General features: G+C 47.6%; 2 protein-coding genes across 3 annotated transcripts in view; both read left to right on the top strand.

The window, feature by feature from the left end:
- Positions 1-28,653, top strand: part of LOC141165294 (uncharacterized) — a 29,588-nt gene extending 935 nt beyond the window's left edge. Inside the window, exons 2-8 of the mRNA XM_073650889.1 lie at positions 1,765-1,945; positions 6,340-6,480; positions 7,238-7,378; positions 7,895-8,019; positions 22,265-22,529; positions 23,849-24,030; positions 27,649-28,653. Of these exons, the coding sequence (XP_073506990.1) occupies positions 1,786-1,945; positions 6,340-6,480; positions 7,238-7,378; positions 7,895-8,019; positions 22,265-22,529; positions 23,849-24,021 (1,005 nt within the window). The 5' untranslated portion in view covers positions 1,765-1,785 and the 3' untranslated portion in view covers positions 24,022-24,030; positions 27,649-28,653. The remainder of the gene's footprint in view (positions 1-1,764; positions 1,946-6,339; positions 6,481-7,237; positions 7,379-7,894; positions 8,020-22,264; positions 22,530-23,848; positions 24,031-27,648) is intronic.
- Positions 28,654-86,244: 57,591 nt separating this feature from the next.
- Positions 86,245-132,519, top strand: LOC141165293 (uncharacterized). Of its 2 annotated transcripts, XM_073650886.1 has the most exons (5): positions 86,245-86,362; positions 118,556-118,762; positions 122,816-122,962; positions 129,272-129,399; positions 130,876-132,519. In XM_073650886.1, exons 2-5 carry the CDS (start codon positions 118,573-118,575, stop codon positions 131,263-131,265), a joined length of 855 nt encoding a protein of 284 aa, XP_073506987.1. In that variant the 5' UTR covers positions 86,245-86,362; positions 118,556-118,572; the 3' UTR covers positions 131,266-132,519. The 2 variants fall into 2 exon arrangements, with proteins under 2 accessions (XP_073506987.1, XP_073506988.1); XM_073650887.1 differs by lacking the exon at positions 118,556-118,762 and having other exon boundaries at positions 86,261-86,362.
- Positions 132,520-144,179: the final 11,660 nt, after the last annotated feature.

The following is a 144,179-nucleotide window of genomic DNA, read 5'->3' as shown; positions in this document are numbered from 1 at the left end:
CTCATTCACAGTGGCCATGAAAAAGGACCCCATTATCAAACTAGCTTCTGATCTAGGAAGTGGAATCTGCATCTACTGAAACATAAGAGAAGAAATAGTTCAGCTTCACCAGTAGATCCTTCTTTATTTCAATGAAATCCATACACAGGACATGGATCCATACACAGGACATGGAAAGTTATGAGGACATGGAAAGTCATGATGACATGATGGGGTTAATGTCAGTAGTGAGCTGGAATCTACATTATCTATTGAAACATCCTTAAAAGTAAAGAGAGAGAACTGTGCATGAGCAGACTCCTCTATTTACAGCAGCCACAAGTTGGGACCCCTGTTCTTGATATAGGTGCAGATCCCAGAGGTGGAATCCTTATCAGAAATTTAGGACCTATCCTGTGGATATCCTGCTGCAGTTATGTCGTGAATATCTGATAAAAAATAACTTTCAAAGAGTAACTAAACTTTCTTTTTTTTTTTTAAATAATTTTGCAAAGTTATGAAACTTTGCAAATTACTTTATTAGGGGATTTTTGTTCATTAGTGTAAAAAAAATTGCATGTAAGTGGCTTCCAAACCCCTGATTTTCTCCAGTCTATGTGCCTGCCTTCAGCTGCGTTGATATCAGAACGTACTCAATTGGAGTACAGATGAGTGTTCTGCTTATCAGAACATTCTGCTGCAGCAGCTTATCCTTCGAGTTTGAGGAAAACACGGCTCAGTGCTAGCTGATGTTTTATCGGATAGCACTTGGCCCAATGTTATGCTATGGGTGCATGTGAAACATCGGACTACACTCGGATGTCATCCCATTGCAGCCTGATATCCATGGACTCAGACAATGGAGAAGATGGAGAAATTAGGTTATCCATCTTCGCACCTGTGATATTCTCTCACATAAGAGAATCGGATCACACTAAGATGACACTCGGTTAAAATTCTGAGTTTTATCCAAGTGTCATTACCATAATCTATCCAATTCTCTCGCATGTGTGAGCATACCTTTAGTAAGGCATAGGAGCTGAGCTGACCCTTCACTGCCATCATCTTACTCTAAATTAGTACATTCTGATATCACTGCACATAAAGGCAGACAAAGAAACTGAGTAAAAGCAGGGGTTTAGAAGCCACTGACTTGCATTTTGCTTATAGGAATGAAGACAAACCCCTTAGTAAAGCGGTTTGTAAAGTTTCATAACTTTCCAGGCTGGACAAAATATACATGAAAAAAAATCTATAAAAGTTTAGTTATCGGATTAGATCAGGGTTTTCACCATTACTCTTGCTGCCAAAAATACTAGAACCTAAACAGATCCTATGAAATTCAATTGGGTCTGTCAGGATCCTGCAATATAAATATGGAAACAGATATCATGATTTGAATGGGGAGTTTATTGAGTATATATTTAAGAACTTACTTGATATCTCCAATGGGACTGGTCTGGGGATTTTTGCAATGCGGAAATATTTGGCGTTGATATAAGTGGAGGAGTTGCTGGCGGAACGTTTGTACCTGTTAATAATGACAGATAAAACAAAAGAATAAATCATTTATATTGCGCATGTAGATCCTGTGCCTGCACCATCATCTGTATATTCAGAGGTCTTGGGCACGCACCATATTATTTCTAGGAAGAAGAAATGGTGCCCCGACGAGACCCCATACTGCAGCACATGGCGTGCCTATGTTCATGTGCTATACAGACAGAAGCAATTTAAACATCAACATTACATATTATTTTTCTTTTCGTCTCTTTTTCTGACCAGGGAGAATATTAACCCATCACAATGAAGAACAATTACTGTTTTCCACATCTGCTTTCTGTGCAGCCAATTACATATCCGACGCCTCCGTACATGAGCATTCGGAGGGAAGGGATTGAAATGTTCCAGCTGCCTGTGACGCAGCGCAAGTTGATGGATATGATAAAAAAATTTGATCCAAATGGTAAGAAACAATAATGATAGGTGGGCACACTCGGGAGAAAGGTGGAGGGGGGTGAAAAAGGATTCCAGTTGGATAAAAATGACTTTGCCTCATCTTGTTGAATGGGTAAAGTTGCAATTTAAATCTTATTAAAAATCCTCTCTGTTCTAAAGAGTGGAAGAATTTTTAATTCTATAGTTTACAGCTCGCCGCCTAAGTTACTGACCATCTCCGCAGTCTAACAGAGTTCGCCAGTTTCCTAGGCAAGGAGCGCATATTTACAAACTCTTTGCTTTAGAACTTGCATGCGTTGCTCGAAAGCTTTCTGGATCACTCAAATAGTTACAGTGTTCCTTCATAGTTCCGGGATCTAAGGGGTAACGTTTCTCCTTGTAGAGAGTGACAAGCCAGGCCTGGCATGTCAGAGTGAGGAGACTTTCTATAAGCCATTCATGCTCCTCTTGGAAATTAAATATGCAAATTGCCTCTACAGACAGGAAGAGGACTAGAACTCTAGCACCACCTATTAGAAGCAGCAATCCTAAAAGTCAACATCGACCCTTTAACGAGTCTTGCCACATGACTTAGGATAAAAGCCAAACCAGAATCTCAATTTGCAGACACGGTGTTTCAGGGTATTCCCACTCATCAGTTCAAAGCATGAGATCTGATTTGGCTAGGTGAGAAGCTAAGACTGGGATCCTACTCCACAATGAGACACGTTACCCCTTAGATTATAGTTTTAAGCCTCTCACCTAGCCAAATCAGATCTCATACTTTGCATTGACGAGGGGCAGTACCCCGAAACATAGTGTCTGCAAATTGTTTGGCTTTTATCCTAAGTCATGTGGCAAGGCTCGTTAAAGGGTCACTATTGACTTTTAGGATTCTAGTTCTCTTCCTCTCTGAAAAGGCTATTTCTATATTCATTCTTTCGATAATGCACATCCCTGCCACTGGTCTGGACTGTCAGTCTTCAGAAATGCACTGCCCCCATCAAATATGAAGCTAGGAAGGAGAGAAAACACCTTAAAAAGGACTCGGATCGAGAAAAAAAAAGAAGTAATGTTCACCCTCATCCATCCCCAAATCTCGCTTACCCAGCCCCACTGGTCTCTATTCCCTGGTTCTGTCTCAACAGATTGGAAATGTCTGAAAATGCTTGCTCAGTAAAGTCCGCCTGAGGAGGGTCCCTGCTGCCCCCAGTGATTGGTTGATCGGGCATTTTCTGCTAATTCATGAGTATTTAGCTAAGGTCAGGCAGTAGAGACCAGCAGGACAAAGGGGGGATAGAAGGATCAGTGGCTGGTCATCCGAAAGTCATGAAATCTATGCTTCTTATTGGTATACATAGATTTTTTTCTACAATTTGCACCATTTTCAGTCTTTAGATATAGTATGTCTGCTTTAAATATGTCATCTTCAGCCTCTGCAGGTTAAACTCAAACACTGAAACACTTCTTTTGCTACTTTCACTTGCTCATTTTGCCTTTCTACCCAGATAATTCTTCTGTTTTCTCCACTCCATGTAGAAACAGGAAGTCTCTTGTCCCTGTGTCCCTTTATTTATCATTCCCCTCTTCAATTCCTGACCCAGCTGCTCCCTCCTCCCCTCTTCCAGGGACTTTTGCAGTGACTTATGACTCATGCTGGGAAAACGTACCTCCTGTTTCTACATAGAGCTTAGAAGGATTGAGCTAAACAACCAAAAAACAAAGAAATTAGACTCTTAAAAGCATGTAGGACCAAAAACTATTAAAAATATAACACTTATAAGTCCAGTAGGGTACATCTCAATTAATACAGGGCATAACCTACAAAAGGGGTAACAGGCAGGGGATATAACAGGAGGTTCTATCACAACCCTAAATGTCCCTTACTCCTGTCCCTTCCTGGCAGCGCAGGTAATTTGTACTGCGTGGTGCCCCCACTCAACGTCGGTGTCCCTTATAGCCCTGTTATGTCCTACTATTAATTAAAGAAAGACACACAGTAGATAGAGAAAGATAGAAAAAATTATTTCTTGTTATATATGTATACATGATTCATTTAAGGACATATTGGTCGTATCTATCAACCCTCTCACTATCTCATCTCAGATCAATGTGGTGGTCACCTTAATTGTGTTACTAATATAAATGATCTTTTATAGATAATATGTTGGTCTCAGTTTATAGCGGAGTACAGGATACCGGTTAGGGCACCAGACTGCTGCGTCACATAGATTACAATGCCATTAATCTCCAACATGCTGTCACGCAGTGTGGGAAAGACTAAGTGCAACACGAAGGGATGAGGGGAAGGAAGCAGAGACACTAGGGAAAGGGGGAGTGGAGACTCCTAGGCTGATCTAATGACACCCTGCCTACCCTACCATCCATATATTGGTTCCACAACAATCGCCGAGCAGGAAACCTAAGCACTGTATATCCCTAGAGCTAGGTCCATGATAGGGAGGGGGGTGAGCACTGGTCAGTCCCCACTAAACTAAAGACAACAGGGGAGACAAACAAAGGGGGAAAACTTTGCTTGAGCGGACACCAGAGAGTTAACATTAAACATCCTCCAATGGCACCAGAGAGGAAGTGAGCCAACTGCTATAGCTCCAAGCCTTCATAAGGGAAAATGTGACTCCCTGCAGCAGACTGAGAGTTGATAAACACCCAGACCAGAGTGTGTCAGTCAGAGCAGGAGGGAGGTTGCCGCTGGGTCCAAAAGTGAGAAGGATTTAAGAAGATGTCTGCAATGCCAAACGCAGTGACCTTCTGCAGCCAGATCCAGAGCTACTGTCTGTTACATCTGACACACCCGTAACAGATGCAGCGGGTGACAGACCAGAGACCATCAGCAATGCTCAAATAAATATGTCCAAATACCCAAGGGATATGTCACAATAAGCCCAAATGTATTTCTTTGAGCCAATAGGCAAATACAATAGTATATATTACTAAGCCCTATGTAAGAAAGGTTGCAATAGGGCCAAAAAGGCTAATTGCCCCAGGTAATGCAGAGACAACTAGGCTGTAAATAAAAGAGTATAGATAATCAAGCATAAACTGTGACACTCATCATTTGTTATCCCTCATAGTAGCTCCCATGAGCCCAAGTAAACTTCTCTGAACAAGTGACCCGAAACATACAGTGATACATATAGCAGAGCCCTGTAAAGTAAAAATACTACAGGACAAGAGAGCTGAATGCTTTCGTCAATGCAAAAAACAGCTACGCTGTCAATAACAGAGTATAGGTAATGAAACATAAACCATGACACTTATCATTGGAAGTCCATCACAGCTCACCTCCTCCCCCTCCTGTACGACAGATAACAGCTCTATATTCAGCACTTCAGTAATTTGTGGCCGCTGGACTGGAGCCCTGAGAACCGCCTGCTACCTGACAGCATCTCCGAGTCTTCTTTTGATTAGCCAGCCTGGCTAGACATAATCGTTTTTGCGTCACGAGCATGTGACTTTGTGCCAGGCCGGCTAATCAAAAGAAGAACCACGGATGCTGGCAAGGAAGAAGGGGCTCTCAGGACTCCCATCCAGTGGCCACAGATTACTGACGTGGCCACTCGACTGGGTTCTGGGAATCGATTCGCACCAACTCTAATGCTAAGTCAACCATATTATTTCTACTATCCTTAGAATAGGCCATCAACTAGATGGAGGAGTCATGGTGCTCCAAGATGCGCTGAGGCCTCTCCATTACTTACCAGGCACAGCGCCATACATTTTCTAGTGGTTGTGCCTGGTACTGCAGCTGTACAAACGACTAAGCTGCAATACCAAGCACAGCCACCAGAAAATGTATAGTGCTCCTCCATGAAAGCAACGAAAAGCTGGGGTCTGGCGAGACTGATAAAATTCATTGGTGGTGCCAATAGTTATTTACTGTTCATGGAAACTGCTGGTCAAGGGGGTTTCCACAAAAATCATTAAATATATTTATCACCTATTTATGAGCCAGGTGTTAAATGTAAGATCTCTGGGGACCCGACTGCAGGCATCCACCAATCCCAAGGATGAGGGTCCGAAAGTCACCTATATGTATGGAGTGGTAGTGGCACTTCATTGACTTCCATTGTACTGCTGGAAATTCTACCTTTAACAAGTCAATAGGAGTGAAGGAAATTGTGTTTAGGTACAGTATGCCCACGACCTCCATATTTATACATTGGGACTATGGGAACCTTAGTCTGTGGATCTGTGAGGATCTCAATGGTCGTACCTGTAGGGTGGTGCTTTCTATTGCGGGACTAATATCTGTTTAGGGATGATGGTACAATATGTTCAATGTTTGGATTGTCATGAAATGGCCATAGGGCAATTGGGCCTTTCTGCTCTTGTAATAAACCTTTGGTTCCTTATGGAGAACTTGCTGTGAAGTATTGACAACTATACGGTTATTTTCAGATATCTCATACATCGATGATAAACCGTTGAGATTTGCGCAAAAGACGGACATCACCTCCATTCGAGATCAATTAAGTAAATACTTTGTCATAAAAGGTGGCAATGTGTGGGCAAGATCCCTGCAAGGTGGCAACGAACAAGGTATATATTTTTTAAACCTTTACGACAAAGAAAAAAATTCTAGGTCATCGGGGAGAGAGTAAGGATTTTCGGCAAAAGTACATTCCTTTATGTTCCATATGCAAAAATCATCCGCGCTCCTGGACGGTCGTATCACATAACTGAACATCCGTGTATGGTAATAAATTATCATTACTATTTTCACACTTTACATTGTGCAACTTTATCTATCTCCATAGCAAAATTCAAGGTTAAGGTACAGTGGCGGCAAAAAAAATCTTTACATTTGTGCAGTAAAAAAAAACTTTACGTGTAAAATCCGCATCATGATTTCACTTCTTAAAAGTGCACACAATGAAGGAGATAATCAAAAACTATATAATAGCAAAGCTGGCTTAGTAAAATGTAAATATCAATACTAATTAATTAAAATACTAATTGTAACGAAATATCCACAATAAAACACTTGAACGTTAAGATTTTGTGGTTTCGTTGAATTTATAAAGATTTTTTTTGCCAGCACTGTATATATTGGATTGAACAGAAGAAGGCAACCCATTACACTGGATCTGTGAGGATCTTAATGGTCGTACCTGTAGGGTGGTGCTTTCTATTGCGGGACTAATATCTGTTTAGGGATGATGGTACAATATGTTCAATGTTTGGATTGTCATGACATGGCCATAGGGCAATTGGGCCTTTTTGCTCTTGTAATAAACCTTTGGTTCCATATGGAGAACTTGCTGTGAAGTATTGACAACTATACGGTTATTTTCAGATAATTCATACATCGATGATAAACCGTTGAGATTTGCGCAAAAGACGGACATCACCTCCATTCGAGATCAATTAAGTAAATACTTTGTCATAAAAGGTGGCAATGTGTGGGCAAGATCCCTGCAAGGTGGCAACGAACAAGGTATATATTTTTTAAACCTTTACGACAAAGAAAAAAATTCTAGGTCATTGGGGAGAGTGTAAGGATTTTCGCCAAAAGTACATTCCTTTATAGCTATAAAACAAAGGAAAAGGGAAAGGGGAAAATGTTGTCAACTCACCGGGTAGTAGCCAGACTCATCCAGTCCCAAAAAAATCTTGCAGCGGAGACGCCCAGGTCACGGGTTACCAAGGTTCAAGTAATGAAAAAACAAGCAAAGATGTCTGCACTTGAGAGCCGTCACACTGCTTATTTTGTAACTCATCCTTGGTTTTTATTATACGTAATTAAAAGTGAAGTTTTAACAAGATATTCACAACCCTGGTCCCGCTGGAGACATCTTTGCTTGTTTTTTCATTACATTCCTTTATGTTCCATATGCAAAAATCATCCGCGCTCCTGGACGGTCGTATCACATATTTAAACATCTGTGTATGGTAATAAATTATCATTACTATTTTCACACTTTACATTGTGCAACTTTATCTATGTCCATAGCAAAATTCAAGGTTAAGGTATATATTGGATTGAACAGAAGAAGGCAACCCATTACACTGCAAGTCCAAAACCAGGACCTGTTCCTCTCCTATCAACCCAACGCAAACAGACTGCTGAAAGTATTGGTGAGTTTTTTTTTGTTATTTTCTCCTCTTCTGTTCTGTTTGCGCTGCATCTTGTTGTTGTAATAAGTATGTAATCTTAGAGTCCAATTCATTATTGCATTTGCACCTTTGTTTTGTGGTTGTTTTTTTCTGTTGTTGGCCTGTTTTTTTTTACTTCTGCCAATTGTTCTTTTAATTTTGCGCCTCTTTAAGTTTATTTTATATGTCTTCACTTGTCCATTTTTATGTCTTTTTTCCGCCAATGTGAATGTTTTTGTTGTCCAGATGTTTGCGGTTGATTCATCAATTACAAGTCTTTAAAAATTTAGCGACATTAAATGGAACTTTTATGTGACTTTTTGCTATAAAAAGGCACAAAAAGGACACAAAAAAATATATATTTTCAATATTTTGCACAACGTTCATGAACCATATTCATTATTTGAAGAAAAAATCAACAAATACCACAAGACAAAAAAAAATGGTACATGCCAGTTCTTTGACTTTCATGCAGGCTCACAAGCCGAGTGTCATGGGTGTGTCAGGTGTGATGGACAGTCGCTCTGGATCCGGCTGCAGAAGGTCACTGCACTTGGCATTGCAGATGCATTCTTGATCCTCTCATCTCTTTAGTATGGTTATATCCTTCTACCTTTAGGACCTAGAAGCTACCTCCACCTTCTGCTGCTGATTGATACACCCTTGCTTGGTAGTTAAAAACTCTCAGTTTCTCCAGAGAGGCACCAGTGATAGTTCTATGTACCTCTGTGTTGGCTTGGAGCACTAGCAGTTGGCTAGTTTCTTCTCTGGTGCCCTTGGAGGACAGTTGGAGTTATTTCTCTGGTGACTGCTCACCCTAAGTGTGTCCACTTTGTTTGTTTACCTTGTTGTCTTTAGTTTGTGTAACGGGTCTGGGAGGTGGAACCTCTGAGCAACTATACAAAGGGGCAGTCCTTGTAAGAAAGCGGGTGGCTCCCAGGGAAGGCGGGCAGACAGTCACGGCTAGTGACGGGGACAGTCTCTGGGTAAGAGGGCAGGAGGTCACGGCAAGTGACGGGGACAGTCTCTGGGTAAGAGGGCAGGAGGTCACGGCAAGTGACGGGGACAGTCTCTTGACAGGCGGGTGGTCACAGCAAGTGACGGCTGAGCCTCCAGGTAGGCTAGCAGGCAGGTAGCAGGTGGACGCTCCCAGGTGAGTGGGCGAGAGTCTCTGGACAGGCAGGTGGTCACAGCAAGTGACGGCTGAGCCTCCAGGTAGGCTAGCAGGCAGGTAGCAGGTGGACGCTCCCAGGAGAGCGAGCGAGAGTCTGTGGACAGGCAGGTGGTCACAGCAAGTGACGGCTGAGCCTCCAGGTAGGCTAGCAGGCAGGTAGCAGGTAGGCGCTCCCAGGTGAGCGGGTAAGAGTCTCTGGACAGGCAAGTGGTCAAAGCACGTGACGGCAGGGCCTCCAGGTAGGCTAGCAGGCAGGTAGCAGGTGAGCGGGTAAGAGTCTCTGGACATGCAGGTGGTCACAGCACGTGACGGCAGGGCCTCCAGGTAGGCTAGCAGGCAGGTAGCAGGTGAGCGGGTAAGAGTCTCTGGACAGGCAGGTGGTCACAGCACGTGACGGCAGGGCCTCCAGGTAGGCTAGCAGGCAGGTAGCAGGTGAGCGGGTAAGAGTCTCTGGACAGGCAGGTGGTCACAGCACGTGACGGCAGGGCCTCCAGGTAGGCTAGCAGGCAGGTAGCAGGTGAGCGCTCCCAGGTGAGTGGGCAGACAGGTCCATAGACAGACTGGCAGGGCTGGTAGGCAGACTGTCGGACCGCAGGAATGTCAGCAGAAAGACACGTATCAGGCAGGTATCAAGCAGGAAACTGGCAGGTAACTGGCAGGTATCTGGTAACGGGACCTGAGGGCTGAAGCAGAGTGACAGGCTATGCAACAACATTGCTCGGGCACCTCCATTTTGGAGGAGGTGCCTTATATATGGAGAGATCCTCCGGCCATTGGCCGGGGACTCCTTAGGACGGCGCGCGCGGCCCCTTTAAGAGAGGGGGAGCGCGCGCGCCCTAAGCACAGTGGCCGGGAAGGAGCGCGTGCCGCCAGCAGAGCGGGAGGAAGACGCCGGGCACGGAGAGGAGAGGGGAACAGCGTCCATGCCTAGCAGGAGGCAGGGACGCCGACGCTACAGTACCCCCCCCCTTTAGGCCCCCCCTTTTTTAGGCCAGACAGAAATTTATCAAGTATGAGAGGGGCATGGATGTTCTCCCGGGGCTCCCACGTTCTCTCCTCAGGACCAAACCCCTTCCAATCTACTAGAAAAAAGGTCTTTCCTCTTACCCTTTTGGTGGCCAGAATGTTCTCTACCTCAAACTCGTTTTCAGCAGAAACCGGAGCAGGGGGCGTACCTGTAGACTTGGAAAAAGAGTTAAGTACCACGGGTTTGAGGAGAGATACATGGAAGGAGTTAGGGATCCACAAGTTGGCCGGGAGTTTCAATTTATAGGCCACCGGGTTGATTTGTTTGATAACCTCCAGTGGGCCGATGAACCGAGGCCCTAACTTGTAGGAAGGAACCTTGAGCCGGACATACTTAGACGAGAGCCAGACTTTATCTCCAGGACGGAATTGTGGAGGATCCAGGCGTTTTTTGTCAGCGTGTTTTTTCATCCGCTTGGACGACTGAAGGAGTGTGGATCGGGTACTCTCCCAAATGGAGGAAAATTCGCTAACGAGAGATTCCGCAGCCGGATTGTCCACCGAGGTGGAGACGGGAAATGGGATCCGAGGATGCTGACCGAAGACTACAAAAAACGGGGATTTGGAGGAAGATTCGCTCTCGTGGTTATTGTAAGAGAATTCGGCCCATGGTAGGAGATCCATCCAGTCTGAATGGTGGGCATTAACGAAGTGCCGGAGGTAACTGGTAAGGATCTGATTGATCCGCTCCACTTGACCATTGGACTGTGGGTGGTAAGCGGAGGAGAAGTCCAGGGTGACGTCTAGCAGCTTACATGTGGCTCTCCAGAAGCGTGAGGTGAACTGAACCCCACGATCCGACACGATGTGGAGGGGCAGGCCATGGAGACGGAAGATGTGGCGGATAAAGTCTTTAGCCAGCTCGGGTGCAGACAGGAGGCCCGGCAGGGGAATGAAGTGAGCCATCTTGGAAAAGCGGTCACGGACCACCCAAATGACCGTACAACTGGCAGAGACAGGGAGATCTGTTATAAAGTCCATAGCTATATGCTGCCAGGGGGCAGCAGGTACTGGAAGAGGAAGGAGGCGACCGGCTGGCAGGTGTCTCGGAACCTTGTTGCGGGCGCAGGACACACAGGCTGAAACAAAGTCTATTACGTCCTTGTGCAGGGTAGGCCACCAGTAGTGCCGGGTAATAAGCTGGAGGGTCTTTTTCTGACCGGCGTGGCCAGCTAGCCTAGACGAGTGACCCCAGTGTAGGACCTTCTCCCGATCAGGTACAGTTACGAACGTCTTACCGGGAGGGAGACGATTTAGATTCACGGGGGCCACCTGCATTACTCTGGCGGGATCAATGATGTGCTTAGGTTCCTCCTCTAGATCAGACACCAGGAAGGATCGGGACAAGGTGTCAGCTTTGATGTTTTTGTCTGCCGGGCGAAAATGAAGAACGAAATCAAAGCGAGCAAAAAACAAGGACCACCGGGCTTGGCGCGGGTTAAGTCTCTGGGCACTCTGGAGGTAAGCCAAGTTCTTGTGGTCCGTGTAAATTATTACCGGGTGAAGAGCCCCCTCGAGCAGGTAACGCCACTCCTCCAGTGCCAGCTTAATGGCCAATAACTCTCGGTCTCCTATAGAATAGTTGCGCTCAGAAGAGGAGAAGAGTTTGGAGAAGAAGCCGCAAGTTACCATTCTTCCGGAAGGCGACTTTTGGGTAAGTACCGCTCCGGCTCCAGAGGAGGCGTCAACTTCCAGGAAGAATTGTTTGTTGCCATCCGGACGATGCAGCACCGGGGCGGAAGAGAAAGCCTGTTTTAAGGAAAAAAAAAGATTCCTCTGCTTCGGGCGGCCATTCTCTGGGATTAGTACCCTTGCGGGTGAGCGCAGAGATTGGGGCAGTCCGGGAAGAGAAGTGCGGTATGAAGAGGCGGTAGTAGTTGGCGAAGCCCAGGAACCGCTGAATAGCCTTCAACCCATCTGGTCGAGGCCACTTCTGGATGGCAGACAGTTTCTCAGGATCCATTCGTAGGCCGGTCTGAGAGATTATGTAGCCCAAAAACGGAAGCGAGGTCTGCTCAAAGAGGCACTTCTTATATTTAGCGTAGAGGTGGTTCTGCCTGAGCCTGAGCAGAACCTGACGAACATCCCTCCGGTGAGTGAGAAGATCCGGAGAGAAGACCAAGATGTCGTCCAGGTACACCACTACGCAGGAGTAGAGAAGGTCCCGGAAGATGTCATTGACCAACTCTTGAAAGACGGCAGGAGCGTTACAGAGACCGAAGGGCATTACCAGGTATTCATAGTGGCCGTCCCGGGTGTTGAATGCCGTCTTCCATTCATCCCCCTGACGGATACGGACCAGGTTATAGGCCCCACGGAGGTCCAGCTTGGTGAAGATCCTAGCCCCCTTGAGACGGTCAAATAATTCCGCAATGAGCGGAAGGGGGTATTTATTCTTCACCGTGATCTGATTAAGGCCTCTATAGTCTATACAGGGACGGAGTGAGCCGTCCTTCTTTTTAACGAAGAAGAAGCCTGCTCCCGCCGGGGAGGTAGATTTCCGGATAAATCCCTGGGCCAAATTCTCCTCAATATATTCAGACATGGACCGGGTCTCAGCAGCGGATAAAGGGTAAATACGCCCACGGGGAGGAGTAGCGCCGGGTATCAGGTCGATTGGGCAGTCGTATGGTCTATGAGGGGGTAATGTCTCTGCCTCCTTTTTATTAAAGACGTCCGCATAAGACCAATAGGGAACCGGAAGACCAGGTAGATTGGCTGGGGTAGGAGAAGGACGGACAGGATGGACGGGAACTAAACAAGTCTTATGGCAGTCCTGTCCCCAGCGAAGGACTTCTCCGGTCTGCCAATCAAGCACGGGTGCATGTTTCTGAAGCCAAGGTAGGCCTAGCAAGAGGGCATGAGAGAGTCCAGGCAGAACATGAATGAAGATGCTCTCAGAGTGCAGCATTCCCACCTGCAGAGTTATGGATTCGGTGATGAGTTGGATGGGACGTGGTAAGAGGCCCCCATCCACGGCAGCGACAGATAAGGGTACAGCCAGAGGTTTGGTGGGAATGCGGTATTTCTCTACCAGGGACTGAGAAATGAGATTTCCGCCAGCTCCAGAGTCAAGTTGGGCTAGTTCAAAATAAAGGTTCTCCCCGCAGATGATACAGACCGACAGCAACAGAGATGGAGAGGGTTTACTCTTGTCTAGGACGACCTCTCTGAGCGATCCTAGACACAGGCGTTTCTCGACCTCTCCGGGCAGGAACGGATCCGGTGCTCCTTACTGCCACAGTAGAAGCAGCTCCCCTCGGCTCGGCGTAACTCTTGACGGGTTTTGACCATCTTGGTCTGGTCGACCTGCATAGGCTCAGGTGAGTGCGCCTGGGGAGTAGCGGGAGAAGGGACGGGTTTCTGAAAGGTAGGGGCTAGACGTGGAAACCTCCTCTCACGGGTGACCTCTTTGGCGCGTTCCTGGAACCGGATGTCAATCCGGGTGGCAAGAGTTATTAAGTCGTCGAGAGTGGTAGGAATGTCCCGACCGGCGAGTTCATCTTTAATACGGCCGGACAGACCCTCCCAAAAGACAGACACCGTCGTTATCCCAGGCCAGCTCCGAAGCAAGGGTACGGAACCGTATGGCATATTGGCCCACGGTGAGATTTCCTTGATGGAGGCGTAGCAGAGATGATGCGGATGAGGTCTTCCGTCCGGGTTCGTCGAAGACTTTCCGGAAAGCCGTGAGAAAGGCTGGCAGGTTGGACACCAGGGGGTCTCCTCTCTCCCATAGAGGATTTAGCCAAGCCAGTGCCTCCCCCGTGAGATGGGACATGATGAAGGCTACTTTGGCCCGGTCGGAGATAAACTGGTGGGACAGGAGTTCAAAGTGCAGGGTGCACTGGTTTATGAAGCCCCGAGCTTGATCGGGGTCGCCTCCGAAGCGAGGAGGTGCAGAAAGCCGGGGTCCGGGGCAGGATGCCATGGTATTGGAGGGCAGCGGCGCTGCCGGGCTGCGAGTCATGACACTAGCGGTGGTTGCTGGTGGAGCAGTCAGAGTGTCCAGGCGAGAGTTGACATTCCGCAGATGACTCAGGATGGACTCCTGTTGGGACCTCTGATGGGACAGTTCATGACATAGGTCCAAGAGCGAGGGAGCTTGGGTGCCACCGGGTTCCATGGCCCGAGCAAACTGTAATGGATCTGGGAGGTGGAACCTCTGAGCAACTATACAAAGGGGCAGTCCTTGTAAGAAAGCGGGTGGCTCCCAGGGAAGGCGGGCAGGCAGTCACGGCTAGTGACGGGGACAGTCTCTGGGTAAGAGGGCAGGAGGTCACGGCAAGTGACAGGGACAGTCTCTTGACAGGCGGGTGGTCACAGCAATTGACGGCTGAGCCTCCAGGTAGGCTAGCAGGCAGGTAGCAGGTGGACGCTCCCAGGTGAGCGGGCGAGAGTCTCTGGACAGGCAGGTGGTCACAGCAAGTGACGGCTGAGCCTCCAGGTAGGCTAGCAGGCAGGTAGCAGGTAGGCGCTCCCAGGTGAGCGGGTAAGAGTCTCTGGACAGGCAGGTGGTCACAGCACGTGACGGCAGGGCCTCCAGGTAGGCTAGCAGGCAGGTAGCAGGTGAGCGGGTAAGAGTCTCTGGACAGGCAGGTGGTCACAGCACGTGACGGCAGGGCCTCCAGGTAGGCTAGCAGGCAGGTAGCAGGTGAGCGGGTAAGAGTCTCTGGACAGGCAGGTGGTCACAGCACGTGACGGCAGGGCCTCCAGGTAGGCTAGCAGGCAGGTAGCAGGTGAGCGGGTAAGAGTCTCTGGACAGGCAGGTGGTCACAGCACGTGACGGCAGGGCCTCCAGGTAGGCTAGCAGGCAGGTAGCAGGTGAGCGCTCCCAGGTGAGCGGGCAGATAGGTCCATAGACAGACTGGCAGGGCTGGTAGGCAGACTGTCGGACCGCAGGAATGTCAGCAGAAAGACACGTATCAGGCAGGTATCAAGCAGGAAACTGGCAGGTAACTGGCAGGTATCTGGTAACGGAACCTGAGGGCTGAAGCAGAGTGATAGGCTATGCAACAACATTGCTCGGGCACCTCCATTTTGGAGGAGGTGCCTTATATATGGAGAGATCCTCCGGCCATTGGCCGGGGACTCCTTAGGACGGCGCGCAAAGCCCCTTTAAGAGAGGGGGAGCGCGCGCCCTAAGCACAGTGGCCGGGAAGGAGCGCGCGCCACCAGCAGAGTGGGAGGAAGACGCCGGGCACGGAGCGGAGAGGTGAGGGGAACAGCGTCCCTGCCTAGCAGGAGGCAGGGACGCCGACGCTACAGTTTGTAGTGAGGCCTGACTGGTGTTCACCCTGTCTCCTCCCTATCTAGGGCCAAGCTCTAGGGACATTCAGGGCTTAGGTTCCTGCTCGGCGATAGGTGTGGAACCTATATAGGGACAGTAGAGTAGGCAGGGTGATATTAGATCTGCCTAGGGGTCTCCACTCCCCCTTTCCCTAGTGTTTGGGCTTCCTTACCCTCTTCTCTTCATGTTGCACTTAGTCTTTCCCTCACCTTGCGTGACACCGAGCCCGCATTTTTCCCGGCAGCTGTCTCTAAGAGCCGCGGGTGAAGAGGAGATCCGCTCACGGTTGTTAACATTTTAAATGCCACTGTCAACACAGGCGCGTTATTCCATGTGCCCAGCGCCCATGGGCTGCTATGACAGCTGGGGGTCTGCTGAAGACCCCCGTGTCTGTCCTTACGATACCCCTGTGAAAGCCAGCGTTTAGCTTGCATTCATAGGAGATCATGGTTTTCACTATACATAGCAGTGCTTATGTGTTGCTATGTATGGTAAAAGCGATCGGATGATCGCAGCTTCAAGTCCCCTAAGGAGACTAATAAATACAGTAAAAAGTGAAAAAAAATGTTTTTAAAAATATGAATAAAATAAAAAAAATACAAACATTCAAATCACCTCCCTTTTGCCCCATTAAAAATAAAACAATTAAAAAATAAATAAAAAAAAAACACATATTTGGTATTGCTGCGTTTATAAAAGTCCAAGCTATCAAAATATAAAATAAATGAATCCAATCGGTAAACAGCGTAAAGAGAAAAAAAATCGACACACCAGAATTATGTTTTATTGGTCGCCGCAACATTGCAATAAAATCATATCTACCCCAGAATGGTGTCAGTAAAAATGTCAGTTCAGGGTGCAAAAAAATAAGCCCAAAAGTACAACTTGTACCGCAAAAAAAACAAGCCCTCATACAGCTGTGTGGACAGAAAAATAAAAAAGTTATGGAAGAAAGAGGTAGAGAAAAAAAAAGGAAAATAGCTCATCAACAAGGGTTAAAAAAACATGTGAATGATGAATTGCATCCTTGATTTTTAAACTGTGAAGTTAAGTAATGGGAATTATGAAAAATGCTTAATTACTGCACTCAGTGCTATGTGTAAATCTAATACAAGACACATAAGTCTGCATAGGAGCTGTATGTATAAAACAATATGTCATTTTTAATCTGGACTATTTGCACAGTTTCTGTCTTTTTTTAGATGCATTAAAAAGAGCAAATAATCTAATTGTAAATAGAGCGCAGAAAACTTTTCGGAATGGAGAGGCGGCCTGACATGTGCATCCGTTTCCATTCACCTCCATGGGAGTTTTTAAAATTGCTGAGCAAGCGAGCCGGGTGTTAATCTAGTAGTATAAAGAGATTTGCTTTAGGTAGAGTGATAAAAAATTGCCAGTTTAACATAAATAAATTTGTTCTTTAGTTCTTGCTGGGGAAAAAAAGTCATGAAAACCCTAACAGAAAACTATGTGGATTCAAAGGCAATGTACAGTGGCATGTAAAAGTTTGGACACCCCTGGTAAAAATGTTATTGGGAACAGTTAAGCAAGTTGAAATTAAATGATCTCTAAAAGGCCTAAACTTAACCCCTTACTTACCGGGGACGTATTAGTACGCATATTTGCGTACTGCCCGTTCAGTGAGGGCTGCTGCGCTGAGCCCTCACTGAACGGAGCACATGTCAGCTGATTCTTACAGCTGACATGTGCCCGCAACAGCCGCGGGTGGAATCGCGATCCACCCGCGGCTGTTAACATGTTAAATGCCGCTGTCAATCTCCGACAGCAGCATTTAACGCGCGCTTCCGGGTAGCGCGTCATAAGCCCCGCCCACCGGTGACCCCGTCACGTGATCGCGGGTCGCCGATGGGCGTGCATGACAACCCAGGGTCTGCAGCAGACGCCTGTGGTTGTCATGATCTTGTCGCTATGAGCGCCACCTAGTGGTCGGCGCTCATAGCACAGGACCATTTCTTCTGCATGCAGGGGACCTGCTCGTCCCCTGTATGTAGCAGAGGCGATCGGATAGTTGCTGCTTCTAGTCTCCTATGGAGACTATAGAAGCATGCAAAAAGTAAAAAAAAAAAGTTTTTAAAAATATAAAAAAAAATTCAAAAATATAAAAGTTTAAATCACCCCCCTTTCGCCCCATTCAAAATAAAATATATATATAAAAAAAAAAAACACATACACATATTTGGTATCTCCGCGTTCAGAATCACCCGATCTATCAATATAAAAAAAGAATTAATCCGATCGGTAAACGGCGTAATGAGAAAAAAATTCTAAACGCCAGAATTACGTTTTTTGGTCGCTGCAAAATTGCAATAAAATGCAATAACGGGCGATCAAAACATCGGATCTACCCCAAATGTTATCAATAAAAACGTCAGCCCGGCACGCAAAAAATAAGCCATCAACCAGCCCCAGATCACGAAAAATGGAGACGCTACGGGTCTTAGAAAATGGGGCTATTTTTTTATTATTATTTTTTACCAAATTTTGGAATTTTTTTTCACCACTTAAATATAAAAGAACCTATACATATTTGGTGTCTATGAACTCGTAATGACCTGTAGAATGAGAAGGGCAGGTCAGTTTTAGCATTCAGTGAACGTGGTAAAAAAAATAAATAAAAAACAACTGTGGTATTGCACTTTTTTTGCAATTTTACCGCACTTGGAATTTTTTTCCCGTTTTCCCGTACAGGATATGGTAAAACTAGTAATAGCGTTGAAAAGTACAACTCGTCCCGCAAAAAATAAGCCCTCACATGGCCATATTGACCAAAAAATAAAAACGCTATGGCTCTGGGAACAAGGGGAGCAAAAACGAAAATGCAAAAACGAAAAATGCTCCGGGGCTGATACATTTCCTTTTTTTTCAAAAATATATATATATTTTCATCTTTTATATTTTAAAAATTACAAAAAGGAAAACGGGCTGATGCAAAAATTTAGGCAACCTTGGAGATTTGTGTGCTCAGATAACTTTGACGAAGGTTTCAGACCTTAATTAGCCTGTTAGGGTTATGGCTTGTTCACTATCATCATTAGGAAAGGCCAGGTGATGCAAATTACCCAGCTTTATAAAAACCCAGCCTCCTCTAACCTTGTGCCAAAAAATAGCAGCCATGGGATCTTCTAAGCAGCTGCCCAGCATTCTGAAACTGAAAATAAAGGAGGCTCACAAAGTAGGAGAAGGCTATAAGAGGATAGCAAAGCATTTTCAAGTTGCCCTTTCCTCAGTTTGAAATGTAATTAAGAAATGGTAGTGTGGAGAAAAAAGGGCACAGAATTTCAGGAAAACAACATCTTGCCAACCATTAAGCATGGGGGTGGATCAATTATGTTTTGGGGTTGTGTTGCAGCCAATCGCATGGGGAACTTTTCATGGGTAGAGGGAAGAATGGATTCAATGAAATTTCAACAAATTTTTGATGCAAACATAACACAATCTGTAAAAAAGCTGAAGTTAAAAAAAGGATGGCTTCTACAAATGGAGAATGATCCTAAACACGCATAAAAATCTACAACAGACAACCTCAACAGGCGCAAGCTGAAGGTTTTACAATGGCCCTCACAGTCCCCTGATCTGAACATCATTGAAAATCTGTGATTAGACCTCAAAATAGCAGTGCATGCAAGACGACCCAGGAATCTCACAGAACTGGAAGAATTTTCCAAGGAAGAATGAGTGAAAATCCCTAAAACAAGAACTGAAGACTCTTATCTGGTTATAGAAAGCATTTACAAGCTGTGATACTTGCAAAAGAGGGTGCTACTAGGTACAAATTTTTGCATCGGCCCATTTTCTGTTTTGTAATTTTTAAAATGTAAAAGATGAAAATATATATATATTTTTTGCCTAAAATACAAAGGAAATGTGTCATCTTTACCTTTAGGCTTTTAGAGATCATTTCATTTTCAACTTGATTTGTTGAGGGAGGGCAATGGCCCTTCACGGTTGACCAAGTGAGCGTCAAATTATTATGTTATAAGGTTGATTGCAATCCACAGAAAACCAAACGGAGGCAGTGCTCTGTATGGGAGGATTCAGTGAATCTCTAATCTCGTTTATTTCTACTTAGCATTTTATATTGTTTTGAGTTTATTAATGTCCAATCACCTACTGCCTTACTACAGTACTACAAGCTTAGGCCAATGTTAGTGCAATTATTACGGAAACGCACATATGGTCATATATCATCGTTAGTTCGGCGCATGATGGAAATTTACAAGGTTACCCATCCCGGCTCAGACTAGCTAGATAACAGGAGCAGGGTGTTCCTGAGAAAAAAGGTTAGTGTGGGAAAGTTGCGTGTGAATCAAGAAGGAAAGAAGGAAAGAATGTATGTTATGCAAAGAGTATAATAACATGATTTTGAAGCAAGCAGACAAAATGGAGTTGCCATAGCATGAATATCAATATGTCCTTTACAGCTTAACTGTTCACAATAACAGTAATTTTGACCAGTGGTGCTCAAACTTTTACATTCCACTGTACATGCACATATACATAGTTTGGGGTGTAAAATGTTGCTGACAGATCGCTTTTAAAGATATGCTTTACAGCATCCACATGGACTGTAGACAGCAATAGACAAACTGATTTCTATTGGAAAGTTTTCTAGACATTCTCTAATCTGTGCAAATGTCATTGTGAATGGAGGGAGAAGAGGCGAGTTGTGACACCACATACTGTGAATGGTGTATCCTGTGTTACTACTGTATATGGAGGCATCACCTTTCATTGTAATTCTGTCTGTGATGAAAATCAGATGACTGCAGAGAAGTGATCTCTATAGCTCAAGAATAATCAGTCTATATGCAAATGGAAAATGTGGCACCCCAACGGGTCCAGTTGCCACAGAGGTACTGCATCTTAGCCAGAGGTGTGGTACCCCACTCTCAGGTAAGGAGGTAGCACTATCCAGGACCCACACACTCACATCCAACACTACACCACTCCATAATGGAAGGTCCAGATAGCTCTCGAGGGAGAGCACAGATCCGATCCCTGTCTGGAGGATGGAACTAGGTAGAGGAGGTGGGTGGAGGAAATAGTTTAAGGGAGCACTGAAAGAGGGACTGAAGTTAGAGGGGACCACGTAGAGTGACAGTTGGTGACGTGGGTCACATGACAGAGAGTATATAAGGAAGGGTAGAAAGATCTAGAAGGGTTCTGGTCCTAGGGTCCTAGGAGCAAGAGCGCATTGAGTGAGGACCGTTGAGGAGTGGGGTCCAGTCAGAGGGGCCCAGTAAGAGAAAGAACAAGAGGAGCGAGGGAGTCAGAGAAGGGCTCCAAAGACAGAGAAGGGATCCTAGGGGCACGGGAAGTGCGGAGTCCACCTATGCGCCCGAGTTCACGCCGACCGTGAAGGGATCAGGTCGCAGTAAAGGACCGGCCCCAGACTAGTGGAGGACTGCAAGACTCAGCTAGCAAACTGGAGGTTGCAGTATCTTTAAGTGCTGTAGCCAAAAACCACACACATTCGCTGAAAAGGTGGCCATATAGGACAAAAGGGGACATAAAAGGACGTCGCCCGACAAGGCCCACGGCCACTAGCTTGGGACACTGTGTGTGAGGCGCAGGGCAGGTGCGCGAGAGCCAGCGCAGAGAAACGACCCAGGAAGGTACACAAGAAGGGGGTCCCGATCAAGTGCACCCAAGTTATCTGAGAGTTGGCTGGATCACTTCCCCGGAGGACACAGGACTCGGTGGGCTGTTATAACCTGGATAGCCGTTGTAATCTGGAACACTGTTAAAACTGTGAGTAAACACTTGAAGACTGCACCCCACCGTGTCCTAGAATTAATTGCTGCGTCACCTGCCTTGCACTACAACACCAAAATCATAGTTCATTTCTTTAACTGCCCTGGGGCTTAGCTCTACCCGTGGAGCGCTGAACCATCTCTGCTGTGTCACCAACAGCCCCAGTGGATCTGAATAGCAGCGGTGGCCACCTATAGCCGCGTACCACGGGTGGCGTCACAAAACTTTATCCCCAAAAACTTTATTCCCCCCTTTTCTTTCATTTATTAATCTTGGGCCACGGAGCTGGGTCACTGCCACCATGACTACCCCAAAAAGAAACCGACTGGCCCGGCTTCCAAGTACCCCATGGCCCAAGGGGGCGCGTCACAAGCTTTTTAAAAAATAAATAAATAAAAATAATAATAATACAGGAAAAATACTAAAAAGATGAATGATCAAACATGTTTAAAACATAAAAAATAATCAAATAACCAAACAATGTAAATAATAAAAACATAAAACCTGATTTATACAATGAGTACAGAAGGTAGACCACAGCTTCACTATCAATATTTGGTCAGTATTCGGTCAGTATTTTTTCTCAGGAGTGGGAGCCAAAACCACGTGAGGAACAATCAGAGAAAAGGTATAATATAAACAAGTCATCAATCCTGCATTTATCACCCACTCCTGGTTTTGTCTCCCACTCCTGAGAAAAAATACTGACCGAATACTGACCAAATACTAATAGTGGGCCCTGGTCGTAGGTTAATGCTCGTCAGGTGCGTTTGGTGGGTGACCCATTATACCTTACTGCTTTAGCATGCACTCTCTTACCTCAGCTTTCAAGGAATTTGCTTTTCTGTAGACGTCCGTCATTTTTCTTTATTTTCTTTGATACCTTATTGTATTCTCCTTCTTATTCTGCATTCCCCGTCTTACCTTGTTTATCCACCTAACGACTTCTCATTTCTTTTCAGCCATTAGGACAGAGGAATCTTGACATCACAAACCCCGAGACCAAACAATTTTTCTTCAACATCGTTGAAGTCGCCAACAAAAAATTTTCACTGGAGCCGGTGACGGAACCGGACTGGTTCATCAGCACCGCTCCTGATAGCAGCCCGGTTACTGTGGAGCCTTCCTCTGACCAGACGCACTATATGTCCTTCGCATTCGATGTCAATTTTGATATAGGATATGTCAGCGGGTCCAGATTTATACCTGATACCGAGGACACATCCAGTAAGTTATTGATGTTTGTATGTTTGTGTCCAATCACTTTTTGTCTGTGTCGAATAGATTGCTAGAGCAGTTCTAGTCACATTGTGAGGGTTATGTTCACACATGACTTTTTTGCTGTGGATTTTCAGCATCGCAATATTCCCATCAGCAAAATCTGCATCAAATTCATTCAGAAATTCTATGGATTTGCTGCAGTTTTCTCTCGATTGATTGCACAGGGTCAAATTCGCAGTGATATTCTGTAACGCTGGAGGGTGCACGTGGACCCACTGCACCACAGACCGGGTTTACCCTGGAGGGTCATAACTAAGAGACTACCTGGTATTCGCTAGAGCCTCTGATGGTGAGGATAGGCTTGGCCGCAGGTAGTCACCAGGTTGAGGTCTGGAGTTTGTGAAACACTGGTATAGAAGATGTAAAAAACAAACAAATCATGGACTACTTAGGGAAGCAGGGGGAGTAAAATAAAAGGACAAACTGCCCACTTTCCACCTGGTGACCGTTTCTATTTAAAGGGGTTGTCCGGGACTTTAACATTGATGGCCTGTCCTTAGGATAGGTCATCAATGTCTGATCGGTACGACTCCCACACATCCACCAATCAGCTGTTCCCAATGGCGGCTGGAACTCCTCAGTTGCGGAGCTGCATAGCACAGCTCCGACGACTATATAGTGGCCACGGTCGAGTACTAGCCTTCAGGGCCAGCATTGGTCTCATCAGTCACCTCCGGACCCACATCCACTGATCCTCCTCTAAACCCTGAAGTCATGGTCATCTTCGAACTGTGAAGGACAAACAACAGGTATAGGATGTGTAGTACCCGGCCGAGGCCACTATCCGAAACAAACCATGGACTACTTAGGGAAGCGGGAGGAGTAGAATAACAGGACAAACTGCCACTTTCGACCTGGTGACCATTTCTATTTAAAGGGGTTGTCCAGGACTGTAGTACACGGCCGCGGCCACTATTCCTATGATTGAGCTGTGCTGTGCAGCTCTGTAACTGGACAGTTACGGCTGCTTCTGACTCCTGGAACAGCTGATCGGCGGGGGTCCCGAGTGTCACACTCCCACCGATCAGAAATTGATAGCCTATCCTAAGCATTTTAAAGTCCCCGACAACCCTTTTAGGTGATGGTTTACAATTTATGATGAAAATTTGTGACATTGCAGAAGTATTATTAGAAGTGATATCTGTTCCTGGGAAAGGTGGGTGACAAGCCAGGTCCTAGCATAGTTCTAGTAGCCAGCAATAATTGGTACATAACTGGCTACCGGCCTTACCATTGCCCATCAATATCTTCTCTTTATCTTTCAGAAGATGATACCTCATTTTACTCCTACAACGACAGAATCGTCCAGGACAGATACCAATCTTTTCTAGCACGCGAAGGTTATCTAATGGATGTATCTTCCCTGGGACTGGATAATCCATACAGGAGGCGCAGACAAGACAATCAGCACCAAAGTAATTACCTGGGATGGCATTGAATATGCAAGGTGAGTCCAAGGGGAATATTTAGTGGAAATGCTGGGAATATAATAATTGAATTTAATGTTCCTGATGTTTTTTCAAAGGGTACCTGTCACTTTATGGCACATGCCATAAATATGTATTTTTTTAGCGGGTGTAGATATCACTGTTCTCCTGAATCTTTTTGTTCCCGCACAACTTCCTAAGATATGGCCCTCTCTTCAATGTATGTAAATTAGTCTTTTTATTTTCTGGATGACCAAGCCCACATGTCTAAAAGACTAAGGGGCCAATTAAATAAGAATGATGTTGGGCATGCCAGTCTTAATGACGGGATTGCTGGAGTACGATGCACCAAATTCATTAAGAGGTACACACCATCTTCTTACTGGTGTGCCCTTTGAGCGCCTCTCCTAATTTTGCTGAATTTGATGAGCGGGAGTAGCTAGGCCTCATCTCACCCTGGCTCATTCCCAGAAACTGTTGTGAAAATGCCAAAAGTTAAAAACATTTCAGTGTTGTGCAAAAATTTTGCTACTTTACAAAGCGTTTTCTGGTGTAAAAGCTTTAAAGAATTGCCCCCTAAATTTTTTTACAGTGGGCCATATCTCAGGACTTGAGAGAAGGAACATTCAAGCAGAACCAGTAAACTTTCAAGTCACCAATGACCCTATTATCCTCACTCCTGTGCTCAACCACCATGCCCACCTCTGATCGATGATACTATTGAGACATCCTTCAGGCTGGCCACCAAAGCAGAGACTGCTCACCACCATGAGGTTTTACATTAGTTAAAATTAGTCCACCTTAACTTGTCTGCAACTTCAACCTGACTCCTAAACCGCAAAGCTGTGACAGGTTATACATTTTAAGCCATGTTTGACATTTTTTAGCCCTTTTTTGATTTATGTATAATTTCAACATCTAATTCAGTTCAGTCAACTAATAAAGTAGATGCCCCTGCAAAAGCTTTAAGAGGGGAACTAAACTTGTCAAACCTTCAAGTCACAAAGAGTCATTCTACAGCACACAGGAGAGGAAAAAAAACCCTGTGAGAGGAAACCTCTAGGGAACCATGGCTGAAGGATTGCCCTTCCCTTGGGCTTAGAAGGTTAATGCTAACGTTAACTCTTTATAACCATGATAGAATTGGACATGGTACGAGATATACAAAGGCTAATTCAACAAATACAATAAGGCATTGATCACTATATAAATAATGATTAAATTAAGAGTTGTAGTATAGTGATTGTAACAGAGCAGTAATGTTTCCTCCATTTCTTCTGGTGAGAGACAGAGGGAGAGAGAAATAAGACAGGAAGTTACATCGTCTTTCTAAGCCCTACCCTGCTCACAGTATGACACCAGGCACAGACATTCTGTGCTCCTTCCTTTTAAAGCAGAATCACTATTGCTTAAAGTCTACACAGCTATATAAACAAAACTCCACCAGTTATAGGTCCACCCCTTCCAAAGTCATGTCCCCCTTTGGTTAGTGATTGGGGTGGTTTTATGTGTTGTCCTGCTTCACAGCTCCAATACCAGAACTAAACCTTGGACACGTGTGGTGTGGATTCTGGAAGAAAGATTCAACCTTTAGTAACACGAGTTAACACTCCCTATTTTGGCAATCTCTATTTTTTTATATATATATTGAATCAGCACATAACTTTAAAATTTACCTGTTGACATAGCTCCATGACTACTTTTTTTACGGGACAAGCTCTACTTTTCAATGGTTCCATATAGGGTGATAATATACTCAGTGTCTTACACTGCACTCACTCATCTTTTTGACATGGTCTATGATTTATCTATCACACATGGATCTCCCAACCCAAATTCAGCAGCCTAATAGGCATGTATGTCAAACTCAGGTCAGGAGACTCGTGGTTAATCTGTACATCGTGATCCTAATGCTAAGCTAGGTATGGGGAGAACCTAGCATATAACGACGGGAAAAGGGAAGGGAGCCCTACAACTAGGGAAAGGGAGAGTGGAGACTCCTAAGCAGATCTAACGACACCCTGACTCCCCTATAGACCCTAAATAGGTTCCACACCTATCGCCGAGCAGGATACCTTAGCTCTAGCTGACCCTAGAGCTAGGCCCTAGGTAGGGAAGGGAAGGGGTGAGCACTAGTCAGCCCCACTAAACTAAAGTATAAACTAGGGAAACAAACAAGGGAATACACTTAGCTTTAAGATGACACTGGAGAGAACACGGCAACAATCCACAAAGGAACTTCAAGGAAATTCTAGCCAACTACTAGAATTCCAGGCCTGAATAAAAGAGGAAACTATTACCAGCAACTCTCTTGAGAAATTGAGTGTACTTAAGGATCCAGCAAGGGTGTGGTAATTAGCAGCAGAAGGTGAGGATCACTGCTGGGTCCTAAAGGAATAATCCCCAAGCAAGGTGATAATTACCGCTGGGTCCTAGAGAGAGAGGGATAAGGAAAGGGTCAGGAAGATGTTTGCAAGGCTAAACGCAGCAACCTTCTAAAGCCGGATCACGTATGACGGTCAGTCAAGCCTGACACACCCATGACACCTACTTGGATGTGTGAATCGTATGTTTTGTTTGGTTGGGGGGAGAAAAAAAACGCAATTCCTCCATTATTTTTTTGCATGTTAAATCTACACTTTTTACTACGCAGAATAAATAAGATGTTACCCTTCTTCTGTGTATTACGAGATCCATGAGCTTTTCCTTTTTCCATTGATGTAGCTGTATAAGGGCTTAATTTTTGCAGGATGAGTAATATATTTTAACAAAACAATTTTGGAGTAAATATAAATTAATGATTAACTTTATTATTATTATTTTGAAGGGGGAATTGAAAAAAAACCTTTCAGCTGTTATCTCTGCGACTTCTTCAATCCCTTAAGGAAGCAGCCCATGTCATTTTTACCTTTTCATTTTTTTCCTCTCCTTTTTCAAAAAGCCCAAACTTTTTTTTTATTATTTTTCCACCGACATAGTAATACTAGGGCATATTTTTTGCTGGGCGAGTTGTAGAATTGAATGACACCATTCATTTCACCATACAAAGTATAAGAAAATGGCAAAAAAATGTAAAGTGCGGCGAAAAAATAAAATTTTTTGTTTTATTTTTACATCATTAATTGTGCAGTCAAAATAACTGGAACACATGATTCTTTAGGTCAGTAAAATTACAGATACCAAACATGTGTAGTATTTTTACTATTTTATTGGCTTATAACAAATCTAAATTTTGTAAAAAATAAATACATTTTTGCCATTTTCTGAGACTCGTAACTTTTTTATACTACCATCAATGGAGGTGTGTGGGGACTTGTTTCTTGTGTCCTGATTCGGTGTTTTTATTGTATTATTTTGGAGTACATACTATGTTTTGATGATTTCTTATTGCATTTTTTCTGCTTTTGCGACGACCGAAAAAAACGCAGTATTTTTTTCTTTATTACGCCATTTTTCCGATTGGCTTAATTAATTTTCAATTTTCATAGATCAGAGTTTTCTGGATGCGGTAATACCAAATATGAATATATATTTTTTTATATTTCTTTATTGCTAATTGTGGAAAAGGGGGTGATTTGAATTTCTCTATTTTTTTTAACATTTTTAAAAACATTTCTGTTTTTTACTTTATTTGTTAGTACTCTTAGGGGACTTGAAGCTGCGATCTTTTGATCTCAAAACAGTGAAGATCTGATGCAAACGATCTCAAGAATCAAAACCATCCAGGAAATGCACAACACAAATTTATTTTCTTGGCCGCATATGGAACGACTCGCCCAAGCAGCGAACCAACTTCAGGGTTGGTAGTAGAAATCACCACTGCTGCCATCACTGGTACTCCTGTATGTACGTACTGTACCATAGGACCTGGACTTTGATGCTGCAAATTTCAGAAAATTAAAGGGAACCTTTCATAAAAACAAAAAGCTATTTACCTGCAGGTAAATTGTTTCTCAAACATATGTGTAGTGAGCACTGACTGTTCACTGTCTTGGTACCGCCCCCATGACTGTAAGCAAGTGGCTGCTGGGAGAACATAACTTAATTTTCTCCCTGCAGCTGCACTTCCAATTTGACACCTGCACATGTTTAAAACAATATTAAAGTGCAGATTACCACTATGGCTGCAGATAAATACAATTTCTTTTCATGACAGGTTCCCTTTAAAATATGTTTACAAAGATTTGATTAATATTGTACAATAGGTGTACAATAAAATGTATGTCATTGCTGAAAACTGATCTAGACCTACCAATATGTAACAAAAAAATATTTGACTATATAATGATATTTAGTTATGAACTAATTCTAGACCGCCCATGAACTTTTAACATCCAGGCAGTTCACACTTTACTCTGCAGTGATGTTCTAAAACATCAATGCAAAGTAAGCCACTTCCACAAGATTGCCAGGCTGGGGAGTTGGCTGTCAGATACAGCCAGACTCCCCGCAGAGAAGATAAACATGATTCATTCATCATGTTTGCCTACGAGATCCCTGTGTTCATAACGCTGATCAAGCAATAGGTATAGAGATTAGGAAGCACTGACAGTGCTTCCTCCTCCAGACCCAGGGGGCATATGATTGCAGGACGCTGGAGCTGATGGGTCCTGGTAGATCCAGTCAGCTCTGCTATGCAGGCAGGAGGCTGAATTTCCCCTGTAGCTAATATACAGTTATAATTTTGTATTATATTTAATAAACTGATAATTAAATTTAATAAACTACTTATTAATTTATTTTTTATTTAGTCTTTTCTTTGGAGGTCGATTGATTTTCTGTGCTATACAGCCATCATCTGCCTATAACAGCAGCAACAGTAGCGCCAATCTCTGCAGTTTAGACAGAAGCTGATTGCGGGCGCTGCACTCACATCTCCCACATCGTCCATCGTCTTCTGAGGGTGGTGATGCAAGAAACTGTAGTATGTAACTGCAGCGCTGCCCCCTGATGACGTCTTGTTCCAAGAAAAAAAACTGGCTGCATCTTCAAGGGTTTAATGGGTCCACATTGTCTTATAGCATTGCTTCTTCTAATACGTGGCTCCAGAGACTGTTCTCTTCCTCTGAAGAGGCTATTTTCATGGTGGCATGGAAGATCACTCTTCAATGACATTAGGGAAGCACAATTATTCACAACTCTGGAGAAAGGTTTGCAGAAATGTCTTTAATGCTAGGGTCACACCAGCATATCTTCTCTCATCCGAGATAATTGGGTCGATTATGCTAATCACACGCTGATCAGAGTTTGATCATAGTATAATCAGATTTTCTCAGATGAGGAGAAGATGGAGAAAGAAATTCTCTATCTTCTCCATTCTGTCAGTCGGTGAAAATCAGACTGAACTCAGATGTCATTTGAGTGCAGCATGACTTTTTTTCAACGGGCTCATTGACTTGCAGGGATAATCAGATCCAACCCGGGCATTTTGCCATTTGTTTCAGATTCATGCACAGCCCCTCATAGAATAACATTGATCGAAGTGCTATGCGATGTTTTTTTGGATCTCTTAAACCAAAAATATGGTCATCTGCACGACCCCTTATCTAGCGAAGGGTCTGAGTGTTCACAAGACAACAACCTCTGCCTGGTCCCCTAAGCATTGGTTCTTGAAAGCCAATTCCACTAGCCTGCCATATGGATCAGCTGCACCCATTTGCTTTGTTGCTCATTTCATCATGTTTCACTGTAATCAAGGTCATTATAATAACTGTTTGTGTAGCGCCCCGAGGGTTCGGCGCTACAGGGGTATTGCACCTCTGCCAGAGGTGTGGTATTCCACTCCCGGGTAAGGATGGAGTATGGACCAGGGCTCAGTTAGCTGCATACAGCACACACACCCCATTTCCGAGGGACAGCTCAACGGTGCTCCCACTAGACAGAAGTGCAGGCACGACCGACTATGTCCCTGCCTGGAGTGGGGAGGGGGGTGGAACACCCAGTGCTGTAGGGGCAGATAGGGGTTGGTTCCTGAGCGTAGGTAGGAGCCCATTGGTTGCTGGTCACCTGGGCTCATGGCTAGAGGGAAGTATAAAAGGGAGGAGCCATCTTAGATCTGGGTTCAGTCTGCGAGGAGAGGTTGAGAGGAGAGCTGACAGGGAGCAGCAGCTCAGGCTGAGTGCTGCTCCAGAGGCAGGCCTAGAGAAGAGGCCGGAGCCTGAGAGGAGAAGGAGAAGTGGGCCTGGAGAAGAGGCCAAGGGAAGGAGGAGAAGACAGAACAGGAAAGAAGGAGAAGAGAGAGAGAGAAACAGAAGGGCTCAGAAACAAGAAGGCAGAGGGGACCCTAAGAACCCACGAGAATCCAGGGTGAAGGGTCAGGCAGATTAAGGGTACTGGATCCCAAGTTGGTGGAGGAGAAACTACCCTCAGCCAAAGACCGGTCGTCGTGATCATTTATTGGTGTGACACCTCATCAAACCTGCTAGGAAGGCACCATATAGGACAGCGGAGGACGGGGCCCACGTTTAACCACACAAGTCCGCGGCAGCTGGACAAAAGTGGGTCACTGGTGAGGCAGGCTAGAGAAAGGACAAAAGGGGGTCCTGAGCCATACTTCTGAACTGCTTGGGAGTTGACCGAGCCCCACACCTGGTGGACGCAGCACGGCTCGGGCGGTCACTACTGGTGCCGAAGTGACCCGGAGCACATGAACTGTGAGTAAAGACCCTGGACTGTAAATTGTTGTCTGTGTGCTCCTTTGCGCCTCCAGCACTACCGGTACTGGGACTCTCACCACCATCACTCCCACCATCCATTATACTGCCCTGGGGCCGCACTCTTCCCGTGGGGAGTCACACTACCCTAGCTGCACACCTCATCAGCCCCAGCGGTCTGCATGCAGCGGCGGTTCCTAATAACCGCAATCCACGGGTGGCGTAGTCAGACATTATCTAAAGCACGTAGCAGACTACCATTGGTCTGACCACCCTGAGCCGCGGGACCAGGCCGCCACTACTACCCCCATCGTTCCCCTATCGCCCGGATCCGCGTGCCCCACGGCCCAGGGGGCGAGTCATTTGCAGTCTCTAATATTAAAACCTCACCTTGTATCAGTCAACTCAATGTAGATAACGGCAGAGCAGGACAGGGGCCCCACTGTTCAGACACCTACCCATGGGAAGCTACAGTATATAGATGAAATGGCTAGCTCAAAAGGGTGAACCCCACCCCTGTTTGTACAAAGTACAAGAAACTACAGCAAAACCAAAGAAATGAGCCGGAGTTTAAGTTGGTATACGTGGCCATTTCATAGACAAATCCCCCCCAAAAAAAACAAAACGAGCATATACCCTATAGTGAGTAAATAAGAAAACAATAATAATACATGTAAATAACCATAGGGTACTTAGTTAACACTATTTTGAAGAGTAAAAGCTATCCCACCGCGACAAGGTGAACGCAATCGGGATAGTCCTGTGCTGTTGTAAATCAACTCTCTAAATGCTCTAACATAAAAATCTAATGTAAACAATATGTCATTTTCTGATGACACATTCCCTTTAAAGAGAATCTGTCACCAGGTTTCTGCTACCCCATCTGAGAGCAGCATGATGTAGGGGCAGAGACCTTGATTCCAGTTATGCGCTGTTTGCTGTAGTTTTGATAAAATCCCTGTTTTATCTTCTGCAGATCTAGCAGTTCTCTGAATGCTGAGCTGTGTATAACCCCGCCCACACCATTGATTGGCTGCTTTCCATGTGTATGCTGTGCATAGGCAGAAAGCTGCCAATCAGTGGTGGGGGTGGGGTTAAACATAGCTCATGAATATGAAGGACTACATGGCAGCAGGTATACTGGTCTTTTAGTGATACTCTCCTGCTGATAAAACTGTGATTTTATCAAAACTACAGCAAGCAGCCCAGTAAATGACACATCACTGGAACCAAGGTCTCTGTCTCTTCATCATGCTGCTATCAGACTAGGTGGCAAAAACCTGGTGACAGATTCCCTTTAATAGCGGCTCAAGCCCATAATAGATTAAAAAATGTACTATCAGAAATTTTTTTTAAATAAATAGTAAAAATATGAGTATCAATATCTGGTTTTATTTAGAAAGAGATAAAGGTGATACATTATCGTTAAAGATAACAAATATCTTTGCCAACATTATTAAGATAAAGGTGCAGATGACAGCCGCTGCGCTGCTGAAGTATGACAACAAGCTGAAATATGGTTCTCAAAATATTGTTGATGTCCATGCCTTTTTTTCAAGGGTGAGGAGCACAAGTTAGGCTATGTTCACACAGAATTTTGTCAGGCTTTTTTTCTAGCTGATCAAGCAATATTACATTAGTCTTCTAAACTACTCAACTCTGCTACATCACTGGACTCTGCTACATCACTGGACTCTGCTTCATCACTTCATTGAGCTTCCTGATCTACTCTTCTGAGCCAACACTGCCCTGCTGTGCTACTACTGCTAAATTTCCCATTAAACCTGTCTCTACAGATCAAAACAGACCACTTGTCTGCATCGAAGTCATCAGTCCCTGCGGTATTGCATCTGCTCTTTGGGACTGAGGGCTTCAAGGATCCACTTCACCAGGTGAAACATAACACAGATTTGAGTGTATATCTGAATCATGATGACAAAGTAGATCATTAAGGGTTAGAAGTATGTAATATGATAATGAAATGACTCTGCTGATCCTATCACAGTCTCCACAGTAAAGTTGACTAGCAGTAGAAAACTATAAATCTCCTTGTAGCGTTGGCATCTCTGCCTCCTGCTTGGCAGAGACGCCGATCCCCTCACCGCCATGGCTCAGGTCCGGCGTCCTCCGCTTCTCCCTCTGGCTCCCTCGCAGCGTCTGCCGGGGTGCGCGCACCGCGTGTAGATCCCCGGGCACTGTACTGAGGGCGCGCGCTCCCTCCCTCTTAACGGGGCCGTGCGCTCCATCCTAAGAACTGCCCGGCCAATGGCCGAAGGACTGCCCCTGTTTAAGGCACCTCCTCCAAAATGGAGGTGCCTGTGCAAGTTTGTGTGCTAAACACTCTCTCCAGCCCTCAGGTCCCAGTGCTGCCCGCCAGCCTGTCTACCAGCCGTCCCCGCCAGCCTGTCTACCAGTCGTGCCTGCCAGCCTGTCTATCAGCCGTGCCCGCTAGCCTGTTCATTAAGCATGTCCACTTGTGAGTCTGCCAGCCAAGTCTGCCTGTCTGCCTGTATTGCCTGCTTGCCTTCCAGCCGTGCCGGTTGGCTTTGGCCATCAGCCCCGTGGGAGTCACCTGCTCTCACACAAGGTCGGTCCCAGAGTGGCACCTGGTCCACCTTCCCGGTCCCTCCTTGGTTCATGGAGTCGACTAAGCCGCTGTGTAGCCAGGGTCGGTCCGAGTAGGCTCTTAGTTACGCCCCTCTGGTCCCTCCTTGTATCACAGCACAGAGGTTCCACCACCCGGACCCATAACACTCCTCCTGTTATTTTCACTCCAGCAGCCAGTGTGAAAATACAGTTCAGTGTTTTATGACTAGTAGTAAAATGAACCAAAAAGAAAAGCGAAATTTTTTTTTTAATAAAAATATATTTTAAATAATATGCATATTATATTGTTAGGATAATGCTGAGATTTGATTTTCTCAAAATTTACATATGTAACATGACAAAAGTCTAACATTATTTTATGGCTTGTGCAACACTCCTCAGCCACAATTTCAGCCTGACGCTTGTGGAGAGCCTGACCAGAAGAAATCAATTTTCCTGCAGCTAAAAACAGCAGCCTAAAGTAACCTCACTGACAATGCCTTAAAAGGATTTTCCGGTTTTAGGGTAATAAATGTCATGTTCTGCACATTCCCTCTGTCACAGGCCTTCCTTCACTGCTGCACGCTTCCTGGCGCTTGCTTCCCAATTTTCAAAGAATGAAAAGAGAGACGACTTTACCCCCACTACCCTACCTCTACTTCACTTAATTCCTGTCCATGCATACCCATACTCCCAGCTATAAAAGTTAGGAAAGTGGGAACATTTTTATATTAAGCTAAGTTATTTCGCTAATGACGCGCCCCCAGGGCCATGAGGTACTCGGTGCCGGGCCTATAGATACTGGGGAAGGGATATGTCACAGTGGCGGCGGCCCGGTCCATGGCCCAGGGCGGTCAACAAAAAGGGGAAGGAAAATATTTATATGGGATTTGTAGTTCTTAGGAAGTGTTCGTGACGCCACCTGTGGTTTCTGGTAATACTGTAGGTACCAACGCTGCTTCAGACCTCTGGGGCAGTTGATAGGGCAGCTGGGTTGGAACAGCTCCCCACAGGTGGAGCGGGCCCCAGGGCAGTGTAGGTGCAGATGGTGGTGATGCTGGGCTTGTAGTGCAGGAGAGATGGCGCAGCGGAAATAACTGACGGAAGCAGTGGAGTGCAGTCATCCGAGTTTACTCACAGTTCTGTTTAAGTCCCTCAGGCACACTGTACGGGTGTCAGCCTCCCGCGTCGCACTGCGTCTATCAGACAGGGGGTTCAGCACTTTCTCAAATATATCAGGAGCGCTTGACGGAACCCCGCTTTTGTATGTTCCTTTCTAGACCGACTTCCCGTGCTGGGTCTTCTCCCTCCGGTCCTGCGCTTCCCCACACAAAGTCCTGATCGGGAGCTCTGAAGTCCCTCTGGGCAACCTGGAGTTCCCGGACCTACTTGATGCCCTTCACGGTGACTAGGGTGAGACTGTGGCGATTGCACCATAGAAGTGCAGAAGCCTCCGTTTTTTCAAGCCGAGACCTGGAGTAACACGGCTGGTCCAGGGACTGGTTCCCTTCTTGCGGCCTGATCCCTCTGACACTTGGCAGATTTGGGCGTACGGGTGCCGTCCTGCACTTACTGTACCCCCTGGGATCCCTTGTGTTACCGGAGCCTTTCTCCTCTTTGAACAAATTATTAAACAACATGTATGTAAGTACATGGATAAGAATGAAGTGATTAACCAGAGTCAGCATGGGTTTGTAACTAACAAGTCATGTCAGACTAACTTAATTTCCTTCTATGACAGAATCACTGACTGGGTGGATCAGGGAAATGCTGTAGATATAGTATATCTTGACTTCAGCAAAGCATTTGACAAAGTATCTCACACCATCCTTATTGAAAAAATGACCAAGTATGCAATGGACCAGGCAACTGTTAGGTGGATTCATAACTGGCTTAGTGATCGGACTCAAAGGGTGGTTGTAAATGGCTTCACATCCAGCTGGATGAATGTCTCAAGTGGGGTACCACAGGGCTCCGTCCTGGGACTTGTATTGTTCAACATCTTTATCAATGATTTAGATGAAGGAATTGAGGGTAAACTGATTAAATTTGCTGATGACACAAAGCTAGGAGGGATAGCTAATACTAGAGAAGAGAGAGAGAGGATTCAAAAAGACCTAAATAAACTGGAGCAGTGGGCAGCAAACAACAGAATGGTTTTTAACAGGGAAAAATGTAAAGTACTACATCTGGGCAATAAAAATGAAAAAAGCATATACAGAATGGGAGGAATAGAGTTAAGCAACAGTACATGTGAAAAAGACTTAGGTATACTAATAGATCATAGACTGAACATGAGTCAACAGTGTGATGCAGCAGCAAAAAAGGCAATACAATTCTGGGATGTATTAACAGAAGCATACAGTCTAGATCACGTGAAGTCATTATCGGTCTTTACTCCTCTTTGGTCAGACCTCATCTGGAATACTGTGTACAGTTTTGGGCACCACATTTTAAAAAAGACATAGACAAACTGGAGCAAGTTCAGAGAAGAGCGACCAGAATGGTGACTGGTCTGCAAACTATGTCCTATGAGGAACGGTTGCAGGATTTGGGAATGTTTATGACGCGCCCCCTGGGACATATTCCTTTTTGAGGGGAATACCCGGCACCGGATCAGATGGGGGGTTGTAGTCTCCGAGCGGCTGTGACCCGGCCCCGTGCCCAGGGCGTCAAGCTCAGTGTATGTGGCAGTCCTACAGATGTTATTAAGTTCTTAATGTCGACTACGCCACCCGTTGTGTTGCGGTCACTGTGGCCGCCGCTGCAGCAGGGTCCGCTGAGGCTGATGGTGGGTGCGCAGCTTGATGAAATAACCCCCAACGGGAGGGGTATAGCCTCAGGGGGGACAGGTGCAGAGGATGGGGGTTGTGGTGGTGCAGTGCAGACGGCAATGAAGACAGAGTCGGGTTGTGCAGTTAAGGGTGTTTACTTACTGCAGATGTTGTACTGGTCACTCCAGCTCCGAGTGACCACCCGAGCCGTGCTGCGTCCACCAGGTCCTGGATCCAGCCAACCCCCAAACAAGTCCGGAGCGTGGCCCTGAGCTCTCCTTCTGTCCCGTTCTCTGGCCGTCCCCACCAGTGATCCACCTAGGTCCAGCTCCCTCGGGCCTTCTGTTGGGACACCCTTGGCCTTGGGTTCCCTGACCCTTCATGTGGTGTGCCTTCGGGGTGGATGTGATGGGTGGCCGTGGCAGATGCTGCCCACGGCCTCCGGTCTCTGGCTGGGGTGTGTTTTTGCCCCCACCAGCTTGGGTTCCGGTACCCTGTGCCGACTCCTCACCCGGTGCTTTAATTTGGGTTCTTGGGTCCTCTCTGTTCTCCCCTCTGGGTACTCCTTCTCTGCTCCTCTCTCACTCAGGGTCTCTCTCTTGCTGCAGGCTGACTTCCTCTCTGCTTGCTGTCTGCTCCTCTGCAGCTGTCTTGCTGTCTCCAACTGACTTGTTCTCTGCATCTGACCCTGATCTTAGTTGGTGCCCACCTTATATACACCCTCTATGTGTGAGCTCAGGTGACCAGCACCCAATGAGCTCCTAACTTTACCCAGGCTGCTCCCCCTATCTGCCCCTACACTACATGGGATGTACCACCCCCCTCCCACTCCAGCCAGGAACAGACTCGGTCGTACCTGCACATTTCTAAGTGGGAGTACCGTCGGCCTGTTCCTCGGAAATGGGATGTGTGTAGTGCATGCAGCCTACCGAGCTCAGATCCACACTCCATCCTTACCCGGGAGTGGAATATCACACCTCTGGGTTGAGGTGCAATACCCCTGTAGCAGCCGAATCCTCAGGGTGCTACATTCCCCCCTGGTAAATCACAGCACGTCCTCGGGCTGTAAGACATAACACCAAAAACATACAAATTTTTGCATAAACATATAAAACATATAAAACAACATATATTAGCAAATAAAACATTCTCGTCGCCTCTGGCTCCTCCTCCGGTCACTGTGCAACGTGTGACCGGGTACAGTGCGACAGTCTCTCTGAAAAATGGTTTTCCTATAAAACCGGTAGGGGGCGCTTTAGGAAGCGCAACTATATACAGGGGAAGTTGGCCGCTCTCAGTCCTCGGCCAGGTAGAGGGAAGGGAATGGCTGCTCACAGTCCTCAGCCTGTGGGATTAAGGGGTTAACGGGTAAACAGTTCACACTTGCTGGTCCCAACGGGGACTATATATATATGTATCAACAGTTTCTTTGGTACCCGGTCGGGTAACTATTTACATCACTTGCTCTGCCGCACTCAACGGCGTCTTCCTCCTGCTCTTTGAACTTCAGACCCGTCCGGGTCCTCTTGCTCCTCCTCCTCGCACCGCAACTCCTCCTCCGTCAGGCGGTGTACGTGGAGGGCGTAAGGTCCTTTGGCACACTTGTGCCGGGTGAAGGTGACCTCGTCTCCGATGTAGAGGTCACGACCTCTGTGCCCCTCCGGCAGATGGGACTCCACGTCTCTGCGCGTGACAAAGACGTCGCCGAGGGTGTTGTTGTCTCTGATGAAGCCCCACCCGTGCTGCTGGGTAAACTTGATTACAGTCCCGGTGGTACGGGGACTGTGCGCTGCACGGGGGTCCCTCCTGGTCCGGCTCTTCTGCTCGGCGCTCCTTATTTGGGCCTGTTGTTCCCGGACCCGCCTCTCTCTCCGCTCCCTCGCAAACTCCTCAAGCTGTTGGCGGCAGCACTCCGCACGCTCTGCTGCAGCTGCCCTAGTTTCCTGAGTGAACCCCATTAGATCTTCTCCGGTGGGGTCCCACTCAAACTGTGCTTCCGCTAGCGGGGGCGAGATCCGTGCCACGGGCTTCGGAGCCGGAATCAGGGGTTCATCCAGGGGTCTTAGTTTCTGCTGCCGTTCCAGCTCATGGTATCCTTCGGGCCAGATGAAGGGCCGCCCGTCCGGCCATGTGAGCTGGCCGAACAAGTCCTCCCCCAGGTGTGGCACCCTTGGTTTTACGGGCGCGGGCGCGGTGGTGGTGGCGCCCGGGTTGCCCAGGCCTTGCGGCCAGGCCTGGGGCACCTGGAAGGTGAAGGGCACCGTTAGGACGGCGGCACCCTGGGCTACCTGGCCTTGCGGCCAGGCCGGAGGCTCCGCGGAGGTAGGGGGCGCTGTTGGTGATGCGGCGCCCGGGGGTACTAGGCCTTGCGACCAGGCTGGTGGTATTTCCTGCTTTGTCACGCTCCGGGTCGAGGCGCGTGACGTCACAGGGGTCGCTGCGGCGGCTTCCGGTCGGGGCCTAGTCCATAGCGGTGACATGGCGGCTACGGGCACAGCAGGGGGACTTTCGGGCTCTGCGACGGGGAGCTGGGGCAGGTGGGCGGTTTCTCGGCTTGGGGTATAGGCGTCCCCTTTACCTGCCTCCATGCGTTCGGCTCCCTTCTCGGCCCCGTCTCCGGCCTTGGGTCCTCCCGCGCCATCCTCAGAGGCGGTCTGCTTCCTCTTCCAGGGTAGCGTGCTCCGTTGACTGGTCTCAGCTTGCTGGGTCATCTCCCGGCTCCACTCCGCCAGTATCTCGCGCTGTACCCGGGCCATCCTCCGTGCGAGGCCCTCCAGGGCAGTCTGTGCACACTCCCGGTCTCGGGGGAGCTGTGCAAGGACCTCCACTAGGCCTAGTGGGGTCGTGGTGTCCAGCAGGCTCCTGACCAACGGGTCGGTGCTGCTCTGCTCTTCTCCCAGCAGGCTCCTGGCCAGCGGGCCGGTGCTGCTCTGCTCTCCTTCCTCGGTCTTTAGCAGACTCCTGGCCAGCGGGCCGGTGCTGTTCTGCTTTTTCTCCATATCCGGGTAAGCTTCTCCGCTACTCCTCGTTAGACTTCTTGCCTCCGGGTGCGCTCGCTCCAGACTGCTCCAGGCGGCACCCATCTTCGTTCTTTTCTTTCGTCTCCTCCCACTTCGAGGGCGGTCCCGGGGCAACTCGGTGACTGTCAGCTCCAGGGGTAGTTCTTTCACGCTGACAGACACCTCCAGCATCACAGTCTCTGTTGGTGGGGGCGGTTTCCACTTTTGGCGCCATTTTCTGTCCTGGCCCACGATGGGAGGTGGCCTCTTGCCCTCCTTTGGCACGCCCATAATGGCGTCCGCTGCTCTTCCAAGGCGGGAAATCTGCGGTTTTGGCGGGAAGCGTCGCCCAGTGGCGGGAAACTCTGCAGATGGCGGGAACAAGTTGGAAATGGCGGACAATCGGCGGGAAACGACTGGTGATGGAGTCCGATGGCGTGGACCCTCCGGAACCGGCGGGAGACTTCTTTCTGAGGTAAACTTGCACTTTTCTTCAGGCACGCAGTACCCGGGTGTTGCGGGCACGGTATCCTGCCGACTACGCCAAAGTTGACGCGCCCCCTGGGACATATTCCTTTTTGAGGGGAATACCCGGCACCGGATCAGATGGGGGGTTGTAGTCTCCGAGCGGCTGTGACCCGGCCCCGTGCCCAGGGCGTCAAGCTCAGTGTATGTGGCAGTCCTACAGATGTTATTAAGTTCTTAATGTCGACTACGCCACCCGTTGTGTTGCGGTCACTGTGGCCGCCGCTGCAGCAGGGTCCGCTGAGGCTGATGGTGGGTGCGCAGCTTGATGAAATAACCCCCAACGGGAGGGGTATAGCCTCAGGGGGGACAGGTGCAGAGGATGGGGGTTGTGGTGGTGCAGTGCAGACGGCAATGAAGACAGAGTCGGGTTGTGCAGTTAAGGGTGTTTACTTACTGCAGATGTTGTACTGGTCACTCCAGCTCCGAGTGACCACCCGAGCCGTGCTGCGTCCACCAGGTCCTGGATCCAGCCAACCCCCAAACAAGTCCGGAGCGTGGCCCTGAGCTCTCCTTCTGTCCCGTTCTCTGGCCGTCCCCACCAGTGATCCACCTAGGTCCAGCTCCCTCGGGCCTTCTGTTGGGACACCCTTGGCCTTGGGTTCCCTGACCCTTCATGTGGTGTGCCTTCGGGGTGGATGTGATGGGTGGCCGTGGCAGATGCTGCCCACGGCCTCCGGTCTCTGGCTGGGGTGTGTTTTTGCCCCCACCAGCTTGGGTTCCGGTACCCTGTGCCGACTCCTCACCCGGTGCTTTAATTTGGGTTCTTGGGTCCTCTCTGTTCTCCCCTCTGGGTACTCCTTCTCTGCTCCTCTCTCACTCAGGGTCTCTCTCTTGCTGCAGGCTGACTTCCTCTCTGCTTGCTGTCTGCTCCTCTGCAGCTGTCTTGCTGTCTCCAACTGACTTGTTCTCTGCATCTGACCCTGATCTTAGTTGGTGCCCACCTTATATACACCCTCTATGTGTGAGCTCAGGTGACCAGCACCCAATGAGCTCCTAACTTTACCCAGGCTGCTCCCCCTATCTGCCCCTACACTACATGGGATGTACCACCCCCCTCCCACTCCAGCCAGGAACAGACTCGGTCGTACCTGCACATTTCTAAGTGGGAGTACCGTCGGCCTGTTCCTCGGAAATGGGATGTGTGTAGTGCATGCAGCCTACCGAGCTCAGATCCACACTCCATCCTTACCCGGGAGTGGAATATCACACCTCTGGGTTGAGGTGCAATACCCCTGTAGCAGCCGAATCCTCAGGGTGCTACATTTAGCTTGCAAAAAAGAAGACTGAGAGGAGACTTAATAGCTGTCTACAAATAGGTCAAGGGCTGTCACATTGTAGAAGGATCATCTTTATTCTCATTTGAACAAGGAAAGACTAGAAGCAATGGGATGAAACTAAATGGGAGGAGACACAGATTAGATATTAGAAAAAACTTTTTGACAGTTAGGGTGATTAATGAGTGGAACAGGCTGCCACGAGAGGTGGTGAGTTCCCCTTCAATGGACGTATTCAAACAGAGGCTGGACAGACATCTGTCTGAGATGATTTAGTGAATCCTGCTTTGAGCAGGGGGTTGGACCAGATGACCCAGGAGGTCCCTTCCAACTCTACCATTCTATGATTCTATGATTCTATGATTCTGCTCCCCTCCTGTGCCTCTCTTACTAGGCCCCACTTATGGAGCAGAGCTCCTGAAGAGACTCTGCTCCCCTCCTCTTCTCACTCCTGTACGTTCTCCTCTGTTCTGCCACTCTAAGATGACTTCCCTTTATATAGACCCACTATACAAATGTTCCCCTGTTCTGCATCCTCCACCCACACCCACTACTGGTACCCCCTCTCTTTGGTTCCCCCCACTCCATCCAGGGACAGGGCTCAGCAGAACACAGTGCATCTTGCCCTTCCAGGCGGCCTGGAGCAGTGTAGTGTTGGATGCAGGTGTTGGGGTTCTGGGCAGCACTCCCTCCTTACCTGAGAGAAGGAGACACCACACCTCTGGGTGAGGTGCAGTACCTCTGTGGCAACTGAACCCTCAGGGGCGCCACACTCCCCCCTGGTAAAACACAGCACGTCCGCGGGCTGGAACTGAGCAAAAACACGGTATTTTAGACATACAAAATTTTTTAGATGCATCACTTAGAAGATTATAAACCTTTTTCTTCCCTTTATGGGAGGCACTTTTCTTGAACGTTACTGGTTAACATTATCAAGAACAATATAAAACTTTTCACTTGAATATACATATTTTCTCATGTAAAACATTTTCAACATTTTTCAAGCAAATTGCAGTGAGATCCCAAACAGGGTGTCCATCTCACTGGTAAAGGTGCAAATCGAGCAGCATGAGGGACCCGTCCGAAAACCCCCAACGTAGGCCCTGGGTGTGGCTGCAGGGCATAGGCGATCCAGATACTGGACCTCGGCTTCGGCCACGCCAAACGGGTTTTGTTCTGAGGTCTGCGGTTACGTATATAAAACCAATAAGGGGCACTTTAAGAAGTGCAAACTATGCACAGGTGTAAGTCTTTGGCTGCTCACAGTCCTCAGCCTGTCAGTCTTTGTACCCTGACGGGTAACTTGTAGCACACATAATTTTTCAGTTCACACATACAGTACAGACCAAAAGTTTGGACACACCTTCTCATTTAAAGATTTTTCTGTATTTTCATTACTACGCAAATTGTACATTCACACTGAAGGCATCAAAACTATGAATTAACACATGTGGATTTATATGCTTAACAAAAAAGTGTGAAACAACTGAGAATATGTCTTATATTCTAGGTTCTTCAAAGTAGCCACCTTTTGCTTTGATGACTGCTTTGCACACTCTTGGCATTCTCTTGATGAGCTTCAAGAGGTAGTCACCGGAAATGGTCTTCCAACAATCTTGAAGGAGTTCTCAGAGATGCTTAGCACTTGTTGGCCCTTTTGTCTTCACTCTGCCATCCAGCTCACCCCAAACCATTCTCGATTGAGTTCAGGTCTGGTGACTGTGGAGGCCAGGTCATCTGGCGTAGCACCCCATCACTCTCCTTCTTTGTCAAATAGCCCTTACACAGCCTGGAGGTGTGTTTGGGGTCACTGTCCTGTTGAAAAATAAATGATGGTCCAACTAAACGCAAACCAGATGGAATGGCATGCAGCTGCAAGATGCTGTGGTAGCCATGCTGGTTTAGCATGCCTTAAATTTTGAATAAAACCCCAACAGTGTCACCAGCAAAGCACCCCCACACCATCACACCTCCTCCTCCATGCTTCACGGTGGGAACCAGACATGTAGAGTCCATCCATTCACCTTTTCTGCGTCGCACAAAGACACGGTGGTTGGAACCAAAGATCTCAAATTTGGACTCATCAGACCAAAGTACAGATTTCCACTGGCCTAATGTCCATTCATTGTGTTCTTTAGCCCAAACAAGTCTCTTCTGCTTGTTGCCTCTCCTTAGCAGTGGTTTCCTAGCAGCTAATTTACCATGAAGGCCTGCTGTACAAAGTCTCCTCTTAGCAGTTGTTGTTGAGATGTGTCTGCTGCTAGAACTCTGTGTGGCATTGACCTGGTCTCTAATCTGAGCTGCTGTTAACCTGCGATTTCTGAGGCTGGTGACTCGGATAAACTTATCCTCAGAAGCAGAGGTGACTCTTGGTCTTCCTTTCCTGGGGCAGTCCACATGTGAGCCAGCTTATTTGTAGCGCTTGATGGTTTTTGCAACTGCACTTGGGGACACTTTCAAAGTTTGCCCAATTTTTCGGACTGGCTGACCTTCATTTCTTAAAGTAATGATGGCCACTCGTTTTTCATTACTTAGCTGCTTTTTTCTTGCCATAATACAAATTCTAACAGTCTATTCAGTAGGACTATCAGCTCTGTATCCACCTGACTTCATCACAACACAACTGATGGTGCCAACTCCATTTATAAGGCAAGAAATCCCACTTATTAATCCTGACAGGGCACACCTGTGAAGTGAAAACCATTTCCGGTGACTACCTCTTGAAGCTCATCAAGAGAATGCCAAGAGTGTGCAAAGCAGTCATCAAAGCAAAAGGTGGCTACTTTGAAGAACCTAGAATATAAGACATATTTTCAGTTGTTTCACACTTTTTTGTTAAGTATATAATTCCATATGCGTTAATTCATAGTTTTGATGCCTTCAGTGTGAATGTACAATTTTCATAGTCATGAAAATACAGAAAAATCTTTAAATGAGAAGGTGTGTCCAAACTTTTGGTCTGTACTGTAAATAAACTTTAACTTTTGAATTTTCTTTATGTACTCTTACGGGTGACTATTTACAGTTCTCAGTTCCATCTACTTTTACATTAGTAGGGATATCCCCACCGGGGATGTTTCTGGTGCTCGCCGACTGACCCGGTCGGGTCATCAGCCTCAAGCTGCAGGGGCATGTCCTCGTCCTCTTTAAACACGCGATGGACTCGGAGGGCGTACCACCCGCGTTCCCCATGGTGCCTGGTGTAGGAGACATAGTCACCAGGATATAAATTCCGGTCAGGGTGTCCTTGCTCTAGGTGGGACTCAACATCCCGCTTGTTCACAAAAATGTCCCAGTCAAATTCTGGGTCTCGAATAAAGCCCCATCTGGCTTCTTGGTTAAATTTGACTATTAGTCCCTCCTCCCGGGAACTAGGCCAAATGGTCTCGTTTTGGCGTACCTGCGCTTTGGCGGCCTTGTTTCTGGCCTCTAATTGCTTCGAGCGCACCCGCCGGGTGCGCCGTTCTTTTGCCAGCTGTTGGAGCTCCCGTCTGCAGAACTCCTCCTTCTGCAGGGGTTGGGCCATCAGGTCCCCCCCCCCCCCCGGTTGTCCCACCTATACTCTTCTCCTTCATGGCGGGCAGCCGGGGGCGCTGGTACAGGGAGTAGAGGGCGTTGTTGCTGGTCCTCGAACTTGGCAGGCCAGTCAAATGAGGGCGCTCCGTACACCCACTCGGGTGCCGGGACTGGCGGTTCCGGGAGGGATCTGAGCAAGAGGTCCGTGGAGTCAGCGCCCGGGGGTGGAGGTTCCGGGATTAGCAGCTGATCCAGGGTGTACGTGGCTGGGGACGGAGGGTGCTGTAGGAGGCCCAGGAGCAGGTCGGCGCTTGCAGCGCCCGGGACAGGGGAACTTCTCCTACCTGCTCCTGTGCTGGACGCGACCTCCTGGCGCTCATCATGCTCTGCCGGGGCTGGAGTGCTGCAGGTGGCACGCAGCGCTGACTGCTGCCGGGCAGTGATTTTCGCCAGCAGCTCCATTTTCCAATTGGCGATCGTCGCTTGCTGGGCCTTTTTCCAGCTGCTGGCTCAGCTCCAGTACTTCGCCCTGGAGGAATTCGGTCTCCTCCGTGGACAGCTTCACTATTGCCTCCTCCAGGGTGAGAGGGGTCGCCAGCTCCTGCAGGCCAGAGGCAGAGGTTTGGTCCTGACCTCCTTCCATGCTGGCTGCCGGTTGCGGTCTGTCTAGACTGGTTAAGACCACACCCTGTCTCCATTCCTTCTCTCCTCCTCCCCTCCCTTTTCGGGGGCGGTTCCATGGCAGCCTGCTGTTGGTCACTCCCACTGTCGTCCTCCCCGCCTTGACAGACACATCTATGCGGACGGTCACAGTTGCAAGGGGCGGGTTGTGCTTTTGGCACCATTCTGGGACCCGGCCCACGATGGGAGGTTCCATATTATTGTCTTTGATCACGCACATAATGGCGCCCGTTCTTCTGGGGCGGGCGCCACATTCAATGTGGAAAAACAGTTCTTTAGGCGCACAATACCCGCTGATAACGGGCTGGTCACGTATCCTGTTCGTGATGCCAGAGATGACACACCCCCAGGGCCGTGGGGTACTCGGTGCCGGGCCTATAGATGCTGGGGAAGGGATATGTCACAGTGGCAGCGGCCCGGCCTGTGGTCCAGGGCGGTCAGCAAAAAGGGGAAGGAAAATATTTATATGGGATTTGTAGTTCTTAGGAAGTGTTCGTGACGCCACCTGTGGTTTCTGGTAATAGGTACCAGCGCTGCTTCAGACCTCTGGGGCAGGTAATAGGGCAGCTGGGTTGGAATGGCTCCCCACAGGTGGAGAGGGCCCCAGGGCAGTAGGTGCAGATGGTGGTGATGCTGGGCTTGTAGTGCAGGAGAGATGGCGCAGCGGAATTAACTGACGGAGGCAGTGGAGTGCAGTCATCTGAGTTTACTCACAGCTCTGTTTAAGTTCCTCAGGCACACTGTACGGGTGTCAGCCTCCCGCGTCGCACTGCGTCTACCAGAGAGGGGGTTCAGCACTTTCTCAAATATATCAGGAGCGCTTGACGGAACCCCGCTTTTGTATGTTCCTTTCTAGGCCGACTTCCCGCGCTGGGTCTTCTCCCTCCTGCCCTGCGTTTTCCACACAAAGTCCCGATCGGGTGCTCTGAAGTCCCTCTGGGCAACATGGAGTTCCCGGACCTACTTGATGCCCTTCATGGTGACTAGGGTGAGACTGTGGCGATTGCACCATAAAAGTGCAGAAGCCTCCGTTTTTTTCCAGCCGAGACCTGGAGTAACACGGCTGGTCCAGGGACCAGTTCCCTCCTTGTGGCCTGATCCCTCTGACACTTGGCAGATTCGGGCATACGGGTGCCGTCCTGCACTTATGTCACCCTGGCCTGGATGCCACATGTATATTAAAGCTGTGTCTGAGAGCAAGGGGGAGGTTCTCTGGTCAGGGGAACATTAGCATGCAGTACCTCCTGTCTCAGGCCAGTAGGGGGAGCAGGCTGCCCCTATAAAAGCTGGTGCTGGGGGCAGGGTTAGGGAGCGCTGGACGACCTGTCTCAGGATTCAGGTCCCAGAGCAGAGAGGGACAGTTGTATTGCACCCTAAGAGGAAGTGTGGCAGGAGGAGAGCCACAAGCCAGAGACAAGAGGCGAAGAGAGCCTGTCTTGGCAGATAACGGACTTAATTTACCAGACTTTGGTGTCTGAGGCTGGGAGGATTCCACATCCCCCAGCAGATAACCAGCTCGCAGGGGACTGTAAATTCCTTGGCCTAAGAAGCCTGGAGGCCCTGCCACAACAGAAGGGACCAGCAGAGCCGTACAAGGCTGGGAGCAGAAAGGAACCCACGTCGCAGGCCACACAGGCGAGAATACACGGAAAGCTCGGAAACGTGGGCTGTTACCCTATAACGAGGAGATAGCCAGAAGGAGCACAGAAAGCACGGTAGGCCTACACCCTCACCCTGACCAGGGCCAATTTCCCCGTTGCTCTCAGACATCCAGGTCCCCTCCTAGCTGGGACTGTTTGTGGGTCAATTTACCTGTTCTAATAAAGACCCTGGACTGCAACCTGTTGTCTGCATGCTCCTTGCTCCTCCAGCACTATCAGCACTGGGACTCTCACTACCATCACTCCCAACATCCACTACACTGCCCTGGGGCCGCACTCTTCCCGTGGGGAGTCACACCATCCCAGCTGCATACATCATCAGCCCCAGCGGTCTGCCTTGCAGCGGCGGTTCCTAATGACCGCAAATCCACGGGTGGCGTAGTGGGACATAATCAATAGCACATAACGGACTACCACTGGCCTGACCACCCTGAGCCACGGAACCGGGTTGCCACTACTACTCCCATCGTTCCCTATTGCCCGGATCCGAGTGCCCCACGGCCCAGGGGGTGAGTCAGCTTTGGCGTAGTCGGCAGGATTTCGTGCCCGCAACCACCGGGTACTGCGTGCCTAGAAAAGACTTTGCACTTACCTGAAAAGAGGTTTCCCGCCATCTGGAGCCGTTTCCCGCCATTTCCGGCCGTCTCCCGCCATCTTCCATCGGTTCCCGCCATCTTCAGCCGTTTTCCCGCCATCGGACGCCATCTTCAGGACGCCGCGCGGGAAGAAGAGGGGCGTGGACGTCCAAACCGCGTGAGACCCGAAGCTCCGCCCCACGCACCGACGCTGCGCAAGGTCCTGGAAGGGAGAGAGAGCGACGCTGACGTCACCAGGATGCGACGCAAGGTCCTCGTCCGGAGCAGCATCAGTGGAGCCGCGGCCTACAGAAGAGGATCGTTGGAAGGTAGGCCACGCTTAACTAGGGGGGAGGAAGATGTCGGACACAGAGGCGCCCACTACCACCAACGCAGCTGCAGCAGCGGTGATGCCCTTTTCCTTGCCCTACATCCCTGGAGCGGCCTGGCTGCCCAAGTACTCAGGGGAGCCCCATGCCCTAACTGACTTTAAGGAAAGGCTGTACAGTTTGTTCCAGGTTTACCCCCTGACAGAGGAACAGAAGGTCAGCATATTGACAGGGCAGTTAACTGGCGCAGCCCAAAGGGAGGTAAAATCATGGCCCACTGAGGAGAAAAGGACTGTGGCCCGGCTGCGGGGTACCTTTGACACACGTACCTCCGCTGAGATTAAAATGAGGTTTTATGGATGTAAGCAGCGGGCACAGGACAGCATCAGAGACTATGCCCTAAATCTGCAGGAAGCCTTGAGGGCTATACAACAAACTGACCCTGGCAGTGTGCAGGAAACGGATAAGCTGCTAACAGAACAATTCATAGAAGGTCTGCTGTCTAGCGCCCACAGGGCCCAACTGCGCCTCATGTTCATTCAGAACCCCGACCTGACCTTTGCCCAATTTAAGGACAGGGCCATAAGGGTGCTCCGTGAATCTGCAACCAGTGGCGCTATAAACCCCCGGCGCCCTGCTCTCACTTACCACCAGGAGGCGGCGCCCTCATCTATGGACCCCGTGGAGGCTGATGCACAGGCCCTGAACCAAGCCCCGTCGAAAGACCTGCACCACCAAGTCCAGGAGCTGACCAGGAGCGTCGCGGCGTTGACAAGGACCGTCCAGGCGTTACAAGAGGACCCGTCAAGACCCATCGAGCTGGCTTCAAGTCCTGAGGATGTCCTGAGGGCGTCGACAGAGGAGGCTCCCGTCGTTCCGAGGGAGGCCCACAGACCGCTACGCAGAGGATGGACAGCCCATTTGCCGCCAATGCAACCAGCCCGGACAAATTTCCAGGTACTGTAATTTAAACGGGTCCAACCTGGGGCAGAGGGCCAACCCACAGGCATAAGATCACCAGGCCCTTATAACTGGCGTAATAAGTACGTTGGGGGGCGCCCGGTTTTACCCGTGGTGCTGGACGGTATCCCCATGAGCGCCTTGCTGGATACTGGGTCGCAAGTAACCACTATCCCTTATGTACTTTTTAAGCAGTATTGGACTGATGCTGATATCACATGGTATCCAGACAGTAACTTGAGCATCATCGCCAGTAATGGCTTACCCGTGCCGCAGATGGGGTTCAAGGAGATGACCATTAAAATTGGTAAAGTTGAACTACCGGCACAGGGAGTGATTATTGTGGACATTGACCGTCGTGAAAGTCACCCTAAAATAACTGTGGGTACTAACGTGATCGAAAATTGTCTTTCAGAAGTTATTGTAATTCTGCAACAGGTGGCGCTGAATGCTAGTTCCAGCCAACAGAGAGTCCTCAACAAGGAGATAAAAGCCCTGATGAGACGGCAGCAGGTAGAACTGTCTGGTGGTGAGATCGGTAGCGTAAGACTGAGTGACCCATTCCCCATTTCCATGCCTCCTAAAAGTGAAATGATGATCTGGTGTCGGACTGCAATCGGGTTGAGAGGTAGAGACTACCAAGCCATGGTAGAACCCGTGTACTCAGACAGCAGGCCCACCATTTTGACAGCCTGGGGGGTGGTTGTTGTCCATCATGGGAGGGTGCCCGTCCGCATCCTCAACATTGGGGAGAGGGAAGTACACTTACCCAGGTACGCTACACTCGCCAAACTGTTTGTTGTCGAACACAAAGCCATCAGGGCCGTGGAACCCTTGCCTCCATCTCCACAGGCGGAGGGTAATGGCTCCCAGAAACAAAAGGAGGACTGGTGCCAGAAACTCCATGTGGGTGCTGACTCCACTCCCCTGCACCAAAAACAAGGAATCTACCGGGTGATACAGGAGTATGAGAGAGTCTTTAGTAAGCACCCGCTAGACTTCGGCAGAGTAAAAGGGATAGAACACCACATCCCCACAGGGAGCCACCCACCAATAAGAGAGAGGCACAGACCTGTACCCCCTGCACATCATCAGAACGCAAAGGGCATGCTAAGAGATATGAAAGAAGCTGGGGTCATTAGAGATAGCTGTAGCCCCTGGGCAGCCCCCTTGGTTCTGGTGAAAAAGAAAGACGGCACCATGAGAATGTGCGTGGACTATAGACAAATCAACCGTATCACCCACAAAGACGCATACTCACTGCCTAGAATAGAGGAGTCTTTAGCCACACTAAAATCAGCTAACTTCTTTTCTACTTTGGACCTTACTAGCGGGTACTGGCAGGTTCCTGTGGCAGAGGCTGACAAGGAGAAGACCGCCTTCACCACCCCGATAGGACTGAGTGAGTTCAACTGTATGCCCTTCGGGCTCTGCAACGCACCAGGGACCTTCCAGAGGCTGATGGAATGCTGTCTAGGGCACCAAAACTTCGAGACGGTCCTCCTTTACCTGGACGACGTGATCGTCTATTCAAAGACCTACGAGGACCATCTAAAGCACCTGGCCGAGGTATTCGAAGCCCTGGCAGGCTATGGCCTGAAGGTGAAACCATCGAAGTGTCACCTGTTGAAACCAAAGGTCCAGAGTACCTAGGGCACGTGGTAAGCGCGGAAGGAGTGGCCCCCGACCCTGACAAGGTCACGGCAATCAAGAGCTGGCCAAGCCCCTCGAACATCAAAGAGGTGAGACAGTTTCTCGGGTTGGTAGGCTACTACCGAAGGTTCATCCCCGGGTTCACTAAGATGGCAGCTCCTATGCAGGACCTCCTGATCGGACAGTCTAAGTCCCGAAGTCAAAAGCCACCCTTCAAGTGGGATAAACCGGAAGAGGAGTCCTTCCGCCAGCTAAAGATGGCCCTCACGGGGGATGAGATCCTGGCCTACCCTGATTATGGCCAGCCTTTCATTCTCCACACAGACGCCAGTAATGTGGGACTGGGAGCCATACTGTCCCAAAACCAACAGGGCAGAGAAAGGGTGATCGCGTACGCCAGCCGGAAGCTGAGGCCCACCGAGAGGAACCCGGAGAATTACAGCTCCTTCAAGCTAGAATTCTTGGCGGTGGTGTGGGCCGTGATGGAACGCTTCAAGCATTACCTGGCCTCTGCAAAGTTCACGGTGTACACGGACAACAACCCGTTAACACACCTAGACAATGCAAGACTGGGTGCCCTGGAACAGCGGTGGATGGCCCGTCTCTCCAACTATGACTTCGTGATCAAGTACCGGGCAGGCAAAACCAATGCCAACGCGGACGCCCTATCAAGGATGCCTCACTTACCTGAAGGTGACGAAGACCCAGAAGAGCTGGAGGAGGTAGAACTCCCCGCGTTTCACCAGTATGGAGCCGCTCAATACTCCCACCGCGTGAAGGAGGAGGATCTAACAACCGTGATGATCAATCCCCTACCTCACCACAGCTGGGCCGAGACCCAAGATAGTGACCCTGCAATCCGCCTGGTGAAAGGTCTGCTGACCCGGGAAGACGCCCGCTTAGATCCAGATGCCCCAGAGGAAGCCAAGCAGCTATGGAAAGAGAAGAGCAAGCTGTTCCTCTACGAAGGCAAGTTGTGCAGAAGGATTGTCAACCACCGGACGCACGAGCTGACCTGGCAAGTCGTGATCCCAAGGCGAGATGCAGCTATGGTCCTGGGGGCTTACCATGACAGAGCGGGACACTTCGGTTGGAAGAAACTGGAGTTCCTACTAAGAGGAAGGTTCTTTTGGGTCGGCATGAGAGGAGCTGTAGAAAAATGGTGCAGAGACTGTGGCCCTTGTCACCTAAGGAGGAAGGACCGTGCCAGCCAGAAGACACCCTTGAGGCCCATCGTCACCACGCAGCCTCTTGAGCTGGTAGCTCTGGACCATGTCAAATTGGCTCCCAGCCGGTCAGGGTACATCTACGCCCTGACAATCGTGGACCACTATTCCCGTTTTCTCGTGGTGGTCCCGGTAAAGGACTTGACAGCCCAAACAGCGGCCAGAGCCTTCCAGAAATACTTCTGTCGTCCACACGGGTATCCGGAACAGGTCCTGACAGACCAGGGTCCAGCGTTCGAGGCTGAAATCTTCCAAGAGTTCTGCAACCTCTATGGCTGTAAGAAGATTCGTACAACGCCTTACCATCCACAAACCAACGGGATGTGTGAGAAGATGAACAATATAGTTATCGATCTCCTGAAGACGTTGCCCCTGGAGGAACGCAGCCTGTGGCCAGAAAAACTGCCGGACCTGATAGACTTATACAATCATATCCCGGTGAATGCTACCAACTGCACCCCAGCTTACCTGATGCGAGCCAGACCAGGTAAGCTGCCCGTAGACCTGGAGATGGGAGTCCTAACACTTGAGGACACCTCCCCGGATGCGGACTGGGATACGGAAAGACAACTGCAGTACAAGAAGGTACAGGAGAGTGTGGAGAAGAGCCTGGACCAGTTGAGAGAGAGGCAAGAAAAACTCTTCAACCAACACGCCCCTGCTGGTCCCCTAGAACCTGGTGAGCAAGTCCTGAAGCGGAAGAGAAGGCTACATAAGTTGAACGACCAGTGGGAAAGGGAACCCTACACCGTACTGCAGTCTGATCACGACAATCCGAAGGTGTGCGTGATCACCAAGGACGGAGGAGAAACCACTAGCACCGTCTCCAGAGACCATCTCAAAAGATGCCCCGAGCAACTCCGTAGTGCAGAAGAGGATCAGAGTGACCTTGAACCCGCAGAGGACAAGGAAGAAATGATCAGCACCGTTCTCAGAGAGTTTCCTCAGTCCTGGACTCGCATAAATGATGCCATAGTGGTACCCGTCCTGCATTTCCTGCAACCGGCACAGCAACAACCAACACCAGAGCCGGAAGGTGAAGAGGAGCAAGCGGTTCCAGAGGCAGAAGAGCCTGTACCAGCAGCCCAGGAGAGTCAACCCTCTGCTGACAGTGAGCCTGCCATGCCTGCGGTAAGCCAAAGGACCCGCAGACAGCTGCCTGCCCTACCTGTACACCCAGCTGGTAGCTGTACCCCTAGCCAAGTCAGTCCACTACCAGACAGTGGGCTACGTAGGTCAACCAGGAGCACAAAGGGACAGATACCTGCTCGCTGGAGAATATAGAGTGTACTAGAATTGTAAATGACCCTGTTGCCAAATGTTGAATTGTTTGCCAAGTTACGTGCATGTTTGGTAATTCTGTGTTTCAGTTTCTTGCAGCTACCGTAAGGACTCAAAGGTTATGGACTTTTTATAACCGGGACCTGGTATGGACTGCGTTCGGAGCCTAACCCAGGAATGAACTAAGACTGTGAAGGACTTGGGGTAGGACAGACCCCCACCTGGTTAAGGCTCCCCGTTGTGCTGGTGATATGGACACCCGGTCACAGGCCACACTGTGACCTTAAGAACTCAATCTGTGCGTCGTTTGCCTACTAATGTTTTATAGTCATGTATATTGTCTTTGCTTACTGTTTAGTCCCGGAGTACTAAATTTCACTAGGGGAAAATGTGTCACCTTGACCTGGATGCCACAAGTATATTAAAGCTGTGTCTGAGAGCAAGGGGGAGGTTCTCTGGTCAGGGGAACATTAGCATGCAGTACCTCCTGTCTCAGGCCAGTAGGGGGAGCAGGCTGCCCCTATAAAAGCTGGTGCTGGGGGCAGGGTTAGGGAGAGCTGGACGACCTGTCTCAGGATTCAGGTCCCAGAGCAGAGAGGGACAGTTGTATTGCACCCTAAGAGGAAGTGTGGCAGGAGGAGAGCCACAAGCCAGAGACAAGAGGCGAAGAGAGCCTGTCTTGGCAGATAACGGACTTAATTTACCAGACTTTGGTGTCTGAGGCTGGGAGGATTCCACATCCCCCAGCAGATAACCAGCTCGCAGGGGACTGTAAATTCCTTGGCCTAAGAAGCCTGGAGGCCCTGCCACAACAGAAGGGACCAGCAAAGCCGTACAAGGCTGGGAGCAGAAAGGAACCCACGTCGCAGGCCACACAGGCGAGAATACACGGAAAGCTCGGAAACGTGGGCTGTTACCCTATAACGAGGAGATAGCCAGAAGGAGCACAGAAAGCACGGTAGGCCTACACCCTCACCCTGACCAGGGCCAATTTCCCCATTGCTCTCAGACATCCAGGTCCCCTCCTAGCTGGGACTGTTTGTGGGTCAATTTACCTGTTCTAGTAAAGACCCTGGACTGCAACCTGTTGTCTGCGTGCTCCTTGCTCCTCCAGCACTGGGACTCTCACTACCATCACTCCCAACATCCACTACACTGCCCTGGGGCCGCATTCTTCCCGTGGGGAGTCACACCATCCCAGCTGCATACATCATCAGCCCCAGCGGTCTGCTTTGCAGCAGCGGTTCCCAATGACCACAAATCCACGGGTGGCGTAGTCGGACATAATCAATAGCACATAACGGACTACCACTGGCCTGACCACCCTGAGCCACGGAACCGGGTTGCCACTACTACTCCCATCGTTCCCTATTGCCCGGATCCGAGTGCCCCACGGCCCAGGGGGCGAGTCACACTCACCGTACCCCCTGGGATCCCTTGTGTTACCGGAGCCTTTCTCCTCTGCTCCCCTCCTGGGCCTCTCTTACTAGGCCCCACTTATGGAGCAGAGCTCCTGAAGAGACTCTGCTCCTCTCCTCACTCCTGTACGTTCTCCTCTGTTCTGCCACTCTAAGATGGCTTCTCTTTATATAGACCCACTATACAAGTGCTCCCCTGTTCTGCGTCCTCCACCCACACCCACTACTATTTCCCCCTCTCTTTGTTTCCCCCCACTCCATCCAGGGACAGGGCTCAGCAGAACACAGTGCATCTTGCCCTTCCAGCCGGCCTGGAACAGTGTAGTGTTGAATGCAGGTGTTGGGGTTCCGGGCAGCACTCCCTCCTTACCTGAGAGAAGGAGACACCACACCTCTGGGTGAGGTGCAGTACCTCTGTGGCGACTGAACCCTCAGGGGCGCCACACTAACCTCACCCATTCATTTCTGTATGCCCACACAGCAATATTGCTCCTAGCGAAGCCCATTAGTGTCCTCAGACAGTACAATAACCTTTCATGGCATACCAGGGCCATCCACACAGCGTTTGATGCTCACAGTGCCCCCATACAGTATTATTCCTCCACAGTGCCCGTCACACAAACTATGATGCAGCCAACAAACTAACATTCCCCCACAAATACTATGATGCTCCCGTCTTTGACCCCCACAAACTATGATGTCCGCAGTCTCCACTACATACAATATGATGCTCACACAGTCCCCCAATCAGAATGATGCTCACATACTCCCCCCACACATTATGATGTGTCTACAGTTCCCCACACACAATGTGATGTCGCCAAAACCCCCACACAGTTTATCCCTTACATTCTCCCCACACACTATTTTGCCCACACAGCCACCCCCACAAAGTATAATGCAGCCACAATAGATTCCTCCGCACCCAGTATGATGTCCCCAAAGTAACCCCACATTATCATGTCCACACAATCACCCTCCAACAGTATGAATTCTGCACAGTGTCCCCCCCCCCAATATTAATTTCTCCCAGTGACCCCAAGATAAGCATCCCTCTTGGCTGTATGTCCTTTCCCATCCTTGTTCTTCTATAACTGAGCCGATCTCTGCTGCACAGTCACATTACCTAAAGGTCCTTGCAGGTCCTTCAGTCTACACTCAGACAGAACGGTGGAGCAGGTTTTTGACAGCTCTATGCTCCACGATTGGTGACACAGATACAGGTGAAATCCAGACATACCCCAGGCCTCCTAAGATGGCAAAACAGCTCCCCAACTTCATGACTGTTGAGCTGGATTTGGAACGGTTGAGAGGCATGCAAACCTAAAGGTATATGGAGAAAAAACAACTCACAGTCTTGAGGAATGCAAAACAAATCAAATTCTGCACTGGGGTGAATGATCATAGGTGTGGTCCACAGAAACCCTTATTCATAAATAATAAGTAAATAAGGGTCCTTTGAGACCTGAAACTCGTAAGATTGCAGAAGTTTTTATTATGCATTAATTTTATTTTTGATTTTAACCATGATGGATTAAAAGTTAAATTTTATTTTTTTATTTTCCCAATTCTGTCATTGCTGGATTTACTTTACTATGGACTACATGCGTAATACCACCAATTTTAGTGTCACAGTAAAAAACTGTGAAGAGTACGCAGCAGTAAAAAAGAACTCTTATAGATTGCAAGGTTGCAGTAAGACAAGTACTGTTTTTTTTAATAGGCCCGGATTTTGGGTCAGGGTTTTAGGAATGGGCAGAAGAGCTGGGTGCGATTGGCGGTTCCCATTCCACCATTTAAGGCAGTTTAGTAGCCTCATTTAGTGTCTATGTGTGGAAGGAGGGAAATACTTGTGTGATATTGAGCAGTCTGTTGTGACAGACTGACCACAAAGTACAGTGCTTTAAATGGATGAGCCCATCTTTGTTATTCAGAGACTGTTCCTGTTTATTTTTACCGATATGCCAAGTAAAGACTGTTTTCTTTTCTGTGCAGGTATATGGAGTTTAAATAAATCTACTGGTTTGGCACCAAGCTTCTTCATGCCTGTGCCTGCCTCAACCGCTGCCAGAGTGAGTGGTCCGTTACTGGATCAGTAGGTATTCAGAGGCTTTTTTTCTGGCAGATTTTGCTCTCAAAATTGTGGCATGTTCAATTGAATCTTTTATGTACAAAGACATTCTCAGCATTGCTTTTAAATGAAAAAATCTCCAGCTATGCAAAGTCTGATAGATCCTGGGCCTTACCTTACAGGCTGAATATGCAGAGCTCTGCCATGTGCGGATTGTTACATCTGTAACATGGCGTGGGGTTGTAGCTGTGGGCGAGGTACTTGTCTCTTATCCCCTAGCACGTTACATGAAGGTGGGAGTCCTGGCTCAGTGTATGGACTCGTGCTGTGAGGGCGCTACGCTTGTGTAAGCCGCATGTAACCAATGACGCTGGTTTGACATGGACCAGGTGTTGGACAGTTCAGGGAGGGAGACCACCAGTTGAAAATAAACTTTACACTCAGCAATAACTGGGAAGAGATTACCTACAGGAGATAGCAGTCACAGATCTTGATGAATGTTTCTTTCTCAATATGCAACATTTTCCTCAGTTTCAATCCCCCTCTCTCTTCATTTTTTCTCTTTATTCAATGCTCCTCACTAATTCACCACAACTCAGTTCAGTACTACAGTCCAGCCAGCAAGAGTCCTTTACTCAACCCGTAGTTCCGCGCCTTCTTTCCCCTCTAGGGAACTATGTTGCCAGTATGGCCATTACTTATCTTCTCTCTTTTTCTGACACTCTGGAACTCCCATCCGGTGTACTCACTCTGTCTCTCAGTCACTTTCCTCATTTCTGCTTCTCATCACGCTATCCATTTTTCTCTATTCACATTACGCAGTATAACACTACACATGTTCTGCAAGGGGGAACGTGAGCAATATGTCCATCTCCTTACATTTCCCCTTTCTTTAATGATGGCTGTCCTCGGCCATCCGAAACCTATAAAACACTAACACACTTCATCTCACATAATTTATGTTAAACTACACAAAGTCCTCTTCTCCTCATAGAGCAAAACTGGCCCGGTCCTCCTTGGTGAGGACCCCAGGACCGCAACCGACCAATTATTTGTTAACCAAGTACCAGTCCCTTGGGTTATCTTTGGCCCCTTTTCATAAGGACCCTCAAGCCACACAACACGGCATAGTCCATTGTCCCCCATCAGTCCGTAGGACAGGGACATAGTTCTTTCACTCTGCTCCTGCCCATGAGACAGGTACACGCATAGTCCCTTAGGGATGACTTCCATAACTAGGTGGGGGGTACAAACTTTTGCCATCCGTGGCCATTCACATGGGGGAGTCCCAGATACATTTGGGTCCTACACCCGCTGGCACATTGGCCTTTTAAGAATGAGGGTGCAACTGGCATAACACAGACCTTTTCCAGCTCCCGACTCCATCATCCTTCACTGGCCTTCCTGTTCCCCCCCTCTCCTTCCTTCTTTTTGTCCCGGATCACGTTCACAATCCACCGTGCCTTGGTAGCATTGCGTGCTCATCCAGGGGTGGGGACCACTTCCGGGGTCTGAGGGGAACCCACCTGATTCTGGGCCTGCGAGGCCTCTGGGCACTTAGCCCCTCTGTGGGCTATGAACCAAGCAATGGTCAGGGGTTCAATATCTGGCTCATGTCTGGCTTCTGACTTTTCCTCAGGGAATCCAGTCACCCCTTCCATCAGGCAGCCTGGCCTCATCTCTTCCTCCATCAGAGCCATCAACTGTCACAACCGTCCTTGCCCAATCCTTTCCTTAGTTGGATCACTAAGCGTCAGGCCTTCTCTTGCCAACAAGTGCTCCCACTCAGTCATTGTCACTAGTCACTCAATCACCGTATCGCATTGTACTCTCTTCAACTTCCTACCAACGAATGGCGCCATCTCTCTTGTGGCTTGGAGTCTGTCATGGCTCCGTTTCTCGCTGGGTGGGATTCTCTTCAGCTCATCATCCCACTTCTCTATTTCCTCCACCCGTTTTATTAAGTCACACCTTCCTGGGAGGGCCGTTTCCATCCACTTTGTTTTACTGCACTGACAACTCCTCGCTGTAGGCTGCCACTTCTAGTTCCAACACTTCCTCCGGTAGGCGTAACCTCTGGAGGGCTGGACACCTCTTTGCACCCTTTTGTTCCTTCTACGCCCATGATGGGCGGGATCTTCTTGTTGTTCTGCGCCACTAACCGCCATTACAGAATCCATGTTCGGCACCATCTTAGACCGTGTAATGGTTGCCATCCTCCATGTAACTCGAGTCTTCCCCGCATCACTCTGTTCTTCTGGCTGCGAGACTCGATTCTGCCAATTACGCCAAGTGTAACGTGGCACGTGGTGGTAGACATGGGTGAGGTACTGGTCTCTTACACCCCGGAACGTTACATGAAGGTGGTGGTCCTGGCTGGGTGTATGGACTTGTGCTGTCAGGGTGCTACATCCTTGCAGGTCACATCTAACCAATAACGCTGGTTTGCCAAGACTAGATGTTGGACAGTTCAAGGAGGGAGACCATCGGTTGAAAATAAACTTGTTACTCAATGATAACTGGTAAGGGATTATTTACAGAAGTTAACGGGTACAGATCTTGATGAACGTTTCTTTCACAATATACAACAATTTCCTCACACAGTTACAACCACTCACTCTTCATTTTTTCTCTCTCTTCACCGCTCCTCACTAATTCACCACAACCCAGCTAAGTACTACATTGCAGCTAGTAAGAGTTCATTACTTAACCGGTGGTTCCGCATCTTCTTTCCCCTCTAGGAAACTATGTTGCCAATATGGCCGATACTTATTGTCTCTCTTTTTATGATGCTCTGGAACTCCCGTCTGGGCTCTCTCTTCATCCTACGTACTCTGTCCTCTCTAGGCCCATTACATTTACAGGTTGTAAATTCTGGGCCGTACTGCTTTGCGTCCTCTCCCAGGACCTGTCTCCAGTAATTCACTTTGTATCTCAGTCACTTTCCTTGTTTCTGCTCCTCATCATGGTATCCCTTTTTCTCGGTCTCCCCATATGACTAGGGGACACCCACAAAATGCGGCAGAGCTCACACTGGGCCTTAGGTCCTCTTACTATGCACTCTGGGACCTTTCTGCCCTCCTCACAGGAAACTATCTCTGTTCCTTCAGCTTAACCCCTCCTACTCTGGGCTAGTTCCAACCATTAACTCTAACTGTCCCTGTTAACTATCTGTTGCTGGGCAGAATACAGAATCCTCACCAACAACACAGATCACTACACATACAAACATCATCAACGCATATCACTATTCACATTACACAGTTGTAACATTACACATGTTCTGCAAGGGGGAACGGGGGCAATATGTCCATCTCCTTATACATGCATGTGTCATTGTCCGTGATTTCTAACACCAATGTTGCAAAGTTATTATTGTAAAATTATTATTAAACCATGAAGTTCATGGTGACTAATATAAAAGTTATGCTGAAGTTTTCAGCTGGTGCTGGACTTTATCACTCTGGAATCTCCCTGGACGGGGAGGTCAGAAATACTACAATCTATCGGGCTGCTATAACCAGATTTCTATATAGTGCATATATGCATATGAATTATTTCCTGTAGCCCGGTAAATATTGTTGTATATGCGTCTGTCTTCAGTATAAGACATGTGTATGCATATATGTTAAAGAAGCAGCGAACAGTAAATAATGTGCATATTATAAAGTACACACCACACACTTGGCTATATGGAGCAATCTATACAGATAATATGACATATACTGGATATACACATCACAGCCTGTAGATTACAGCACACAAGGCAGATAACAGTTCATATACACTAAAAACAAGGGAACACGTAAATTACACACGAGATTACCAAGAGATTGAAAAACTGGAAATCTTTAGGGCTGGTGCAGATGACCATATGTTCTCCAGCCAAGAATAAAGGTCCGATTATGATGATAACACTTTGATCACACTCTGATCAGACTCTAATCAGGGATTGATCAGAGTATGATCAGAGTGAGATCCGATTTTCTCAGATGTGGAGAATTAAAAAAAAAAAGTTTCTCCATCTTCCCCATTCAGTTGGACTGTATTTGTTTGTCTGTCCAATGTTTTCCATGGACTCACAGGCATGGATGGGCGAGTGGCATTTGATTATTGGGGTCATATCATGCACTCTGCAATTTTTTTTCAGACATGCACTGCCACATTGAGTAACATTGGTCTGAGAGAGATACAATATTTTGAGGGATCACACTTGGACTCGTCTGCTCGAGGCCTTACTGATATAAATTGTGTAACTCAAAAACAAAATTACCATTGGTATCAAGGGTCAATGCGAACCAGTCCCAGTACACGATGTTGGGCTCTCATGCCATCCTTATGGTGCCATTTTCTGATGGTTTTGTGAGAAACATGAACACCTGTAGCTCACTGGAGGTCATTTTGTAGGGCTCTGGATGTGCTCCTCCTGTTCTTCTATTACTCCTAGAGACTTCAATAATATGACAGCTGGATTAAAAAATAAAGGAGAACTAAGAAGCAGATACCGGTTCTCATGCTGAGTTGATGCCCTTTAATAGACCCTGAGTCCTTGGTTAAAGACCCATGTCCTCATATCTGTTCCATGATCTTCACTCTGTGTTGAAGGACACAGCAAATTTGCTTGCTATTGCACATATGAATGTGTCCTCCAGGGGGCGCTAGATTACCTTGTACAACCTAAATGGGCTGCAGGTACCTCCTCATGCTACCATCAATACCACCAACTGACAGGGGTACCAAGAAAAAAAAACTAGAGAAGAATCCGCCAGGAAGGAGGAGAGGGTTATTGTCTGTGGCCACCATTCCCTTTTGGGGTTTGACATTCCTCTCCAGTGCACCTGTTTGTATTTTCATTTGCATCAAAGCAGGGGAAATGTATTCACAATCGCTCACGCTTTTATATTAATGGGGGAGGCATCCTTGTGCCCACCAGGTTTCTCAGCTCTTCTGTCTCATTGGTCCAGCACTCACCTGTGAGTAAGGGCCATCTGTGGTCCAGAGTTGATGCAACTGTGGCCCCTTGGTTGTCCCTGGCTCCAGCATTGTAGAAGTCTGATCTCACTTCACTTCAGCAAGGTGATTGGCGGGCATTGCCCTTCTTGCCTGGGCTTCTCAGTTTTGAGAACAAGATTGCACTTTTGGGAGCTAATGGAAAGGTACAGACTAGAGATGAGCAGATTGATTTGTGGGACTCCTATCCAGTGTCCAGGTCTGTGGTACTTGTCAGCTGGGTGGAAGATCCGCGAATCTCTGACCTTCAGGTGTCCCCAGTGCGACATTTGTCCGAGATGTGTTGATTTGTTATTGCAGGTGCAACACACGCTCAAATGATATCATTACCAGCCATAACAAATCAAATTCCCCACCTCGGACGCCAGAAGTAAGGAGGTTTGCAGAGTCCCGTCCAGCTGACAGGTAGCACAGACTTGGACACTGGACGGGAATCCCGTGAATCCATCTGCTCATCCCTAGTACAGGCATCTCTCTTCAGCCTTTAGAGCTTTTCTTCCAGAGCAGCACAAAGGGCAGAGCGCCACACATGATGCCATTGCTCTAGAGGAGGCTGGCATTGGGAATGAGGCACATACAGCTATCAATTGTTTTTATGCTAACTAAGATAAATTGCACCTAAAATATAAGCTATAATAATGCCGACCATGAAGTGGTCAGATACTACACTGTGTGCAGAATTATTAGGCAAGTTGTATTTTAGAGGATTATTTTTATTATTGATCAACAACTATGTTCTCAATCAACCCAAAAGACTCATAACTATCCAAGCTTAATATTTTTGGAAGTTGGAGTGGTTTTTTTTTAGATTTGGCTATCTTAGGAGGATATCTGTTTGTGCAGGTAACTATTACTGTGCCGAATTTTTAGGCAACTTAATAAAAACCAAATATAATCCCATCTCACTTGTTTATTTTCACCAGGTAAACCAATATCAGTGCACAAAATTTAGAAATAAACATTTCTGACATGCAAAAACAAAAACCCCAAAAATTAGTGATCAATATAGCCACCTTTCTTTATGATGACACTCAGCAGCCTTCCATCCATAGATTCTGTCAGTTGCTTGATCTGTTTTCGATCAACATTGCATGCAGCAGCCACCACAGCCTCCCAGACACTGTTCCTAGAGGTGTACTGTTTTCCCTCCCTGTAGATCTCACATTTTATGATGGACCACAGGTTCTCTATGGGGTTCAGATCAGGTGAGCAAGGGGGCCATGTCATTATTTTTTCTTCTTTTAGACCTTTACTGGCCAGACACGCTGTGCAGTAGTTGGATGCATGTGATGGAGCATTGTCCTGCATGAAAATCATGTTTTTCTTGAACGATACCGACTTCTTCCTGTACCACTGCTTGAAGAAGTTGTCTTCCAGAAACTGGCAGTAGGTCTGGGAGTTGAGCTTCACTCCATCCTGAACCCGAAAAGCTCCCACAAGTTCATCTTTGATGATACCAGCCCATACCAGAACACCACCTCCACCTTGCTGGTGTCTGAGTTGGAGTGGAGCTCTCTGCCCTTTACAGATCCAGCCTCTGGCCCATCTATCTTGCCCATCAAGAGTCACTCTCATTTCAGCAATCCATAAAATCTTTGAAAAATCAGTCTTAAGATATTTCTTGGCCCATTCTTGACGTTTTATCTTATGTTTCTTGTTCAAAGGTGGTCGTTTTTCAGCCTTCCTTACCTTGGCCATGTCCCTGAGTATCGCACACCTTGTGCTTTTTGATACTCCAGTAACGTTGCAGCTCTGAAATATGGCAAAACTGGTGGTGAATGGCATCTTGGCAGCTTCACGCTTGATTTTCCTCAATTCATGGGCAGTTATTTTGCGCCTTTTTTGGCCAACACGCTTATTGCGACCCTGTTGGCTATTTGCCATGAAACGCTTGATTGTTCGGTGATCATGCTTCAAAAGTTTGGAAATTTCAAGACTGCTGCATCCCTCTGCAAGACATCTCACAGTTTGGGACTTTTCAGAGCCCGTCAAATCTTTCTTCTGACCCGTTTTGCCAAAGGAAAGGAAGTTGCCTAATAATTAAGCACACCTTATATAGGGTGTTGATGTCATTAGACAACACCCCTCCTCATTACAGAGATGCACATCACCAGATTTACTTAATTGGTAGTTGGTTCTCAAACCTATGTAGCTTAGAGTAGGACAACATGTATAAAAAGTATCATGTGATCAAAATACTCATTTGCCTAATAATTCTGCACACAGTGTAGTTCTACACAAAGCAATATCACACTGCACAATATACAAGAGAATACAGTACTGGCAGAATACATACATTTTAAATCTGGTGACTGAGGCAAGTTTTGTGACACAGGTTTACAGCGACAGAGAGGGGCCAGAAGACTGCAGTGCCTGATTTCACGTACTCCTGCACTGATTAGAAGCACTTCACCATCATATTAAACAGTACAGGTTTCTGTTAGCAGTGCAAGGGTTAATCTGTTCAGTTGAGAGTCTCTGAGGCTTCCCAGCTTGGATGATCTCAGCTGTTCAGTGTTGGCCACTCTCCTCTGCTATATATACTCGCCTCTGGCAATCTTGATTGCCAGTGTTAGTTTCATACTGCCTGGTTCTGGAGTAGGAAGTGTTGGTTGTTTGAGGAGGCGTTTGGAGTGTTGCTCTAAAGACTATTGCTTAGTGATCAGTCTGTGTGCATATACTCTTGCTCTCATATTTGGTTTTTCCTTCCTATATTACCCAGTGTACCTCTCTGTCTGTGAGTACATATTTATATGATTTGTATTTTCATTTTTCCTTGTATGTCTTCCCTTGTTAGTCTGGTTTGTGTAATCTTATACACAACTACTCCCCACTTCCTTGGGTGGGGGAGGGGACAGTTTAGGGCTGATTTATGAGCTCAACAAGGTACGTGGCCCCGACATCTTCACCATTAGAAGTAATCCGGGGAACAGGGATAGCTAGAGCGCCCCTAGCTCTAGGGATAGGGAAGGAGCCCCTAGCCTTGGGATATCAGACAAAAAAGTAGTTGATTTTTTTGTTTGGTTAATTTCTTTTTCCTTTCCCCAGAGACTGCAGAATTTACTTAATAGACATGTTTGGCCCCTCATTTCTGCAGACATTACCATCTTTTATAGCAGCACCGCAACAAACCCCTTATATTATTTAAAGGTAATCTAACAGCAGGGTTTCACCCCCACCAGACTATTTTTATGCGCATGTAACTCTTTCAAAGACAAGTCCAGCAATAACTTTACATGGCAAGTCTATTCCTCCGTTATTGAGAAATCAGCGTTTGAATTGATATACAAATTAGGCTAAAGAGCAATTTGTAGATCTGAAACCTCTGTCACTTCAGCTCTATTCTCTGCACAGGGTTGGAGCTGGGTGGGGAATAGAGTTGGAGTGACAGAGGCTTCAGATCTACAAATAGCTCTTCAAACTCATTTTCATATATTGTAAATTCAAATTTTCATATATTGTAAATTCAAATGCTGATCTCTTAGTAATGGAAGAACCGACTGAACATGTAAAGGTATTGCTGGATTTGCCTTTGAAAGAACTGCATGGACATATAAAATGTTTGTGGTGTGAAATCCTGCTGACAGATTCCTTTTAACACTGCCATTCTGCTGCTACTAAAAGTACATACCTACTACTTTCTTAGGTGCCTAAATACCGTAGCTACTATGTGAGCTGATACGGATAAAATTGCAATGACCAAGTTTCTACAAATGACCAAACTAACAGTTAATTCCTCTTGAATTTTTGGGCCAATAGGTAAAAAAAATACAGAATTTCAGCTAGAAATCTGGCAGCAGAATCAATTTTTTCCTAGAGCCTATTTTTCAAGGTTAGGAGTTTTAGCTAAAAAACTCATGCCAATTTCACCTGAACTCGGTGCTATATTTGTGGACGATGTAGAGATACACTAATGTTAACCCAGGGTTGGCCTCTTGATCAGTAGAATTGCCCAAATGAGGTAATTATGTGATTATAATTTTTCTATGAAAACCCCAAAGAGAGAAAATTTGGCAATCTGAGTGATGCAATCCTGTAGTCACACAATGCTGCTGATGCTTACATGAAAATAAGCTCGTCGTTTGTCAGTAGCATTATTGAGTAAGGGGATGACAGTTTATATTCTGTTCTTTTCTTATTCTTAGAAGAAAAATGGGATTTTGATAAATTATTTGGACATATCAGACTAAAACTAATAGTAAATCTACGGTTCTGTACTGCATTGTCAATTTCACGTGGATGCGTTACAACCTACTTTCTCAAGGATTCAAACAAAATCCTTGCATAGCTGCCAACAATTCCAAATTTCCAGGACTTTCTGGATTTTTCTGATATAATCTTGGCAAACTTGGTGTTATCTCAGGCTGGAAAAAGGGGCAGTGTTTAGGTAAACCCTATCAAAAAGTAGTATTCAATGATGGATAGAGGCTTAAGAGAGCAGAGCGGCAAAGGGTCATGGTGACAGAGCGGAGCCAGATTGCTGGTGGCATCAATCTTGAGTCAGTGAGCCCCAAAGATTGTGTACCCTCTACTGATGGTGTCGCTTCTTTCAATTAACAAATGGAAAGCCATTTTGATGAATGGAACAAACAGATTTGTGGAGTTTAAACTAAAAAAATACAATGAGAATCTGCTGATTATCAACAGAAAAGGGTGTACAGATGGAGATATGATGTATCACAAGACCTCAACAACAGATCTATGTCTGTTTCATCTGTATCCTCATCGGGGAAGAATTCAGATACATCATAACTGTAATGGGTCCGGGAGGCGGAACCTCTGAGCTACTATACAAGGGGGCGGTCCTTGTAAGGGAGCGGGTGGCGACCAGGCAGGCAGTCACAGCAGGTGACCGGAACAGTCTCTAGAAGAACGGGCAGATGGTCACGGCAAGTGACCGGGGCAGTCTCTGGGTGAACGGGCAGATGGTCACGGCAAGTGACCGGGGCAGTCTCTGGGTGAACGGGCAGATGGTCACGGCAAGTGACCGGGGCAGTCTCTGGGTGAACGGGCAGATGGTCACGGCAAGTGACCGGGGCAGTCTCTGGGTGAACAAGCAGATGGTCACGGCAAGTGACCGGGGCAGTCTCTGGGTAAAGGGTTGGTACGACCTGTGGCGGCTGATGGTAGACGTGAGCTCCCAGGTGAGCAGGCGAGAGTCTCTGGATAAGCGGGTGGTCACAGCATGTGACGGCGGAGCCTCCAGGAAGACCAACAGACAGGCGGCAGATGAGCGCTCCCAGGTGAGCGGGCAGAAGTATCTGGACAGGCGGGTGGTCACAGCACGTGACGGCAGAGCCTCCAGGTAGGCTAGCAGACAGGCAGCAGATGAGCGCTCCCAGGTGAGCGGGCAGGAGTCACTGGACAGGCAGGTGGTCACAGCACGTGACGGCAGAGCCTCCAGGTAGGCTAGCAGGCAGGTAGCAGATGTGCGCTCCCAGGTGAGCGGGCAAGCTGGTCCATAGACAGACTGACAAGAGTTGGAAGGCAGACCGTCGGACCTCAGGCAAGCAGGCAGGTAGTTGATGTGCGCTCCCAGGTGAGCGGGCAAGCTGGTCCTTAGACAGACTGACAGGAGTAGTAAGGCAGACCGTCGGACCTCAGGCTAGCAGGCAGGTAGTTGAATATCAGGCTGGAATAAGACAGCAGGCTGGCAGGAATCTGGCAGGAATCTGGCAGGTATCTGGCAGGTAACTGGCAACGGGACCTGAGGGCTGAAGCAGAGTAGTGAACAGTGCAACAACATTGCTCGGGCACCTCCATTTTGGAGGAGGTGCCTTATATATGGTGAAGTCCTCCGGCCATTGGCCGGGGACTCCTTAGGACGGCGCGCGCGGCCCCTTTAAGAGGGAGGGAGCGCGCGCGCGCCCTAAGCACAGTGGCCGGGAAGGAGCGCGCGCTGCTAGCAGAGCGGGAGGAGGGCGCCGGGTTCGGAGCAGAGAGGTGAGGGGAACAGCGTCCCTGCCTAGCAGAGGGCAGGGACGCCGACGCTACAGTACCCCCCCCTTTAGGCCCCCCCTTTTTTAGGCCAGACAGAAATTTAGCAAGGATGAGAGGGGCATGGATGTTCTCCCGGGGCTCCCACGTTCTCTCTTCAGGACCAAACCCCTTCCAATCTACTAGAAAAAAGGTCTTCCCTCTTACCCTTTTGGTGGCCAGAATGTTCTCTACCTCAAATTCGTTTTCAGCGGAAACCGGAGCAGGAGACGTGCCTGTAGACTTGGAAAAAGAGTTAAGTACCACAGGTTTGAGGAGAGATACATGGAAGGAGTTAGGGATCCGCAAGTTGGCCGGGAGTTTCAATTTATAGGCCACCGGGTTGATCTGACTGATGACCTCCAGAGGACCGATGAACCGAGGCCCTAACTTATAGGAAGGAATCTTGAGCCGGACATATTTGGACGAGAGCCAGACTTTATCCCCTGGACGGAATTGAGGAGGATCCAGACGTTTTTTGTCAGCATGTCTTTTCATACGCTCGGATGACAGAAGGAGTGCGGACCGGGTACTCTCCCATGTGGAGGAAAATTTGTTAACAAGAGATTCCGCAGCCGGATTGTCCACCGAGGTGGAGACGGGAAACGGGATCCGAGGATGCTGACCGAAGACTACAAAAAACGGGGATTTGGAGGAAGATTCGCTCTCGTGATTGTTGTACGAGAATTCGGCCCATGGCAGGAGATCCACCCAGTCAGAATGGTGGGCATTAACGAAGTGCCGGAGGTAACTGGTCAGGATCTGATTGATCCGCTCCACTTGACCATTAGACTGTGGGTGGTAAGCGGAGGAGAAGTCCAGGGTGACGTCTAGCAATTTACAAGTGGCTCTCCAGAAACGAGAAGTGAACTGTACCCCACGATCCGACACAATGTGACGGGGCAGGCCATGAAGACGGAAGATGTGGCGGATAAAGTCTTTAGCCAGCTCGGGTGCAGACGGGAGGCCTGGCAGGGGAATGAAGTGAGCCATCCTGGAAAAGCGGTCAGCGACCACCCAAATGACCGTACAACCGGCAGAGACGGGAAGATCAGTTATGAAGTCCATCGCTATATGCTGCCAGGGGGCAGCAGGTACTGGCAGAGGAAGAAGGCGACCGGCTGGCAGGTGTCTCGGAACTTTGTTGCGGGCACAGGACACACAGGCAGAAACAAAGTCTATTACATCCTTGCGCAGGTTAGGCCACCAGTAGTGCCGGGAAATAAGCTGGAGGGTCTTTTTCTGACCGGCGTGGCCAGCTAGTTTAGACGAATGACCCCAGTGTAGGATCTTCTCCCGATCAGGTACCGATACGAACGTCTTACCGGGAGGGAGACGATTTAGACTCACGGGAGCCACCTGCATTACTCTGGCGGGATCGATGATATGTTTAGGTTCTTCCTCGAGATCAGATACCAGAAAGGATCGGGACAAGGCGTCTGCTTTGATGTTCTTGTCAGCCGGGCAAAAATGTAGAACAAAGTCAAAGCGAGCAAAAAACAAGGACCACCGGGCTTGGCGCGGATTAAGTCTCTGGGCATGCTGGAGATAAGCCAAGTTCTTGTGGTCAGTGTAAATTATTACCGGATGAAGAGCCCCCTCGAGTAGGTAACGCCACTCCTCCAATGCCAGCTTGATGGCCAATAACTCTCGGTCTCCTATGGAATAATTGCGCTCAGAAGAGGAGAAGAGTTTGGAGAAGAAGCCGCAAGTTACCATCCTCCCGGAAGAAGATTTTTGAGTAAGTACAGCTCCGGCTCCAGAGGAGGAGGCGTCAACCTCCAGAAAGAACTGCTTGTTGCCGTCCGGACGATGCAGCACCGGGGCGGAAGAGAAGGCCTGTTTTAAGGAAAGAAAGGCCTCCTCTGCTTCGGGCGGCCACTCTTTGGGATTAGTGCCCTTACGGGTGAGCGCGGAAATTGGGGCAGTCCGGGAAGAGAAGTGCGGTATGAAGAGACGGTAGTAGTTGGCGAAGCCCAGGAACCGCTGAATGGCCTTCAACCCCTCCGGTCGGGGCCATTTCTCGATGGCAGACAGTTTATCTGGATCCATTCGTAGGCCGGTCTGAGAAATAATGTAGCCCAAAAACGGAAGCGAGGTCTGCTCAAAGAGGCACTTCTCATATTTAGCGAAGAGGTGGTTCTGCCTGAGCCTGAGCAGGACCTGACGAACGTCCCTCCGGTGAGTCTGGAGATCCGGAGAGAAGACCAAGATGTCGTCCAGGTACACCACAACGCAGGAGTAGAGAAGGTCCCGGAAGATGTCATTGACCAACTCTTGAAAGACGGCAGGAGCGTTACAGAGACCAAAGGGCATTACCAGATATTCATAGTGGCCGTCCCGGGTGTTGAATGCAGTCTTCCATTCATCCCCTTGACGGATACGGACCAGGTTGTACGCCCCACGGAGGTCCAGTTTGGTGAAGACTCTAGCCCCCCTCAGGCGATCAAATAATTCTGGAATGAGCGGAAGGGGGTACTTATTCTTCACCGTGATCTGGTTAAGGCCTCTATAGTCTATACAGGGACGGAGAGAGCCGTCCTTCTTTTTTACGAAGAAGAAGCCTGCTCCCGCCGGGGAGGTAGATTTCCGGATGAATCCCCTGGCCAAATTCTCCTCAATATATTCGGACATCGACCGGGTCTCAGCAGCGGACAATGGGTAAATACGCCCACGGGGAGGAGTAGTACCGGGTAACAGGTCGATAGGACAATCGTATGGTCTATGAGGGGGTAATGTCTCTGCCTCCTTTTTATTAAAGACATCAGCAAATGACCAATAGGGAATCGGAAGTCCAGGTAGATTAGTTGGGGTAGGAGAAGGACGGACGGGATGAACAGGAACCAAACAAGTCTTATGACAGTCCTGTCCCCAGCGAAGGACTTCTCCGGTCTGCCAGTCAAGCACGGGTGCATGTCTCTGGAGCCAAGGTAGACCTAGTAAGAGGGCGTGAGAGAGTCCAGGCAGAACATGAAAAGAGATGCTCTCAGAATGCAGCATTCCCACCTGCAGAGTTACGGATTCGGTGATGAGTTGGATGGGACGTGGTAAGAGGCCCCCATCCACAGCAGCGACAGATAATGGTACAGCCAGAGGTTTGGTGGGAATGCGGTATTTTTCTACCAGGGACTGTGAGATAAGATTCCCAGCCGCTCCAGAGTCAAGTTGGGCTAGTTCGAAATAACGATTCTCCCCGCAGATAATAGAGACTGACAGTAACAGAGATGGAGAGGATTTATTCTTGTCTAGGTTGACCTCTCTGAGCGAACCTAGACACAGGCGTTTCCCGACCTCTCCGGACAGGTACGGATCCGGTGCTCCTTACTGCCACAGTAGAAGCAGCTCCCTTCGGCACGGCGTAAGTCCTGACGGGTTTTGACCATCTTGGTCTGGTCGACCTGCATAGGCTCAGGAGAGTGTACCTGGGGAGAGACGGATTTCTGAAAAGTAGGAGCTAGACGTGGAAACCTCCTCTCACGGGTGACCTCTTTGGCACGCTCCTGGAACCGTAGGTCAATCCGGGTGGCAAGAGTTATTAGGTCATCGAGAGTGGTAGGAATGTCCCGACCGGCAAGTTCATCTTTAATACGGCCGGACAGACCCTCCCAGAAGACGGATACCAAAGCGTCGTTATCCCAGGCCAGCTCCAAGGCAAGGGTACGGAACCGTATGGCATATTGGCCCACGGTGAGATCTCCCTGACGGAGGCGTAGCAGAGATGATGCGGATGAGGTCTTCCGTCCGGGTTCGTCGAAGACTTTCCGGAAAGCCGTGAGAAAGGCAGGCAAGTCGGACACCAGGGGGTCTCCTCTCTCCCATAGAGGATTTAGCCAGGCCAGGGCCTCCCCGGTGAGATGGGACATGATGAAAGCAATTTTGGCCCGGTCGGAGTTAAACTGGTGGGACAGGAGTTCAAAGTGCAGGGTGCACTGATTTATGAAGCCCCGAGCCTGAGCGGAGTCGCCTCCGAAGCGAGGAGGTGCAGAAAGCCGGGGTCTGGGGTAGGATACCATGGTATTGGTGGGCAGCGGAGCTGCCGGGTTGCGAGTCATGGCACTGGCGGTAGTTGCTGGTGGAGCAGTCAGAGTGTCCAGGCGAGAATTGACATTCCGCAGGTGACCCAGGATGGACTCCTGTTGGGACCTCTGACGGGACAGTTCATGACAGAGGTCCGAGAGCGAGGGAGCTTGGGTGCCACCGGGTTCCATGGCCCGAGCAAACTGTAACGGGTCTGGGAGGCGGAACCTCTGAGCTACTATACAAGGGGGCGGTCCTTGTAAGGGAGCGGGTGGCGACCAGGCAGGCAGTCACAGCAGGTGACCGGAACAGTCTCTAGAAGAACGGGCAGATAGTCACGGCAAGTGACCGGGGCAGTCTCTGGGTGAACGGGCAGATGGTCACGGCAAGTGACCGGGGCAGTCTCTGGGTGAACGGGCAGATGGTCACGGCAAGTGACCGGGGCAGTCTCTGGGTGAACGGGCAGATGGTCACGGCAAGTGACCGGGGCAGTCTCTGGGTAAAGGGTTGGTACGACCCGTGGCGGCTGATGGTAGACGTGAGCTCCCAGGTGAGCAGGCGAGAGTCTCTGGATAAGCGGGTGGTCAGAGCATGTGACGGCGGAGACTCCAGGAAGACCAACAGACAGGCGGCAGATGAGCGCTCCCAGGTGAGCGGGCAGAAGTCTCTGGACAGGCGGGTGGTCACAGCACGTGACGGCAGAGCCTCCAGGTAGGCTAGCAGACAGGCAGCAGATGAGCGCTCCCAGGTGAGCGGGCAGGAGTCACTGGACAGGCAGGTGGTCACAGCACGTGACGGCAGAGCCTCCAGGTAGGCTAGCAGGCAGGTAGCAGATGTGCGCTCCCAGGTGAGCGGGCAAGCTGGTCCATAGACAGACTGACAAGAGTTGGAAGGCAGACCGTCGGACCTCAGGCAAGCAGGCAGGTAGTTGATGTACGCTCCCAGGTGAGCGGGCAAGCTGGTCCTTAGACAGACTGACAGGAGTAGTAAGGCAGACCGTCGGACCTCAGGCTAGCAGGCAGGTAGTTGAATATCAGGCTGGAATAAGACAGCAGGCTGGCAGGAATCTGGCAGGAATCTGGCAGGTATCTGGCAAGTAACTGGCAACGGGACCTGAGGGCTGAAGCAGAGTAGTGAACAGTGCAACAACATTGCTCGGGCACCTCCATTTTGGAGGAGGTGCCTTATATATGGTGAAGTCCTCCGGCCATTGGCCGGGGACTCCTTAGGACGGCGCGCGCGGCCCCTTTAAGAGGGAGGGAGCGCGCGCGCGCCCTAAGCACAGTGGCCGGGAAGGAGCGCGCGCTGCCAGCAGAGCGGGAGGAGGGCGCTGGGCTCGGAGCAGAGAGGTGAGGGGAACAGCGTCCCTGCCTAGCAGAGGGCAGGGACGCCGACGCTACAATAACATTCTATCACAACACGTTTTGGGAATCTAAACAGACAGTTAATAAATATGAACAAATCAGAAATGACTATCCATCTAATATACCAAAGGTAGTTAATCTATCTAAACAGTCTTTTTCAGAAGTAGAGTTGTCTTTTCTTTCCAGAGGACTCACTTTTTCACCAAGTACATATTTTGATCCTTTTTTCACAATAAAGGATTTGAATATCTTTGGAAGATCTTTACTGTTTAAAAAATGGTTCCATGTTGAAGAATTACAAAGAACATTCTTCACATCTACTGAACAAATAGCTTTGCAGACCTTGGAAGAGCTATCCATCGAACACAAGACAACCAATCTTGGTAAGGTACCCTCTTGTTTATACCAGAAAACACAGAAATTTCCACCCTTGTACAGTTGCCCTAACATTGAGCTATTTCTTCATCTAGATTCTGAAGTGTTTGAGACTATACCTCTTAATGTCCATCGAGACAATCTTAGATCCCGAGAATGGAGTGGTCTCAAGAATCTAAACAAGATACCGAACGTACTATTTAATCTAGCGGGCAAGGGTGGAACCATAGTTGTCTAGTCTTGTAAGATGTACGAGACAGAAGCCTATAGTCTACTGAGGGATAAGTCTTGTTATAAAAAGCTAATTCTTGAACCCCTCATCAGCCTACAGGACAGCTTTGTCCCAAATTTTTCAAACTGCTCAAGATAACATCATCTCTAAACAGTTGCACGAAGCGCTAATTGTATCGGAACTCACAGTTACAACCCTTTATTTGATACCAAAGGTACATAAAGACATACGGGTGCCACCTGGCAGACCCATTGCCCCAGGAGTGGGAGACTTCACAGAAAACATCTGTCAGTACCATATATCAACGCACAATTAAAGCCCCTGGTGGAAACTTTACCATCTTACATTCATGACACAGCCGCTGTTTTACAAAGATCAATGAGAACGCCATACTTGTGATGTGGTATGTTGAATCACTTTACACAAGAATTCCACATCATGATGGATTACACACTGTGTTGTACTACCTATCCATTTCCCATTTTACAACAGAGCAGAGCAGATTAATGACTCAACTTCTCAAGTTCACCATCATACACAACTTCTTTTTCTTCAATGAGTCCCTCTACCTACAACTCCAGGGCACAGCTATGGGGACAGCTTTTGCGCCCTACTACATACCCATGAAATGAGACCAAAGTAGAATTTTTGGGCTAAATAAAAAGCGCTATGTGTGGCAGAAAACTAATACTGCATATCACCTAGAATACATCATCCCCACTTTGAAACGTGGTGGTGGCATCATGCTGTGGGGAGGCTTTTCTTCAGAAGGTACAGGGAAGCTGGTCAGAGTTCATAGAAAGATGGATGGAGCTAAATACAGGGCAGTCCTGGACGAAAATCTGTTAGAGGCTGCAAAAGACTTGAGACAGGGGCGTAGGTTCATCTTCCAGCAGGACAACCGCCCTAAACATACTGATAGAGCTACAATGGATGGTTTAAATCACAGCATATTCATGTGTGTGAATCGTGCAGTCACAGTCCAGACCTAAATCCCATTGAGAATTGAGAATTTAGGAGACAGGAGTAGAGGGGTTTTAAAATTGGAGAAAAAAATCATATGTCTCTAAATGTAATTATATTTTTCAAAGTTTCTTACATTCTACATACACTGTGTTCCAAATTATTATGCAAATAATATTTTCTCAGATTTTCCCAAATTACCTATATGAATTGCAGTCATTGTAATTTTCCAGTCAAATAACTATTAGAGTACAATTGAAAGGTTTTTGTACAAACTGCCTATGATAACAGTATATTTTTTAAAAAATAAAAAACTCAAACTGCACTCAAAATGCATGTTCCAAATTATTATGCACAGCAGAGTTTTCAACCTTTTCATTTTAATAAAGAACAAAAAAATGGTCATTTTTGAAATTTTAAGCATTAGCAGGTTATTACAAACTGAAATCAAACAGTTTTCATCTCAAAACTTTATTCTAGGTGATGTTACATTTGCACATAGGACCGCTTGTTCGAAAGGAGCTTCTGAACTCTCTCGTCCATTGAATTTGTCAGGTTTTGGATGGTTTCTGCTTCAATTGTTTTGCATGAGGACAGAATACCCTCCCAGAGCTGTTGCTTAGATGTGAACTGCCTCCCGCCATCATAGACACTCCTTTTGATGATGCTCCAGAGGTTCTCAATGGGGTTGAGGTCATGGGAGCATGGGTGCCACACCATAAGTTTGTCCCCTTTTATGCCCATAGCAGCCAGAGATGCAGATGTGTTATGTGCAGCATGAGACGGGGCATTATCATGCATGAAAATGATCTTGCTGCGGAATGCACGGTTCTTCTTCTTGAACCATGGAAGGAAGTGCTGTTTGAGAAACTCAACATACATTATGGAGTTCATCTTTACCCCTTCAGGGATCCTAAAAGGGCAGACAATCTCTCTCCCCATGATTCCAGCCCAAAACATTACTCCACCTCCTCCTTGCTAGCGCCGTAGCTGTGTTTGCATGGGGTGTCCATCAACCAGCCATCATCCACTCCATCCATCTGGACCATCGAGATCATTTCATGCATGATAATGCCCCGTCTCATGCTGCACATAACACATCTGCATCTCTGGCTGCTATGGGCATAAAAGGGGACAAACTTATGGTGTGACACCCATGCTCCCCTGACCTCAACCCCATTGAGAACTTCTGGAGCATCATCAAAAGGAGTGTCTATGATGGCGGGAGGCAGTTCACATCTAAGCAACAGCTCTGGGAGGGTATTCTGTCCTCATGCAAAACAATTAAAGCAGAAACCATCCAAAACCTGACAAATTCAATGGACGAGAGAGTTCAGAAGCTCCTTTCGAACAAGGGGTCCTATGTGCAAATGTAACATCACCTAGAATAAAGTTTTGAGTTGAAAACTGTTTGATTTCAGTTTGTAATAACCTGCTAATGCTTATAATTTCAAAAATGACCATTTTTTTGTTCTTTATTAAAATGAAAATGTTGAAAACTCTGCTGTGCATAATAATTTGGAACATGCATTTTGAGTGCAGTTTGAGTTTTTTATTTTTTTAAAAATATACTGTTATAATAGGCAGTTTGTACAAAAACCTTTCAATTGTACTCTAATAGTTAATTGACTGGAAAATTACAATGACTGCAATTCTTATAGGTAATTTGGGAAAATCTGAGAAAATATTATTTGCATAATAATTTGGAACACAGTGTACATACGTACTACTGATTTCTTCACAGTTTGTATTAATATCAAATGTGGAGTAATTACACCCCAAATGACCACACATTAATGTAATTTCGTAGACAGATGTGAAATGATCAGCAACAACTTTTAGTAGAGAAATAAGATGGAATGAGAGCAGACTTGGAAGAAATAAAGCAACAGAATGATAATGGGAAGTTTATTAGCCTAAGATTTATCATACAGTAAGAAAAAGAAAATTGGCATCCAAGTCTGTGATGAGAGCTTGGTGGTGTAGAAATAAATAGGTCAGTGCAATAAAAAGCATACTGACCAATCCATAGCATCTCTCTGATGGAAGAAGTACTTGCTTGAAATTAGAATATATGACTTTTGCTTTTTGACAACTGACTCTTTGTCATGTCCAAAGACTTGGGAATCATACAGTGTTGTCATTGTATTGTTTCAGTTACACTGTTATGTAATTAGTTTACCTTTAGAAGTTTGTTCTCCCTCTCTCCCTGTAGCTCAGATGTAAGTAACCCCTCCCTTCTTCTTCCCCAGTCAGTGTATGTCATCCATCTTGCTAGCATCCTCCCTACACAGCTCTGGTTCAGAATTATCTTTTACATATTGTAATTGTTGATAACAACAAGAATTTAGCTTGAAAAAAACCTTCTTCTGGAATTTCATACGTGCCTCCACAGTCGAGTTAAGCTATCTGATGAAATCACTTTGTGTGAGTACTGATCAATACAGACATCCATAGAAACGGTGCCTCAAGAGCCCACGCACTCGCAGCCTAGTTATGGAGTCAGAATACTCCTCTTTTCTGACTGCTCCTGTAACTTGAGGATTTACAGATTTTTTGCTGTGCATCAAGGAACCCTACTGGGAAAATTGCTTAACAGATTTGCCTCACAAATTTGTAGAGGATTTGTTACATTGTTACCTGAGAATTCTATAGGAATGTTAAATGCAACAACTGCATGAAATTGTTACTTGGGAAGCAATTTTTCCGAACTAAGAAGCCAGCTTCTCTCCTAGGATTCACTGTGTAGTATGGGTAAGCCAACAGGCATGTGCATAGGGGAGCTGAGCTGTGGTTGTATGTGCAAAAATGTTTTGCAGGAACCCAAGATTGATATGAAGCTTTATAAACCATGCAGCATACTATTTTTACAAAGGTTTGCTGAAGTGTAGAAGGGTAATGCAGGATTGATCCATCTCAGTAACAGAAGATCTCCTGTTAAGACCATTCTTCGACACAACAATGGCCCAAAGGTTAAATGTGCAGGACTCTTTCACAAGGCGTTCTTCACCACATTCAGTGGTCCCATCAGGGCTTACGTCCGAACCCCCTGCAAAACGGCATATGTGCCAACGGGGCCATTGACTATAATAGTGTAGACGGAATCCACTTGTGCTCTGTTTTTCAGGCATATATGCCTACTGGAGGAGGACACTCAGACGTAGTAGACTGTGTCTTGGTGTCCACATCAACTAGGCATATACGCCCAAAAATGATGCCCAACAGTGCACACAGTGACTCTGTCTGCACCATTATAGTCAACGGCCCTGTCGGCTCATACGTCCAAATTCTGGGGGTTCGGACTTATGCCCCGACTGGACCAACGAACGTGGGACAAAGTGCAATGTGGAAGCACTGTTTTTCTCAATTTGAGTCTTCGGCAGCACACAACTTTCCAGTCTCTTCACTTCCTTGTTGCTTGGGGGTGGCCTCTCCTCTTTGAGTGACACTTTTGGTTCAGCAGCTTTGTCCTACTGCTGAGCTTTGTTCTGCTATTGTGACACTAAAACGTCTGACAATGCTTGTTCTGAAGTCTTCACAGTTATCACTATATTTTCAAATAGAGATAACAGTACCTTTGAACAAGCATGGCTCAAGTGCGCAATGAATAGAAAACTGCTCTGGAAACTGCAGATCTGGGGGCTGAGCACTGGTGATTTTGCAGGATGGATAGCGGCAGCTTGATCAGGAGCTGATAGGGAGAGGTAATGAACAACTAACTGCTTTATAGAAATCAATTGGCTGGAGAGAGTTGACTGGAATCTCAGGTGTTAACGTCTATGCTTGGAATGTAGCTACTGCACATACTGGGCCAAGCTCTGGTGGTCATCTCATTGGCAGCAAGCTGTACACTATGTAAGATAAAAGCTCTCATTGCAGGAGAATCATAGCATATGGAAAAAATCAACTCAATTGCAAACTAGCTTATTTTCATACTGTCTAAATAACTTTACCAGTTTCATAACATGCAAATACCCTTTTAATACATGAAAAGTCGACTTGGAAATGACTTTGGAGACAATCTCTTGCCTCAAGGGTCTATGCATTATGCATTGATTCAGAAATAACCTAATATCTTATGGATGATATATTCTCTGAGCATAGTGAGAACCAGAATCCTAGACTAACACTGAATGGTTCACTTCTTAGACAAATATCTGTAGACAAGACCTTTTGAATAACCTTAATAGGATGTAACAGAGTTTTACACACATGAAAAATATAAATCTGATGTTACTGATCCATAATAATATTTACATGATTGCTCAGCATAATAAATTATGTTCCTTAACAGGTAAAACCAGCTACATCTCCTCTTCACATTTATTCCTGGAAGCCTTTGCTGCGCCACCATTTATTTGCTTAGAGGAAGGTGTAAAAACCAGAACAGGCAGTTTCTCTATCTATCTCGGGCTCTGTGCAGTGAGGCAATAGATTCATATGCGGAATATGTTGGTCTATTTAAATAAAAAGATTATTATTATATACATGAATATTACTAGGACTAGTCATACATAATTGCTGACTTGTTACCTTTTTCGGCTTTCTTTTACTTTTGCACTGGTTCTGCTCTAGGTCCACACAGATGCAGGCATCCTTATTTCTGGATAAACTTTGGTTGGACTTTTCTCTTCTGCAAAGGTCACAATTTAAAGATTTGTTTTACTTACATGCATATATTTTGGACTAAAAACATTTTTGAGATTGAGTTTAACATTTTTACATCATTTGGATTGATGTGATGTTTGGTCATAAATAAGCTGAAAGGAGCTGAGAAAAAGAAGGATAAACGAGTTACAAACTCTCCTGTCAGACTTCACAATGTGCTCACTGATGGATTCTGAGTTCACTCATTCTGCAGCCAGAAATAGACAGTGCAACACAGCGGCTATAGAAGGCAAATAGCTCAAAATTTTCATTGAAATCCAATTGCAAAATTTATTTTATCCTTAAATACATGCATTTAAAGGGGTTGTCCGGTACTTTAACACTGGTGACCTAGAATTAAGATAAGTCATCGGTGTCTGACCAGTGGGGATGCGACACCCAGCACCCACACCGATCAGATGGTCCTGGTGTTGGCAGCCGGAACTGCTCAGTTACAGAGCTCAGTCAACGGAACAGTGTCCACAGCCGGGTACTGCACATTCATCCACTATTGATTTGAATAGGTGGAGGATGTCCATGACCCGGCCATAGCCACTATATACTAAGATGTTAGTGCCTGTCCTCATCATCTCCTGCCTTGACTACTTGAATATCCTTCTCTGTGGCCTCCCAACTAACACACTCGCATCTCTCCGGTCTGTCCTTAACTTCGCTGCCCTATTAATCCACCTCTCTCCTCTGACAGTTCCTTCACTGGATTCCAATTCCCTACGAAACTCAGTTTAAACTACTAACACTGACCTACAAACACGTCCATAATCTGTCTCCTCCATACATCTCCAAACGAATGTCCTGATACCTTCCCACATATAATCCGATCCTCACAAGACCACCTATTCTCGCCCACCCTCATCCCTTCCTCACCCAACCACCCCCAAGATCTTTCCCGAACATCTCCTATCCTCTGTAACTCAATACCTCAACATGTCTGGTTGTGTCCCATAATTGAAATCTTCAGATGCAACCTGAAAACTCATCTCTACAGCCTGCAATTGTGGCACCCTGCTACCACAGGTACCACAGGACCCAAAAGGGTGCATGGATGGACTTCTCCACAAGAGGCCCTCACTACAAACAGACACCTCCACCCTTCCACCTCAGACCACCAGAGGGAGCCATGTTAGGGATATATAAACTGGGGGGTGGAGTCAGTTAGTCGTTCAGTCAGAGAGTTTGTTCAGTCAGACAGTGTGCTGGCACTTAGATCAGTGAAGAAGCCGCACATCTGCTGCTGTATTGAGGGCCCTGAATGTGACCGAGGTAAAGAGAGAGGAGAGAGGAGTTAAGGGGGCAGAGGAGCATCACAGGCTCACCCCAAGACACAATCCGGACACCGGGTCCGCGCATACAGGGTTCTCTACACCCAGTAGGGACAACCGGCATACCTGGAGGCTTCCAGACCCTTGGTCATCCTGAAGCTACCATCAAATACAGGACTAGGAACCACGAAGGCCCCAGCGTCCAGGGATAGTGGTTGCCAAACGAAAGTCCTACTACCAAGCGGTCAGGTGAGAGAGCAACGCAACATAGAAGCCAGGCCAAGTTCCAGGCTGGCCAGAACAAGGATATGGAGAAATGGGAGGAAAATATAAGTACACTTAAATCTAAAAAATATCTACGTGATATGGGGGACTATGAAAATAAAAGGATATGGAGAAATGGGAGGAAAATATAAGTACACTTAAATCTAAAAAATATCTACGTGATATGGGGGACTATGAAAATAAAAGAGTCTTTCGTTGGCAATTCAAAAAAATGGACGATACCAATAGGATAACAAGGAATTCTTCTATGTCCTCCATTTCATCAGCGGCCAGTGGTTCCACTTCAGGTCTGGAACCTGACAAATTGGATACTAGGCCTATTCGTACACGGTTTGGAGGAAAAAACAAATTTCGAGATAACGATGGATCAAGCTATGGCCATAAACGTCACAAGCAAAATAATCAATCTAAGGTAATTAATTTATCTGATCATATCCTCACATCAAAACAAAAATATGTGTTGGAGAAGGGTTTGATGTTCTCTCCTCCTCAGGTTCTTGATACTTTCACTGCTGTCAAGGACGTGCATCTTTCTGCAAGAAAACTCATATTTAAACGATTTCATGAGAGATCCAACTTAGGGATCAACCTTGACACTGAGGATGAGAGAACAGCATTGGCCATTCTCGAAACACTGGCTGATGATGAGGTTGAACCAACATGCAGTTTTCCTATTCAACTCATAAATAAATCAAAAAAATTTCCCAATCTTAACACCTGTCCTGCGGTTGATATTTTTGTCAAGTTGGTTACTAAAGACATAAAAGAATTGAAAACTAACAGCCGCAAATACTATGGCAATAAGCAATTCATGGATGTGATTCGAGAAATCAGCATGTGGGAAGATTGTGTATTGAAAATTGCTGATAAAGGTGGGAATTTGATCATTTGGCCCAACCACCTTTATGAAAAACAGGCTTATAGATTATTATCTGATCGCCTATGTTACATGAAACTCTCATATAATCCACTTAATGATTTTCAATTTAAATTGGTTCAAATTTTGGAGAAGGCATACGACAAAGGTATAATTCCAAAAAAGTTTTTTGAATATATACAAAAATTAAAACCTCGTATGCCGACGTTGTATCTTATTCCCAAGATACATAAGAATATAGCGGATCCACCAGGCCGACCAATTGTGTCCGGCAATGGCGGCCTGTGTGAAATGGTATGTCAGGTAATTGATTTTTACTTGAAACCTATTGTAGCGACTCTTCCATCTTTTGTGCAGGATACAACGGCAGCTTTGAAACGACTGGACCAGTTACAACTAGATAGTCAAATGCTTCTGGTCACAGCTGATGTTGAGGCCTTGTATACCTCAATCATGCATGTACATGGTTTGAAGGCTGTGTCGTGGTTTCTCCACAATAGCAATTTAGATGCTGACCTGGTCGAGCTGATTTTGATACTGTTGGAATTTATTCTTACGCACAACTGTTTCATGTTTAAAGAGGAGATATTTCTGCAGACACAAGGGACAGCAATGGGGGCAGCTTGTGCCCCCTCATATGCTAACTTGTTCCTTGGTGCTTGGGAAAGGGAGATTTTTCAGTGTTCTCCCTTCCCGGGTTGCGAAAAGATCCTCAGTTGGGCCAGATACATTGATGACGTCCTATTTGTCTGGGACGGGAGTATCAATGAACTTAACCAATTGATGTGTCAATTAAATAATAATGATCTCAATATCAGGTTGACCCACACCTATGGACGTAGGGTCAACTTTTTGGATATTGACATCATGGTGTCCCTTGATGGTAAGGTTCAAACTAATATATTTCGTAAGCCCACAGCTACTAACTCAATACTTAGGGCTGATTCTTCTCATCTTCCCTCCACGATCCGGAGTATACCAGTTGGGCAATATCTGAGGGCTAGAAGAATCTGCTCGACAGATGAAATATTTGAACAGCAAGCCTCTGAACTCTATGCGAGATTTAGAGAGCGAGGATATGGACATAGACAAATTCGATATGGTTATCGACGGGCCAAGGAAACTAGTAGGAACCAGCTCCTTTATTCGGTCCAGCCCTCTAAAAATACAAATGATAACAGTTCAAGTGTGGTTAGGTTAATCACTCCCTATAATTGCCAATGGCACAAATTTACTGATATTATTCAAAAACACTGGCATATTTTGCAAACTGACCCAATCCTAAATAAAATTATATCCGACAAACCCTGCATCACTGCGAAAAGATCCAGGAATCTGAAAGATTACCTTGTTCGCAGTGAATATAAACCAGTACGTACCAATCCATCTCTGTTCAGTGACCGTATTCAGGGTTTTTGTCCTTGTGGGCAATGCAAAGCTTGCCGCAATACCGAGAGGAGCAAGGAGTTCTATGATTCAAATAAGGAACGTAAATTCACTATCAGACAATTCCTTACATGCTCCTCAAAAGGAGTTGTTTATGTGGCTGAATGTGCATGCCACAAAATCTATGTCGGTATGACCACCAGGGAGTTTAGGATCCGTATACGAGAGCATGTACGTGATATTGAGAAAGTTAAAGATTCTGATGCTGATGAACATTTGAAGACTCTCCCCAGACATTTTAAGTATTTTCATAATTCTGACCCCTCCTCACTACGGGTGAAAGCAATAGATAAGGTATCCCTGGGAAGTAGAGGAGGTGATCTATTTAAAGCACTTTCACGTATTGAAAGTCGATGGATTTACCGATTGAACTCTATCGTACCCTACGGGCTAAATGAAAATTTTGGGTTTGGTTCTTTTCTGTAATTGGCTTTACTTTTTAAGTGTTGTTTTATTTGTTTTTAATTATGTATGTTTTTATATCTAGTGATTTCATCACACTTACCTGATTGTGGCGATGGTTGTTGCTGCTTGGTCTTTTCCTGTCTCGCTGCTCTGTGGTGCTTGTGGAGTGATGATGTCCCGGTCCATTTTTCGTTTGATGTGGGGGTGATCATCGCTCTTCATCCCTTGCCGGACTCTGGTGCTGAAGAAACCTGTGGAGAACTAGTTATTTATTTATTTTTGAACCCTTGTTTATACTTATGTTGGACTTTAGTGTTCATATTTATTTGTACTTATGTTGGATTCTATTATTGAAGAAATGTGTCAAAAATTATGGTTACATTTATGATTTCTGTTTTTACAATATACACTATGAGCAATGTGCATTTCTTTTGCACTCTTCTTTTACACATATTTGTACTTTACCAACATATTTTATACACTTTTTTAGTTTTGTATTTTATCACATCATAGTCACAAATTTTATTGAGCACTATTCATAAATGTGCATTTTTTTGTATATATATGCATCTTTTTACATATTTATACACTTTGCAATATTTATTCATTCTTTAGTTACTTTTCATGTATATAATTTTTTTGCACATATATTCTATATGCATAAATTTTTATCACATCATAGTCATATATTTTTTTACCGAGCATTATGTATTTTGCTCTATATGTGCTTTTTTATATATGTATATGGGGAAAGAAAAGGAATTTTTTTAAAATTTTTTTACTTTTTTCTATATACATATATACCCTTTTACATGTCTATACACTTTGCAATATTTATTTATTCATTCATTCATCCTTCACGGATCTTTTTACACATATACCTTATATGCATATGCACTTTAATTTTTTCACACTTCTGTAGTAATATATTTTTACACTACAGTCACATTTTCTTTTAATTAATGTATTATGCTTGTATACATACACTTTACATATGTACTCCATGTACACATTTTATATACTATCAATATTCATTTTTTATAATTTATTAATTTTTTTTTTTTTTTTTTTATTATTTTTTCATTTCCTTATTATTTTTGTCATTATTTTCAACATTTACTCATTATTATTTTTTATTATTTCTGTCATTATTCTTACCTCCACTCTCATACTCACCCATTTTTATTATTATTTTTTTATTTATATTCTTTTTTGTTTTTACTCATATCTTTTTCTTTATGAGGTCCTTCCAGGTACTTCACTTCCTATTCATATCAATGCATTCCCTTTTTTAATTTTAAATAAGCCTTGTTTTGGATAGGCATTAGATGCAACTATGGAGGCTTAGTTCATATTAAATCAGCACTTGAATGGATACCTCAGCGCTGCAGTCTGGTCGGACATGCAGGATAGACAGTGCTTCCGCCCCTTCCTTACACGGACCACGTGACTCCTGGCACGCAGGTTGCATAGCAACCTGATGCCTGCGTGTCACCGACCGTGAACGGAAGTGAGGCTACAGGAAGCGGTCATCACGCATGCGCGCCACAACCAACTGCATTTCCCAACGAGCAGCTGCACATGATTATTGATAGGCAGCATCCCTCTATATATAACACGCAACACAGTGTACTCACCGCGCTCCTTGAAGAAGGTAACGAAACGCGCGTCGGAGCGTTCAGGCTTACCCTCATATGCCCATCCTTAGCAGTCTTGTCCCAGGTAAATTCATTATAATGAAAACTTTCTTTTTGGAAGTGGTGATTATTGATATATCCCTATGGAGTATTGGTTTGTCTAACTCCTTTTAGGGACATTCACAACCCACTTGCTGTCATTTATTTATGCATGGTTAGCAAAAAATATGTAAAACAGCCGTAAAAAATATAAAAAAATATATACATATATTTATATTACTTTTTGCCTGGGTATAAAGTATAACTGTTTATATCTATATATGATTGGCTATTTCGGATGGAGCATTAAGGGGGGTGTATCCTTGTTTGTTTGAAGTACTGGTATTTACTTATTTTTTAATTTCTTTTGAATAAAGATTAATGGTTTTATATTACCCTTAATACTCTTTTTTGTTTGTGTGGATGATATTCTTCTGTACAAAATTCATGTTTTATAATTTTTGAGTTGGGTATGATATAGAGTAACCTATGGATACCATTTGGGACCCTTTTTGTGCTTGTTAATATTGGAGGCTGTGTAGTGCTCACACTGTATATTCGAGGCTGTGTGGGGCTCATGCTGTATATTGGAGGCTGTGTGGGGCTCACAATGTATATTTGAGGCTATGTAGGGCTCGCGCTGTATTTTGGAGGCATGTCAGCATACTTAAGGGGGTATTCCCATTTCAGAGATTCTATCCCAATATGTAGTAAGTGTAATAATATTATCAAATATCTATAATTAGAAATGTAGTATAGTTCAAATTCGCTATGTCACTTACCCTATGTGCAGGGCATTGCAGTAACTTAGGTATCCCTGGCTACGACCACTCAGTGTTAGTTAGTTGTTAGTGGTCGTAACCATGGATACTTAAGCTACTGCAATGCCCTGTATATGGGGTAACTGACATAGCTTATCAGAAGAACTATACTATAATTCTAATTGGAGGTATTTGCTAATATTTTTATTACACCTACTACATATTGGAATATGATCTCTGAGCTGGGAATATCCCTTTAATTCTGCTCAATATTAATGTAAAATAATTATAATTAATATGTTAATATTAATATTGAGTAGAATTAAGTTCAGCCTATTGGTTTGGCCTCCACAACAGTCACGGCCCACTCATGTGGTCCCTTGGGAAAATTAATTGCTCACCCCTGCATTAAAGTATATGTCTTTTAATAATAAAGTTGGATTAGCCTGCTTTAAAAAAATAAATAATAATTTCCAGGAAGTTTCTGGATGCATTGGTGGCGTTTGAGATATTTTCAAGCCTTCTGGTGGTCTAATATTTCTTCCTTTTTTTGGGAGACGCCTGGAGATTATAGGAAAGTTGGCAGGTGCACCCTGCCCTTTATTTAACTAGGTATTTCTGAACTGCTTTAGTCATAATTAATGAATATATGTTGCAAGAAATAGGAAACACAATAACCTAAAATAATGCTGATGACTCTTGGCACGAGAAGAGATCTGTAACACTTGACAATTCCGGTATGTCTACCTTTACATATTTATATGCATATACACCCAAACCACAAGGTGCAAATGAGACCGAACCTATCAGCCAGGTAGCAGACAGATAAGAGATACATCGCTCAATAACACAGGTAAGAAATTTATTTTTTGTACAACTTTCATAAATCTCAGAATTGCCAGTTAGTGATGCCAAACATGTGGCTGTCATATGCCAGCTGTGCCTGCCAGGCACCAGCGGAAGGCAAAAGCCGCAGTATGAGAGATCTGTACGATCTTTCCCCTCCGCAACAATGGTAATGCATGTGTATGGTGTTCGCGGTGTTTGTCTATAGATGTAACTTTTAGACAACAGGTATAAGGGCGAACAGAATCCAATGCAAAGCAAGAAATACTGAGCAAAAAAGGAATAATATAGTTATGTAAGGCTCCACCAGTAACCCTGGGAGAATATTAATGGAGGGAGGGCCTCAGGAGAGGAAATTGGGTGGAGAAGAAAAAGAAAAAAATTGTGGAAAAAGAAAGTTTTTTTTACAATGAAAGTATTAGCTCTCAAAATATAACCACCGTTTTAATTTTTATTTCATAAACGATAGTACACATGCAAATAAGCAACTTGGTAATATATCTTATAAGAGAAATCTGCCTTTTTCTCCTCCTTGACTAATCTTTAAAACTCAATAGATGGGCAAAATCTGTATTCAGTGAAGACAGATTTTCCCATTACTGAGATAAGAAATGACAATTTCTATGGAGGAGGAAGAAGCTGAAGAAAGACACAGACATTCTACTGCAAGTTCTCCTGAAAAGGACAGTTACACTTCTCCATAGAACTTTATAAGCACCAACTGTCATCTCCAATCTCAGCAATGGGAAAATCTGTATTCCCTAAAGACATAGATCAGTCCAGGAGTAGAAGGAAGCAGATTTCTCTAATAGGGTATAGTACAAAAGTTTTTTTTATTTTTACGTGGACTATTAGTTTATGGAAAAAAATAAAATGATGTTTACTCTTAAAACTATATTAGAGGAATTAATGCACAGGTGGACCATCACATCGACAATTCCATGGACACCAACCAGGGCCAGAAAGAGCTGGATTCTTTGAATAAGATGTATGCCAAGTTTTGAAATATTTCTTCTCAGATCTGTAATCAGTAGCCACCAGCTCCTCCATCCTCTTAATCTCCTCAATTGTATCCGACCATGCCCTGACCAAGGGGGTCGTAGCAAATAGCAATATTGCAATGTGTAGGCACAATCAAGTGAACAGATTGAATGAAAAAGCACAATAGTTCTTGACCGGGTACGGCCAATACAGGTTCTTCTCTATAAATTACCATATTACCCCCCATACCAGGCACTCACCTTCTTTCCCCAAATAAAGACACTTCAACCTGGATTATGTTGGATAAATTTGGCCGCAGCGGCCATTTTATTAACAAACAACATTAACATATTAACAATAACATAAAATAAATATGAGGGGAGGGATCTTGGAGCTAATAGATCTGGCTTTAAAATACAAAAAATAATTCCAACTGCCATGTTACCCTCAGCCGTACAGCACCAGCTCGAGGGCACCATACTTCCACAGTACGTGAAAGACTAACCAACTAAAAGCTTCCGGGATAAAAACCCCATCCTGACAGAGCCCTGAACCAAAAATGCTAGATCACCCCCCCATTCAATTTTAAACTGCCAGGAATTCTCACAAATTCCTTCCACCGACAATTTAGTACCAACTCCAAGAACCCCCCCCCCCACCAAACACGAACAACCCTGAAACCTCAGGCTCATGAGTGCCCCAACACCCCCAAGGCCTCCTCGATCCCTTCCTGTATCGCCAGAACCCAGAGATCAATTCCGATAGCATTCAGATGAACACCGTCCTCCAACCAAAAATTTCCCACTCCAGACTCTAATTCAAAGTGCCTAACGCTTACCCCACCATTCCTGGATACAAAGCTCGACATGGCCCTGTTCAATTTCACCACTGCCCTGTTAATCCCTTTTAACGATCTAGCTGCCCTCCACTTCTGCCTAGGCACGACATCTGACCACACAGTCAACAACCCCGGAAAAGATGTCCACAACCTCAAGAAGTCAAAATGAATATCCCAAATTAATTCTATAATGGGTCTTGTCCCCAAATCGTTCCCGCCCATATGCATAACCAAAATATCAAGTGTTCTATCCAACCGAGGCGCCTTGTGAAATTCGGACAAAACACGACTCCACACCATCCCTCTAAAGCCCAGCCAACAGACCACGACTTGCTCCCTACGAAAACACAGTTGCCTACCGTCCGGCCTTACGTCAGTGCGCAGCACCCCCCAGTGCACGAACGAATGTCCGAAAATCTAGGCAAACAAGGAACGCCACCTGGTATGAATAGTGACAAACATATTTAACAACTCAAACAAATCACTCTCCTTGTCGTAATTAATGCCGCACATACGTAAGATAGCGATCGGAAGTCCACCTGCCAATACGCTTTATCTCCTCAGCACCCAAACCACATCTATCCGCCTCTGACGCAGCACCGATCCTAAAAGACTGCGAACCATATACTTCAGGGCTAAGGCCCAGTTCCTGTATCCCTTTCTTAAGCACCACTATAAAGTGAAATTGGGACAAGAATGCACTGTCCTAATGGCATAAAAGTGGGCCGACTGTCCTCGACCATACTCGCCAATATGCCTCCAAACATTTCCTTGGGCACATCAGAGCCCCAACCACTCTCCATAACACCACGTGCCTGCCTCTGCCCAACTGATCCGTCTTTGCACGCCTGATCCAAAAAGCAATGCCCCCAACCCAACATCTCACATCTTCAGCCAGCAAACCCCCTCCCCTGTTCCTACTTGGCGCTGCCAATACCCCAACTCGCATTGCCCGAAAAAGGCTAAGGAAAACGCTAATCTAAACAATGCCAACTCAAAACTGGAGAGACAGATCCTTTCCAAAACTATGCCCAACCTTTCCAACACGCTGAACGAAACCGGTCTACGTTTATCCATAATTTTCCTGCCCTTCCTAAAACCCCTTAGTGCCTGCCTAACCAAAAAAGATTTTGTAACATCCCCTACTCTCTGCAATTTAAACCGAACGTCAGACCCACAATGAATTTATTAACTCTTGACACGGACCACCCCACCTCTGCCGCCTTACCAACTAAAAACAAAACCGCCAGTCTTCTATCTTCATGACTTTCAATTGCACCCCATTGCACCACCCAACTTGCCATACTCACCACGATGCCTCGTACGTGGACCAGGTTTGACTCGCAATAGACTCCCGAATTAACAATCCTGCTCCTCCATAATCAGCCACCACAAATGTGAAGAGCATTCCTCTCCCACGTCCTCTGCCTCCGGCGCCAGTGCCCGAAACCGATCCCACTGGAAACGAGACAATGCATCCGCTATAGAATTTTGCACACCGGGAACATGCACTGCTGATATCCAAGCATTTAACTCAGGACACCGAAGTACTAGTTCCCAGAGCAGCTTAATAACCAGAGGGGACGAGGCGGACAAACTGTTAATCACCACCACCACACCCATATTGTCACAATGAAACCGGACTTATTCAAGAAAAATTCCCCCCAAATCTAAACCGCGACTACAATTAGAAATAACTCCAAAAGGGCCAAATTTTTTGTGAAACCCAACTTTTTCCACAAGTCTGGCCATTTTCCAACACTCCACTTACCCTTACAATAGGCTCCAAAAACTCCTCCTGAATCAACGACCGACCATTGCAGTCTTTTAAAAAACGCTTCCACACCACCAAGTCTTCCCGGTGCTCTGTGTTCAACTGAATGTAATGATGCGGAGCCCGCACACCTGCCGTCGCCCCAGACAACAAAGAAAAAGTCATCCAAATAATGAATGACCGACTGCACGCCTGCAACAACCCGTACCACCCACTACAAAAAAGTGCTAAAAGTTTCAAACAACAAACATGAAATTGCGCAACCCATAGGCAATCATCTATCCAGGTAGTATCCCTCATTCTAAAAACAACCCAACAACGGAATGCTGTCCGGATGCACCGGAAGTAATCTGAACGCAGATTCAATATCTGTTTTTGCTAATAAAGACCCGGGGCCGTACCTGCGCACCCATTGCACTGCCGTATAAAACGATGTATACTCCACTGAACATAATTCCTGAGCAATACCATCATTCACCGAAAGCCCATTTGGGTACAGCAAATGTTGGATTAACAGAAATGTATTCAGTTCCTTCTTTGGCACCACCCCTAACGGAGAAATAATCACACCCTCGCCTGGCAAACTCTGAAAAGGACCCGCCATACGACCTAACTCCACCTCTTTTGACAATTTCTCACTAACCACGTCCGGATGAAAAAAAGCCGACCTCAAATTTTTAATTGAAAACAGAACGTTATGAGTGGGTGGCGGAATCCTGAAACCTTCCGAAAAACCATTCCAAATAACGGTAGCCTTCGCCTTATCTGGATATCTACTTAGAAAGGGGGCCATCCTGAGAGGTTTCACCAGAGTCACCCTCTTGACCGGTACCCATTGAAGGCTTCCCTTTTCCTTTCTTGAAGCATTTTGAGGCCCCATAGGAGCTCCCGTTACAGTGGGAACACATGTTTAAACTTACAGCTGTTCCCATATTTACACTGGCCGTCATTAAATTGCCAACACTTTTTTCCACCTTGTGCCCCCTGATTGCCTCCCCATGTCCTGACGGTTGATTCCTGCTATCTCCACTCCCATGAAAGGACTGCCAGCGCCATAACTTTTAGCCAAAGCCCTATGTCCTTCTGATCCCACTTAATCTCCGGCAGCACCGCCTTCCTCTGCCTGAATTGCTCATCGTACCTTAACCATGTCTGACCCCGTGTGTACGATGCGCCTCCCCTATGGAATCTAAATAACAACATAAACCCGAGCAATTCTCAGGAGACTTTTCCCCAATAACGCTAGCCAATATCGCAAATGCTTGTAACTAGTGTTGAGCGATACCTTCCGATATCGGGAAATATCGGATCGGATTGGATCGGACCGATACCGAAAAAGTATCGGATATCGCCGATTCCGATACCGGAAACCAATGCAAGTCAATGGGACATAAATATCGGAATTAAAATAAACCCTTTCTTTCCTTGTAGGTTATTTCTACATGAAGGAAAACAACTAAGAATAATGTAGAATGTATTGGGGGAGGTGGGGGAGACAATAAAGGCATAGAGGTTTAGCCCAGTCAAATGGAATAGCAGGAATTAATATTTTTTTATTATGTTCTGAGTTACGGAAATATTAACTATGTTAAGTATTTTTATATTTTGTCAGATATTTATGTTTCACTACTTCCATGCTCTTCACCTTCTTTTTTACTTCTCCCACACTTTCTCCTTCATCATCCTCAGCATCTTTTTCATCCACTTCTTCTTCACCTTCTTCTTCTTCACCTTCTTCGTATTATTCTTTTTTTTACATTCTTCATATTCTACTTCTTCATCTTCTTCATATTCTTCTTCTTCATCATATTCTTATTTGTGACAGGCATTCCTGTAGTTGTTATCTATAAAAGGTTGGACATTACACCTTTCGTTCTGCCCGTCACAAAAGATTTACAACAGGATTTGTCCGCGTTCAGTTTGGCCTGCAGCAGCAGGTCTTTTCCAGGGGCACCACGAGGAGGAACGGACTCACCCCCATACACTGCTTAGTCATCTTCTGCTTATAATTTAGATATTATCTTTTGCTCTGATTTTTAGTCTTATGCTTAATGTTCTTCCGCTTTTTGTTCTGCAGCTTCTTGTATTTCTGCTTCTTGGTTTTCTGTCTCTTGTTTTTCTGTATCTTGGTGCTTGTCTTCTCTTCTTTGTCTTCTTGGTCAACTTCTTCAGGGTCATCTTCTTGGTCTTCTTCGGGGTGGTCTTCAGGGTCGTCGTCTTCGGGGGTCCTCGTCTTCGGGGTCCTCGTCTTCTTCGGGTTGGTCTTCTGGGTCCTCGTCTTCGGGGTCCTCGTCTTCTTCGGGGTGGTCTTCAGGGTCCTCGTCTTCTTCGGGGTGGTCTTCAGGGTCCTCGTCTTCTTCGGGGTGGTCTTCAGGGTCCTCGTCTTCAGGGTCATTGTCTTCGGGGTCCTCGTCTTCTTAGGGTTGGTCTTCAGGGTCCTCGTCTTCAGGGTCCTCGTCAGGGAGATCCAGAGTGATTACCAAGAACCATTTCAAAAAGCTTGAACTTGGAAATGTAGCAGAAGGTACAAGAAAGCTGAGGAACTACCGAGGACCAGCTGACGGTACTGGAACCCGGATGGATAGCAGAAGGTACAAGAGCCAATGGAACTACCGAGGACCAGCTGATGTTACTGGAACTCGGTTACTAAGCAGGAGGTACCTGTGCCAGAAAGCACTACCAAGGACCAGCAGACGTTGGTGGAACTTGGATACCGAGAAGGAGGCACCTAATCCAAAGGCACTGCCGAGAACCAGCTGACGGTACTGGAACCCGGATGGGTAGCAGAAGGTACAAGAGCCAATGGAACTACCGAGGACCAGCTGATGTTACTGGAACCCGGATGGGTAGCAGAAGGTACAAGAGCCAATGGAACTACCGAGGACCAGCTGATGTTACTGGAACTCGGTTACTAAGCAGGAGGTACCTGTGCCAGAAAGCACTACCAAGGACCAGCAGACGTTGGTGGAACTTGGATACCGAGAAGGAGGCACCTAATCCAAAGGCACTGCCGAGAACCAGCTGACGGTACTGGAACCCGGATGGGTAGCAGAAGGTACCCATGTAAAAAAAAAGTTCAAGGCCGCGAGCCGGCCGCAGTTACCAAAACCCACAGTCCTACAGAGGGTGCTTGTCCTATTGGCACTATGGAACCAGCCTTCATTGCCAGATCCCGCAGCCCACATAGGAGTCACCTAAACTGCAGGCACCATAGAGTCGGCTAACCCGACCGCAACACGACAGGACAACGCATTGGAGGCAAAGTGACGTTGACACTACCCGGAAACAGCTGGCGTGCTGGAACCAGGCTGGGCAGGAGGGAGTACCCGTGCCAAAGACACTGCCGAGAACCAGCTGACGGTACTGGAACCCGGATGGGTAGCAGAAGATACAAGAGCAAATGGAACTACCGAGGACCAGCTGACGGTACTGGAACCCGGATGGGTAGCAGAAGGTACAAGAGCCAATGGAACTACCGAGGACCAGCTGATGTTACTGGAACTCGGTTACTAAGCAGGAGGTACCTGTGCCAGAAAGCACTACCAAGGACCAGCAGACGTTGGTGGAACTTGGATACCGAGAAGGAGGCACCTAATCCAAAGGCACTGCCGAGAACCAGCTGACGGTACTGGAACCCGGATGGGTAGCAGAAGATACAAGAGCAAATGGAACTACCGAGGACCAGCTGACGGTACTGGAACCCGGATGGGTAGCAGAAGGTACAAGAGCCAATGGAACTACCGAGGACCAGCTGATGTTACTGGAACTCGGTTACTAAGCAGGAGGTACCTGTGCCAGAAAGCACTACCAAGGACCAGCAGACGTTGGTGGAACTTGGATACCGAGAAGGAGGCACCTAATCCAAAGGCACTGCCGAGAACCAGCTGACGGTACTGGAACCCGGATGGGTAGCAGAAGGTACCCATGTAAAAAAAAAGTTCAAGGCCGCGAGCCGGCCGCAGTTACCAAAACCCACAGTCCTACAGAGGGTGCTTGTCCTATTGGCACTATGGAACCAGCCTTCATTGCCAGATCCCGCAGCCCACATAGGAGTCACCTAAACTGCAGGCACCATAGAGTCGGCTAACCCGACCGCAACACGACAGGACAACGCATTGGAGGCAAAGTGACGTTGACACTACCCGGAAACAGCTGGCGTGCTGGAACCAGGCTGGGCAGGAGGGAGTACCCGTGCCAAAGACACTGCCGAGAACCAGCTGACGGTACTGGAACCCGGATGGGTAGCAGAAGATACAAGAGCAAATGGAACTACCGAGGACCAGCTGACGGTACTGGAACCCGGATGGGTAGCAGAAGGTACAAGAGCCAATGGAACTACCGAGGACCAGCTGATGTTACTGGAACTCGGTTACTAAGCAGGAGGTACCTGTGCCAGAAAGCACTACCAAGGACCAGCAGACGTTGGTGGAACTTGGATACCGAGAAGGAGGCACCTAATCCAAAGGCACTGCCGAGAACCAGCTGACGGTACTGGAACCCGGATGGGTAGCAGAAGATACAAGAGCAAATGGAACTACCGAGGACCAGCTGACGGTACTGGAACCCGGATGGGTAGCAGAAGGTACAAGAGCCAATGGAACTACCGAGGACCAGCTGATGTTACTGGAACTCGGTTACTAAGCAGGAGGTACCTGTGCCAGAAAGCACTACCAAGGACCAGCAGACGTTGGTGGAACTTGGATACCGAGAAGGAGGCACCTAATCCAAAGGCACTGCCGAGAACCAGCTGACGGTACTGGAACCCGGATGGGTAGCAGAAGGTACCCATGTAAAAAAAAAGTTCAAGGCCGCGAGCCGGCCGCAGTTACCAAAACCCACAGTCCTACAGAGGGTGCTTGTCCTATTGGCACTATGGAACCAGCCTTCATTGCCAGATCCCGCAGCCCACATAGGAGTCACCTAAACTGCAGGCACCATAGAGTCGGCTAACCCGACCGCAACACGACAGGACAACGCATTGGAGGCAAAGTGACGTTGACACTACCCGGAAACAGCTGGCGTGCTGGAACCAGGCTGGGCAGGAGGGAGTACCCGTGCCAAAGACACTGCCGAGAACCAGCTGACGGTACTGGAACCCGGATGGGTAGCAGAAGATACAAGAGCAAATGGAACTACCGAGGACCAGCTGACGGTACTGGAACCCGGATGGGTAGCAGAAGGTACAAGAGCCAATGGAACTGCCGAGAACCAGCTGGCGGTGCTGGAGCCCAGGGTAAATACTAAAAACAGAAGAGCCAGAGGTGTATTTGGAGGAGGTTTTAAATCCGTACTACAGTGGATGTGGACAAAGCAGGAGAATTTGCCGGACACACAGCTGGGGATCAGCTGACGTTACTGAATCCCAATAACACTGGAGCAAGCGTTGACTGTGCAGACGGCACTTCTGAGCAGCAACTAGCGGTATTGGAGCCCAGGGTAAATACTAAAAACGGAGGAGCCAGAGGTGTAATTGGAGCAAGTTTTAAATAAGTAGCACAGTGAATATGGACAGAGCAGGAGAAATTGCCGTGAACACAGCAGGGGAACAGCTGACGTTACCGAACCCCAATAACACCGCAGCAAGTGTTGACTGTGCAGACGGCACTTCCGAGCGCCAACTGGCGGTGCTGGAGCCCAGGGATAAGAATGAAAACAGAGGAGCCAGAGGTGTAATTGGAGCAACTTTAAAATCTGTAGTAGTGAGAATGTGGACAGAGCAGGAGAAATTGCCGTCCGCACAGCAGGGGAACAGCTGACGTTACTGAACCCCAATAACATGGTAGCAAGTGTTGACTGTGCAGACAGCACTTCCGAGCGCCAACTGGCGGTGCTGGAGCCCAGGGATAAGAATGAAAACAGAGGAGCCAGAGGAGTAATTGGAGCAACTTTAAAATGTGTAGTACAGTGGATGTGGACAAATCAGGAGAAATTGCCGTCCGCACAGCAGGAGAACAGCTGACGTTACTGAACCCCAATAACACGGCAGCAAGTGTTGAGTGTGCAGACGGCACTTCCGAGCGCCAACTGGCGGTGCTGGAGCCCAGGGATAAGAATGAAAACAGAGGAGCCAGAGGTGTAATTGGAGCAACTTTAAAATCTGTAGTAGTGAGAATGTGGACAGAGCAGGAGAAATTGCCGTCCGCACAGCAGGGGAACAGCTGACGTTACTGAACCCCAATAACATGGTAGCAAGTGTTGACTGTGCAGACAGCACTTCCGAGCGCCAACTGGCGGTGCTGGAGCCCAGGGATAAGAATGAAAACAGAGGAGCCAGAGGTGTAATTGGAGCAACTTTAAAATCTGTAGTAGTGAGAATGTGGACAGAGCAGGAGAAATTGCCGTCCGCACAGCAGGGGAACAGCTGACGTTACTGAACCCCAATAACACGGCAGCAAGTGTTGACTGTGCAGACAGCACTTCCGAGCGCCAACTGGCGGTGTTGGAGCCCAGGGTAAATACTAAAAACGGAGGAGCCAGAGGTGTAATTGGAGCAAGTTTTAAATAAGTAGCACAGTGAATATGGACAGAGCAGGAGAAATTGCCGTGAACACAGCAGGGGAACAGCTGACGTTACTGAACCCCAATAACATGGTAGCAAGTGTTGACTGTGCAGACGGCACTTCCGAGCGCCAACTGGCGGTGCTGGAGCCCAGGGATAAGAATGAAAACAGAGGAGCCAGAGGTGTAATTCGAGCAACTTTAAAATGTGTAGTACAGTGGATGTGGACAAAGCAGGAGAAATTGCCGTCCGCACAGCAGGAGAACAGCTGACGTTACTGAACCCCAATAACACGGCAGCAAGTGTTGACTGTGCAGACGGCACTTCCGAGCGCCAACTGGCGGTGCTGGAGCCCAGGGATAAGAATGAAAACAGAGGAGCCAGAGGTGTAATTCGAGCAACTTTAAAATGTGTAGTACAGTGGATTTGGACAAAGCAGGAGAAATTGCCGTCCGCACAGCAGGAGAACAGCTGACGTTACTGAACCCCAATAACACGGCAGCAAGTGTTGACTGTGCAGACGGCACTTCCGTGCGCCAACTGGCGGTGTTGGAGCTCAGGGATAATACTGAAAACAGAGGAGCCAGAGGTGTAATTGGAGCAACTTTAAAATCTGTAGTAGTGAGAATGTGGACAGAGCAGGAGAAATTGCCGTCCGCACAGCAGGGGAACAGCTGACGTTACTGAACCCCAATAACATGGTAGCAAGTGTTGACTGTGCAGACAGCACTTCCGAGCGCCAACTGGCGGTGCTGGAGCCCAGGGATAAGAATGAAAACAGAGGAGCCAGAGGAGTAATTGGAGCAACTTTAAAATGTGTAGTACAGTGGATGTGGACAAATCAGGAGAAATTGCCGTCCGCACAGCAGGAGAACAGCTGACGTTACTGAACCCCAATAACACGGCAGCAAGTGTTGAGTGTGCAGACGGCACTTCCGAGCGCCAACTGGCGGTGCTGGAGCCCAGGGATAAGAATGAAAACAGAGGAGCCAGAGGTGTAATTGGAGCAACTTTAAAATCTGTAGTAGTGAGAATGTGGACAGAGCAGGAGAAATTGCCGTCCGCACAGCAGGGGAACAGCTGACGTTACTGAACCCCAATAACATGGTAGCAAGTGTTGACTGTGCAGACAGCACTTCCGAGCGCCAACTGGCGGTGCTGGAGCCCAGGGATAAGAATGAAAACAGAGGAGCCAGAGGTGTAATTGGAGCAACTTTAAAATCTGTAGTAGTGAGAATGTGGACAGAGCAGGAGAAATTGCCGTCCGCACAGCAGGGGAACAGCTGACGTTACTGAACCCCAATAACACGGCAGCAAGTGTTGACTGTGCAGACAGCACTTCCGAGCGCCAACTGGCGGTGTTGGAGCCCAGGGTAAATACTAAAAACGGAGGAGCCAGAGGTGTAATTGGAGCAAGTTTTAAATAAGTAGCACAGTGAATATGGACAGAGCAGGAGAAATTGCCGTGAACACAGCAGGGGAACAGCTGACGTTACTGAACCCCAATAACATGGTAGCAAGTGTTGACTGTGCAGACGGCACTTCCGAGCGCCAACTGGCGGTGCTGGAGCCCAGGGATAAGAATGAAAACAGAGGAGCCAGAGGTGTAATTCGAGCAACTTTAAAATGTGTAGTACAGTGGATGTGGACAAAGCAGGAGAAATTGCCGTCCGCACAGCAGGAGAACAGCTGACGTTACTGAACCCCAATAACACGGCAGCAAGTGTTGACTGTGCAGACGGCACTTCCGAGCGCCAACTGGCGGTGCTGGAGCCCAGGGATAAGAATGAAAACAGAGGAGCCAGAGGTGTAATTCGAGCAACTTTAAAATGTGTAGTACAGTGGATTTGGACAAAGCAGGAGAAATTGCCGTCCGCACAGCAGGAGAACAGCTGACGTTACTGAACCCCAATAACACGGCAGCAAGTGTTGACTGTGCAGACGGCACTTCCGTGCGCCAACTGGCGGTGTTGGAGCTCAGGGATAATACTGAAAACAGAGGAGCCAGAGGTGTAATTGGAGCAACTTTAAAATCTGTAGTAGTGAGAATGTGGACAGAGCAGGAGAAATTGCCGTCCGCACAGCAGGGGAACAGCTGACGTTACTGAACCCCAATAACATGGTAGCAAGTGTTGACTGTGCAGACAGCACTTCCGAGCGCCAACTGGCGGTGCTGGAGCCCAGGGATAAGAATGAAAACAGAGGAGCCAGAGGAGTAATTGGAGCAACTTTAAAATGTGTAGTACAGTGGATGTGGACAAATCAGGAGAAATTGCCGTCCGCACAGCAGGAGAACAGCTGACGTTACTGAACCCCAATAACACGGCAGCAAGTGTTGACTGTGCAGACGGCACTTCCGAGCGCCAACTGGCGGTGTTGGAGCTCAGGGATTACAGTTCAGGTGGTAGAAACATGAACAGAACAGGAGACCTGGATACTGTTGCCAACCAATTATTTATTCTGGAAGAGGACTGGCAAATTCATGAGAGATCCAGGCCTTGTTCATTTTGAGAAAAGTAAGCCGGTCAACGTTATCGGAGGATAGTCGCATGCGACGGTCTGTTAGTACACCACCTGCGGCACTAAAGACGCGTTCCGATAATACACTAGCAGCAGGGCAAGCTAGCACCTCCAGTGCATACTGACTAAGCTCTGGCCATGTATCCAGCTTACAGACCCAAAACTTGAAGGGAGAAGAGCCGTCTGGGAGTACACTAAGAGGGCAAGACATGTAGTCTGTCACCATCTGACGGAAACGTTGCCTCCTGCTGACTGGAGCTGTCTGTGATGGTGTAGACATTTGTGGCGGCGGGGACACAAAACTTTGCCACATTTCGGCCATACTGGTCTTGCCTTGTGCTGAGGCGCTGCTTCTGCTCCCTCTTTGTGCAGAGCTTCCTCCACTGCCTCGACGCACTGAGCTGCTTTGTAAAGCACTAGCAGCACTGCTCTCGGTTGGAATGGAGAACATGATGGAATGCACCAGTGCGTCTTGGTACTCCCGCATTTTACGCTCCCGGTTCAATGGTGTTATGAGGCTTTGTAAGTTGTCCCGGTAGCGAGGATCTAGGAGGGTGGACACCCAATAATCAGCCGTGTTGAGAATGTGGGCGATGCGGCGGTCGTTTCTGAGGCACTGCAGCATGAAATCAACCATGTGCTGCAGACTGCCAACTGGCCAAGAAACGCTGTCCCCTGCTTGAGGCGTGATCTCTGCCTGCTCTGCATCACCCCACCCTCGCTCTAGATACTGACTACTAGAGCATTGTGTACCTCCCTCCTCTGGACAGATGTCTTCCTCATCCATTGACTCCTCCTCATCCTCCTCACAAAGTGTCCCCTGCCTAGGCCTTTGTGAGGAACCACGTTGCGCAGACTGTAGAGAAGCAGATGGCATTTGTGACTCCTCATCCTCCACCTCTTCCAAAACCTCGTCCCTTAGTGCTTGCAGTGTTTTTTCAAGCAGGCAGATAAGGGGGATAGTCATGCTGACTAGTGCATCATCTGCACTCGCCATCTGCGTGGAATAATCGAAGGCACGCAAAACGTGGCAAATGTCCTTCATAGAGGCCCACTCAGTGGTGGTGAAGTGTGAACGGCGCGCACTGCGACTTGTTTGCGCCTGCTGCAGCTGGTACTCCATTACTGCTGCCTGCTGCTCACACAACCTCTCCAACATATGTAACGTTGAATTCCACCTGGTGGGTAGGTCACATATGATGCGATGTTCCGGAAGACATAATCGGCGCTGCAGAGCTGCAATGCGTGATCTTGCATTGCTGGAACGCCGCAAGTGAGCGCACTCTATGCGGACCTTGTGAAGCAGTGCATCAAGATCCGGATAGTCCCTCAAAAAACTCTGCACGACCAAGTTGAGCACATGTGCCAGACATGGGATGTGAGTGAGGTTGCCTAGGCCCAGAGCTGCCACCAGATTTCGGCCATTGTCACACACTACCATGCCTGGCTGGAGATTCGCTGGCACAAACCACACGTCACTCTGCTGCTTGATGGCATTCCAGAGCTCCTGCGCTGTGTGGCTTCGATTCCCCAAAGAAATTAATTTTAATACGGCCTGTTGACGTTTGGCCACGGCTGTGCTCATATCGGTCATCATAACAGGTAACCGTTCACGGGTCGATGTGGAGGTAGACCGTGACAGCTCCTGCAGCGCTGATTCAGAGGAACTGGAGTATGAGGAGGAGTCAATGTGTACAGACTGGATTCCTGCAATCCTTGGAGTTGGCAGAACACGTACAGCGCCACTCTCAAGATCTGTACCCGGCTCCACAACATTTACCCAATGGGCAGTGAGGGAAAGGTATCGTCCCTGTCCATGCTTACTGGTCCACGCATCAGTGGTCAGGTGGACCTTGCTACTGACGGCGTTTTGTAGCGCATGTTTAATTTTTCCCTCCACATGATGTTGCAGGGCAGGGACGGCTTGCCTGCTGAAATAAAAGCGGCTGGGCACGTTGTATTGTGGGACTGCCAATGCCATAAAGTTACGGAATGTGTCAGTCTCCACCAGCCTGAATGATAGCATTTCAAGGGCCAGTAGTTTAGCAATGCCAGCATTCAGAGCCTGTGCTCGGGGGTGGTTTGCCGAGTATGGGCGCCTTTTCTCCCATGCCTGTGCTAACGATGGCTGTAGACTGGCCTGGGAGTGTGAGGATGACTGGGAAAGTGGTGCTGTGGGTGGAATTACACTGTGTCTCTGTACAACAGTGCCAGAGATTCTTCCATGGCGATCCTGTGAGGAAGCCGAACCAGCTGTGTGTGAGCTGGAGGAAGAGGCTACAACACGAGCTGAAGAGGTGGTAGGTGGCGCTGTAGGTTGGCCTAGGTCTTCAGTGTGTTTGTGTAACTCCACCACGTGCTTGGTCCGCACATGTTTCTACATATTTGTGGTATTGAGGTTGCTGACACTTTTCCCTCTTTTCACCTTCTGATTACACAGCTTGCATTTGACAAAGCAAATGTCATCTGCAACTGTGTCAAAAAAGGACCAGGCACTGCAAGTCTTGGGAGCGCCCGCTTTGGATTTTGGAAGAGCCATGCTCCTAATGGGTGCCGAAGTGGAGGCTACAGGCAACCAAGTCTGCCCCCTCCCTCTCCCTCCTTTTTGGGCCGTTCGGGGAATCTCTTCCTCAGAGCTGCTCCCACCACCTTCCTGTCCCTCACGCCATGATGGGTCAAGGACCTCATCATCTACACCACCCTCTTCAAACAACTGCTTCTCCTGGGTAGTCACGACAGCACAGTACGCACCAGAAAGTGGCACCTGAGTCTCATCATCAGATGCGTACTGAGGTGTGCTGCTGACCATAGGCACTGGCCCACCCGCCTCTTCAGATTCAGAGAGACAAAACGGTTGCGCATCACTGCATACTACCTCTTCTTCAAATTCTCGAATTCTGCTTGGCTGGCCCCCTCTTTCCAAGCCAAGAGATTCAGAGAACAGAAGTAGAGATGGCTCCTGTCCAGGGCTCTCTGACTGCCTGGGCAATTTGGCAGGTGGTGAAGAGACAGATGGGTGCTTTTCAGTGCTCAGGACCTGAGAGGATCTGGAACTAATTGAAGTCGATGCGTTAGCTGCCATCCATCCGACAACGGCTTCAATTTGGTCCTCGCGCAGCAGTGGGGTACGGCTAGCTCCTACAAAGCTGCGCATAAAGGACTGTTCCCTGGTAAAACTGGGGGATGCTGAGTCACTGGTGCCCGCAGCAGGCACAGAATCCCCACGTCCTCTCCCTGCAGGCACAGAATCCTCACGTCCTCTCCCTGCAGAAACTCCACGCCCACGCCCACGACCACGACCACATGCCTTACTCCCTGCCTTCTTCATCTTGGTAGACTGATAAAGATAGGCAGAAAAGTACTAAGGGCTTAGTGTGCTTATTCCTGAACAGCTGCTAACAGGTATAAGAAACACTAATTTTATAAAGTGTGGACTAGACTTTAATATGAGCTAATGTGGCCTACACAACTGTAAAGTGGAGTGTTTGGTGAACTTTATTTAGGTTTTTTTTGTCACAAAAAGACACTGGATGTGCCTAAAGATGTAATAACGATAGTATCACAAACTTTTTGTAGCTATTACAATGTAGGAAGGTAACCTACAATGCAATAGATGAGGCTGCAAAAAATAGGCTAATACTAATCTGGCTGGGGCTGCAGGGCCCAATGCTGCAGAAAGGCTCCTCTATCTACTCCTATATAGTGTGTTTGGAATCAATTTAGCTGAATATGGATGGAACCACCACACTAATAGGAGATATCAGGAAAAATTATGAATTGGCAATAAAGGACAATGTATGAGGCAGTGACACACACTGAGTGCACTACAACCAGACGGGGTTGAAGCACACACTACAGGGTGAGCTGCACTCACACACCAGACCTTGCAGACAGCGGTGAACAGTACAGATGCAGAGCACTGTGCACTAGTGCTGCAAGACGGAAAAAAAATTCTCTATCTACTCCTATATAGTGTGTTTGGAACCAATTTAGCTGAATACAGATGGAACCACCACACTAATAGGAGATATCAGGAAAAATTATGAATTGGCAATAAAGGACAATGTATGAGGCAGTGACACACACTGAGTGCACTACAACCAGACGGGGTTGAAGCACACACTACAGGGTGAGCTGCACTCACACACCAGACCTTGCAGACAGCGGTGAACAGTACAGATGCAGAGCACTGTGCACTAGTGCTGCAAGACGGAAAAAAATTTCTCTATCTACTCCTATATAGTGTGTTTGGAACCAATTTAGCTGAATACAGATGGAACCACCACACTAATAGGAGATATCAGGAAAAATTATGAATTGGCAATAAAGGACAATGTATGAGGCAGTGACACACACTGAGTGCACTACAACCAGACGGGGTTGAAGCACACACTACAGGGTGAGCTGCACTCACACACCAGACCTTGCAGACAGCGGTGAACAGTACAGATGCAGAGCGCTGTGCACTAGTGCTGCAAGACGGAAAAAAATTTCTCTATCTACTCCTATATAGTGTGTTTGGAACCAATTTAGCTGAATACAGATGGAACCACCACACTAATAGGAGATATCAGGAAAAATTATGAATTGGCAAAAAAGGACAATGTATGAGGCAGTGACACACACTGAGTGCACTACAACCAGACTTGGCTGAAGCACACACTACAGGGTGAGCTGCACTCACACACACAGACCTTGCAGATAGCGGTGAACAGCACAGGGAACTGTGCACTAGCACTGCAAGGCACAGTGATTTAGAAAGTAGCTTGGGTAAAGCAGTATAGAGCAAATAGGTAGCTAAAACTGTCCCTCAGAACAACAGCGTCCTATCCCTAACTGAATTCACAGCAGAGTGAGCTCAAAATGGCGGCGGTGGCTTTTATAGTGCATCATGACATCATTTCAGCAGCCAATCACAGCCATGCCATTAGTTAAGATGCCTACATGCCTAACAGGATGTGCCCACACTTCTTAGGATCCTCATTGGCTGAATAAAATGAAAATGTCTCATTGCATTATGGGAACTTCCGATTCCGGTATACGATATTGCAATAGTATCGGAATTAAGTATCGGAATTCCGATACCGCGAATATCGGCCGATACCCGATATTTCAGTATCGGAATGCTCAACACTACTTGTAACCAATTCACAAACGTCTGGGGGATAAGACGCCACCTCCGCTTTTCTTCCTCCTCTTTTTTGCTATCATCTTTCTTTCCTTTGTCCAAATTGAATTTTTCCAAGGGAAGGAGGGAGAAAATTTCCACATATTCATCCAGCCAAATTTTTTCCTTTACCTCCTTCTTCAAATGTGCCCCTGACTCGCCCCCTGGGCCGAGGGGCACCCGGAACCGGGCTTCTGGGGGTTGTAGTATCCGTGGCAGTGACTCGGTCCCGTGGCTCAGGGTGGTCAGGCCAATGGCGGTATTTTGTGGGGGTTTTTAGGTTAATTGTCCGACTACGCCACCCGTGGATTGCGGTCAGTGCAGACCGCCGCTGCAAGGCAGACCGCTGGGGCTAATGGTGTATGCAGCTGAGGTAGTGTGACTCCCCACGGGAAGAGTGCAGCCCCAGGGCAGTGTAGTTGATGGTGGGGGTGATAGTGCACGGGAGTCCCAGCACGAGTAGTGCTGGTGCGGCGATGAAGCAGGAACGACTCAGAGTCTTTGCAGTGCAGTTCAGGGTCTTTACTGGTGATATTAAGGCAGACCCTCCCGGGAGTACTGGCTAGCATACAGGGCCTGGTCAGTCTGCGAGCAAGCAGGAGTTCCCCTGGCCAGGTGGAGTTGTAGGCCTCCCCGTCTATCTGCACTCTTTCTGGCTACCTTGCTGTAAGCGGGTAGAAGTAGCCCACGTCCCTGAGTATACCGCGTGGTGCTCACCCGTATGGCTGGTGACTTGGGGCCTCCTGTTAGCCTCCGCTCCTGGATGGCGGTGCTGGTCCCTTCCTTGTGACTGAGCCTCCGGGCTTCTATGGCCAGAGGACCTGGAATCCCCTGCCGGCTGGTTTCTGCTGCTGGGTGAATATCCGTCCCCACAGCCTCGGACTCTGGTGTCCGGTTATTAGGTTCTTCTGCCAGGGCGAGCTATATCTCTGCTTAGCTTCCAGCCCCTGGTCTTCTGGTTCTGCACTACAGGGTGTAGAAGGTGTTGCGGGTAGGTCTGGCAGCTTTCTGCGTACTCTTTGGCTTACTAGGGGCACAGCAGGCTCACTACTAGCAGAGGGTTGATTCTCCTGGTCTGCTGGCATGGATTCTTCTGCCTCCTGGGCCGGCTGCTCTTCTGACACTACCTGTTCTTCTGTAGGTCCTTAAGGGGCTGGCTGGAAAAAGGTGAGGACGGGTACCACGACTGCGTTGTTGATTTGAGTCCAGGACCGGGGAAAGTCTCCGAGTACGGTACTGATCATTTCTTCCCTTTCCTCTGCGGGTTGAGGGTTTCCTTGATCTTCGTCAGGGCTTTGCAGCTGCTCGGGACACTTCTTCAGGTGGTCTCTGGAGACAATGGCTGTGGTCTCTCCTCCATCCTTACTGATGACGCAGACTTTTGGGTTCTCATGGCTTGAGGGCAGTACGGTGTACGGGTCCTTCTCCCACTGGTCGTCCAACTTGTGGAGCCGCCTCTTTCTCTTCAAGACCTGCTCTCCAGGTACCAGGAGAACAGCGGGAGCATACTGGTTATAAGCCTTCTCTTGCCTTTCTCTTGCTTGAGACAGACTCCGCTCGACGCTCTCCTATACTTTCCAATACTGCTGCTGCCGTTCTGTATCCCAGTCTGCCTCTGGCGAGGTGTCCTCAGGTGTCAGGACTCCCATATCCAGGTCAATAGGCAGTTTACCAGGTCTTGCTCTCATTAGGTAAGCCGGGGTACAGTTGGTGGAGCCTACGATGATGTGATTGTACAAGTCCACCAGGTCAGGCAGTTTTTCAGGCCACAGACTGCGTTCTTCCAGGGGCAACGTTTTTAGCAAGTCTATCACCACCTGGTTCATTTTCTCACATAGTCCGTTGGTCTGAGGGTGATAGGGCGTTGTTCTTATCTTCTTGCAGCCATACAGGTTGCAGAACTCCTGGAAGACCTCCGCTTCGAAGGCTGGTCCTTGGTCTGTCAACACTTGCTCCAGATACCCGTGTGGACGGCAGAAGTGCTGCTGGAAGGCTCTAGCTGCTGTTTGAGCCGTTAAGTCCTTGACAGGGACCACCACCAGGAACCGGGAGTAGTGATCTACGATGGTGAGAGTGTAGACGTATCCGGACTTGCTTGGAGCCAGTTTCACATGGTCCAGGGCTACCAGTTCCAGTGGCTGCCTGGTGATGATGGGCTGCAGGGGACTCTTCTGGCTGGCACGGTCCTTTCTTCTTAGGTTGCACCGGCCACAGTCTCTGCACCACCTCTCGATGGCTCCCCTCATGCCTACCCAGTAGAACCGTTCACGCAGCAAGAACTCCAGCTTCTTCCATCCGAAGTGTCCTGCTCCGTTATGGTATGCCTCCAGAACCATAGCCGCGTCTCGTCTTGGGACCACTACCTGCCAGGTCAGCTCATGTGTTCGAGAGTTGACCATTCTCCGGCACAGCTTCTCCCTGTAGAGAAACAGCTTACTTTTCTCCTTCCACAGTTGCTTGGTCTCCTCCGGAGCGTCTGGGTCAAGACGGGCATCAGCCTGTGTCAGCATTTCCTTCACCAGATGGACTGCGGGATCACTGTCTTGCGTCTCCGCTCAGCTGTAGTGGGGCAAGGATTGAACGTAGCAGAGCGCCTGTCCTTCACACGGTGGGAATACAGGGTAATCCCATGACGGTGGAACGCAGGGAGTTCGACTTCTTCCAGATCTTCTGGATCTTCCCGTACGTCCGGTAAGTTTGGCATTCTGGACAGGGCATCCGCGTTGGCATTTGAGCGTCCCGCCCGGTATTTGATGGTGAATTCATAGTTGGACAGGCGGGCCATCCATCTCTGCTCCAGAGCACCAAGCCTTGCAGTGTCCAGGTGTGTCAACGGGTTGTTATCCGTGTACACGGTGAACTTGGAAGAGGCAAGGTAATGCTTGAAACGTTCGGTCACTGCCCACACCACTGCCAGGAACTCTAGCTTGAATGAGCTATAATTCTCAGGGTTTCTCTCCATGGGCCGTAGTTTTCGGCTGGCGTAAGCGATTACCCGTTCTTTCCCCTGCTGGACCTGGGACAGTACGGCTCCTAGCCCGATGTTGCTTGCGTCCGTGTGGAGGATAAAGGGCTGGCTGTAGTCAGGGTACGCCAGGATTTCATCCCCCGTGAGGGCCATCTTCAGCTGGCAGAAGGACTCCTCTTCCAGCTTTTCCCACCTGAAGGGCGGCTTCTGGTTTTTGGCCTTCCTGGATTGACCTATCAGGAGGTCCTGCATAGGGGCTGCCATTTTGGTGAAACCGGGAATGAATCTTCGGTAGTAGCCTACCAACCCGAGGAACTGCCGCACTTCCTTTATGCTGGAGGGTCTTCGCCAGTCTTTAATCACAGTGACCTTATCGGGGTCGGGAGCCACTCCGTCAGCACTCACCACGTGTCCCAGGTACTGCACCTTTAGTTTCAGGAGGTGACACTTGGAGGGTTTCACCTTTAGGCCGTAGCTTGCCAGGGCGTCAAACACTTTTGCCAGGTGTTTCAGATGGTCCTCGTAGGTTTTGGAATAGACGATGACATCGTCCAGGTATAACAGGACCGTCTCGAAATTCCGGTGTCCCAGACAGCATTCCATCAACCGCTGGAAGGTTCCTGGTGCGTTGCAGAGCCCGAACGGCATACAGTTGAATTCACTGAGACCCATCGGGGTGGTGAATGCGGTCTTCTCCTTGTCTGCCTCTGCTACAGGAACCTGCCAGTACCCGCTAGTAAGATCCAAAGTGGAGAAGAAGTTAGCAGATTTTAATGCAGGTAAAGATTCTTCTATTCTAGGTAACGGGTACGCATCTTTGTGTGTGATACGGTTGACCTTTCTGTAGTCTACACACATTCTCATGGTGTTGTCCTTCTTTTTCACTAGAACTAGTGGAGCTGCCCAGAGGCTACAGCTATCCCTGATTACCCCAACCTCCTTCATGTCTCGCAACATCCCCTTTGCATGCTGAGAGTGTGCAGGGGGCACAGGTCGGTATCTTTCCTTTATGGGCGGATGGTCTCCTGTGGGGATGTGATGTTCTACCCCCTTTACTCGCCCGAAGTCTAGCGGGTGCTTACTAAAGACTCTTTCGTACTCCTGAACCACCCGGTAGACTCCCTGTTTTTGGTGTGAGGGAGTGGAGTCAGTACCCAAATGCAGTTGCTGACACCAGTCCTCCATTTGTTTCTTAGAGCCGTTACCTTCCTCTGGTTGAGATGGAGGCAAGGGTTCTACAGCCTTTACAGAATTTTGATTTATGGTGAACAATTTGGCTAGCGTGGCATACCAGGGCAGGTATACTTCTCTCTCCCCGATATTTATGATGCGGACGGGCACCCTCCCATGGCGTACATCGACCACCCCCCGTGCTGTCAAAATGGTGGGCCTACTGTCTGAGTAGACGGGTTCTACCATTGCTTGGTAGTCTCTACCTCTTAGACCAATAGCTGCCCGGCACCAGATCATCATGTCACTTTTCGGGGGCATGGCAATAGGGAACGGGTCACACATTCTCATGCTACCTATCTCACCACCAGATAATTCCACTTGTTGCCGCTTCATCAGCGCCCGGATCTCCTTTTGGAGGACACGCTGCTGGCCGGAACTGGCGTTCTTGGCAACCTGCTGTAAAATGAGAATCACCTCTGCAAGACAATTTTCAATCACGTTAGTTCCCAAGGTTATTCTAGGGTGACTCTCATGACGGTCTATGTCCACAATAATCAATCCTTGTGCCGCCAGTTCGACCTTACCGACCTTAATGGTCACCTCTTTGAATCCCACCTGCGGCACGGGCTGACCATTACTGGCGATGATACTCAGGTCGTCATCTGGGTAGCGGTTATGTCCGAGTCATTCCAGTACCGCTTAAAGAGCACGTACGGGATGGTAGTCACTTGTGACCCAGTGTCCAGGAGGGCACTCATAGGAATGCCATCCAGTACCACAGGCAAGACCGGATGTCCCCCTACGTATTTATCACATCAGTTCGATGGACCTGATGATCTCATGCCTAGGGGTTGGCCCTCTACCCCAGGTTGTGCCCTTTTAAATGACAGTACCTTGCCATATGTCCGGGTTGATTGCAGCGACGGCAGATGGGTCCGTCCGTCCTCGTTGTATCTGTCGCTGGGTCTTCCTCTGGACGTTGGGATCCTCCTCTGTCGGTGCCACGGGACGTCCTCTGGTCCGGATGCCAGCTGGATCTTTCCTGGAGGGGAGACCTGCAAAGACTGCACAGTTCTGGTTAGCGCGGCTACGCTTTTGGTTAGCTCTTGGACCAGATGGTGCAGGTCTGTAGCCGGGTTGTTATCCAAAGCCTGCGCATCAGCTCCCACAGGCCCTGCAGACAAAGGCGCCGCCTCCTGGTGATAGGTAATAGCAGGGCGCCGGTGGGTTACAGTGTCACCCGGTGCCGGTTCTCGGAGCACCCGGATGGCCCTGTCTTTGAACGTTGCAAAGTCTAAACCAGGGTTCTGCAAGGCCATTGCACGTAACTGGGTTCGGTGGGCGTTGGACAGCAGACCCTCAATGAATTGCTCAGTTAACAGTTCATCTGCATTACGCACGCTGTCAGGGTCTGCCTGTTTAATGGCTCTCAGGGTCTCTTGTAAGTTTAGAGCATAGTCTCTTATACTTTCATGTGCCCGCTGCTTGCACCCGTAAAATCCGAGTTTTATTTCAGCTGAGGTGCGGGTATCAAACGTGTCTTTCAGACGGGCTAGTATTTCTCTGACAGTCCTCTTCTTCCCAGGTGGCCAGGACTTTACCTCTCTTTGGGCTGCCCCGATTAACTGGGCCACCAGGATGCTTACTTTTTGCTCTTCCGTGAGGGGGTGTACCTGGAAGAGGCTGTCCAGTCTTTCCCTAAAGTCACTTAGGGTATGTGACTCCCCTGAGTACTGGGGTAGCCAGGTTGCCGCCGGGATATAGGGCATGGTGAATGGCATGACCGCAGCAGCGGTTGCACTGGCCGTGGCTGTGGCGGTGGAGCTCCCCTCTGTATCCGATATCCCCTTTCCCCCCTAGTGGGCCGTGGCCTACCTTGCGATGATCTTCCTCCTTAGGCCGCAGCTCCGCAGTCGATCGTCGGGGTAGAGGACCTTGCGTGGCGCTCCGATGACGTCAGCGTCGCTCTTTCTCCCTTCCAGGACCTTGCGCAGCGTCGGTGCGTGGGGCGGAGCTTTGGGTCTCGCGCGCTTTCGGCGTCCACGCCCCTCTTCTTCCCGCGCGGCGTCCTAAAGATGGCGTCTGATGGCGGGAAACCGACTGCAGATGGCGGGTTCACGGAGTCGACTGAGCCGCTGTGCGACCTTGGGTTGATACTTAGTTACGCCCCTCCAGGCACTCCTCGGTTCATGGTACAGTGGGATCACTAATCACGCACATGCCAGTCAGTCCGGGCGTGTGCATAACAGTTTGCTCAGGCCATGGTTCCCGTTGAGCCCCACGGCCCTTCGCTCTCAGAGACATTTAAATCCTTGTCTGGTGAATACGTGCACCAAGAAAATTTTTTTTCGCAAGCTGAGGTCCAGGCGATTTACGCACCAGCCCAAATGGAGCTATCAGCACCCGTTCCTGCGGATCCGCCACGGTACTATGGGGATCCAAAACAAAGCCGTGCGTTTGTGGAGCAATGCATGCTGCATTTCAAGTTCTATGCTCACTATTTTCCTACTGATCGGGTTAAAGTGGCATTTATGATGTCCTACCTAGCGGGTGATGCCTTGAAATGGATCACCCCCCTATGGGAAGCATGGGATCCTATCGTCTTTGACCTGCAGGCCTTCCTGGTGGCCTTTCTAATGGTCTTCGATGACCCTAATCCTGAAGCCTCTGCTAAAGCTTCCCTTCCCAATATCCCTGAGCAGCCCCGATGGGTAATGTGTGTAGGTAGCCTACCAGTTCTCAAGTCCGAAGAGACTGCTGCCCACCCAGAATCCACACAGGATGATTATGCTCCACAGAATACTTCTCTTCCCAACCTCAAGAGGCAGTCCAGACGTGCAAGGCGTAGAGGTAAACCATCACGCCAGGTTCTGTCCTCCCAAAGACCTCCTGTTCCCCAGCCTGTAGAGGCAGCTATCCGCACTAAATCCATGAAGGTTGACCATGTTCGTCAGGCGAAGCAGAGGCCGAAACTCAGTCACAAAATCGGATTGCGGTCCCGCTGCGGTTGTTTGGGACCCCCTGACGGTCTTAGTCCAGCGAAGGTTGGAGAATCCCAAGACATTAGGCCTGTAGGAGAGGCTGCCTTTGGCGTTAGTGTTTCCTCTCCACAGATGACCATGACTGTCTCCGTGGCAAGTGAAGGCCTCGGATTAACCGGAAGTTTCGGGCTTAAAGCCTTGAAGAGTCAGTGTTTGATTCCCATCCGAAAACTCCAGAAGCCGGTTTGGGCATTGTCAGCGGAAGGACAAGCCCTACTCAGAAACAGTCAAGATATGTCTGTACAAATTAAGCTCCAGATTGGAGCATTACACATGAAGAAGTTCACATTCCAGGTGCTGACTGGTTTACCCACAGGTCGTCCAGAGCCGAGAGATCTAGTGCTCGCTCAGGTCTGGAGATCCTGCATGGTGTATCCAGGGGGACTGCAAAGGTACAAGGGGTGTCCAGTCACCATATCTTCAGGACAGTCACTGTGCGCTGAAGTCTCTGAAGGAAGAGAAGCAGAGGCGATGTCCCCACACAGTCTTGAGGATTGTACCAATGATCTGGCTTCAGGTACCGTACCGCCTCACAGACATGTCATCTCTGAAACCAGATTGAAGATGGTCCCAAAGCAAGGACCCTCCATCTCTAATAAATCTGGCCTTACGTCCATCAAGGCGGTGTTTACCCCCGAGTCTCTGCACCCCTCCAACCAGGCGAAGGACCTGCAGTTGTCTCCTGAATCCACCAGGGTGCTACCTGATAACAAATGGAGAGAGACTTTCCTGTGTGCTGTTCCTGGTACTTCACCCACTTCATCTGTTGCTGAGGATGGCTTGATGGGAGGAAGTATCCTAGTCACCAAGATGATGAGACCAGTTTCGTTTCCTCTAGTGGACAGAAGAGGTAATCCTCTTGAAGAGAAGGATTGGCCTCTAAATTCTCTGCAGAAGACCCTTGCAGACTTGAAGAGGAGGGGGCGTAAAGGGGGGGGGTACTGTAACATCCCTGGTGGCGTGCTTGCATAGTGCACCACCTCCCACCATGCAAAACCGCAATCTTACCCATCAGTCCAGCCTGCAAACCTTGCTCCAGTTCATGCTGTGTGCATGTCTCTTGTCTGATTGCTTAGGGCGGTGGCCCAGTTACTTCCTGATTCTTATAGCTGCAGTGGGCGCACTGCTAATGCATCCCCAGCCTATTGCTGTGAGTCACTGGATATTTAAACCCCCTCCACCCAGAAGGAGGGGCCTGGGCAACACTTTCTTACAGTCTGTGTTCTGTGCAACTGTTTGTTGCCAAGTCCTGTCCTGAATCTGTTTCCGCCACCCTGGGGGCCGAGTACCCAGGGCCACTACCTGTATCTCTGACTTCTAGTCTGTTTCCGCCACCCTGGGGGCTGAGTTCCCAGGCTCGTTCCTGTATCTTATTCCCGGTTCAGTTCCTGTCTGAACAGTGTCCTAGTCCGTTACTTGTTTCTCTCTATGTCCGTACCTTCCCTTTGCCTGCAGTGTCTGAACTTGCACCTAACTCCAACTTGTTGTCTCTGTACTTCTGTTTGTGAGTTTTGTGTCCACTCGCTACTTCATTGTAAGTTCCTTGTGTGTATCTGGTTCTGCTTGTCCCCTTTCCCTTCCTCCGTATCTACTTCCTGTGTTCTAACCATGTTCCTGTATTTTCCAGTCTGTTCCATGTGAACAGAGCCCTGTCCTGTCTGCCTTCACTTTCTGCTCCGTTCTGCTTGTTCACAGCTCCAGCGGTTCCGCTCTGCTCCACTTGGTTACCGCACCGGCGGTTCTATTCTGCTCTGCTTGTTCACCGCTCCGGCGGTTCCGCTCTGCTCCGCTCATTTACCGCACCTGCGGTTTTGCTCCGCTCTGCTTGTTCACCGCGCCTGCGGTTTTGCTCCGCTCTGCTTGTTCACCGCGCTTGCGGTTTTGCTCCGCTCTGCTTGTTCTCCGCACCAGCGGTTTTGCTCTGCTCTGCTTGTCTACCGCGTCTGCGGGTTTTGCTCTGCTCAGCTTTTCTACCGCATCTGCGGGTTTTGCTCTGCTCAGCTTGTCTACCGCATCTGCGGGTTTTGCTCTGCTCAGCTTGTCTACCGCATCTGCGGGTTTTGCTCTGCTCAGCTTGTCTACCGCATCTGAGGGTTTTGCTCTGGTCAGCTTGTCTACCGCATCTGCGGGTCTTGCTCTGGTCAGCTTGTCTACCGCATCTGCGGATTTTGCTCTGCTCAGCTTGTCTACCGCATCTGCGGGTTTTGCTGTGCTCTGCTAGTCTACCGCACCTGCGGCTCCGTTTCTGTGTCCCAGTCTGTACAGGTCCCTATCCTGCCTGCGTTTCTACATACCAGTACCCGCCTCTCTGCATGTCAGACGTACCTGCCTGTGCCCACCTGTCTGCACGCCAGCCGTGACTGCCAGTGCCCACCTGTCTGTATACCAGCTGTGCCTGTCAATATCCACCTATCTGCATACCAGCCGTGTTTGTCAGTACCCACCTGTCTTCATGCCAGTCTAACCTGCCTGTTCCTGCATTCCCCGGTGTGGGTCAACAGATCGGGGTCTGACCTGGAGTAGCACCTGGTTCCTCTGCTCGGTTCCTCCTTGGTTCACGGAGTCGACTGAGCCGCTGTGCGACCTTGGTCGGATCGGGTTGATACTTAGTTACGCCCCTCCAGGCACTCCTCGGTTCATGGTACAGTGGGATCACTAATCACACACACGCCAGACAGTCCGGGCGTGTGCATAACACTTAACAAAAAAATGTGAAACAACTGAAAATATGTCTTATATTCTAGGTTCTTCAAAGTAGCCACCTTTTGCTTTGATGACTGCTTTGCACACTCTTGGCATTCTCTTGATGAGCTTCAAGAGGTAGTCACCGGAAATGGTCTTCCAACAATCTTGAAGGAGTTCCCAGAGATGCTTAACACTTGTTGGCCCTTTTGCCTTCACTCTGCGGTCCAGCTCACCCCAAACCATCTCGATTGGGTTCAGGTCTGGTGACTGTGGAGGCCAGGTCACCTGGCGTAGCACCCAATCACTCTTCTTCTTGGTCAAATAGCCCTTACACAGCCTGGAGGTGTGTTTGGGTCATTGTCCTGTTGAAAAATAAATGATGGTCCAACTAAACGTAAACCGGATGGAATAGCATGCCGCTGCAAGATGTTGTGGTAGCCATGCTGGTTCAGTATGTCTTCAATTTTGAATAAATCCCCAACAGTGTCACCAGCAAAGCACCCCCATACCATCATAACTCCTCCTCCATGCTTCACGGTGGGAACCAGGCATGTAGAGTCCATCCGTTCACCTTTTCTGCGTCGCACAAAGACACGGTGGTTGGAACCAAAGATCTCAAATTTGGACTCATCAGACCAAAGCACAAATTTTCACTGGTCTAATGTCCATTCTTTGTGTTCTTTAGCCCAAACAAGTCTCTTCTGCTTGTTGCCTGTCCTTAGCAGTGGTTTCCTAGCAGCTATTTTACCATGAAGGCCTGCTGCACAAAGTCTCCTCTTAACAGTTGTTGTAGAGATGTGTCTGCTGCTAGAACTCTGTGTGGCATTGACCTGGTCTCTAATCTGAGCTGCTGTTATCCTGCGATTTCTGAGGCTGGTGACTCGGATAAACTTATCCTCAGAAGCAGAGGTGACTCTTGGTCTTCCTTTCCTGGGGCGGTCCTTATGTGAGCGCGTTTCTTTGTAGTGCTTGATGGTTTTTGCAACTGCACTTGGGGACACTTTCAAAGTTTTCCCAATTTTTCGCACTGACTGACCTTCATTTCTTAAAGTAATGATGGCCACTCGTTTTTCTTTACTTAGCTGCTTTTTTTCCAGTGACTACCTCTTGAAGCTCTTCAAGAGAATGCCAAGAGTGTGCAAAGCAGTCATTAAAGCAAAAGGTGGCTACTTTGAAGAACCTAGAATATAAGAAATATTTTCAGTTGTTTCACACTTTTTTGTTAAGTATATAATTCCACATGTGGTAATTCATAGTTTTGATGCCTTCAGTGTGAATGTACAATTTTCATAGTCATGAAAATACAGAAAAATCTTTAAATGAGAAGGTGTGTCCAAACTTTTGGTCTGTACTGTATACCTCACCCTTTGCCCTGTCATCAAGCTTCACAGCATCCCCTTTATCTTTTTCCGCCTGTACTGATACCGAAACCCCCATAGACACCCCCTCCATACTCACCACTGACCTAACCGATTCGGTCCCGGCCTGCTGTGATGCAGCCTGCCCAGGCAACCAAGTTCCCACGGGTGACAACCCTCACTCACTTGTCCAACCTGAGCAGAAATTGCAACATAGTGTGTAAAATATCCCTGCGCCCCGGTATCTCTGCCCCACTAGTCACACCTAAATTCCTCCCACCAAGCCCTAACAATTGACTACTTCCTACCCCTTGTGACACAGCCCCTGTGGGCAACAAACCAGACATAGAGCCATACTCATGAAGCCGCACAGGTGCTGTGTCCCCACCAGCTGACAATCCTGAGTCCTGCCGATCCCGTGCGCCGTCACTTTCTCCACCGGACTCCGATCCCTCCGATTCGCCACGCTGCTCAAGGCCCGCGCCCCCGGACTCCACGTCACCAGGGGGGACCTGAGCACTTGCCGATGATATAGCAGCTCTCCCACCAGAGGATCGCCTCCCACTTGTTCTTGCTTTGCTCCTCCTCGTGGTTCTTGACCCGTCTCCGCATCCAGACCCGGACAGGCCCGCCCGGTCCGGGCTGACAGGAAGAGGCCTGCCAGGCAGCTCCCTTTCGCCGCCTGCTGCCACATTCACCCCCCGACAGCCAGAGGGGCCAATCAGCAGGTCTGCACACCACTGCTGCCTGTCCGCAGATTGCCGCCATGCTGTGTGCCTTCCACTCCGTCTGGCAGGCACCCCAACAGGAACATCGCCGGGAGTACCTGACGCTCCATCTTCTCGCTCTGTCGCCTCCCCCGTCACCTGCCGTGGATCAAGGTCCCCCATACAGTCATACGCTGGCTGGGTCCTAGTTGATGGGGGGATGTACCGCTCCGGCGAGGCCTGAACTTCCGGTCCATTCCACGCAGCCGTTGCAGGCCGCACTTCCTGTGCGACCCCCACTTCCGGCGTGGCCCTCGATCTGTGCTGTCCTGAGCCCGCAGGCTGGCTGGGGGGATTTCTGCCAGGGCGCGCGTGGCGGCGAGGGATACACCATCACGCTCACCTACCGCAGGGTCCCCGGAGGGGCTCCGGAGCCTGTGCCTGCTGCCCGTGCATACCTCCGGTGAAATTCTCTCCGGTGGCCGCAACCTCCTGGCTCTCCTACTCCGTCCTGGTGCTTCATCTTGTGTCCGGGCGGCCCCCAATAAGGCAAACAACTGAAACTCCAGCCGTCCTCCATCTCTCAGACGGGCCATGTCCCGCAGCTGGGCCATTAAGGAATCCACAGTCTCCATGAGGTATTTTGGGTGGGTCTCTTCACCTTGCTCTCTGTCTATATAATGGGAGTTTTCCAGCACTTTTCCCTGTATACACCCCTCACCTCCCCCTAATGCCCGCCCCCTTGAGCATCCTTACCCAATCCTACTCCCCGTATCCTCTTAAAATTGAAGCCTCCTGGCCAATCCCACTCATGGGGGGCTTCCTACTAGCTATGCCCGTATCCTGCCCCCTCCTAGCTTTAATTTTCAGATAGAGTCAGGGAACACTAGGAGGATAACCATGTACAATTTCCATCTCATCTGCAAACCACAGACCTGGATGTTTAAGTCATTCATGAGGCGCCAAAACGGTGTGGTTTTAGGATATTTCCACCAATTATGGGGCATAGATTCCCCCTGTTCTCCATATCCCCAGCACATATCTGGCCAATCCAGGAAAATGGTGTGAAGGAGGGATAAAAGACAAGTTCTTATACCTTTTTCCTGCAACCTGCATGAAATAGAACCTTGTAGGACAACACGAGAGGCCTTCAGATTGGCATCCAAGTCAAAAGACCCAGAAGTTTGACTCCCAAGCTCTTACATAAGGAAGAGAAGCACTAGGGTTTAGGGATGAGCGGACCTGTGGAAGTTCAGGTTCTGGTACAGTACACAACATGAGATTTATTCTAAAGTTTGGTTCGGGTACCAGAACTGTACCCGAACTTGAACCAGAACCCCATTGAAAGCAATGAGGACCCAAAATTTGGAGCTGGAAAAAATCTCTCTCTCTCCTCGCAGACTTTTCCCAGAACTCCTAACATTACAATGGACTTCCAGGAGAAATCCGTGTTCAGAGTTTAGCAATGGACACTAACTGTCAGGTACGAACCCCAAACTTTTAAGTTTGGGTTTGCTCATCTCTGCGGGTCATCTCCATGCAGTAGTCTGTACATAAAAGATTCCAAATGGGACGGCAGAGAAGATTGCACTTACAGCATGTCAAAGCGAGTGACATAACAAGACATCTTGGTTAAGGGACCCATGGAAAGAATGAAGCTAGGGAGTTGGGTTTGGAGCAAGCACACACCCCTGAACCCATCTCTGGAAACAGAAACCATGGAGCGTACAGAACTGCCCTGAATAAAATGTCATAACTGTGTGGCCACAATGCTAAGATGACTGTCCTGTCCATGAAAGCTAGAAGGTGGGGAAAGTATATTATCATTAATTGTGCATTTTTGGGAGCATTATTAGTAGACAATTAATAAAATTTGGATTATTTATGTAAGGTATATCTAGGCACTGTATGGTGGTATTATTTTAACAATATAGTTTGGACACTGTGCTTAAAACATAGTCCAAACCTTCCAGGAGGTCTCTCCTTTTTCCCCTTTTTATATAGCAGTGTTATTTTGCCATTGTATGGTTCTATTATTTCAGAACTGTTCTGTACAAATATTTTGGCCTCGATATAGCAGTATTGTATACTGCATAATATAGTTTGGGCATTGCTACAGTTCGCCACCTTTTGTGTAATCAAGTCTAAATATCTCTCCAAAGATGACTAACTTATTTGTTTTACTCACATATATAGCGCCATTAATTCCACAGCGTTATTCCAACATCATCATCACCGTCCCCATTGAGGCTCAGAATCAGAATTCCCTATCAGTATGTCTTTGGAGTGTGGGAGGAAAGCAGAGACTCCAAAGGGAGGAAGCCCACGCAAACACGGGGAGAACCTACTGACTCCTTGAAGATGTTGTCTTTGGTGGGATTTGAATCCAGGTCCCCAGTGTTGCAAGGCTACAGTGCTAACCACTGAGCCACTGTGCTGCACCGATTTCTTTGTTGACTCTGACACTACTTGTGTTCCTTGTTCCTCAGGTTCTGTGTACGGCGCCATGACCTTCTTCCATCATTACAGCAATGCCCTCGACAGATTTATCAGAAAAGATCTTCTAATCATAACACATCCGACTCCCCCTTATCTATTACTCCGAGAAATCATGGGACCTCATCCAGAAACTCCAATCGTTAGATATTGGAGATTAAAAGACTCAGGAGGTTCAACAGGCATATTTGGTATAGGAGGTAAAGTAATAACTAGTTTATCACAATCTAGAATGCAATAAAATATAGATCATCCTTATACTGACTGCAAAATATTATACAGGCAGCAAAGGTATTTTTCTTACCGATGAAAAGCCTTTTCTTGGAATTATAATTTTTCGAAATTACAGAAGTCCCGTTCTTAAATTGTTAAAAATTCTGACCAATGAGTGACAGCTAATCTGTCAGGGATATGGTGTAAGTAGGCAGATTTGGCTCGAAATGTTGTGCGACAACTTCTTTAATGGGTTTGTACTAAGTTCGGAAGTCGTCTCGTATCCATAGAATAGGGGATATCTTCCCGATCGCTGGGGGTCCGACCTCTAAGAACCCCATTGATCCTAAGAACCTGGGTTTTGAAAAGCTCCATGTGAATGGACTGATGGTTGATCATGAGCTCTTTACATTCTTAATGGGAGGGATAAAGACCAGGTGAACACTGCACTTGGCTATCTCTGGCGATCCCATGGAGAATAAATGGAGACTTTTCAGGGCCATGGTTCTCAGGATTGATGGCATCCCAGTGGCCAGACCCCAAGCAATCAGGAAGTTACCCCCTATCCTATGGGTAACCGGGCCCTTCTACTATGTTCTAGTAATAATACTGGTGCCTAGAATGTGCTAAAGGAACCTATACAGCATAGCCGCCAGTAATGGATTATAATGTGAGTGCTATGGGCATCTCAATGCCCACCGGCCCAAAGTACCCATGATTTAATCTTTCATTGAGCTACAGCTTAGAAACATTGTGTTAATACCTTATTCGATCTCAAGCTCCTCTTCAAGTTCAAGCACTTTCGCATTAGGTACTGATGGTGATGCTGACCCGATGAGGATGTAGCACACAGCCCCCTGATCTAGTGTAGAGGTGCCTGAAAGTAAACATTGGCCCGGTAGCATGGAGGATAACTGATTGAGTTTAGTGTCTGAAATTAGTGTTTGATCTTGGATCTAAAACGAGGACACCAGCCTGGGATCTGCATTATTTTGTTAGTCTTGACTAGGGTCTGTACTAATTTACAGGTCTGGTGTAAGGGCTGAATTTATTTAGGGATCAGAATTAATGTAGGGGTCACGCTGAATTAATTAAGGAGACCGTTCTCGGGTCTGAATTTATTTAGGGCTCTGGGGTCTAAATTAATGAAAAGGATTCTCCAATAGGTTTTTTTCCAACAAATCCCCCAGTATGGAGAAAAGATTTAAAGGTTTTTTTACAGATGGCTGTAAATATACCACAGGCTCAAGCGATGCGTCAATACCTCCTCATCCAGACATATTATGCGGGCTCACATGCTGAGCCCACATCTTTCCCCACACTTGATGGCTGATTTAATCAGCCATCATGTGCCTTTAACAGCCGCGGGTGGAGCTGAGCACTGCCTGCTGCTGTTAGCCTGCTAAATCCCACTGTCAATCTCTGACACCAGCATTTAACACGTGCCGACAGCGGTGCACGTCATTCCACGCTCCCATCGGTGTGCCTTTGATGCGATCGTGGGGCGCCGATGGGTTGTTATGACAGCCGAGGGTCTGCTGAAGACTCCCATGCCCTTCATTCCGATACTCCTGTGAACTCCAGCCCGTGGCCGGCATTCATAGGAGATCGTGAAATTACCCCTCTTTTGCCCCGTTGAAAATAAAACAATAAAAAAAAACAACACATATTTGCTATCGCTGCGTTCAGAAATGTCCGATCCAAAATTACAGTTTTTTGGTGCTGCAAAAATTGCAATAAAATGCAATGAGAAGAGATCAAAACATCGTATCTACCCCAAAATGGTAGCAGTACAAACATCAGCTCTGGGCGCAAAAAATAGGCTCCCACACAGCCCCAGATCATGTAAAAATGAACACACTACAGATATCAGAAAATGGCGACAAAAGCAAAGAAAAATTTCTTACAAATTTCAGAATTTTTTTCTGGTACTGACCTGGGGAATCATATTTCCAGGTCTGTTTTACCATATAATGAACATCGTAAAGAAAAAAAAAACCTCAAAATTGTGGAATTGCACTTTTTTTGCAATTTCACATTTGGAACTTTTTTCTTATTTTCAAGTACATTATATGATAAAATAAATGGTGTCATTCAAAAGTACAATTCATCCTGCAAAAAAACAAGTCCTAATACGGCTATATTGAGGAAAAATAAAAAAGTTATAGCTCTTGGAAAAAGGGGAGGAAAAAAAAAAGACAATTGCCCTGGGGTGAAAATAAGGTTCCTAAACCCCTTCCCTCCTCAGATCAATTTTCATTTTTGCGTTTTTATTTTTTCTTCTCCCTTTTTAAATAGCCATAGCTTTTTAATTTTTGCACTAACATACACACTTTAAGGCTTGTTTTTTTGGGGACAAGCTGTAGCTTCGAATGATACCATTCACTTTACCATATAGAGGAAGGGAAGATGGCAAAATATTCCAAGTGCGGTGAAATGGTAAAAAAAAACACAATTTTGTCATTGTTTTTTGAGTTTATTTTTACGAAATTCATTGTATAGTAAAAAAATGACCTGGAAACAAGATTCTCCAAGTCAGAACAATTATGGAAATATCACATAGGAACAAATCTAATAATTGGTTCATGAGGCTGTTTTTCAAGACTCACAACTATTTTATATTACCATCAATAGACTTCCGTGGGGGACTGCTTTTTGCGTGGCGGGCTGCTGCTTTTATTTATAAACATTTTTGGTACATACTATGCTTTGATCGCTTCTGATTGCATTTTTTACCTTTATTGCGGCAACCGAAAAAAAGCAATTATGGTTTCATTTTTTTTATTGTTACGGATTTTACCGGACAGCTTAATTAATTTTATATTTTGATAGAGCAGACTTTTCTGGATGCAGCAATACCACATGTGTGTATTTTTATTTTTAAAACTTCTTTATTATTCACTGGGGAAATTGGACATAATTTGAGTTTTTATATACAGTATTTTTTATTTTTTTTAAATACTATATTTTTTTATGTTATTTCTTAGTCCCATTAGGGGACTTGAACCTGTACTATACATGGCAATACTGCAATATTGCTGTATATAGTGAAAATTACAGTCTTCTATGATGCCCAGAATTGATTACATGACAGGCACGGGGGCGTTCAGCTGGCCCCTGGTTATCAAAGAAACCCATTGGCTCCCTGCTATCAAGTTGCAGGGGAGCTGATGAACGCAAAAAACTCATGTCCAAACGACATGGATTGCGGCACTTAAGAGGGTAACAGCAGTGATTGGCGGGACCGCCGATCACTGTTAGAGACAGATGTCAGCTGTGTAATATAGCCCGCATCTGCTCTCTGTCTACTCCAAAGTCCCTAATGTTATGTCATGGGGCATTAAGGGGTTAAAGGGTAGCTATTTTCAGAAATTGACCTATTGTTGAAATCATTTTTTTGCGTTACATGTATTAAAAAAAGGGCAATTTTTTTTCATAGCCCAATCTTTATTAAGAGAACAAAATTAACAATCTTGCAATTTTCCAACTAGCACTGGACTTTTTAAACTCATACTTCCTCTACTCTCATGAAAAGTTTTCAGCGGGCTCCATACTGCCATACACCTCTATACACAGCGGACAACATAGGATCCACCAATCACAAGAGGCAATGTCACAGTTTACCCCCCCTCCCTCCACAATGACCTTTGCACACGCTCATTTAATGCGTGAATATAAAAGATACGGTCGGAGTCTGACCATTGTGGCTATGTACATGTGTTGTTTCCTGAAACAACAAAGTATGACTCTAAAAAAGCCCCAGTGGCCAGTGTGAAAATTGCAAGATTTTTATTTTTTATTTTTAATACAGTGTGATATGGAAAAAAAACTGCCAACAAATTAAAAATATATATTTAACACATATTTAAAACAAAAACTTGAACTAAATAATAGCTCATTTTTTATTAATAAACTCCCTTTAAAAGGACCTCGTAGCATTTGCATAGCAAAAAAGCCACCATATTCATCTGATTATATTTTAGTGTTGTCTTTCAGAATGTTTTATCTTTCTTGTGCTTTATCCTTGCTGTCATTCCAAGGAAAAGAATCGCTTGAAGAGCAATATCATAGAGTTGACAATATGAATGCGAGCATTCAGGACAAAGGAGGAAAGTTTCTGGTGTATGATAACACTTTGAGAAAACTCCTTGCAAAGTCATTACAAGGTGCAAATGTTAAAAACAAGGGTAAGTTATCTGTGAATGAAAATGGAACTACAAATACAAGCGTCTTGTATGATGTGACAAAAACATAACAGACATATAGTAGAGTTTATTAGCAAGAAAATTGCTCCCACTGCCCTTTCCCGTAGTGACTGACAGGCTGATGTGAATGCATGCGTACCCAGCAGCCTGTTCATCATTGCCCTAAGTCGTAGGGGTAGAGCTCTAGTCATGATCACCCCCAAATCCTAAACTCTGTCCCCGATTCATCTTTTCAGTTTTTTTAAAGTCACTTTTCTTTTTTTTCTTGATGTATTCACTGATGTTCATCAAAATGGTGCACGTGCTTCATGAATTTGGTGCAAAGTATAAAAGGAACTTCTTTCCTGTCATTAACCAACTTTGCGACTTTTCGAGCAAAATTTGCATCTTCTTCAAAAGTCGCAAAGAAAATGTGACGTTTCAAAAAGATGCAAAAATTTCTATCTCCTCTTCTCTCCTCTTCCTCCCTACCCCATTTTCTCTTTTCCTTTATTTGGTTGCCTTTCCTTTCCCGTCATCCCTTTCCTGACCCCGTGTTCCTTATACTGTAAAAATCTTCTAATAAAAAGAATTTTAAAGAAAAAAAAAGCAGAGTGATTCTTGCATGTTTTGGGCTAAACTGCCCTTAGTCATAAAATAGAAGGGCAGCTATGCCAGAAACACACAAGAATCACTGTATTTTGTAATCATGGGTATCCATGTTTTCAACGGATGAAATAAACGGAAGTTTTATCCAAAAAAAAAAAAAGATGCAAAAAAACCTACACCAGGGTGGGACTGGAGTTGAGCCAAATTTTTGGTGAATGGGGCGAAAACATCTGGAATCACTAAACTCCACCCACAAAGTGGAAAAAAACAAACGGGTGAGCAAATATAAAATAGACTTCAAAAAGTAAATAGTAATAGTACATATAAATGACATAGGGTGCTTAGTGAACACTGTTTTTGATCAAAAAAGCATAAAAGTGATCACACCGCAACAAGGTGTACCCAGTCGAGACGGTCCTATCCTCTAGTTTTAAAACCTCACCTAATGTCAGACGATTGGGGTACACCTTGTCGTGGTGGGATGGCTTTTATGCTTTTTTTGTTCAAATACAGTGTTCACTAAGTACTCTATGTTATTCATATGTACTATTACTATTTACTTATGACTCGCCCCCTGGGCCGTGGGGCACTCGGAACCGGGCTTCAGGGCAACGCTGGGAGTAGTAGTGGCGCCCCGGTCCCGTGGCTCAGGGTGGTCAGACCAGTGGTAGTCTGCTATGCGCTGTTGGTATGTCCGACTACGCCACCCGTGGATTGCGGTCAGTGCGAACCGCCGCTGCCAGGCAGACCGCTGCGGCTGATGATGTAGGCTGCTGGGGTAGTGTGATTCCCCACGGGAAGAGTGCAGCCCCAGGCAGTATAATGGAAGATGGGGGTGATGGTGTAGGGCGTCCCAGTACCGTTAGTGCTGGAGGAGCAAGGAGCACACAGACAACAGGTTGCAGTCCAGGGTCTTTACTAGAACAGAGGGGACCTGGATGTCTGAGAGCAAATGGGAAGTTGGCCCTGGTCAGGGTGAGGGTGTAGGCCTACCATGCTCTCTGCGCTCCTTCTGGCTATCTCCTCCTTATAGGGTAATAGCCCACGTTCCCGAGCTCACCGTGTCTTCTCGCCCGTATGATTTGCAACGTGGGTCCCTTCTACTCTCGGCCTGGTACGGCTTTGCTGGTCCCTTCTGCTGTGGCGGAGCCTCCGAGCTTCTTAGGCCAAGGAACATACAGTCCCCTGCGGACTGGTTATCTGCTGCAGGACGTGGAATCCTCACAGCCTCAGACACCAAAGTCTGGTAAATTCGGTCCTTTGTCTGCCAGGACAGGCGTACTTCACCTCTTGTCCCTGGCTCGTGGCTCTCCTACTGCCACACGTCCTCTTAGGCTGCAACACAACTGTTTCTCTCTGCTCTGGGACACCTCTCAGTCCTGAGACAGGTCGTCCAGTTCTCCCTAACCCTGCCCCCAGTTCCAGCTTTTATAGGGGCAGCCTGCTCCCCCTACTGGCCTGAGACAGGAGGTATTGCATGCCAATGTTCCCCTGACTAGAGAACCTCCCCCTTGCTCTCAGACACAGCTTTATTATATTTGTGGCATCGAGGCCAGGGTGACACACTTACAGCAGGGTATATGCTCATTTTGCTTCTATCTTAGGTTTTGTCTGCTAAATGGGCAAAGTGTGACCATGCTCTTATACGCTTATACAAACATATGCTCCAGGTAATTTTTTTTTGTTTTGCTGTAGTTTGTTGTACTTTGTACAAATCCAAGTATGGCTTCATTTTCTGAACTTGCCATTTCATTTATATAGCTTCCCATGGCCAGGAGTCTGACCAGTCGGCTCCTGGCACTGCTCTGCCCCCATCTACATTGAGGTTATGAAGGGGAGTATAGGGCTTGGTGATAACAGAAGACTTTAGGTCCGATTAAACAGGTTCAGCTTTACTGTGCAATTCGGATACATATGTTTGCGGCATACAGAATGAGACACAGTCCCCTCCAGTTGATGTTCCCTGTGCCCAGTGCACTATCAGTCCTTGCCTCTGTGACGCCTCATACTCGAAAGAGCCCTTTTAGTTTACCCAGAGTGATGGAGGACTCGGAGTCGGGTCCTGTGATGGAGAGATGGGGTGCAGCCGTGGCCCGGACCCAACCCGTGCTCAGGGCCGTCACATTCAAAAGAGATGTTGTGGGCTCATCCGGGTTGAGTGGCTGATTTAACGACTACGCCACCTGTGGTGCCTGGTGAAGGGCCACCAGCGCCGCTGCAGTCCGCTGAGGCCTGGTGTTATGGCGGCCAAAGTTCTTACTACTCCCCACAGGCGGAGCAGGGCCTCAGGGCGGAGGAACAGGATGATGTGGGTAGTAGTAGAGGGAGACGGGCGCCGCGTCGTGCGGTGTAGCGCAGAATAAATAGTCCAGAGGCCATAGGGGTGAACTTCGAAGGCTTTACTCATTTTAGAGATGGCAGAAGGAAGGCGACTCCCTGCTCCCCGCGGAGTCCTGCGGTCACCAGAGACGGGGGTCCGACAACGTCCGAGTAAGTCCAGCATTCAGTCGGGACCCTACGCCAGAGTGTTCCTGAACTACAGACCGAATCCTTTCCTGTCCGTGTGTGTGTGCAAATAGGCCGGGACTCCCTCTGAGCTCCTCTCAGAAAAAGGGCACGGGTGGCAGCTCCGCTCTGTCCGATACCCGGTGGGATCCTCTGGGCCTACCGGGCTTTCCCGTCCAGGACGTAGAGTAGCAAGGTCGGGTGTCGGGGGCAGGTACCCCTTTTGCAGCCGGAGTCCCTCTGAATATATCAGCATGGCGAGGACAGGTGGCGTACTCCGCTCCGTCTGCATCCTGCCTGGGATCCATTTGCTATGGAGCCACACTCTTAAGCTCCGGGCCTTCTTGATCCTGGTCCTTAGCCGGGTTGAGACATTCCTGGTCTACAACCTACCTCTCGTCCCAAGGCCAGGGTACGAGGGCTGTGTCCCTTGCCGGTGCAGGCCCACACAGGATCTGCGCTCCGGGAGGGAGGTCACATTTCACACAGTATTTTGACAGCACAGAGACAGCCGACAGACTAGCAAAGGCTAGACAAAGGACCAAGATCAAAGATGGCTTTTTATTAAATATGAAATTTAAAGTGTAACTAACTTGTAAGTCCTCCACCCTCACCCACTAACTGGTTCCCCTAACTCTTGGTTCCCCAGTCTCCCGGTAACCAGGGGAGCAGCACCTAGTGCATACTAGCTCCCTCTGTTGGAGAAGTGTGGTGTTGGATGCAAAGGCTGGGTCACGACTATCACACTGTCCTTACCTCAGAGGAGGAACACCACACTCCATTAGAGAAGTGCAGCATCCCTGTGGCGGTCGAACCCTCAAGGGCACCACACCTCCATTCTGCCCGAACTGCCTCCACCTCAACAGCTTCTGTTGGTAACAGGGGTTTTCTATCCAGCATTACAGCTTCCCTGAGGCCCACCAGCTTTCCCTCTTGCTGTGACCCGACCGGTCTTATCCTCTCAGGGATGACAGAGCCATGGAGTCCAATGCCTCTTCTGGGCCCTAGGTCAAAGACCGCCCGAAAACTGCGTGAAACTTCAGATATGTCCTCATACTGTTTTGGACACTTGGAACTGGCAGGACCCTTCGCCGCTGCTTCATCCACTAAACCTGTCACTTACTGTCACTGTCTGAGACTTCCTAACTTCACTCCTGAAGCAGGAAGTGTTTCCCCTTTTTACTTGATCTAACCCCTTCCAATATGTCGGCTGTTCACAAACTCTTAACTATATCTTACCCTGACTACTGCTAAATGTATCCCTATGCCTTCCACTGGTTCCCCTATGGACAGCCTTCCACCACTTCCTGGGGATGGCCTTGAGGTAAAACCTGCAGGAAAACCATGACATAGACCGGCCATGAGGATAAAAATGCAGATTTACCGTACATATTCGAGTATAAGCCGACCCGAATATAAGCCGAAGCACCTAATTTTACCACAAAAAACTGGGAAAAATTATTGACTCGAGTATAAGCCTAGGGTGGGAAATGCAGCAGCTACTGGTAAATTTCCCCATCTTGGTAAGCATTGCCCACTCATCACCAATCCTGGTATGCATAGCCCTCTCATCCCCAATCCTGGTATGCATGGCCCCCTCATCACCAATCCTGGTATGCATGGCATCCCTCATCTCCAATCCTGGTATGTATGGCATCCGTCATCCCCCAATCCTGGTATGTATGGCACTCTCAACCCCCAATCCTGGTATGCATGGCCCCCTCATCCCCAATCCTGGTATACATGGCCCCCTCATCCCCAATCCTGTCATGCATGGCCCCCTCATCCCCAATCCTGGTATGCATAGCCCTCTCATCCCCAATCCTGGTATGCATGGCCCCTTCATCCCCAATCCTGGTATGCATGGCCCCCTCATCACCAATCCTGGTATGCATGGCATCCCTCATCTCCAATCCTGGTATGTATGGCATCCGTCATCCCCCAATCCTGGTATGTATGGCACCCTCATCCCCCAATCCTGGTATGTATGGCCCCCTCATCCCCAATCCTGTCATGCATGGCCCCCTCATCCCCAATCATGGTATGCATGGCCCCCTCAGCCCAATTATGGTATGTATGGCCCCCCCTATCCTGGTTTGCATGGCCCCCCCATCACTGCACCGCATTAAAAAAAATAAACACTCATACTCACCTTCCTCCCCTCTGCACCAGCGCTGCTCCTGTTCTGCCAGCAGCAGCTCGCCTCCGCATCTGAGCAGCGCATCACATCACTGCCATGCACCCACAGACTCTGAGGTGAGCTGCGTGGATATTCACTCCTCTCCATGCCGGGACTATGTGTGTGGAGAAGAGTGAATATCCCTGTTTTTTAATGGCATGCGCACAATGTCAGCAGCGCCGCAGCTCCCGCTGAGGCTCAGCTATCTTGTGTGCCTGCTACTAAAGAGAATGAATATTCACTCTTCTCCATGTCCATGGGTGTGGAGAAGGGTGAATATGCATTCTCTTTAGTAGAGGGCATAGAGGATCACTGAGTCGCAGTGGTAGCCGCGGCACTGCTGACACTGTGCGCACGCTATTAAAGAAATGAATATTCACCCCTCTCCACTCCCATGGGCGTGGAGAAGGGTGAATATTCATTTCTCTTTAGCAGCGGGCACACGTGGTAGCTGCAGCAGCGGCTACTGCCTGTGCACGCTCCTCCGCTGCCGCAACCCCCTCCCCACTATCCACCACCGGACTATGTATATACTCGAGTATATACCTGAGTATAAGCCAAGGGGGGCTTTTTCAGCCTACAAAATGGGCTGAAAAAGTCGGTTTATACTCGAGTATATACGGTATATAAAACAAATAACAATAAAACATTACTATACAATTTAACTCTTCTGGACTCGGCGACTTCTTCTTACCCGCTTACAGTCATCTGACGCTTGGTGAGTTTTTAAAACTAGAGGATAGGACCGTCCCAATTGGGGTAAACCTAAAGTGCAGTGAGATGGCTTTTACTCTTTTTTGATCAAAACCAGTGTTAACTAAGTCCCCTATGTTATTTACATGTACTATCACTATTTATTTCCTTACTTACAGCAGGGTCTATGCTCATTCTCTTTCTATATTATGGCCTTTTTGTTTAACATATTTGCTTTTTATAACAACTATCATTAAACCGTAATAGCGTTTTTTGTCCTCTTGTGCATTATAACACGTATTACCTCTTATGTTTACATTTTGCAGCCATCTTTGAAATATCTCACTTTCTTCCAATGCGAGTGAATAGAACTTCTAACAGAGTGCTAGTTACCTTAAGACTGAAAAACACAAATCTCTACCTGTCCTCTAGTAATACTGATGTGAGACTACAGGTAAGTCCTTACTGCTGTTTCTCTATGGTTAGTTAAGGTGCAGTATTGAGCCTAGGAGAGCAAAGCATGTCATACCAGCAAAGGCACTCATGCCACTGATATATCAGCATCAGATATAAGTCCAGTATCAGACTGAAGAATATTTTGCCCACCAGAGGATTTGATTCCGAGGGCCCACCTTTTTCCCCCACTCAATAGCCCCATAGCAGCAGTAAAGTTTGCTCTATGAACTCTCCTGAAGGAAAAGTCAGGGCCCACCGGAGGATTCTCTGGTTCTCTGGTGGGCCAGTCCACCCCTCGATATAACATAGTGTATATATAAAATATAATGAACTCTGTTTTATTAGCTAGGTTATTTTCTATAGCAACTAATCAGATTCCACATTTCACATTTTTAGTAGAGTAGATAAATCAGTGATCTGATAATATAGAGTAACCAAGGGTTTGTGTTAGAGGACCTGTCACTTGTTGCAAATATGAATTCTTTTTTACCTTGTGTAAATGCCGCCGTTCTCCTGAATCCGGCGTTGTTTTTCTTGTGTTCCTGCACATCTCCGTTCCTGAGATATGGCCTCTTCTTCCCTGTATGCATCAAAGTGGGTGTGGTTGTCAACAGTGCTCTATGGGCGTCTTCTTGAGGACCACACCCACTTAGAGAACAAGACTACATTTACATACAGGGAATATGAGGCCATATCTCAGGAACGGAAAGGCGCAGGAACAAAAGAAAAAACATGCCGGATTCAGGAGAACAGTGGCATTTACACCAGGTAAGAAAATTTCTGTACATTTGTGGCAAGTGACAGGTCCTCTAAAAGCTGTTTTTTCTTATTGTTTAAACAACCTATCCTTATACAAACAATTGTCAAGGGGATTTGTTTGTGCTATTTTTCTAAACATTTTAGGCTCTTGTTTGATGGTCCTTAGGATTAGACCTCATTCAGATGTCCCATATTCAAGTATGGGTGCTATCAATGTTTTTCAGGGATTGCACTTGTACCTGTGATATTCTATGGGGCCATTCACATATCTGATTTTTTCCTTGGACTGATTGATTGGCGAAAAATATTGGAAACATGTCCGATTTTTGATCCCAGGGTCTGATCAAATTCAGCAATAAAAGTCTACGAGTCCTTGAAAAAAATCAGATTGCACTCGGATGACATCCAATTGTGGTCCAATTTTCACCGGCTCTCAGAATGAAGAAAGTGGAGAATTTATTTTTTTTATCGGACCAACATCTGGCAGTAGAAGAAGCCTTATGTCCTGCATTAGGAAAATGTTTTCAAGGTATCTACGCTTCTTTTGTCGCTACGCCAAAATTTGGTAGCACCTGAGAAATCTGTCAGCTCCACCGGGAATCTGAAAGGTCTCCCATTTTCCAGGAGAACATCCTGAAATAGTCAACATATCTGCTTAATAGTCAGCTGTACAATATGTGAGAACTCTAACTCCATTTTGCTTATTTTTATACAGGAAAATGCTGAACTTAAGAAAAATAATATCAATGCAGACAACAATACCGGACCATTCCTCTTCCTCAGAGAAGACAAACTGAACTATACGACATTTCAGTCCATCATGTCTCAGCAGCCGTATATCAGCACCATGAATGTGGAGAACAGGCCCGTGGCAATGAGATCAGATATTAATCGAGTATATATAGAAATGAGGTTATATGAAGAAGACGAGCGTGAGGGACAAGGGATAAAGGATCAACTCCAAGGATATGGAAACAATTATATCTCCGGCAGTGCGTCTTATCCATATGAATGGTTTTGGCTTTCCAGACCTTATGGATTACACCGTGAAGATGTGAGGATTTGGAACAACCCAGATATCCTGTGGTCCTGCGGCTATAACTAATATCCCAGCTGCGCTAAAAGTGCATTTACACAGCAGTGTAAACAGGTTCTTGATCACCCGACGAATTAGCAAAATGTTCATCTGTTGGAAATGATTTTTTATTAGCAAAACAAAAAAAAATGTTCTCGGCAGCACATCATAAACATGCTGCCGAGAAAGTTCATTGTTCAGTGTGCATCTGAAGCGGGGACGTCCAGTGTAAACAGGCAATTAAACGACCGACGATCAGTAAATATTTACAGATCGTCGGTCGATTAAAGCTGCAAAATCAGCTAATGTAAACCCAGCTGAAGGGTCCATTTACACATCGTTAATCGACCGCCGAGCGGCAATGTGCTTGTTTAATAGCCTGTTCACACAGGCAGACCCCGCTAAAGATCTGTAATAAATCGTTCAGAGCACATAGATTGCCATTCTCCTCGGCAGCGCAGGACCTGTTTGTACAGGATGACGTGCTGCTGAGAACGATGATCTTTTGTGCAAGCCAAAAGATTATCTCACCCAACGAATGAGATTTTTCCTCGCTTATCGGGTGATCGTCTTTAGAGTGCACGATTATCAGGAAATGTGCGCTCCTAGGAAACCTCAGTATCAATGGCCCTTAAAAGGAGATTTCCCCTTTCCAAAAATCCCGATCCCAGTGCAGTTTGTTATAAAAAAAAAACAAAAAAAAAAACTGTACCTTCCTTTCCCTTCCCGGGTCTAATGATGAATCTCTGCCGTTGGTCCTGGTGTAAGATATTGGCTGCAGCCCTGATATCACTTCGACATCAAGGCAGCCAATCAGTGAGCTCAGCGACTCCATCTATATGGGCAGAGCCGCTCGGTTATTAGCTGTTGACATGAAATCAGTGCTGAAGTCGATATTAGACTCCAGTAGTGGAAACTCAGAGTTGGACCTGGGGAGAATGAATAAAGCACAGTTTATTTGTTTTATAACAAACTGCACCCAGGCACCAGAATTTTATGAAAGGGGACAATCTCTTTAAGGACTCATCCCTTTATTGTGTTAATTATCTCAGATAGTTATGCTGTTCTCTTTTTTCTTGGGTCTGGACTCAAGAATTACCTGGATTATGGCAACCATTTTTAGGACAAATAAACCAGACAATCCATGAAATTACAAGCCCAATCCTGTTTTATAGTGATGGTGGACTCTAATGATTTGAGAATCGCACAGTTAATAGTGACATTATTTCCTGGCTCATGTAATCCATCCTGAGAGAGGATGCACAAAAAAAGTCAAAGATTTTGAACCCAATTTTGATTTTTGTTTATTCAAATAAAATTGATAAAATTGTTGTACTGATTATTTCTCTATAAGCAGTCAAAGGGTGTTTTGTTTAGAATCTCTGAATCCCCTGTGACATTGATAAAGATAACATTTTGGTTTCCTGCTGTCACCACTAGAGGGAGCTCTGGTGTACGGTCCAGAGTTAACAATCAACGAGACCCCTTAAAACAGGTGACTGGTGAAAGGTAATGGCACTAGGAATGGTGGAGGTCTCAAATGCTGGAACCTCGACAATCAAGCCTTTATGGTCAGAGGCATAGTGTCACGCTGTCTCTGTGTACTGGAGGTAGGGGGCCTAAGCTGACCCTAAGCTGGGGCCCTGACTAATCCCTCTACCTGGAGGTACTGTTAAAGGTACAGAGGTCCAGGCCGCCAGCGTAACCCCTACCTCCTGAGGATCCCTGCACCTAAGTAATCTAGTCCTGAGAAGGACCCCGATCACAACAAAAGGGGACAGGTAATAATATGCCAACACTCAGTACTTAGACGAACGAGACAGTACAAGGGTAAAACCAAAACCACCTTGTATACAAAAACTACACCACAACTACAGAGGGAACACCAATGGGAAAGGAGATAAATGATAAAGCGATGAAGGGAAAAAACACTCTGAATACACTTATCTCTGAAACTCCAAATACCACGATCCGCTCTGTTAGTCTGCATGAAATGCTTTCACCGACACTTCCCTAACAGACCGGCAGCCATTTGAAGGAGTCCCACTACAGCAGCATTGATTGCAGCTGGGCGAGGCTGGACCTCGTCTAGCACAGAGAGAGAGAGAGAGTTAACTCCCTCACTGCCGAAAAACACAAAGCACCAAAAACTCAGATGCGAGAAGTCAGGCTGTGTAATCGTGACGATCTTCGTGGCAACACACCCGTGACAGTACCCCCCCTTCTACGAGGGGCCTCCGGACCCTCAGGGCCAGGTTTATCCGGGTGAGTCGTGTGGAAGGCCCGAACTAATCGGTCTGCGTTAATATCCGACGCAGGAACCCACATCCTCTCCTCAGGACCATACCCCTTCCAATGAACCAGGTACTGAAGGGACCGGTGATTAAAGCGTGAATCGATGACCTTCGATACCTGGAACTCCAAGTTACCATTGACCACCACTGGAGGGGGAGGTAAAGGTGACGGTACCACCGGCGCCACATACCTCTTAAGCAACGATCTGTGGAACACGTTGTGAATTTTAAACGTAGGGGGGAGGTCAAGACGGAATGCCACCGGATTAATTATAGAACTGATCCTGTACGGCCCGATGAACCTGGGACCCAGTTTCCAGGAGGGAACCTTAAGTTTTATATTCCTGGTAGACAATCATACCCGATCGTTCACACTTAGGTCCGGACCAGACACTCTCCTCCTATCAGCCATACGTTTGTATCGGTTCCCCATAGTATTCAGATTCTTCAGCACCCCTCTCCATACTGAAGCGAGTGATGAGGAAAATCGTTCCTCCTCAGGAACCCCCGAAGAGCCCCCCCTACTGAAAGTACAAAACTGGGGGTGAAAACCATATGCCCCAAAAAACGGGGACTTACCAGTGGACTCGCTCCACCTATTATTAAGAGCAAACTCTGCCAGGAGGTAAGAAAGAAGCCCAGTCCTCCTGGTTCTCTGACACAAAACACCGGAGATATGTCTCCAAGCTCTGGTTCATACGTTCCGTCTGACCATTGGTCTGAGGATGAAAAGCCGATGAGAACGATAAATGCATCCCCCGCCGTGTACAAAACGCCTTCCAGAATTTGGACACAAACTGAGACCCCCGATCTGACACCACCTCGGAGGGTACCCCGTGAAGCCTCACAATCTCCCCAATGAACACCTGTGCAAGAGTTTTAGCATTAGGAAGAGCAGGAAGAGCGATAAAATGTGCCATCTTGCTGAACCTGTCCACTACAACGAGTATGACCGTTTTACCCGAAGACAGAGGGAGGTCCGTAATAAAGTCCATAGACAGATGAGTCCAAGGACGCTCCGGGATCTTCAAAGGTAAGAGGGCCCCAGACGGACGGGTATGTGAGGTCTTAGAGCGCGCACAAACCCCACAGGACACGACAAAAGTTACCACCTCCTTATGTAAGTTAGGCCACCAAAACCGGCGCGAGAGGAGATCCACAGTTGCTTTACTCCCCGGGTGTCCTGCAAAAACTGAGTTATGGTGTGCCTCGATCACCTTTTGTCGCAACTGATCTGGAACAAACAGTCTCCCCGGAGGTCCAACAGGGGCGTCCCCCTGAGCCTCCAATACCTCCTCCTCCAGCTCAGAGCATACTGCCGAAACCACCACCCCCTCCTGAAGGATAGGAATCGGGTCGTCCGTATTCCCGGCCCCAGGGAAACTACGAGATAAGGCATCCGCCTTTACATTTTTTGACCCAGGACGATATGTAACGACAAAATTAAACCTGGTAAAAAACAATGACCACCTAGCTTGTCTGGGATTCAGACGTTTCGCGGACTCCAGATATAGCAGGTTCTTGTGATCGGTGATGACGGTGACCGGATGGACTGCCCCCTCCAAAAAATGGCGCCACTCCTCAAAAGCTAACTTAATGGTCAAGAGTTCCCTATTGCCGACATCGTAATTCCTCTCAGCGGACGACAATTTTTTAGAGAAAAAGGCGCACGGATGCCACTTACCAGGGGACGAACCTTGTGACAATACTGCTCCCACCCCTACCTCGGAAGCGTCTACCTCTACAATGAATGGCTGTGACGCATCAGGTTGAATGAGTATGGGTGCCGAGGCAAAACATTTTTTCAAGGAGGAGAATGCTTGACAAGCCTTGTCAGACCACCTAGAAAAATCCGTCCCCTTTTTAGTCATGTCTGTGAGAGGCTTAACCATGGACGAGAAATTACGAATGAACTTCCGGTAATAATTAGCAAACCCCAGGAAACGTTGTAGTGCCTTAAGATTCTCTGGCCGATCCCACTCAAGAACTGCCCGCACTTTCCCAGGGTCCATACGAAAACCGGACGCTGAAACCAGGAAGCCTAAAAACTGGAGTTCCTGTACGGCGAACACACACTTTTCCCATTTGGCATACAGTTTATTATCCCGCAAGATCTGTAACACCTGCCTAACGTGCTCCTGATGAGACACCAGATCCGGCGAGTAAATTAAGATATCATCCAGATATATGACAACAAACTGTCCCACCAGGCGGCGAAAAATGTCATTAACAAAGTGTTGGAACACCGCCGGGGCATTAGTCAGACCGAATGGCATGACAAGGTTCTCATAATGCCCCTCCGGAGTGTTAAACGCCGTCTTCCACTCATCCCCCTCCTTCATCCTAATCAGATTGTACGCCCCCCTGAGATCCAACTTAGAGAACCATTTGGCGCCCACGATCTGATTAAAGAGATCGGGAATAAGTGGGAGTGGATACGGATCTTGGACCGTAATCCGATTAAGTTCACGGAAATCCAGGCAAGGGCGTAGGCCTCCATCTTTCTTCTTAACAAAGAAGAACCCCGCAGCCACCGGTGAAGATGAAGGTCTAATATGCCCCTTAGCCAGACTTTCTGAAATATAATCCTTCATGGCCTGCCTCTCAGGACCAGAAAGGTTATACAACCTAGCTTTAGGTAACTTGGCCTCAGGGAGCAGTTTTACAGAACAGTCATACTCGCGATGAGGAGGTAGTTCCTGACACCCTTTCTCCGAGAATACATCCTCAAAGTCCGCCAGAAATGGAGGTAAGACCCTAGGAGTAACCGCACCGATGACCGTGTTCATGCAGTTTTTATTACAGAATTTACTCCATTGGTTTATCTCTCTGGATTGCCAATTAATAACCGGGTTATGCTTAGTTAACCAAGGAAGGCCCAACACTATAGGAGTGGGAAGACCCTCCAACACGTAGCAAGACAACAGTTCTTTATGTATCGCCCCCACTTGAAGTTTTACGTTATGCACAGCTTGCAAAAAACTTCCCTGACCGAGAGGCCTGGCATCGATCGAGAATATGGGGATGGGTTTAGCCAACTCACTCAATCGCATACCTTGAACCCGGGCAAACCGAGCGTCCACCAGATTAGCCCCGGCCCCACTATCCAGAAGAACAGATATCCTCTCAGTTCTCGTACCCACCACCACCTCCGCCGGTACGAGAAACTGAGACGAACCTAGGGACGAAATACCTACTCCCAGATTGCCGTCCACCATACAACCTGGGATCAACAGTTTTCCGACGACTCTTCACTCTGCAAGGGACGGGATGGACACCCCCCAATAAAATGTCCCTTTCTCCCGCAGAAGAAACACCTTCCTGTCTTATGGCGCACCACCGGTCCCCTCCCCCGAAATGATGTCCCTCCTAATTGCATAGGCTCCTCTGGACTGACCAGGTGAACCACCATATGAGGGGACCTTGTAGGAGGTGGAGTCATCACAGGGGGTGGAGTTATCCCGCACCTCTCCCGAAGCCGTCTGTCAATGCGAATAGCAAGGGCCATAGCGGCTTCCAGTGACGCGGGAGAGTCATACTGTGCCAAGACATCCTGTAATTTGTCGGATAAACCTTGACAAAACTGGCTCCTAAGAGCCGGGTCATTCCACTGGGTGTCAGTGGCCCACCTACGGAACTCCGAACAGAATTCCTCCGCCGGACGATCTCCCTGCTGGATCCTACGTAACTTAGATTCAGCAAGGGAGATCCGATCCGGGTCATCATATACGAGTCCTAGAGCAGCGAAAAACCTATCCACTGACTGGAGAGCCGGGGAGCCCGGGGGAAGAGAGAACGCCCAAGATTGTGGGTCCCCTTGTAGGAGCGAGATGACAATTCCCACCCTTTGTTCTTCACTCCCCGATGACCGAGGCCGCAGCCGAAAGTACAACTTGCATGCCTCCCGGAAAACAAAAAACTTGTCCCGCCCCCCAGTGAACCTGTCAGGGAGAGCTACTTTAGGTTCTGGTCCGGCTTGCTCCTGAGGATACAAAACCTTGGACCTAACGTCCGCCAGCTCCATGGACAAACTCTGCAACTGCCGAGCTAGACCGGCTACTGGATCCATGGTAGCTGGAGAAAATCTAAGTGGTCAGTGAAAATGTCACGCTGCCTCTGTGTACTGGAGGTAGGGGGCCTAAGCTGACCCTAAGCTGGGGCCCTGACTAATCCCTCTACCTGGAGGTACTGTTAAAGGTACAGAGGTCCAGGCCGCCAGCGTAACCCCTACCTCCTGAGGATCTCTGCACCTAAGTAATCTAGTCCTGAGAAGGATCCCGATCACAACAAAAGGGGACAGGTAATAATATGCCCACACTCAGTACTTAGACGAACGAGACAGTACAAGGGTAAAACCAAAACCACCTTGCATACAAAAACTACACAACTACAACAGAGGGAACACCAACGGGAAAGGAGATAAATGATAAAGCGAGGAAGGGAAAAAACACTCCGAATACACTTATCTCTGAAACTCCAAATACCACGATCCGCTCTGTTAGTCTGCATGAAATGCTTTCACCGACACTTCCCTAACAGACCAGCAGGCATTTGAAGGAGTCTCACTACAGCAGCATTGATTGCAGCTGGGCGAGGCTGGACCTCGTCTAGCACAGAGAGAGAGAGAGTTAACTCCCTCACTGCCGAAAAACACAAAGCACCAAAAACTCAGCTGCGAGAAGTCAGGCTGTGTAATCGTGACGATCTTCGTGGCGACACACCCGTGACACGTAGCTAGCAAGGGGCATGGGGCAGCTGACCGGGACCTCCTTAATGTCACTGTGCAGGGCAGCCTATTACTTTTTAGTTTGCTGCTCCCTGACATCACGTAAGCACTTATTGGCATCAACAATTGCTTTTCCAGGTATCTGGGAAGGATGGCGGAAAATAAAATATATAATGCTCTGTCCTTGACAAAACATTTAAAGGAATTATCCACCACTATTTTAAGAACAGACCTATTGTCATCTAAAACTAAATATAAAAATATACTCAGTCACGATCCCTCACCTCCCTTCCACACCACTGTCATCAGTCTCCTCGCTTCCTCTTCCACTGTGAATTGAAGCATGACTGCTGCAGCCAAACCGTGACCACATTGGAGACCAACACGTCACTGCTGTGGTCAGTGATTGGCTGCAGTGGTCATGTGCCATTTCTGACAAGGAAAATGACGACAAACTTGGACAACAGTAAGGGAGAGCAGTATAAGACTGGTAGGTGAGAATTTCTTTTTTTCCCCCATACAACAACTAATAAACAAAGATTTTAACAAACAATTAATAATTTCTGACTTTTCAGAGTCAGGTAAATCTCTTTTTTGGTCCACTTTGCCTGAGGAAAACAAACTGTTAATAATCCTGCACACCCTGATAAATGGCGTTGTATCCTTAGGCCTCATCCTCCTCATTACACAAATACGCGTCACCTGATCTGCTCCATCCAATAAGCATTGAGGTTTATACAGAGCGGAGATGGAAAATCTGCATAAAAATGATGATATGGTCCAAATCCTCACTGCCTAATAATTCTGCACAGTGTGTGCTATTCTGTATATTCCCCTGTGAGCCATTTCCTGCTAACAGAGACTATATAGTTTCCGTTAAATGGCCCATTTCCTGGTGACACAATGAATAGGTATTAGTGTACAAATCAATAACTTTCAATGCTTCCTGCAGTTTTCACACGTGAGCAACTTGTAACTGCACATCAGAGAAAGTTCTTATCGTACTGTATGTATTGCATCAATGATATCATACAACAGAAAACTGTATATAGCCTGTATGAAGCCGCTTCTTAATATAATGGGTATGTTAGAAACAATCTAACTGTAATAAAGCAAAGGATCCATGCACCACACTTTGCAATTCCAACAATAAAACATTTCCAGGGATTACTGTCTTTTCAATCATTTCGAGCTCAAAAATATTTCCAGAATCCGTCCTTTCCTCAACCCTCAATCTACTAAAATGCTTGTGCATGCCCTCATCATCTCCCGCCTCGACTACTGCAACATCCTCCTCAGTGGCCTACCTGCTAATGCTCTCGCACCCCTCCAGTCTATCCTCAACTCTGCTGCTCCACTAATTCATCTATGTCCTCGCTACTTCACACCTCTGAAAATACCTTCATTGGCTCCCAATTCCCCAGCGTATTAACTATTAACTCTAACCTACAAAGCCATCCATAACCTCTCTCCTCCGTATATATCTCTGAACTAATCTTCCAATATCTTCCCTCACTTAATCTCAGGTCCTCCCAAGACCTTCTCATCTCCTCCCCACTCATACGTTCCTCACCCAATCGCCTCCAAGATTTCTCCCGAATATCCCCCATCCTCTGGAATTCTGTGCCCCAACAAGTCCGGTTATCCACCACATTTGGATCCTTCACATGGAACCTGAAAACCCATCTCTTCAAGAAAGCCCACAGCCTGCAATGACCACGCTGCCACCTCAACAACACCGGAGTTACTGCAACCCCCCCCAACCTACTGTCTCCTTCCCCACCATCCTGTAAGCCCCCAAGAGCAGGGTCCTCTTCCCTTTGTACCAGTCTATCATTGTTAGTTTGTTCTCTAATTTATATCTGTATTTTGTATGTAACCCCTCCTCATGTACAGCACCATGGAATCAATGGTGCTATATAAATAATAATAATTTCATATAAACTAAGAACAGATTCCTAAAATGAAGCCTCACTTGGATTTACCATATTATGAAAGCATGGGTGGAGCGCAGTAGAGGCTGCCATACTGAACTCTGTGTCCTGGAATGTCCCAGTCTTCCTCCTGTGTTCTGTCCTACGTGCTTGGTAAGGAGCTTCCTAAAAATCCCCGACATGAGAAATAAAGAAATTTCACATCTTGACTTCTAACTTCTACTTTTATACCAGAGACTTTCAGATCTTGTTGCATTAACAATGTACTTCTCTGCTCTCAGATTGACCTCGTACACATCAGCACATTGGGTTGTCTATAAGGACTGTCCCTTGGGGGACCTCGATCCTCATTTGTTCTGTTTACAGACCCTATTTATAGAAAGGGGGTGTATATGACAAGTGAATATAGACTTTGGACTTAAGCAATTGTGAACTTCAACTTGCAATATTGTGGACCACTGATGGTGTATTTTCCACATTTATACTTGCCAGTTCTTCTCATATTTCTAGATGCTGAGAGCGAAAGATTTTTTTAACCACTTATAGCAAACTTGGTCACAGAAGCAAACAATAAAAAGAAAACATACCGTTTCAATGCTCCATAGAGGTCTGTTAGTACCTAATATGGAAGTATTATGGAAAAAAATAATAATTTAAAGGGGTTTTCCATTTACTCTAATAATTTTCAATTCCACCGCAAATGTCTTGTCCTTTGTATTTTCTACCTTCACACCTCCTTCCAGTGCACAGCTTACCTAATTACTCATCCCATATGGTGATACTCCTGAAATCAGGAAAAAGGATTTTACAGGTAAGGTCTTACCAAAATCCGTCTTTCAGCAGCAGAAGGGTAGGAAGGGAGACACAGATCCATTACTAGTGGGACGTCCCAAAGCAGTCCAGAACTCAAGGGTGGGAAACAGTGGCAGAATCGCCAACCCCCCAAACAACTTAGGCAAGCGCGCAACAAGAGCCAAAACTAGACAAAGATATAACCTAAACCACCGCTGCCTGCAGGCCCTGCGTCCCAAGGCCGCATCGGCGGGGCACTCACGTCCACTTTATAAAATTTAGTAAAAGTGTGAACGGAACGCCAGGTAGCCGCCCGGCAGAGCTGCGCTGCCGAGTCCCCCTGACGAAAAGCCCACTACGAACCAACAGCTCTCGTGGAATGAGCTCGAACCTTAACCGGACAAGGCTCGCCCTTGAGCCGGTACGCCTCCAGGATAGCCGAACGTATCCACCGAGCTATAGTGTCCTTGGAAGCCCGCTGACCACGCCGACAACCAGCAGGAATCGCAAAAAGAGAGTCCAACTTCCGAAACCCTTGCGTGATTGTAAGATAGAACTTCAAAGCCCACACCAAATCCAACGAGTGCAAGGCCCGCTCCTTTGGACTCTTCGGTTTCGGACAGAGGGAGGGCAACACGATGTCCTGATTGACGTGGAAACGCGACACCACTTTAGGCAGAAAATCGCAATGGGTACGAAGCACCACGCGATCCGAGTGGAACTCCAGAAAAGGGGGCGAGCAAGACAGTGCCGCCAACTCAGAAACCCTTCTCAAGGAGGTGACCGCCACCAGGAAGGCCACCTTCCAAGAAAGCAAGTAAAGCATAGCTGAATCCATAGGCTCAAGCGGCCCATGCTGAAGAGCCTCCAAGACTAGATTGAGCCGCCAAGGAGCCACAAACGCCCTCCGAGGCGGAAACTGACGTGCAACCTCGCGAAAAAAATGAACGCACATCTCTGCGCGAGGCAATAGCCTTCCGAAAAAGCACGGATAGTGCAGATACCTGACCCCGCAAGGTACTAACCGCCAGACCCTTGGTCAAACCATATTGCAGAAAAGCCAAGAAGTTGGGAATGGAAAAAACCCTCGGGTTCCTTGAAGATTCAGAACACCATGAATAGAAGGCCTCCCAAGTTCTATGATAAATCCTAGTCGTAGCTGGACCTCTGGCCGCTCGCAAAGTGGCAATGACCTCGGCCGAAAACCCACGACGGGTCAAGATCTCGGTCTCAAGTGCCACGCCGTCAAACGAAGAGACTTCAGGTCCAGATGGCGAAAAGGCTCTTGGGTTAACAGGTCCCAGCGAAGAGGCAGTGGAAACGGAGGCGCTGTCAGAAGAGACACCCGCGTTGAATACCACGCCCTCCGCGGCCAATCCGGCGCCAACAAAATCGTCGAAATTCGTTCAAGTTTGATCCGCCATATCACCAAAGGAAGTAAGGATACCGGCGGAAACACATAGATCAGCTCAAACTGGTCCCATTGGGCCGCTAGAGCATCTACCACCACAGCCTCCGGGTCCCTGTACCTGGACATGAACGTCGGGATCCTGGCGTTCAACCTGGATGCCATCAAGTCCACTTGGGGAGTCCCCAACGGGAGCACAGCAGTGCAAAAACTTCCGGATGAAGGCTCCATTCTCCGGGATCCACCTGCTCGCGACTGAGGAAGTCCACCGTGATATTCAGCACTCTTGGGATGTGAATCGCGGAGATGGCTGGAACCCAGGACTCGGCCCAAACCAGGATCCGAGAGACCTCCATCATGAGACTGGAACTCCTCGTCCCGCCCTGATGGTTGATATACGCGATAGCTGTCGCATTGTCCGTCTGAATCCGGACCGGCAGACCACTCAAAGAGACCGTCCAATGTCGGAGGCAGAGGAAAAATTGCTCTCAACTCCAGGATGTTGATCGGCAGAGACTACTCCTCTGACGACCCGACCCCCTGAACCCAGAGATCGTTCCAAACCCCCCCCCCCCCAGCCAGTCAGGCTGGCATTGGTGGTAATGACAGACCACCGTGGGGGGAGGAAGGATTTCCCCAGGGATAAGGCCTCCGGACGCCACCATCCAAGAGACTCTCGCACCCTGTGGGAGATACCAACACAGTGATCCAGCGAAGCCGGCGATCGATCCCAACGGGTCAGAATAAGATCTTGGAGACCCCTTAGAGTAACAGTTCTCTGATGGGACCTGAACCCAAAGTTCTGTGTCCTAAAGCCAGTGCACTAACCACTGAGCCATTAACTCAGGTAAGTGAAACCTGTGTTTCATGAAGAAATACCCAGGATCTACTGAGATCTGAACTCAGATCACTGGATTCAAAGTCCAGAGAGCTAACCATTACACCATGGAACCACCGAGACTGGATTAGAACTCATGAACACCTGTTTACTAGACAGGCGCATAAGCCCAGTAAGCCACTGGAACATCACATCGGAGGATTCGAACTCATGAACACCTGTTTACAGAATAGGTGCCTTAACCCAGTAATCCACTGGGACATCACTAAAAGTGCTCAGGGGATTCGAACTCACAAACACCTGTGTACAAGGCAGGCGCATTAACCCAGTAAGCCAATGGAAGATCACGGGTATGAGATTGTGCCAACGGTACCTTAGCAGCCATCATCAGACCCAGAAGGCGCATAAACTTCCGAAGGGACATCGCCCTCGCCGACCTCATAGCCTGGACATGGTGACGAAGGTTCGCTTGTTTGTCCGGAGGCAGGGAGGCCACTGCCCGTACCGTGTCGAAATGCATCCCCAAGAACAGGATTGACTGTGACGGCTCCAAAGACGACTTCTTCCAATTGATCAGCCACCCGAAGTCCTCCAGGTGCTGAAGGGAGAGATCGCGAGCCGTCACCGCCTCCTCCGCTGTGAGCGGCACAATTAACAGGTCATCCAGGTAGGGGAGAATCGTAACTCCTTGCCTTCGAAGGAGCGCCATGAGTGGCGCCAGAATCTTTGTAAAAAACCCTGGGCGCCGAGGCCAACCCGAATGGTAGGGCCACAAACTGGTAATGGGCCTGACCTATGGCGAAACGCAGGAAGCGCTGGTGAGCCCTGCCGATAGGGACATGCATATAGAGGTCGCGGATGTCGATCGACACCAAGAAATCGTACTGCGACAGGGCCGCCTGACAGAGCGAAGAGACTCCATACGGAATTTCTGGGTCCGGACATGAAAATT

Source organism: Phyllobates terribilis, unplaced genomic scaffold, assembly GCF_046119375.1.
Source record: "Phyllobates terribilis strain yellow unplaced genomic scaffold, ASM4611937v1 Scaffold_11__3_contigs__length_659146591, whole genome shotgun sequence".
In the NCBI taxonomy this organism is placed as follows: Eukaryota; Metazoa; Chordata; class Amphibia; order Anura; family Dendrobatidae; genus Phyllobates; species Phyllobates terribilis.
Note: the sequence above shows the minus strand (reverse complement) of the source record. Positions and strands in the feature narration are given on the sequence as shown.

Bases quoted from the DNA above. Each gene is read 5' to 3' on its own strand.
- LOC141165293 (XM_073650886.1), top strand. From the start codon at position 118,573: ATGACCTTCTTCCATCATTACAGCAATGCCCTCGACAGATTTATCAGA. The intron at 122,963-129,271 runs GTAAGTTATCTG...TACATTTTGCAG, and splicing joins TGCAAATGTTAAAAACAAGG to CCATCTTTGAAATATCTCAC. The intron at 129,400-130,875 runs GTAAGTCCTTAC...ATTTTTATACAG, and splicing joins ATACTGATGTGAGACTACAG to GAAAATGCTGAACTTAAGAA.